We start from the raw sequence: 111,295 nt of genomic DNA on the forward strand, positions 1-111,295 counted from the left end.
GTTTTTTCCTTTGGTTTTTTGGCCACGAGGTATGTGGGGTCCTAGCTCCCCAACCAGGGATCAAACCCACACCCCCCCGCACTGGAAGGCAAAGTCTTAACCACTGGGCCGCCAGGGGAGTCCCCAGTACGTCATGTTCTATATTACAGACCACCCTTAAATTTTATGGCATTTTTCCAGGAAAAGAGTTATTGCTGTTTATGATATTAATAGTCCCTGAGGCTTAGCTTTGATCAGTATGTTCATGATGTAGCATTTCCTTTTGCTGCAGCTTTTGACAACAGATGATTCTGGGGCCTGCAGGGCCAGTTGGGGAATGTTTATATGTGGTATTTGAGTTCACTAATACAAACCTCTCTCCACTGGTTTGCGTACAGTAGGGTAAAGGAGACTGGAAATGGATAGAGAAGTTGCACAGTTAGCAGATGCAGGGTATAAGCTCCTGTGAAAACTATGTTCCTAATTAATGGAGGTAGGAGAGCCTGTGGGACAAGGAAACTTCAGTGTACAGGATCTCAGACTTCCTGTTGAGACAGGAGAGTCTAGGATAAGGCATGGACTAAGGCAGGGACGTTCAGTAACAGGTGATAAGAAGAACAATGAGTAAAAACTCAGAAGACAGCAAGAAAGAGTCTTCCATGCACTGATTCCCAACTTGATAAAGAAAATGGGGTGCGGAGGTTCTGAAAAGAGAAACAGCCTGACAGAAATTTGAACTTCAGTTTGATCAAATACTGAACCAAAGCAAAGTGTGAAGCCCAGGGAAGATGAGTTCCTTTATGGTGAATCTGTCTTCTCCTCCCCAATTCTGTCGTTAGTGAAAGTAGGGGCTCTAAAGCAAAGTGAGGCCATTAATACAACTAAAATCAGTTTTTACCCATCTGAATAAGTGTGCTTACATTTTCACACACCCCCTTTCTCTACATGTTACTTGTCAGGGAAATGAAGTGGCAAATGGATGATGGAGCATGTGTAAGATCTGTATGAAGAAAATTAGACAAGTACTTAGTAAGCAGATGTAACTTCTTTCTGAATAGGATGTCTTCAATCTTGTAAGTTGTCAACTGATCAATAAATTTAATGTATTTTCAACCAAATGCCAATAGATGTCCATCAATAAGGAAATGACTACATAAATTGTGATATAGCAATGCTCTGAGTTATGCAAACTAAAATGAGGGAAATGAAGATGTTTGAAATGGAAATATCTCTAGGACACATGGAAAAGAAAATGTGCAAATAAAGCCGTGGAGCACCTAAATATATAAAGCAAGTATTTACAGACATAGACAGCAAATATTAACAGGATAGAGAGCAAAACAATAATAGCAGGGGACTTTAGTACCCCACTTTCATCAAAAGGATAGATCATCCAGTCAGATTATCAATAAGGAAGCACTGACCTTAAATAACATGTTTAGACCAGATGGATGTAACAGACATGTGGAACATTCCATCCAAAAGCAACAGAATACAGACTCTTTTCAAGCACACATGGAAAATTCTTCAGGATAGATCATATGTTGGGACACAAAACAAGTCTTAATAAGTTTAAGAAGACTAAAATCAACATCAGGCATCTTTTCTGACCATAATGGTATAAAACTAGAAATCAACTACAAGAAGCCTAAAAATTTCACAAATATGTGGAAATTAAGCAACCTACTGAACAACCAATGGGTCAAAGAAGAAATTTAAAAATAATGAGAAATAAAAATGGAAACAACATACCAAAACTTACGGGATACAGCAAAAACAGTCTAAGAGGGAAGTATATAGGGATAAAAGCCTACATCAAGAAACGGATCGCAACCTAACTTGATATCTCGGGGGGAAAAAAATGAAGCCCAAAGTTAGTAGAAGAAAGAGCAATGAAACTAAGAGCTGGGTTTTTTCTTTTTAAGATAAAATTGATAAAACTTTAGCTAGACTCACAAAACCCTCAAAATCAGAAAGGAAAGAGGAGGTGTTACAAGTTGTACCATGGAAATACGAAGAATCAGATGTTACTGTGAATGATTGTTGGCCAACATTGGATGGCCTAGAAGTGGACTGCTAGAAACATACCTACCAAGATTGAATCATGATGAAATTGAAATCTGGGTAGTCTGGTTAGTAGTGAGGAGATTGAATCAATAATCAAAAACCTCCCAACAAACAAAAGTCCAGGACCATATGGCGTCACTGATGACTTCTACCAAACATTTAAAGAATTAATACCAGTCCTTCTCAAACACTTCCAAAAAATCAGGGAGGAGGTACCACTTCCAAACTCATTTTATGAAACCAGCATTACCCTGATACCAAAGTCAGACAAGGACACCTAAAGAAAAGAAAATTATAGGCCAATATACCTGATGTACAAAATAGATGCAAAAATCCTTAACAAAACTTTAGCAAAGTTAATTCAACAGTATGTTAAAATGACCATACAACATGATCAAGTGGGATTATTCCAGGATGCAAGGATGATTCAACATCCGAAAATCAATCAATGTATTACACCAGGTTAACAAAAAAGGATAAAAATCATGGTCATCTCTGTAGATGGGGAAAAAAGCATTTGGTAAAATTCAACATCCATTTATGATTTTAAAAAACTGTCAACAAATTGAATATAGAGGGAAAGTACCTCAACATAATAAAGGCCATAGAGACTTCCCTGGTGGTCCCCTGGTTAAGACTCTGTGCTCCCAATGCAGGGGGCCCGGGTTTGATCCCTGGTCGGGGAACTAGATCCTGAATGCCACAACTAAAAAAAGATCCTGCACACGGCAACAAAGATCCTATGTGCCACAACTAAGACCCCGCACAGCCAAATATTAAAAATAAAGGCTATACCACTTCACACTTGCTGTGTCTTGCCTGTGAGTTGCGTCTCTGTTGGCTTGGTTTTTCCTCCGTGTTTAACAAGAACACAGGTGTGCTGATGGCGCTCTCCTCCAGGAGACAGGCTCTACTGTAAGCTCCCACAGTGACTTCTGTGCTTCTGAAGATTCACTAAACAGCTGCCTTCTAGCCATCTTCATTGTTGGCCACTCCAAAGTAAGTCTGGTCATAGAAAGCCTAGTTCTTCTGAGCAGTGCCTCCTGCACGCGTGCTAAAGCTCGCTGGAGCCGGAGTACTCGTGTTCCCCTCTGGGTCCACCTGCCACCACTCCCCACCTCCCAGGCATCACACGGTGAGACTCCCCACCGCCTTGTTCATTGAAGAGGCAACCGTAGCTACAAATCACTGTTAAAATCTTACTACTTCGTAGAGTGACTTTTAAAAAGATGTTGCTTCCTCTTGAGTCTGTGTAAACATCTTTTTTTTTTCCCTTCAAATTTTTCTTTGTGTTGAAATTCTAACAGGAATCCTGGGTAGCTCTCCGGGGTACAGTGAAGTCCAGTGAAAGGCACCTTGTCTATTTTGAGAACAAACATTATGTGACCTCTAGTAATTCTTTTTCTGTAAGAATACTGACTTTCTGGAGTAATGAGTGTATCAGTTATTGTACATGATTGCTTTGTGAAATGTGCAAATGATAGCACCTATGCAGCCTTGTTTGATTTATTTCCTCTGGTTTGTACTGTTATTAAAAGCATATTGTATTATAGAGCTACTCAGATATTTTAAATATAAAGTATTGTTTCCGTAAAAAAATAAAATAAAGGCCATAAATGGCAAGCCCACAGCTAATCATACTCTTGGGAATGAGACAAGGGTGCCCACTCTCACCTCTTCAATATAGTATTGGAATCCTAGCCAGAGCTAGGAAAGAAAGGCATCCAAATTAAGGAGAAGTAAAATTGTACTATTTGCAGATGACATGATGTTGCATATAGAAAACCCTAAAGACTCCACCAAAAAAACTGTTAGAATTGATCAATGAATTCAGCAAAATTGCAGCATGCTAAATCAATATGCAAAAATATGCATTTCTATACACTAATAAAAAACTACCAGAAAAAGAAATTAAGGAAATAATCCCACTTACAGTTGCATAGTAAGAAAAAAAAATACCTAGGGATAAATTTAACCAAGGAGGTAAAAGACCTGTACACTGAAAACTATAAGAGTGGTGAAAGAAATTGAAGAAGACAGATAAATGGAAAGATTCCATGCTTACAGATTGGAGTAATTAATATTGTTAAAATGCCCATACTATCCAGAGGAATCTACACATTCAATGCAATCTCTATCAAAATTCCCATGGCATTTTTCACAGAAATAGAACAGACAATCCTAAGACTTGTATGGAACCACAAAAGACCCTGAATAGCCAAAGCAGTGTTGAGAAAGAATAAAGCTAGAGGTATCATGCTTACTGATTTCAAGCTGTATTACAAAGGTATAGTAATTAAAACATTATGGTACTGGCATTAAAACATACGTATAGATCAGTAGGACAGAATAGAGAACCTAGAAATAAACCCATGTATATATAGTCAATTTATAACAAAGGAGCCAAAAATATACAATAAGGAAAGACGGTCTCTTAAATAAATGGTGTTGGGAAAACTAGATCACTACCTTACACCATACACAAAAGTTAATATGGATTAAAGAGTTGAAGATTAAACCTGAAATCATAAACTTCTTAGAAGAAAACACAGGTGGTAGGTTCCTTGACATCAATCTTGGCAATGATTTTTTGGATTTGACACTAAAGCAAAGGCAACAAAAGCAAAAATAAATAAATAGGGCTACATCAAACTAAAAAGCTGCACAGCAAAGAAAACCATCAGTCAAATGAAAAAGAATGGGAGAAGATATTTGCAAGTAATGTATCTGATAAGGGCTTAATATCCAAAGTATGTAAAGAATTTATACAAGATAACAATCTAAAATGGGCAGATGATCTGAATAGGCATTTTTCCAAAGAAGATATTCAGATTGCCAACATATACATGAAAAGGTGCTCAACATAACTAATCATCAGGGAAATGAGAGTCAAACCCACAATGAGCTATCACATTACATCCATGAGGAAGGCTATTATGAAAAAGACAAAAAATAAGTGTTGGCAAGGATGTGGAGAAAAGAGAACGCTTGTGTAATATTGGTGAGAACCTCTATGGAAAACAGAGGTTTCCCAAAAAACTAAAAATAGAACTACCATATAATCCAGCAATTCCACTTCTAGGTATTTATCTGAAGAAAATGAAAAAACTAACTCAAAAAGATAGATGCACCCTCATGTTCATTGCCACATTATTTACAATAGCCAAGACATGGAAGCAACCTAAGTGTTCACTGATGGAAGAATGGATAAAGTGTATATATATGTATAATCAAATATTATTCAGCCCTAAAAAGAAGGAAATCTTGTCATTTGTGACAACATGGATGAAACTGGAGGGCATTATGCTAAATAAGACAGAAAGACGAATAGTGTATAATCTGTGGAATCTAAAACATTTTTAGAGTAATTTTTTAAATTATTCGTTTTATTTTTTTGGCTATGTCAGGTCTTAGTTGCAGCATGCGGGATCTCTTCGTTGTGGCACATGGGCTTCTCTAGTTGTAGTGCACAGGCTTCTCTCTAGTTGTGGAGTGCGGGTTTTCTCTGTCTAATTGTGGCACGAAGTCTCCAGGGTGCATGGGCTGTGTAGTTTGCGGCATGCAGGCTCTCTTGAGGAGCGTGAGCTCAGTAGTTGTGGCATGTGGGCTTAATTCCCCTGCAGCATGTGAGATCTTAGTTCCCTGACCAGGGATCAAACCCACGTCCCCTTCATTGGAAGGTGTATTCTTTACCACTGGACTACCAGGGAAGTCCCTAAAAAAATATTTTTAATAAAATAAAAAATGAACTCATAGGTACAAAGGCTAGATTGGTGGTTGCCAGAGGTGGAGGTGGTAGGTGGGTGAAATGGGTGAAGGTGGTCAAAAGTACAAACTTACAGTTACAAAATAAATGTCATGGGGATGTAATGTACACCATGGTGACTATAGTTAATAACACTCTATTTGAAAGTTGCTAAGAGAGTAGATCTTAAACGTTCTCACCACACAAGAAAAAAATTTGTATCTGTGGTGATGGATATGTTAACTAGATTTATTGTGGTGATCTGTGTGCAATGTATACAATCATGTTGTACACCTGGAACAAATATAATGTTATATGTCAATTGTATCAATTTTAAAAAATTAATTTTAAAAAGGAAAAATACGAGCTTTTCTTATAACTTTGTAGAAGAGGCTTTTTAAAACTATGTATAAGTAGACATGCCATAAGGAAAAAAATTAATAAATTTGACTACACCAAAGTTTAAAAATTTTTAAATTAAAAACCAAAGCTACAGATTGGGAAAATGTTTTCTCAACCTATATACGAGAGAAATGTCCAGGATAAATAAGTGTTTGAAATGTCCAGGATAAATAAGCTGCAGATGAGAAGAATATACTATATATATTTGTTTCAATAGCTATATATTTTCTCAGTTTATAATGGGAAAAAGATTATTTCCCAAAATGGATACAGAGCTGATACAAATCAATTTTAAAAATCATTCAAAATTATAAACACACTAATAATTTGATAATATTATAATAGCATTGGTGGGTTTATCTGGAATTTGATGTTGTAATGCACTACTGGTAGGAGTGTAAATCGGGACACTCTTTTAGGGAAAAATTTGTCAGTACCATTAGAAGTTAAAATATAACTGACTACCCTATTACCCAGCAATTGTACTCTTCAATATTTTCCCTGAAGAAATAACCTATATATGTATAGAGAAAAGCATATACAATGACAATCATTGTGACATTGTGACACTGAAAATGGAAAATAACCTAAAACCTAATCAACAAAATAATGATTATGCAAGGTCACAGTGCAGCTCTCAAAAAGAATAAGATATATCAATATTTGCACAATGTGAAGATCTCCAAGTTGTGCTATATGGTAAAAATACCAGTTGTAGATCAATACTTACATTATAGTACCTCTTATTTTGTAAACTTGTTAGGTAAAAGTATATTCTTTATGTACATACACATGTAATAAATGGTGAATACTTTTTAGGAAGTAGCTGGGATTAGGTATAAGGCAAATGGAACTATTATCTAAATTTGGGGGATATTTATGAGAATGCATTTATTTAATATTTCTATTATTAATATATGCTTTTAGAAAGATAACAATGATTATAAACACAGGAATCTGAAAAATGATACACTTATATGAAGCTGTCAGGGCCACCTTGAAAATTCCACTAAGTGAAATAAAACTTTCTATTAAAATGAATATATATATACATTTCCAAGACAATTCTAGGAAAAAGAATGATAGGAGAGGCCATGTCCTATCATAAAGTGAAAAGTACTACACAGGTATAAAAATTAAAATACTGTGGTACTGGCACAGGAATAGATAGACAAGGAGTAGAAAGTCTAGAAACACATATGTCTAGATAGATATTTCATTTCTGATAGTTAGCATTTCAAATAGTGGGGAGAGAATGACCTATTCAGTAACCCATTAGAAATTGATAAACCCTACCACACAGCACAAACAAAGTTAAAATTCAAGATGGGCTAAAGATCTAAAGATTAGAAACAAGAATATTAAATAATACATTTGACACGAGCTTTCAAAAATATGGTACCAAGTAATGTATTTTGAAGGACACTATAAACCAAATTTTAAAACTAACACTAGGGGGAAATTTTTTTTCTATTTTTTAATACATGATATCCAAACTCTATTAAGAGTTCTTATATCAATAATAAGTTAAATAATAAAAATGTACAAAAGATATAAATCTCAGAAGAAAAACAAGTAGCCAATTAACATGAAAAGCTACCCCTCTAAACAGAAACAGGTGTCCAAAATTGAAGTTTTATAACAGGTGTGAGCAAACCAGAGAGATTTAGACACACTTCTAACTGTAGGTAGGATTTAAATTTGAAGAAGCCTGTTTTGGAAGACTGGATTACAATAAAAATTCCAAATGGGCATGCCATTGAGTCAGCAACTTAATTTCTAAGAATCTATCTTAAAGAAAGGAAATGTGGACAAAGATGTATAACTAAAGATACAGATATTAATTTGCAACATATTAAAATTAAGAACCAACCAGTGTTCAGTATGCAAGAGGTTAAACTGTGGTACAACCTTACTGTGGAATGCTATGCATCTGTTAAAAAGAAGTGGGTCTACATATTCTGGTATAAACAGAGCTCCAAGCACTATTAAGTGAAGGAAAAAAAACAACAACTGAGGGACGCTACATAAGACATAATTCCATATATATTATATATTTTAAATGTTATACACATGTATGCATTGTATATATGTAATAATAGCTATCATTGAGTTGCATTGTTCTTAATATGCTAATGAATGACCTCATTTAATTCTCACAACCTATCTATCACCATTATACAGATGAGGAAACAGAGGCACAAAGAAATTTAGTAACTTTCGCCAGATGAGATTTAAACACTGGCATTCCGACTCCTGAACAGCCATTAATATGTACAGAGAAAGGAAACTGGAAGGAAGCACAGTGTTGAAAGTGATTACCCTACGAAGGGAAGGGAAGAGGGGAATTAGTAAGTTTTCATACATATTTCTGTATTGTTTGAATCTTTTACAAAATGTGTTCATCATTTACTTACATATTTTTATTTTTATTTTTTTATTTTATTTATTTTTAAGATTTATTTATTTATTTATTTTTGGCTGCGTGGGGTCTTAGTTGCGGCCCTTGGGATCTTCACTGAGGCATGCGGGATCTTCCGTTGTGGCACATGGTGTCTTCATTGCGGCTCCCAGGCTTCTCTCTAGTTGTGGTGTGCAGGTTTTTTCTTTTCTCTAGTTGTGGTGCGCAGGCTCCACGGCACGTGGGCTCTGTAGTTTGTGGCACACGGGCTCTAGACGAGGCGCAAGAGCTCAGTAGTTGTGGCGTGCAGGCTTAGTTGCCCTGTGGCATGTGGGATCATAGTTCCCTGACCAGGGACCAAACCTGTGTCCCCTACCTTGTAAAGTGGATTCTTTACCACTGGACCACCAGGAAGTCCCTACTTTTTTTTTTTTTTTTTATTACCTGCGTTGGGTCTTTGTTGCTGTGCGCAGGCTTTCTCTACTTGCAGTGAGTGGGGGCTACTGTTCATTGTGGTGTGCAGGCTTCTCATTGCGGTGGCTTCTCTTTTGTGGAGCAAGGGCTCCAGGCGCGGACTTCAGTAGTTGTGTCACGCAGGCTCAGTAGTTGTGGCTCACGGGCTCTAGAGCACAGGCTCAGTAATTGTGGCGCACGGGCTCAGTTCCTCCGCTGCGTGTGGGATCTTCCCGGACCAGGGCTCGCGCCCATGTCCCCTGCATTGGCAAGTGGATTCTTAACCACTGCGCCACCAAGGAAGTCCCGCTACATGTTTTTAAAGGAGAAAAAAAGTTTGGTGAGGAACTCACTTTTGTTCTGCTATGTAAATAAGTTTTAAAATAATTTGTAAGTAAGAAAAAATGTGAAGAGCTTTTTTTTCTTCAGACACTTTCCAGGTTCCTTGGCATAAATTGTGTGAGAAGTTTGAGGTTTTTGTGTTATCTCTTATAGTTTTAAAATTTTTTGATATTACATAGGTGAATCACATACTGATTTTATAATCCTAGATAACCCAGTTACATATTAAGTGTTTACAGTCACTTAGTATTTTACAACCTCAACTGTAGTTATAAAGTAAGTATTCCACATACTTCCTAACAGTTCCTTGAAGATGGAGCTAGTCTGGCATTTAGTCCTTATTGTCCTCCTAAGTTTTCCTTGTTGGGGGTTAGACTGGGAATCTGATAGAAACTTCATTTCAGCTGCTGGTCCTCTAACCAGCGACTTGCTACACAATCTGAGGGGTCCACTGGGAAACCAGGATTCTCCCTTTGTAACAGGAGACAAAGAAATTTATGTTTGTCGCCAGCCACTGCCCTCTTTCCTGCCAGAGTACTTTAGCAGTGTTCGTGCCATTATGATCACTCACTACAAAGTATTTCTGCCGTGGGCACAACTACTCCCAGAAGGAACCTCCAAGAACCCAGACAAGGAAACAGTGCAGTGCTACCGGCAACTCCTTGAGGCCCTCAAGAGTGCTCAGCTTCAGCCCCTGGTGGTCCTGCACCACCAGACCCTCCCTGCCAGCACCGTCCAGAGAACTGAGGCCTTTGCTGATCTCTTTGCTGACTATGCCTCCTTCATCTTCCACTCCTTTGGGGACCTAGTTGAGATCTGGTTCACTTTTAGTGACTTGGAGGAAGTGATAATGGAGCTCCCCCACCAGGAATCAAGATCTTCACGTCTCCAGATCCTCACTGATGCCCACAGAAAAGCCTATGAGATTTTCCATGAAAAATATGCTTCTCAAGGTGAGTACACATGACCCAGGTGGCTGACCCACAGGCAGCCTTCATTACCCACCTTTCTCCACCCTCCTTAAAGCAGGACTCAGCATTTCTTTCCACTTACCTCCAATAGTCCCCTTGGGATTTCCCTGGCAGTCCAGTGGTTAAGACTCTGAGCTTCCACTGCAGGGGGTATGGGTTTGATCATCCCTGGTCGGGGAAGTAAGATTCCGCATGCCACAAAGCGCAGCCAAAAAAAAAAAAGTCCCCTCATATCTATTTGTTAGTGAGAAATTAATACCGTACTGAAGATTTCCCAGTGGAAGTAGGTAGGGATGGTTTACATTGTACAGTGCCAAGCATTCCCTTTGAAAAATATCTTTTGAGCCCCCTTGCCCAATCTTGAGTCTGCACTATCACCGATTATCTTTCTGTCCTTCTTTCTCCAGTCCTGCCTCCCTGACTCTTCCTAAGATTTCAAGATTGCCCATTCTCTCATCCACCCCGTTTTCTTTTATTTATTTATTTACTTTTATTTTGTGTGTGTGTGTGTGTGTGTTTCGGTCATGCCCCTCAGCTTGGGGGACCTCAGTTCCCCGACCAGGGATCAAACCCATGCCCCCTGCAGTGGAAGCCTAGAATCCTAACCACTGGACCTCCAGGGAATTCCTGAGCCTCCCCTTTTTCTTATGCAAAGCGAGTTACATGTTCTAGTTGAAGCCTACATTCCAGCAGGGGAGACAAATACAAAGATAAAATAATAATATGCTGACAGACAGTGAAAAGAGCATGCTTACAATTGTCCATATTCCTACTTCATGGCTAGTTTAAGGTTCCAATTCAGTAGGCCTGGACAGAATCAGGACATTGATTTTAATAAATTCCCTAGGTGAATCTAGGCTAGGTACACCAGAAAATTGGTACACCAATTTTGAGAACCAATTTTGGATTATATATGCTTTCTTGTTTTTATTATATACTGTATGCATATTTTTATACATAGTATATAATACATCTGCATACTTGTATACCTTTGAAACTTAACATATTTAATGAATATATTCTCATTTTATTAAAAACTCTTTGAAAGCATGATTTTCAGTGGTGTTACAGGTTCCCATTATATTAATGGGTCATAGAGTTTAAAATATTCTTTCATTTTTGTATATAAGTTTATTTAATTTTCACTATTAAAAATTATGTTGGGCTTCCCTGGTGGCACAGTGGTTGAGAGTCCTCCTGCCGATGGAGGCGACACGGGTTCGTGCCCCGGTCCGGGAAGATCCCACATGCCGCGGAGCGGCTAGGCCCGTGAGCCATGGCCGCTGAACCTGCGCGTCCGGAGCCTGTGCTCCACAACAGGAGAAGCCACAACGGTGAGACGCCCGCGTACCTCAAAAAAAAAAAAAAAAGCAAAATAACTTTTCGAAGGTGCGGATATTGAATAATATCCCCCAAACTGAAAAGGAACTTTGAGACCAAAAAGTGAAGCACACAACTCCATAAAATGCAATTATGGAGTTTATTGTGGGTAACTTACATATGGGTAAGATCGGGTGAACAGCGATCTGGAAGCATTTGCAGCTGCATTCCTCACTGCCAAAAGGGGCACAAGGGAATTTAAAGGGGCCAAAGCTAAAACTGCAATCTGACTATTAAGGGAGAAGCACATCTGCACCAGTGGGACTGGGAGTTTTTCCGTCCCCTTGGGGGGTCTCATGACCATTATCCATTATTGAGGACCATTAACCATCTGTGTCAGCTAAAGAGCATTCTTCCAGTTCTTATATCTGATGAAGACAAGGGTAAAAGTTGATAGGAAACTTATCTGGCTTGGGTGCATTACTTGTGAGTAGGCTAAAGCTCAGTCACACAGGAAGGGGAGGGGGTAGGACTGTGGGCCTAAGATGGAGCTGACAAAATAGAGTCAGTGTGGTTCAGCCACACAATAACTAATACCCATGGAGTGACCACTCAGTCCAACAATTAAAATATAACAGAATACTGTGGTGATTTTGTAACACAGAAATATTGAATCACTATGTTGTGCACATGGAACTAACATAGTGTTGTAGGTCAATTATGCTTCAATTTTTTTTTTTTTGCGGTACACGGGCCTCTCACTGCTGTGGCCTCTCCCGTTGCGGAGCACAGGCTCCGGACGCGCAGGCTCCGCGGCCATGGCTCACGGGCCTAGCCGCTCCACGGCATGTGGGATCTTCCCAGACAGGGGCACGAACCCGTGTCCCCTGCATCGGCAGGCAGACTCTCAACCACTGCGCCACCAGGGAAGCCCTATGCTTCAATTTTTTAAAGAGCAAGAAAATAGCAAAAAATTATATATAATATATAATACATATATATATAATATATCTATTATACCACTTCACATCAACTAGGATGGCTGTAATAAAAAAGATAGACAGGGACTTCCCTGGTGGCACAGTGGTTCAGAATCCGCCTGCCAATGCAGGGGACACGAGTTCGAGCCCTGACCTAGGAAGATCCCACATGCTGGAGAGCAACTAAGCCTGTGTGCCACAACTACTGAGCCTGTGCTCTAGAGCTCAAGAGCCACAAGTACTGAGGCTACGTGCCACAACTACTGAAACCCACACACCTAGAGCCCGTGCTCCACACCAAGAGATGCCACCACAATGAGAAGCCTGCGCACCGCAACGAAGAGTAGCCTCCACTTGCTGCAACCAGAGAAAGCCTGCGCGCAACAATGAAGACCCAATGCAGCCAAAAATAAATAAGTAAATAAGTTTATTAAAAAAGAAGACAATAACAAGTGTTGGCAATGATGCTGAGAAATTGGAACACTCATACTTTGCTGGTGGGAATGAATTATGTTGCAGCCACTTTGGTTCTTTTGTTTGTTTGTTTGTTTTGTGGTACGCGGGCCTCTCACTGCTGTGGCCTCTCCCGTTGCGGAGCACAGGCTCCGGACGCACAGGCTCAGCGGCCATGGCTCACGGGCCCAGCCCCTCCGTGGCATGCGGGATATTCCCGGACCGGGGCGCGAACCCGTGTCCCCTGCATCGGCAGGTGGACTCTCAACCACTGCGCCACCAGGGAAGCCCGGTGCAGCCACTTTGGAAATCAGTTTGGCAGTTCCTCAAGTTAAATTTTAGAGTTACCATATGACTCAACAATTCCTCTCCTAGGTATATATCCAAGAGAAATAAAAGCAAATGTCCAGACAAAAATGCATCACAAATATTCATAGCAGTATTATTCATAATAACCAAAAGTGGAAACAACCCTAATGTCCATCAATTGATGGATAAACAAAAAGTGTCATATCAGTACAATGGAGTATTACTCAGCCTTTGAAAGGAATGATGTACTGATTCGTGCTACAACATGATAATCCTTGAAGACATTATGCTAAGTGAAAGCAGCCAGTCTCAAAAGACCACATATTATATGATTTCATTTATATTAAATATCCAGAGCAGACAAATCTATAGAGACACTAAAGTAGAGTAGCTACATCTGGGGCTAGAAGAGAGAATGGGAAGTGACTGCTAATGGTTATATAATTTCTTCTTGGGTTACTAAAATGTTCTGGAATTACTGGAGATGGTTGCACAGCTTTGTAAATGTACTAAAAACTACTGAATTTTATACTTTAAAGCGATTAATTTTATGGTATATGAATTATATCTCAATTTTTTAATGTTAAAAAATTAATTGGAAGGTTGAGGGTTTATAAAACAAAACGAACCATACCACAACTTATGTCTACTTGTATATTCTTCCCTATCTCATCTCCCATTCTCCCCCACCCCATCCCAGGTTACCACTGTGCTAAATATTCCATGCATTTTTATTAGTCTATGGCTTTCCCCTCTTCCCCATTTGGTGTCCGTAATGGAGGTACAAGGCCAAACATTTTAAATAAAAATATTTAATTACAGAAAAAGTGGGATTTTACTAAATATATTGTAGCCCCCCAAAATTCACCATGTTTAAAAAATATGTTTAGGGCTTCCCTGGTGGCGCAGTGGTTGAGAGTCCGCCTGCCGATGCAGGGGACACGGGTTCGTGCCCCTATCCCGGAAGATCCCACATGCCGCGCAGCGGCTGGGCCCGCGAGCCATGGCCGTGGAGCCTGTGTGTCCGGAGCCTGTGCTCCGCAACGGGAGAGGCCACAGCAGTGAGAGGCCCGCGTACAGCAAAAAGAAAAAAAAAAAAAAAAAAATATGTTTAAAAATTAAATTCCCATTTACTGCTGATAAGAAAATAAACAATGTGAAATGCAGTTCTGATTTTTTCCTAAGAATTTTTTTTATCAGGGTATGATTTACACCCAGTGAAGTGCATAGATCTTAATTTTACAGTTTGATTAGTTTTGACAAACACATATATCCATTTAACCCATACCTTTATCAAGATATAAGACATTAACCAACACCTCCAAAAATCCCATTCCTGATCAATTTTATCCCTTCCTAATCAATCCCTACCCAAGGAACAACCACTGATCTGACTTCTATCAGCGTAGTTATGAATGGAATCATACAGTATGTACTTTTTTGTTTGTCTTTTTTCATTCAGCATGTTTGTGAGATTCATTTATTTTGTTGCTGTATTAGTAATTTGCTCCTTGTTTCTTCTAAGTGGTGTTCTATCATGGATGTATCACAATTGAGGGGCATTTGGGCAATTTCCAGTTTTTATCTCCTATAAATAAGTTGCTATGAACGTTCTTGTACAAGTTTTTGCATGGACATATGTTTTCATTTCTCTTGGATAAATACCTAGGAGTGGAATTGCTGGATTACAGGGGAGAGATGTATTTGACTTTCTAAGAAACTGCCAGTTTCCCAAAGCAATTGTTCCATTTTATGCTCCCACTAGCCGTGTGTGAGAATTTCAGTGGCCTCACATCCTCACCAACATTTGGCATTTTCATCCTTTCTATTTTAGCCATTCTGATGGTATCTCACTGAGATTCCATTACTTTTTAAAAAAATATAGTTTCTATCCCAACTGCATGTGTGCTTAAACAATATAGTATTCAATTTTGATTGGTTTGTTTTTGAGCATCATGAAAGAGTATTATACTTTTTGTCGTCCTCTAGGACTTCTTTTTTCTCAAACAAAACTTTTTCAAAAGCTTATTCATATTGTTGAATATAGCTATAGTATCTTCTTTTCACTGCTATCTGATATTCCATTGTGGGACTAAGCCACATTTTATTAATTAATTCTCCTGCTATGTGCATCAGCCACCAGAATGGCTACTATTTTTATTTATTTATTTATTTATTTATTTTGCTGTACGCGGGCCTCTCATTGCTGTGGCCTCTCCCGTTGCAGAGCACAGGCTCCGGACACGCAGGCTCAGCGTCCATGGCTCACGGGCCCAGCCGCTCCACGGCATGTGGGATCCTCCTGGACCGGGGCACGAACCCATGTCCCCTGCATTGGCAGGCGGACTCTCAACCACTGCGCCACCAGGGGAACCCCTACTATTTTTAAAAAGCAGAAGATCCCAAGTGTTGGTGAGGATAGAGAGAAATTATAACCCTGTGCATTGCTGGCCAGGATGTAAATGGTGTAGCCACTATGGAAAACTGTGTGGCAGTTCCTCAAGAAATTAAACATAAAATTACCATATGATCTAGCACTTGTGGGTATATACCCAAAAGAATTGAAAGCAGGGACTTGAACAGATATTTGCACACCCATTTTCATAGCAGCATTATTCACAATAGCCAAAAGATGGAAATAATCCAAATGCCCAGACAAGGATGAATGGATAAAGAAAATATGCTGGATACATACAATTGAATATTATTCAGCATTAGAAAGAAATGGAATTCTGACACATGCTACAACATGGATGAACCTTGAAGACATTATGCTAAGTGAAATAAGCCAGACACAAAAGGACAAATATTGGGGCTTCCCTGGTGGCGCAATGGTTGAGAGTCCGCCTGCCGATGCAGGGGACCCGGGTTCATGCCCCGGTCCGGGAAGATCCCACATGCCGCGGAGCGGCTGGGCCCGTGAGCCATGGCCGTTGAGCCTGCGCTCCGCAACGGGAGAGGCCACAGCAGTGAGAGGCCCGCGTACTGCAAAAAAAAAAAAAAAAAAAAAGGACAAATATTGTATGATTCCACCTATATGAGGGACCTAGAATGATTAAATTCACAGAGACAGAAAGTAGAATAATGATTACCAGAGGCTGGGAGGAGGGGGAAATGGGGAGATACTGATCATGGACACAGAGTTTCAGTTTGAGATGATGGGAAAAGTTTGGGAGGTAGATGGTGGTGACAGTTGCACAATGTGGATGTACTTAAAGCCACTTAAAAAAAATTTTAATGGTAAATTTTATGTTATGTATTTTTACCACAATTCTGCAAAGTTCTTTTCTAATCTTTCTATATGTGTTATTATAAACCTCCTATTGATGTTTTTAATGTACTACCATGGGAAGGATACAAAAGAAGGTTCTTAGCAGAGAGTCAGAGGGAGAGCAGGCAAGTGAACATCCCTCTCACGTAAGAGTAGAGTTGCACACAGCACCCTCCTCTTGTACAACACTGGGACACAATCTACAGCAACACTTGTAGTCCCCACCCACCTCTTGAAGCACTGATACTGGCAGTTCAATACTGGCTGTATTACTTTTATTGAAGCATTTGGGGCAAAAGTGAAAGGAGCAAACGGAAAGGGACTATTTTTTAATGGACAACGGCAATGGTTTTTGGAGGAACGACTTCCCTTTGTGGTGGAAACAGAATTGAGCTTATCCTTAGTGAAATCTAGTAATGCCTGTGAGGGACATGAACTTACACAGTGCTATGCAATGATTTTTCTACATGGCCTTGAAACAGTTAATTCTCAACCCACAGCAAATACTGATTTTGAGTTCTGTAGACAAGAATACCAACTTTTAACCATATCCAGCAAAAATTACAAGATAAATTATCTTAAGCCAGAGCAATTACCCCCCATTTCATTCCCAAGAAAACATGAAACTGCAAGCTTAGAATGAGAATCTAGTTTTGAGTAATCTGCATTTTACATTATTTTAAGAAGTATAGTTTGTGCTTGCACTGGGAACAGGTTGGGAACCATATCAGGAAGTTTATTTTGTATGATATGAGAATTTCTGGGACTTCAGGTACATTTGTTCACTCTGATTCTAAAAACAGCTTGTAAAGTCAAATAGAAGTGATTTGTGGGTCAATTGTGCTTAGGGATTAACTGTACTCTTGTGTCATGTCATTGATCCAGAGATAATACTAAATTGTACATTTTAAAGTGTTCAGCACAGTCTGAGAACATGTGTTCTATGTGAGCTGATGTGATGATAGACTGAAGCGTGGAAATCTGTGGAATATGAAATGACTCCATTGGGCACAATCACTGAATAACTGGAAAATATCGTTATCTTATCAGAATGAGGACTAAATGTCTCTGAGTGATATTCCCTGCTCAGGGGATTTCAGAGTTTCACTCTGTTTATCAAAATAAGCACTTTGGTAGTTGGCAGTGGTTGTTAATGGTGGTTTCATTGACTGGGGAGATCTTTCTCCTGTATAGAATTTGGATGCAGGAGAGAAGTCAGGCATATATAGTCTTATAGTTTAAGTCTCAAACTCTGGTTTCATTCAATTTTTGTTTACTGTTTCCAAAGCACAGGTCTGAGCACCTGCCTATGCACCCAGTCCTAAGCTTGCTGTTTGGAGGGCCTAGAGAAATGTTTAAGTTTGCTCCTCAAGGAGCACCCAATCCAGCAGGAGATAAAGACTTATGCACATCAAAGAGTTAGATGGCACTGCTAACAACTGAGGAATCCCAAGTCCACAGCAGCGTGTCTCGAGTTGTGGTCTGAGCATCACTGCCTCAGAAGCACCCAGGAAGCTTGTTAAAAGGCACTTGCTCCTGGGCCCACCCCAGTTGGCTGACGAGAAGGACATGTGATTCTGATGCACATAAGCTTAAGCACCACTGTTAGGTGATCAAATGTCAAAGCAAGTGGGTACAAGCTGCACAGGTTTATATTTCCTTCATGCGCAGTAAGTGTCGAATGGACATTTGCACAGCAAAAAAGGACAGGTAACAGCAGTCCCCTGAGAACGCCCTGCCTTTCAAAAGTCTCTCCCCACTTGGAACTCTTAGCTGTTTCGGACCAATGGTTCCCAAGCTTTAGTGTGTATCAGAATCACCTGGAGAGCTTGTAAAGCACGCAGAGGCCAAGGCTTATTAGGAACTTAGGACGCAGTTCTCTCCTTTCCGCCTTTTACATTGCTCAGGGTTGGGGGAAGGAACTGCTTTTATTCTTACAAAAGACTTTACAAGTGTCCTGCACTTCACCATCTTGATTTACATGAAACACTCTTTAAAGGGACATTTTTTAAAAAGCTACCTTGTTTTCTAAAATCTTTCAGCTAGGGTAAAATCATGTGAGTGATTTCTTAAGAAATCCTTTTTTTTTTTTTTTTTTTGCGGTATGTGAGCCTCTCACTGTTGTGGCCTCTCCCATTGCGGAGCACAGGCCCCAGACGCGCAGGCTCAGCGGCCATGGCTCACGGGCCCAGCCGCTCCGTGGCATGTGGGATCCTCCTGGACCAGGGCACAAACCCGCGTCCCCTGCATCGGCAGGGGGACTCCCAACCACTGCGCCACCAGGAAAGCCCAAGAAATCCTTTTTAAAGTCAGTGAACATGGAATAGAAAGGTCAAGAGGAAATGAGTTCGCCAGGGGCTTCTGGGGTCACAGGCTCCTTCCTCTCTCACCTTCAGCCCTTCCTCTGGTTGGTTTCAGGCCGAAAGCTCTCTGTGGTCCTGCGAGCTCAGGCGGTCTCCGAGCTCCTGCTAGAACCGTCTACGTCTGCACTTGCTCAGGTAATGACAGCCCAAAAAATAGCATCTGTAACTTCTCAGGAAAGTTGCTATTTTAATTTTTAAAAACCAAGAGAAATTTTGTTGGCTTGACATTCTTTTTTTTAATCTATTTTATTGAAGTATAGTTGATTTACAATGTTGTGTTAATTTCTGCTGTACAACAAAGTGATTCAGTTATACATATATATATTCTTTTTCATATTTTTTCCATTATGGTTTATCACAGGATATTGAATATAGTTCCCTGTGCTATACAGTAGGATCTTGTTGTTTATCCATCCTCTGTATAATAGTTTGCTTGACATTCTTACAAATGCCTCTTATGAGTGTTATGCATTCTCTAGATTCATAATTACTTTAAAACAAAATCTTATTTGTTGTAGCCCCAGCTCTCACTTGGTCAAGTGTCAGCTTTTGCCTGCACAAAGAAATCAAATGCCTCTGCTCTTGCTCTTTTTATTAAAAGAGCTTCTTAGAAGAGAGGTCAGTTTTTTTAGCAAAACAGATACTAGGGTAAATTTTTTTTTTTAAATAATGTCCCCCTAGAGTGCCCATCCTGGTTTTTACCCCCTCTAAATACAACTTTTAAATATAATTTTAATAGGAAAAGTTAAAACATCTGAGAATTTAGCAGCTTTGGCCCTTGTAATGTTGGCTGCTGGGCAGTATGGAACGCCCTCAGAGAAAACAACTGATTTCTGTAGTTGTGCAGCACTGGTGTCTGTGCTATGATGGAGGCCCCATATGCCAAGGTCCAATTTCAGATTTACCAGCTCAGGGATTTAAAAACCAGACATGATAAGGTTCTGAAATACCCAGGTCCAAGACTGATTGTATGGCCATATTACCATCTAAATTCTTTTACAAGGGGAGATAATTGTTATCAGTTATGAGCTCAGGAGACCAAAGTGCTGATTGGAAAGTGTTTGTCAAGCAGCAGTCTTTGGTCTCTCTGCCCCCACTCCTGCCACACGTCTGGGCCACCTTCCGAAAGCACAATTTTGTTCATTTCCCTACTGAGAAGCTACACTCCCCTGAATTGGTGAAATTCCTCAGGGCCTTCCAGAATATGGCTCACTCAGGCCCTCTTGCTCTCTCTCTGGCCTCACCTTTTTGTCCCAGTGTGTATGCTATTTTTCCTGCCGGCTCTCCTGCATTCCCTACCTCAAGTCCTATCCTCCTGGCCTTCCTCAAATCTCTTCCAACAAAATTCTATCTATTTTTAACATGTGTGGATGTGCCCTCCATCAGGAGGCCTCTGTTAATAATACTCCCTCACTCAACCTGATGTGATCTCTCCCCGCTTGGAACCCTTAGCCATTTGTTTAGATCAGCGGTTCCCAAGCTTTGGTGTGTACCAGAATCACCTGGAGAGCTAGTAAAGAACACAGAGGCCAAGGCTTAATGTGGAGGGATGCCGTGGGCCTTCATAGGCTTCCCAAGTTCCCAGGTGAGTCTAATCCCCACCAAGATTTGAGGACCACTGATGTGGATTTTTCATATAGCACTTAGAACTTTCTGCCTGTTCTTCATGTAGTCAGTGCATCTATTAACACTCTGTATCAAGTTGTAAGCATCTGTGGATCTCACTCATCTTTAAACCCAGCACAGTGACTTTCAAGAGTATGAACTCAATGATCATGTGCTATATGGAATTGACAAACAAAACAAGCGCTGATAGGGCAGAGGGGAGGGTTCGAGTGGAGCTCACCAGCGGGGAGGAAGCCTGTGGAATGTTGAGTAAACACCAATGATAACTTGACTGGGAAAGCCATAGGGAGCCAGAGGAGAGTCAGTTATCAAATGTCACAGTGCACTGGGTTGTCAGCAGATGCCATTATTGACGGTCTTTGTCCCAAAGGAAGAGAAGGGGAGAAGACAGGCAATGATCTGGTCATGGCCAGGATAGAAATGGCTCGCTGAAAGGGGTAGGAAGGGGATCACCGTGGTATCTGCATGTATTTAGACTCTGAATATGTAGTTCTTAAAGTATATGCAGGCCAGAGACAGGGCAGAGGTGTATGTCCTTAATTGGAGAAGAGACGGGGGTGTCCATGGACCATGAGAGTTCTGTTCTCCAATAATAATGTGGACCAGGCTAGGGCCAACTGGGGTGGACTTTAAACTGTGGCCTGAACATAGCCAGTGACTATAGCCTACAATTAAAACCCCAAACCCCAGTAGGGCCTGCCGAAATTACTAAGGGGTCTGTGGGTGGGTGAGGGCTGCACCGCCTCCGTCCTGAAAAGTGGAAGGCCATGAGGAGGGTGCTGCTCAGGGCAGCTCTGGCCTCTGACTTCCTTCCTTTGTGCTTATCCACTTGGTGGAAACCCACCCTTTCTGGTGTATGGTGCTTCTTTCATTCACTCACTCATTCAATTGTGCGCATTTATTGAGAGCTTCCTGTGTGCCAGGCACTTTGCTGAGTGCACACGTGATGTATTCCCCACAACAAGTAGGCACACCCCACACACATTCTCAGTTTGTCCCCAGCTTTTCCTCATCCTGCTTTTCCCTTGGAAAATCCCACTTTGGAGTATTCCATTTAGTAATAAGGGGAGAAACAAAAAAAGAATACTTCTGAGCAGTTCTTTGTCTTGAAATTCCTTGTGCTCTGATGATCCTATTTACTTATTTCCAGGATGCAGTTGACTTCCTCTCTCTTGATTTATCTTATGAATGCCAAAGTGAAGCAGATTTCCGGCAGAAGCTGAGTCAGTTGCAGGTAATTTGAGCTATTTTCCATATTGATGATGAATGGTAAAGTTTCCTGAGAGCATATTAGACATTTAATGCTTCAGCTGATGTGTAAACTGAACTTCCTCCAAGAGTCCATATACTTGCAGGGAATTCCCCAGCGGTCCAGTGGTTGGGACTCTGTGCTTTCATCACTGCCAAGGGCCCGAGTTCAATCCCTGGTCAGGGAACTAAGATCCCACAAGCTTCTCGGTGCAGCCAAAAATAAGTAAACAAATAAAAGAGTCCACATACTTGCAGAGTTGCATCTGGGGTGATTCCTATAGAGAACATCTGGATGTTAGATAGTCTTCCCTGGAAAGGATAATGAGGGTTGGCTTGTTAAGGTAAATATTTACATGGATCCTCTGCTCTCTTGTGTAGAAAGCTACTGAGAATCCAAATTCCAGGGTTCATTCTGAGATTAAAACAGACATTTCATGGATGTGGTCATGTAAATATTTATCCTGACAAGCCAACCCTCACTATCCCTCCACTCTCCTCAGAGCACCTGCACCACCTCTGTGAGCCTCAGCTGCTGCTGCACACCTGCACACAGGTGTCTTTGGGCCTGAGGACCCACAGCACATCCACAGGTCCTGAATTCTGCAGAAGGTACATGTAGGGGTCCCACGTTCCCTTCTCAGAAGAGGCTTTGCTCACCAGAGGCTTCCCCACTCAGCAGAGGGCTCCTGCAGCTCTCCAGTCCTGTGATACCACAGGCTGCCTCACTGCATATGGATCTTCCAGAAAGGGGAAAACCCTCAGTTCCCTTAGGAGTTTGGCTTTCCGCATTGACCTGGCCCAGGGAAAGAACAAGACTACGTGGGTCACAGCTCCACTAACTGGTTCTGAGCGACTTACTTGGTTTGTCAGAGATTAAGGCTTGAGGCTCATTTTTACTGGCTGCTCTGAGAAAATAAAGAACCCGCCTGGCTTCTTTTTAAGTAGTTGCTATTGGTATTTCTCAGTGGCTGTTAACTACTCAGAGGAGGAAAACTTAGTGTGGGAAAAATGACAAAACCCAACTTCCCCCAAAAAAGGTAACCTAAAGTGAGGTCAAACAACATGTCAGCCTAAAGATGTTTCTTTTGACACTGAACTGGCTAGAAATGGGAGAGAAATTACACCTGCTCCAATTTTAATGAAGATAGCTTCATTTAAATTTCTTTATGGAGTATGTCAGATATATCCAAAGATAGAAGGAAAAGTAAAATGAAGCCATCCCCAGCTTCAAAAGCTATCAACTCGTGGCTGATCTTGTTTCATCTATACCCTACCTTCCCCCTCAAACCAGATTGTTTTGAAGCAAACCCTAGACATCCATAAACATCGTGACGGTGGCACCTGATTGAGCTTCTTGTAGCAGCACAGGCCCCTGACGTGAGCAGACTGCCTTGTCCCTGGTCCTAACACAGTGACTGGTTCTAGGAGGTACCTTGTAGCCTGAGGTGATGGCAGAAATTAACCTGTCTCTTTGGTGGGGGTCAGTGTAGAGAATGGTCTATGTTATTGAAACGTGTCGATTTTTCTCCCTCAAATCTAGAGTCGGCTCTCTTTATTAACTGAGATGGCTAGCGGTCACTTCCAAAACCAAATTGAGTGTCATGACTTCTCATCTTTAAAATCTGTCCCTGTTAACAAAAAACTTACTCGAGGCAGCTTCAGTTCACTTGCTGTCCTATATCATTTCAGACTATTGAGCCAAAAGTGAAGGTTTTCATCTTCAATCTGAAACTCCAGGACTGCCTCTCCATGAGGAAGAACCCAGCTGATCTGTTCTTCAGCCTTCTCACAGGTGAGTGGACCATCAATGGAGACGTTTGGAGTGATATTTGGTGCACTGGCTTGTGGGGTAGCTATTTTAAAAGTCTGGGGTTCCAATGGGAGGAACGACCAGAGGAGGGGTGGTCTGAGAGCCCACCCCAGATGGGTTTAGTGTCCCTTGTCTTCTTGTTGTTGGTCTTGATCCCTTAGCTCCCACTGACCCAAGAAAGGAGAGAGGTTCTGTACGAGGATGGTAAGGATGCCTTGGTCTCATGGAAATAAAGACCATCAGGCCTCAGATGTCAGGTGTAAGCATGGCAACTGCCCTGTGTCCATCTGTCCACTTCCATTACCCCTCCCTCTAAGGTCTCTCATCTCTGTCCCCCTTGGCAGGGCTGCCTCTCTCCCCTCAGCCACCTTACTTTTGTTCATTTCCCCATTACCTAATCAAAATCTTCAGATATAGGACCCACAGCTCATGGAGCATCTCCTTGGTGTCTCTTAGTTCAAATTCTTGAGAGTGAATCTGATGGGTGGGCCATGCATCAGAAGATTGCTCCTGGGACTTCCCTGGTGGTCAAGTGGTTAAGTCTCTGTGCTACCACTGCAGGGGGCACGGGTTCCATCCCTGGTTGGGGAACTAAGATCCCATATGCCACATGGTGTGGCTAAAAAAAGAAGAAGAAGAAGATTGCTCCTGGTCCAATCCGGCCAAGGGAAAGTAGGAGATCCACTAAGGCCTCATGGGCTGAGGACCACTAGACACTCTGCAGGAAGGGCCAAGGAGCATGCTCCTGCATGTCTGGATATCCAGTTCAGTCTCCCTGTAAGGTCAGAATATGAGAGAAGTTGGTAGTGCCCTTTCTACCACCTGTAACCAGTGCTGAGCTGGCTTCACAGACCTCTTGAACTGCATCCATGGATACCACTTAATAACTCTTGCCCTAACTCATCTTTGATGGTATGATTTCCGTTCTTAAATCCCATCACTCTCTAAATGGTTAAAATGGTCAATTTTATGTTTATGTATAGTTTCTTACAAAAAAAAAAAATTCTGCCCCCTTCTGATATTTGAGTTTTGAGTCAGTTGTTCTCCGTGTTTGGTCTCCAGACAAGCAGCATTAGCATCACTTGGGAACTTGTTAGACATTCACATTCTAGAGCCCACCTCAGATCAGAAACTGTGATCAGAAACAGATCAGAAATTTTGGAGTGGGCCCAGCAATCTGTGTTGAACAAGCTCTGCAGGTGATGCTGATGCACCTGGAAGTTTGAGAACCACTGTTCTGTCACTTTTGACTTCTATAAATCTTTAGCCTGTGGAATTTTCCAGAGGGGTTTGGAGCCATTGCTTGGGGTTTGGGTGTGGTGTATAAGTGAGGAAAACTGTTGATAGTAGTCATGCATATTGTTGGTTGGGCTTCAGATGGAGTGAATCAAACGTCTTCTCTTACAGCCATAAGTGAAGAACAAGTGCTCACCATTGGGTTTGATCTTAGTACATTCCTGAGCTGTTCATCAAGTTCCAAGAAAAGGTAATGTTAGATTTCCTGTTGGACTATCAATAACTGATATTTGCAGAATACTCTGTTGTTCTTTCACATGTGTAAACACAGGGGACTGTTGTCATCTGCCTCTTGGACCAGTGAGTCCTTCATGGCCATTCTAGAGACAAGAGATGAAGGCTCAGAGGGGAAAGCAGGGAGCAGTGTCTCTGGCCACCACACGGTTCTCCTCTAGTTCACCCAAGTGCACACAACTAGCAGAGCTGGTGTTTAAACCCCTGCCTTCTAGTTTAGATCTTGTTGGAGGCATTGTGAGGTTGTGGACGAGCAGGCTGGGTTAATGATAGATCTGCCCATCCCTGAAGTTATGTGATCTGAGTAAGTAAGGTGAGTTCTCTGCACCATTTCCTCACACAAAATGTGAAATATCTTACCCGTGAGGAGATGGCATAGATAGGAAAGCCAGCTGTGCAGCGGGGCAGAAGCCTAACTCAGCAGTTTCTCAGGACAAAGGTTTTAAATTATTGTGGGATTGCAAATAATTTCTTAGCACATGACTAAAGTACCAAAATTTGTAAGTGACATACTGAAAAAAATTAGAGTAGATTTGAGGTTATCTCCATAATTATATCATTCTCATGCACTTATATTCCAATGCGCTTCTCGAGAAAAGTTTGGTGTGGAAGACAGTGCAGGGAACTTCCCAGAACCCTCAGCTCTCCATGCGGGTATGTTACACACCTGAGCATCATGTACCGTGCGTCAAGGAAGGACCAAGGCCCAGAGGCAATCATTGGCTTCCCAGACCTTCAGCTAGAGCTCACCTCAGACATTTCTAGCACAGCTCTGTCCAAGATCATAAACTTCAGTTGCCACCACCTCTTTGTACTTTTTCTCTCCCAGCATTTGGCCGTCCTCAGCTGTGTCTCCTTCCATTGTTCAATCCTCTCAACTCACTTCAAATCAGCAGTTCAGATCACCAGACCCTAAGCAGCTGCACATGTCAGGCTTTGTGCCGGGAGTATGAACAGTATCATGAGCAAGTAGATCAGAACTGCTCTCTGTTCACACGTGGAGTCAGCTGAGGAGTGCTGGGCTATCTTTTCAGAAAATAAAACTCAAGAGGTCATAATAAACGTGGTATCCTGGGGACTTCCCTGGCGGACCAGTGGTTAGGACTCTGTGCTTCCACTGCAGGGGGCACGGGTTCCATCTTGGCTTGGGGAACTAAGATCCCACATGTTGCACATGACATAGCAAAAGAAAAAGAAAGGGGGCACCCTGAGATCACAATGATTGCAAAACCACAAGATGACATGAGACACTGGCTCCAGGATTCTCTAACACCTTGATCTCTCAGTACCTTGCCTGCAGGGAAGATCCAACATTGGCTAACGTTAAACCGAGAGTGGGGGCGGGGGGTTCTCACTCAGGTGGATGTTGATGGAGAACCTGCAGGGGCAGGTGGAAGGGCGTCCTAAGAGGACGACATCATTTTCTCGTCGGAGTGTTTTAGACCACAGAAGTGAGACAGAGAGGCCCGCCAGTGATTCTAGCACAGAGTATGGCAGGAGATACAGCACTGCTCCCCAGAGGAGAGAAAAAGAGCATTACCTGGGATGCTCTGACGTGGCTTAGAGTGGGGGGTGAGGGGTGGCTGAAGGAGGGGCACCTGGAGGGCTGGGCATAGAGACTTTCTGTGCTAAATCTCTTCCCAAGTTAGGCAAACCCAGGACTCCCAGCTCCAAGGCCTGTATGGCAAGTTCTGTGTTATCCAGGGGCAGTTTGTTTCTTCAAGACCTCTTCTCACCCAAGCCAGAAGGACGGTCATAGTCAGAAGGGTTGGGTCAGAACAGCTGAGTGGGCACCACTCCATGTCCCTGGTGTGCTCCAGAGTCATGCATCTGTTTTGGGTAATCCACAACTATCGGCTGTCATTTCCCCTCACCACTTTTCTACCAAATGCAGATGAGTTGATGCTTCATAAAATAGGAGGGGCTTAAGTTTGGAAGGTCCAGGCTCCACTCCACGGGAGGGAGGTCTTTCTGCAGTGTCCCTGTCACTTCTACCGGTTCTGTGCTCTGGGCCAACCTTGTATAAGTGTCAGCCCCTCGATGGCCCAAGGACAGGAAGATGCTCTTGTACTCGACTCCCTCTCTTCATGTGTGTTCTCTTCTCCAGGCCAAACACACCCACTTCCACCACCCCTTCCTCAAGGTTGCCCTCTGCTGGTGTAACTGCTGCATGTTATCACACACTGCTTTCCAGCCTGCAGGACAGAACTCAGATAGAGAAAACAATAAAGAAAGAAGGGACGGAGGGAAGGAGGAAGGAAGGAAGGAAGGAGAGAGAAGGAAAACAGATTAGAAGTAAATAGAATATATCAGACTTCATTGCATATGAGAATAGCATTTTTATGTTATGCTTTATTTCAGCTATGTTTATTTCTGATGTTTATTTCAGATACATTTATTTCTGAAATAAAACATAACATGCACATAAATGTCTACACATCTACACATATACATAGTGATATGTGGTTAAAAGCACAGATTCTGTGCTGTACCATTTGCAAGCTGTGTAATCAAGGAGGAGTTCTCATTTTTTAAAAAAACAAGATGTAAGTTTATTGATATAAATAAAGCCTGAAGATGGACAGTCTAGAGTGGGTAAAAATCATCAGGAATCCAGGCTCCTATCTTGTTGCTTTGTTATTCTTAACAAAACTTCTACCTCATGGTGCAGTATGGATGCTTGAGCTCCTGCCATTATGACCATAATCCAGGCACAAGCATCCTGCCATTATGACCATAATCCAGGCAGCATGAAGAAGAAACGAGGTTATAGCCAGGGTTGACATTTGAGTGGTACACATCAGTAGAGATGTACCAGTCATTCAATTATTGAAATAGTTCTGTACCAGCTGGTAAGTAGCTGCTGGCCCCCTGATGCCCAGAAGTTACTCATTTCTTTAAGTCTCAGTTTCCTCCTCTGTAGGAAGAAGATAAATAATGTAGTACTTATCTTGTACACTTATTTTGAAAATTAAATGAGATAATGTACATACATTTTTATCATAGTGGTCACCATAGAATCAAAAGGCTCAGTAAATTGAAGTCATTATTATTAGCTATGTTTTATAAATATACATTATCAGAAGAAAAACTTTCATCAGAACTGAAGACTGTATTCAAGGGTGATCTAATACAGCAAACAGTAGCATTGGTACAGTATTTTCACTCATGCAGGAGCTCACCTAAGAAGAGACAATAATAATAATTTTATAATTTTATAATAATAATAATAATTTATATTTTAAATTTTAATTTCATTAATTTTATTAAATGATTATTATTAAATTTTAATAATAATTTAATATTATTAATTTTTTAATTTTATTTTAAATTTTAATTTAAATTTTATAATAATAATAATTTTCCCATCTACCAGTCACTTGCTGCCCATGACTTTGGGTCAGCGTTTCTGGAATCCTTACTGATTAAACACATTGTCACTGTTCATCGGTCTGGTGGCATTTGTAACTTACAGAGTCATTACTTACTATGTCCCTTTATGTCACTTCACTCCTACAGCTGGCCTTGTTCTCTGACTGACAACCTGACCCTCCAGACTGCCCTGCAGCTGGACCCAGAGACAGCAGTAGACTCCTCACTGCCCCACTCAGCCTATCAGAGAGTCTGGGAAATGTTTGCCAACCAGTCCAGGGCAGAAAGGGATGCTTTCCTGCAGGATGTTTTTCCTGAGGGTTTCCTCTGGGGCGTCTCCACAGGGGCTTTTAATGTGGAAGGAGGCTGGGCCGAGGACGGAAGAGGGGCGAGCATCTGGGACAGAGTCGGGCACCAGAACACCGGCAAGGGCCAAGCAACGCCAGAGGTGGCCAGTGACAGTTACCACAAGGTGGACACTGACGTCGCCCTGCTTCGTGGCCTCCGGGCCCAGGTCTACAAGTTCTCCATCTCCTGGTCCCGCATCTTCCCCACTGGGCAGGGGCAGAGCCCCAACCTCCGGGGCGTCGCCTACTACAACATGCTGATCGACAGGCTGCTGGACTCGCACATCGAGCCCATGGCTACACTGTCCCACTGGGACCTGCCTCAGGCCCTGCAGGATCGCGGCGGGTGGCAGAATGAGAGCATGGTGGATACCTTCCTGGACTATGCAGCCTTCTGCTTCTCCACGTTTGGGGACCGTGTGAAGCTGTGGGTGACCTTCCACGAGCCATGGGTGATGAGCTACGCGGGCTACGGCACCGGCCAACACGCACCGGGCATCTCCAACCCAGGGGTGGCCTCTTTTAAGGTACTTCCCATCCTTGCAATGCCTACTTGTTGGAAGACAAAGGACGTTGGGTTGGAAAAATGTTATTTTACCTCCCCATCAGCAAGTCTTTCCTTTTTTTTTCCTTTAAAGGAAATCAGAGGGAGGGAGGGAAGGCACCATAAATTGTTAATCACCTTATTTGTCCAAACACTATTCTGGCACTTTAAAAATTGTTGCCACCGCCTCAGAACGGCTCTGATGGATGAGGGAATCGGGGCTTAGGAGGAGAAGCAATTGTTCATGATGACATTGCTAGTGGGTTAGCAGTGTGAAGCCAACATTTGAGCCCAAGTCCCTTGACTCCAAAGCAAGTTTTCCATGTCAGCCAGGACTCTTAATTGCAAGTGACAGAAAACCCAACCCAAACTGACTTAAACAAGGAGGGAATTTCTGAGTTCTGGAAACTGAAGAGTCTTAGTTTTAGCTGATCAGAGTGGAGCTTGATTAGACCACAGTTGATGTTACCAGGACTTGATTTTTCTTCTTCTCTTGCTCCCCTCACTGGCTTTATTCTTGGGCTGGCTGGTAGCCAGATGGCCGCAATACTTCTCCCATATTTCAAGATCAGCAGAAAACAGAGAAGACATCTTGCCTCTATTCTGGCGTTCCCAGGAATGTTCTCCCCGTGCTCATGGTCTCTGCATGGGTCGTGTGTCCATCCCTGAACCAGTCACTGGGTCTAGGCTAGGGGACTGTGTGGCACTGATTGGTTTTGACCCAGGTCCCAGCTCTACCCCTCAACACACTGGCTGAGAGACAGGGAGGTGGGGAGGGGAGAGGGTGGTCTTTCCAGAGGGCAATCAGGGTATCATTTCAACAAGAAGGTGATGTGTATCCTGGAGACAAAATTTAAAATGGCTTAACATGGGTCCTATCCATCATTTCCCTTTTTCTTCAGAATCTCCCAGGAAACCTACAAGCTTCCCTGGCTGCATTCTTCAGGACAGACAATTAGTCTGGCTTTCCCCCAGCACCTTTTGGGTTCTGTTCTCTTCTGAAAGAGGAGCATTCACTGGGCCCCAGGCTAGATGTTAAGTGCCATCAAGACACTTAACTGCCCATTAGAAAATTAGAGAACAATTCAAAATACCCACAATGAGAGTGAGCTGGACTACTGTGAATAAATGACTCAATGAAATGCCAAAATATAGCACTTAAGTCAAGGCTTCCATTCTGCTCTTGTTCAGCAAGTGACCGTACCCACGGAGACAGAGAACACTTCTGAAAGAGGAAAGCTTGAACCTTTCTGTTTGTCTCTTTGTTGTATAACTCATCCCAGCCTTTTCACCTTAGACTTCTTATCCCTACAGCCATGGCTCCTGAGACTTTTCTACAGAGACTTTTATGAGAAAGTCCACCTCACTTCTTCTTTTCTTTTTTCTTTTTTTTTTTTTTGTGGCTGCTTTGGGTCTTTGTTGCTGCGTGCGGGCTTTCTCTACTTGCAGTGAGCGGGGGCTACTGCGTGGGCTTCTCATTGTGGTGGCTTCTCTTGTTGCGGAGCACAGGCTCTAGGCGCACGGGCTTCAGTAGTTGTGGCACGCAGGCTCAGTAGTTGTGGCTTGCGGGCTCTAGAGCACAAGCTCAGTAGTTGTGGCACAGGGGCTTAGTTGCTCCATGGCATGAGGGATCTACCTGGGCCAGGGCACTAACCTGTGTCCCCTGCTTTGGCAGGCGGGTTCTTAACCACTGCACCACCAGGGAAGCCCCACCTCACTTTTCTCTTTCAATTCTTCCTTTTATTTATAAAACATTATGACACCTTTAAGGAAAATTTTCCAAGAAAAGATCTTTTTCATAGTTCTACTAGTATTTCCTTCCAGTCATGGCTTCCTTACATTCATAGTGTAGTCACAGTGTGCACTCAGCTTAGTGCCCTTGTTTTTTTGTTGTTGTTGTTGTTTTTATTGAAGTATAGTTGATTTACAACATTGTGTCAATCTCTGCTCTACAGCAAAGTGACTCAGTTATATACATATAGACTTTTTTTTAGGTATTTAGTCTTTATTCTGAATCTGATAGACAACAGTTTTTTTGTTTTATTTTTTTTATACAGCAGGTTCTTATTAGTCATAAATTTTATACACATCAGTGTATACATGTCAATCCCAATCTCCCAATTCATCACACCACCACCACCACCCCACCCCTTTCCCCCCTTGGTGTCCATACGTTTGTTCTCTACCTCTGTTTCTCAATTTCTGCCCTGCAAACCGGTTCATCTGTACTATTTTTCTAGGTTCCACATATATGCATTAATATACGATATTTGTTTTTCCCTTTCTGACTTACTTCAGTCTGTGTGACTGTCTCTAGATCCATCCACGTCTCAACAAATGACCCAATTTCATTCCTTTTTATGAAAAGGAATTGTATTCCATTGTATATATGTACCACATCTTCTTTATCCATTCGTCTGTCGATGGGCATTTAGGTTGCTTCCATGACCTGGCTGTTGTAAATAGTGCTGCAATGAACATTGGGGTGCATGTGTCTTTTTGATTTATGGTTTTCTCTAGGTATATATCCAGTATTAGGATTGCTGGGTCATATGGTAATTCTATTTTTAGTTTTTTAAGGAACCTCCATACTGTTCTCCATAGTGGCTGTATCAATTTACATTCCCACCAACAGTGCAAGAGGGTTCCCTTTCCTCTAAACCCTCTCCAGCATTTGTTGTTTGTAGATTGTCTGATGATGCCCATTCTAACTGCTGTGAGGTGATACCTCATTGTAGTTTTGATTTGCATTTCTCTAATAATTAGTGATGTTGAGCAGCTTTTCATGTGCTTCTTGGCCATCTGTATGTCTTCTTTGGAGAAATGTCTATTTAGGTCTTCTGCCCATTTTTGGATTGGGTTGTTTGTATTTTTAATATTGAGCTGCATGAGGTGTTTATATATTTTGGAGAGTACTCCTTTGTCCGTTGATTCATTTGCAAATATTTTCTCCCATTCTGAGGGTTGTCTTTTCATCTTGTTTATGGTTTCCTTCGCTGTGCAAAAGCTTTGAAGTTTCATTAGGTTCCATTTCTTTATTTTTGTTTTTATTTCCATTACTCTAGGAGGTGGATCAAAAAAGATCTTGCTGTGATTTATGTCAAAGAGTGTTCTTCCTATGTTTTCCTCTAAGAGTTTTATAGTGTCTAGTCTTACATTTAGGTCTCTAATCCATTTTGAGTTTATTTTTGTGTATGGTGTTAGGGAGTGTTCTAATTTCATTCTTTTACATATAGCTGTCCAGTTTTCCCAGCACAACTTATTGAAGAGACTGTCCTTTCTCCATTGTATATCCTTGCCTCCTTTGTCACAGATTAGTTGACCATAGGTGCGTGGGTTTATCTCTGGGCTTTCTGTCTTGTTCCATGGATCTATATTTCTATTTTTGTGCCAGTACCATATTGTCTTGATTACTGTAGCTTTGTAGTATAGTCTAAAGTCAGGGAGTCTGATTCTTCCAGCTCCGTTTTTTTCCCTCAAGACTGCTTTGGCTATTCGGGGTCTTTTGTGTCTCCATACAAATTTTAAGATTTTTTGTTCCAGTTCTGTAAAAAATGCCATTGGTAATTTGATAGGGATTGCACTGAATCTGTAGATTGCTTTGGGGAGTATAGTCATTTTCACAGTATTGATTCTTCTAATCCAGGAACATGATATATCTCTCCATCTGTTGGTATCATCTTTAATTTCTTTCATCAGTGTCTTGTAATTTTCTGCATACAGGTCTTTTGTCCCCCTGGATAGGTTTATTCCTAGGTATTTTATTCTTTTTGTTGCAGTGGAAAATGGGAGTGTTTCCTTAATTTCTCTTGCAGATTTTTCATCATTAGTGTATAGGAATGCAAGATATTTCTGTGCATTAATTTTGTATCCTGCAACTTTACCGAATTCATTGATTAGCTCTAGTAGTTTTCTGGTGGCATCTTTAGGATTCCGTATGTATAGTATTCAGTCATCTGCAAACAGTGACAGTTTTACTTCTTCTTTTCCAATTTGTATCCCTTTTACTTCTTTTTCTTCTCTGATTGCCGTGGCTAGGACTTCCAAAACTATGTTGAATAATAGTGGCGAGAGTGGACATCCTTGTCTTGTTCCTGATCTTAGAGGAAATGCTTTCAGCTTTTCACCATTGAGAATGATGTTTGCTGTGGGTTTGTCATATATGGCCTTTATTATGTTGAGGTAGGTTCCCTCTATGCCCACTTTCTGGAGAGTTTTTATCATAAATGGGTGTTGAATTTTGTCAGAAGCTTTTTCTGCATCTATTGAGATGATCATATGGTTTTTATTCTTCAGGTTGGTAATATGGTGTATCACATTGATTGGTTTGCATATATTGAAGAATCCTTGCATTCCTAGGGTAAACTCCACTTGATCATGGTATAAGATCCTTTTAATGTGTTGTTGGATTCTGTTTGCTAGTATTTTGTTGAGGATTTTTGCATCTATATTCATCAGTGATATTGGTCTGTAATTTTCTTTTTTTGTAGTATCTTTGTCTGGTTTTGGTATCAGGGTGGCCTCATAGAATGAGTTTGGGAGTGTTCCTTCCTCTGCAATTTTTTGGAAGAGTTTGAGAAGGATGGATGTTAGCTCTTCTCTAAATGTTTGATAGAATTCAACTGTGAAGCCATCTGGTCCTGGACTTTTGTTTGTTGGAAGATTTTTAATCACAGTTTGAATTTCATTACTTGTGATTGGTCTGTTCATATTTTCTATTTCTTCCTGGTTCAGTCTTGGAAGGTTATACCTTTCTAAGAATTTGTCCATTTCTTCCAGGTTGTCCCTTTTATTGGCATAGAGTTCCTTGTAGTAGTCTCTTAGGATGCTTTGTATTTCTGTGGTGTCTGTTGTAACTTCTCCCTTTTCATTTCTAATTTTGTTGATTTGAGTCCTCTCCCTCTTTTTCTTGATGAGTCTGGCTAATGGTTTATCAATTTTGTTTATCTTCTCAAAGAACCAGCTTTTAGTTTTATTGATCTTTGCTATTGTTTTCTTTGTTTCTATTTCACTTATTTCTGCTCTGATCTTTATGATTTCTTTCCTTCTGCTAACTTTAGGTTTTGTTTATTCCTCTTTCTCTAGTTCCTTTAGGTGTAAGGTTAGATTGTTTATTTGAGATTTTTCTTGTTTCTTGAGGTAGGCTTGTATAGCTATAAACTTCCCTCTTAGAACTGCTTTTGCTGCATCCCGTAGGTTTTGGATCATCGTGTTTTCATTGTCATTTGTCCCTAGGTATTTTTTGATCTCCTCTTTGATTTCTTTAGTGATCTCTTGGTTATTTAGTAATGTATTGTTTAGCCTCCATGTGTTTGTGTTTTTTACGTTTTTTTCCCTGTAATTCATTTGTAATCTCATAGCGTTGTAGTCAGAAAAGATGCTTGATATGATTTCAATTTTCTTAAATTTACTGAGGCTTGATTTGTGACCCAGGTTCCTGGAGAGTGTTCCACGCGCACTTGAGAAGAAAGTATAATCTGCTGTTTTTGGATGGAATGTCCTATAAATATCAATTAAATCTATCTGTTCTATTGTGTCATTTAAAGCTTGTGTTTCCTTATTTATTTTCATTTTGGATGATCTGTCCATTGATGTAAGTGAGGTGTTAAAGTCCCCCACTATTACTGTGTTACTGTCGATTTCCTCTTTTATAGCTGTTAGCAGTTGCCTTATGTATTGAGGTGCTTCTATGTTGGGTGCATATATATTTATAATTGTTATTGTTATATCTTCTTCTTGGATTGATCCCTTGATCATTGTGTAGTGTCCTTCCTTGTCTCTTGTAACATTCTTTATTTTAAAGTCTATTTTAAAGTCTATTTTATCTGGTATGAGTATTGCTACTCCAGCTTTCTATTGATTTCCATTTGCATGGAACAACTTTTTCCATCCCCTCACTTTCAGTCTGTATGTGTCCCTAGGTCTGAAGTGGGTCTGTTGTAGACAGCATATATATGGGTCTTGTTTTTGTATCCATTCAGCAAGCCTGTGTCTTTTGGTTGGAGCATTTAATCCATTCACGTTTAAGGTAATTATCGATATGTATGTTCCTATGACCATTTTCTTAATTGTTTTGGGTTTGTTTTTGTAGGTCCTTTTCTTCTCTTGTGCTTCGCACTTAGGGAAGCTCATTTAGCATTTGTTGTAGAGCTGGTTTGGTGGTGCTGAATTCTCTTAGCTTTTGCTTGTCTGTAAAGCTTTTGATTTCTTCATCGAATCTGAATGAAATCCTTGCCGGGTAGAGTCATCTTGGTTGTAGGTTCTTCCCTTTCATCACTTTAAGTATATCATGCCACTCCTTTCTGGCTTGTAGAGTTTCTACTGAGAAATCAGCTGTTAACCTTATGGGAGTTCCCTTGTATATTATTTGTCGTTTTTCCCTTGCTGCTTTCAATAATTTTTCTTTGTCTTTAATTTTTGCCAATTTGATTACTATGTGTCTCGGCATGTTTCTCCTTGGGTTTATCCTGTATGCGACTCTCTGTGCTTCCTGGACTTGGGTGACTATTTCCTTTCCCATGTTAGGGAAGTTTTCGACTATAATCGCTTCAAATATTTTCTCTGATCCTTTCTCTCTCTCTTCTCCTTCTGGGACCCCTATAATGCGAATGTTGTTGTGTTTAATGTTGTCCCAGAGGTCTCTTAGGCTGTCTTCATTTCTTTTCATTCTTTTTTTCCTTATTCTGTTCCACAGCAGTGAATTCCACCCTTCTGTCTTCCAGGTAACTTATCCATTCTTCTGCCTCAGTTATTCTGCTATTGATTCCTTCTAGTGTAGTTTTCATTTCAGTTATTGTATTGTTCATCTCTGTTTGTTTGTTCTTTAATTCTTCTAGGTCTTTGTTAAACATTTCTTGCATCTTCTCCATCTTTGCCTCCATTCTTTTTCTAAGGTCCTGGATCATCTTCTCTATCATTATTCTGAATTCTTTTTCTGGAAGGTTGCCTATCTCCACTTCATTTAGTTGTTTTTCTGGGGGTTTATCTTGTTCCTTCATCTGGTACATAGCCCTCTGCCTTTTCATCTTGTCTATCTTTCTGTGAATGTGGTTTTTGTTCCATAGGCTGTAGGATTGTAGTTCTTCTTGCTTCTGCTGTCTGCCCTCTGGTGGATGAGGCTATCTAAGAGGCTTGTGCAAGTTTCTTGATGGGAGAGACTGGTGGCGGGTAGAGCTGACTGTTGCTCTGGTGGGCAGAGCTCAGTAAAACTTTAATCCACTTGACTGCTGATGGGTGGGGCTGGGTTCCCTCCCTGTTGGTTGTTTGGCCTGAGGCAACCCAACACTGAAGCCTACCTGGGCTCTTCGGTGGGGCTAATGGCAGACAGTGAGAGGGCTCACGCCAAGGAGTACTTCCCAGAACTTCTGTTGCCAGTGTCCTTGTCCCCATGGTGTGCCACAGCCGCCCCCCCACCACCTCTGCAGGAGACCCTCCAACACTAGCAGGTAGGTCTGCTTCAGTCTCCTATGGGGTCACTGCTCCTTCCCCTGGGTCCCGATGTGCACACTACTTTGTGTGTGCCCTCCAAGAGTGGAGTCTCTGTTTCCCCCAGTTCTGTCGAAGTCCTGCAATCAAATCCCCGTAGCCTTTAAAGTCTGATTCTCTGGGTATTCCTCCTCCCGTTGCCGGATCCCCAGGTTGGGAAGCCTGACGTGGGGCTCAGAACCTTCACTCCAGTGGGTGGACTTCTGTGGTATAAGTGTTGTCCAGTCTGTGAGTCACCCACCCAGCAGTTATGGGATTTGATTTTACTGTCATTGCACCCTTCCTACCATCTCATTGTGGCTTCTCGTTTGTCTTTGGATGTGGGGTATCTTTTTTGGTGAGTTCCAGTGTCTTCCTGTTGATGACTGTCCAGCAGCTAGTTGTGATTCTGGTGTTCTCACAAGAGGGACTGAGAGCATGTCCTTCTACTCCGCTATCTTGGTTCAAGCTCCCTAGACATTCTTTTTTAAGTATTCTTTTTCATTATGATTTATCCCAAGAGATTGGATATAGTTCCCTGTGCTATACAGTAGGACCTTGTTGTTTATCCATTCTAAATGTAATAGTTTGCATCTACCAACCCCAAACTCCCTGTCCATTCCTCTCCCTTCCCACCTCCCCCTTGGCAACCGCAAGTCTGATCTCTATGTCTGTGGGTCTGTTTCTGTTTTGTAGATAGGTTCATTTGTGCCATATTTTAGATTCCACATATAATATCATATGGTATTTGTCTTTCTCTTTCTGACTTATTTCACTTAGTATGATAATCTCTAGTTGCATCCATGCTGCTGCAAATGGCATTATTTTGTTCTTTTTTATGGCTGAGTAGTATTCCATTGTATATATGTACCACATCTTCCTTATCCATTCGTCTGTTGATGGGCATTTAGGTTGCTTCCATGTCTTGGCTATTGTGAATAGTGCTGCTGTGAACATAGGGGTGCATGTGTCTTTTTATTTTTTAGAGTAGTTTCAGGTTCACAGCAAAACTGAGTGGAAGACACAGAGACTTCCCATTTACTCCCTCTCCCCACACATGCATAGCCTCCCCATTATCGACATCCCCCACCTGCAGATTTGTTACAATCAAAGACATATACAATGACCTATACACCGACACATTATCACTCTAGTGCCCATTTTTTACTTGAAATGTCATTAAACCTTTTCCATGTCATTACATGATCACAGTGATTGTTTCTGATGGTTGCCTAGTATTCCACTGAGCACCCTGCCCCGATACCAGCAAGCTTAGAAGGGAAGCCTTCCTGCCTTTTGGAAAGGAGCACAGTTTGCTGTTGGAGATTAGGACCCACCCAGTTAAGAACTAACATTTGGGACATTAGAAGCAGTCAGGAGCTTCTCTTCCTAGAGCATGTTTTGGGTGTAAAATTCTTCAAACATAGGTGTCATCATCTTCACATGATAAAAAGGAAAAGAAAAAGCACTAAGCGGTAGCAAACCTCCTGCTGCACTCCAAGTTTCTGCTCTGTGCTCTGTGTCCACAGTTGCATTGAAACCTCCTGGATGGATCCATAATTACCCACTTACTGCAGACAAGGAAGCTGAAGTCGAGGGAGAAGATGGTTTGAGTTTACTGAGCATGTTAGTGATAGAGTCAATATTCAGATGTAGGCTTGTTATACTCCAGATACCCCACCTTTGCCATTTCTCCTGGTGCTCCACCAAGGAAAGATGTTGACATTTGTAAGACCATGAGTTAAGTATACAGCAGATCCTGGTTGTGGTTTCTCTTCCTAGACTTCATTAAGTAGAAAGGAGAACAGGAAGGCTAGAAATAATTTTCCCCACTTTTGTGTGTTAACTAAAATGATCGCCCCTGCCAATTAGTTGTGGACTAGTCAATAAGCACTTACTGCGACTTCCCTGGTGGCACAGTGGTTAAGAGTCCGCCTGCCAATGCAGGGGACACAGGTTCGAGCCCTGGTCCGGGAAGATCCCACATGCCGCGGAGCAACTAAGCCCGCGTGCCACAACTACTGAAGCCCACACACCTAGAACCCGTGCTCTGCAACAAGAGAAGCCACCGCAATGAGAAGGCAGTGCACTGCAACGAAGAGTAGCCCCTGCTGGACGCAACTAGAGGAAATCCACACGCAGCAACAAAGACCCAATGTAACCAAAATTTTTTAAAATTAAAAAAAAAAAAAAGCACTTACTGAGGATAGAGGCAGAGGAACTGTGGGTGATGATCCAGGCCTGAGGTCAGACTGCCTGTGCTCTCCCCTTCTCTGGATCCTGTGTTCCTCACCTGTATCATAGTAATAGTATTTGTACCTGCCACATAAGTGAGGATCACACAAGATAAGTCATTGACACCTGTTATTGTTAATGTGGTTGTGGTGCTGTCGCTATTGACCTGGTGATGGTGGTGATGGTGGTATTGACGTGTTGACACAGTTGTGGATGTTGTTGACATTGTTGCTGTTGACTTTATTAACTTGCTACCATTACTGACTTTGGTGTCAACTTGCTGACATTGTCGTTGTTGACTTCTTATTGGCTTGTGGGTGCTGTTGTTGTCACTAAGACCTGTATTTCCTTCTTTCTTCCTCACAAGGTGGCTCACGTGGTCCTCAAGGCTCATGCCAGGGCTTGGCACCACTACAACAGCCAACATCGCCCACAGCAGCAGGGGCGGGTGGGCATTGTGCTGAACTCAGACTGGGCAGAGCCCCTGTCCCCAGAGAGGCCTGAGGACCGAAGAGCCTCTGAACGCTTTCTGCACTTCATGCTGGGCTGGTTTGCACACCCCATCTTTGTGGATGGAGACTACCCGGCTGCCCTGAGAGCCCAGATCCAACAGACGAACAAACAGTGCCCCAGTCCTGTGGCCCAGCTCCCTAAGTTCACCAAGGCAGAGAAGCAGCTCCTGAAGGGCTCCGCTGACTTTCTGGGTCTGTCCCATTACACTTCCCGCCTCATCAGCAAGGCCCAAGGAGATACCTGCATCCCCAGCTATGATACCATTGGAGGCTTCTCCCAACACGTGGACACTGCGTGGCCCCAGACCGAATCCCCTTGGATTCGTGTGGTACCCTGGGGTATAAGGAGGCTGTTGCAGTTTGTATCCTTGGAATACACAAGAGGCAAAGTTCCAATCTACCTGGCTGGGAATGGCATGCCCATAGGGGAAAGTGAAGATCTCATCAATGATTCCTTGAGAATTGACTACTTCAAACAATATATCAACGAGGTGCTCAAGGGTAAGAATGTGGAAATGCTGGTGATTGGAACGTGGGTGGTACTTCATCAAATCTTCAGAGTTTTGTTTTAAGGGACAAAGACAGTCTCCCAAGGAAATGAAGCCAAAAAGTAGTATTTGTAGTAATAGTGAGTCCTTCATATCAGCCTCCTAACTCTCCTCTCCCTCAAAGGCCTCAAGCCTTTACTTTTATATTCCTAGTCCCTACAGTGCTCCCTTCTACACTCTGTCTATCTGAGTCCTATCCATCCATCAAGCCTCATCATCTTTTAACGCATTTAGTTAACAAATATTTATTGAGTGCCCATTACATGCCAGACATTGTGCAAGAGAGTAGGGGTACAATATTGAGCCAACACCATCTTTTCCCAGAGGGGACTCAGTCTACAGAGGGACGCAGACAGAAAAGTGCAATATATGATGATGGCATTACAGGGTGGCATGAGGACACTCAGGGTGGGACTCCAGCCCATTAAATCTTCCCTCATCGCTCCAGCCTTGCCTGATCTTCCTTTCCTTTAATGGGGTATAAAACCTACATTCCACATCATTCACTTTGGTCCACTTAACCTATATCTACAGTCTCATTTTTACCTTATATGTCTTTTTATTTCAAGTAGAAAGGAGCAGCAAATAGGTTTCATCTCGTAGGTCAGTCCTAATCAACTGACAGTGGCTAGTTGTCTGCCTAGAGGACTGTGTTGAGAAGATTTCGAGGCCTTGTCTAGAATCAAAGAGAAAGAGTTAAAAAGTGATCCCTGCCCTGGGCACTGCAGTAAGGAATGGAGACCTACATCCCACTGTTTGTGAGGTCAGACTTCACCTGTACTCTCCTCAGTATCAAGGAATCCCTTTAAGACATTATCTCAAGTGATCCTTGAAACAGCCTTGTTCAGTAAATAGGGGCAGGTATTATCTTCATGGGACAACTGTGAAAACCGATGCTCTGAGAGATTAAATGATATGCCCAGACACCCAGTGAGTGGAGCCTTAGGCCCTTCTGTTTCTGGCTCAGCTCTTCCTTCTGCCCACTAACCTATGAGGCTTTTATTCATCTTTATGTTCCCAGAGCCTAGCACAGCGAGGGATAAAATAGGTGCTTACTAAATTATTTATTGAGTGAATGAGCGACGTTACCTACCTCTTACACAGTCATCCACAGCTATTGCTCTGACTCCTGGTTGACTCACTAGAACATTTTTAATTCTTTCACAGTTCTGGAGGCCAGAAGTCCAAAATCAAGTCGTCACTAGGAACACTTTCCATCCAAAGGCTCCAAGGGAAATCCCTCCTTGCCTCTTCCAGCTTCTGGTGGCTCTAGGCCTTCCTTGGCTGTGGCTGCATGACTCCAATCTCTGCCTTCATCTTCACATGGCCTTCTCCCCTATGTCACTTATGATGATGCTTGTCATTGAATTTAGGACCCACCTTGATTAATCCAGGATGGTCTCATTTTGAGATCCTTAGTGAATTATACTTGCAAAACCCCTTTTGCCAAATAAGGTTACATCAGTAGTACCAGGGGGTCAGCACTTGGATATACCTTTTTGGGGACCACCATTCAAGCCACTGAATCAGAGAATACATTTTTTTTAGGCTTCATTTCTCCTTTTAAAAACGGAATGCGTGGGCTTCCCTGGTGGCGCAGTGGTTGAGAGTCCGCCTGCTGATGCAGGGGATACGGGTTCGTGCCCCAGTCTGGGAAGATCCCACATGCCACGGAGCGGCTGGGCCCGTGAGCCATGGCCACTGAACCTGCGCGTCCAGAGCCTATGCTCCACAATGGGAGAGGCCACAGCAGTGAGAGGCCCGTGTACCGCAAAAAAAAACCAACAAAAAACGGAATGCGTGATTATTTCACATCAATATTACTAAACATAAAGAAGAAAATACAAAAGCACATTTTTTAAAGATTAAATGATTTATGTATTCTGTATTAAACCAAGGAGTCCTGACACTAGCAGATGGGGCACTTTTTCTTTATTATTCATTTTAAGGTAGGGACACACCTTTGGATTGAGACTTATGGCCATAGATGTGGCCTGATGTTTTGTGTGGGTCTTATGGATTTTCCTTTTACTTGTTATGAGGAGGAAAAAGGGTTAATATCTTGGGGGTAACCCGAGTCACCTCCCGAACTTTCACGTTAAAAGGAAAACCTTTAAAAAGTAACATCAGCCCTTTGCAACTCTGTCATCATTTCAGACCCCAACCGATCCTTGCTTAACAAACACCCTTACTTCTTGCCGGCTCCAATCCTAATTCTCGACCAACAATTTATGTAACCTTGCAGTTTTTGCCTTTATAAGCCTCCCCCCATTTTATAGTGGAACACAATTCAAGTGCTTCTTGACTCTGTGTCTCCCGGGCTGCAGTGCTAACAAACCCCAAATAGACGCCTCTATTTTAAAAATAATAAAAATAAAAAGCAACATCAGTAACAGACTTTAAAACAATCCCAATTTTGGTTTTCTCCACAGCTGTCAAGGAGGACTCAGTGGATGTTCAATCTTACATTGCTCGTTCCCTCATCGACGGCTTTGAAGGCCCCTCTGGGTACAGCCAGAGGTTTGGGCTGTACCATGTCAACTTCAACGACAGCAGCAGGCCAAGGACTCCCAGGAAATCTGCCTACTTTTTCACCAGCATGATTGAAAAGAACGGTTTCCTCACCAAGGTAGTAAAAAGACTGCCACCACCCAGTAAAGCAAACGTCCCCCGGAAAATCAGAGCCTTCACGTTTCCAGCCGAGGTGCCTTCCAAGGCTAAAGTAGTCTGGGAAAAGTTCTCCAAACAACCCAAGTTTGAAAGAGATTTGTTCTACCACGGCACGTTCCGGGATGACTTCCTGTGGGGCGTGTCCTCGTCAGCCTATCAGATTGAAGGAGCTTGGGATGCTGACGGCAAAGGCCCCAGCATCTGGGATAATTTTACTCACACACCAGGGAGCAACGTGAAAGACAGTGCTACTGGAGACATAGCCTGTGACAGCTATAACCATCTTGATGCTGATCTGAATATGCTTCGAGCTTTGAAGGTGAAGGCCTATCGCTTCTCCATCTCCTGGTCTCGGATTTTCCCGACTGGAAGAAACACTTCTGTCAACACACGTGGTGTTGATTATTACAACAGGCTGATTGATGGCTTGGTGGCAAGCAGCATCTCTCCCATGGTGACACTGTTCCACTGGGACCTGCCCCAGGCCCTCCAGGATATTGGAGGCTGGGAGAATCCTTCCTTGATTGAGTTGTTTAACAGCTATGCAGACTTTTGTTTCCAGACCTTTGGTGACAGAGTCAAGTTCTGGATGACTTTTAACGACCCCACATACCAGGCATGGTTGGGGTATGGCTCAGGGGAATTTCCCCCAAACGTGAACGACCCAGGCTGGGGACCTTACAGGATTGGCCATGCAATCATCAAAGCTCATGCCAGAGTCTATCACACTTACGATGAGAAGTACAGGCAAGTGCAGAAGGGGGTCATCTCTTTGAGCCTCCGTGCACACTGGGCAGAGCCACAGTCGCTGGGGGTCCCCAGGGATGTGGAGGCAGCTGACCGAATGCTGCAGTTCTCACTGGGCTGGTTCGCCCACCCTATCTTCAGAAACGGAGACTATCCCGATGCCATGAAGTGGAAAGTGGGGAACAGGAGTGAACTACAGCACTTAGCCACTTCCCGCCTGCCCAGCTTCACTGAGGAAGAGAAGAAGTACATCTCAGCTACAGCCGACGTGTTCTGCCTCAACACCTACTCCTCCAGAATCGTGCAGCATGCAACACCCAGGTTAAACCCGCCCTCCTATGAAGATGATCGGGAGCTGACCGAGAGGGAGGACTCTTCCTGGCCCTCCACAGCAGTGAACAGAGCTGCATCCTGGGGGATGCGAAGACTGCTCAACTGGATCAAGGAAGAGTATGGGGACGTCCCCATTTACATCACTGAAAATGGAGCAGGGCTGAGAAATCCGAAAGTGGAAGATACCAATAGGATATTTTACCACAAAACCTATATCAATGAAGCTTTGAAAGGTACGTGAGTGTTCATGTCCCCCTTACAAAATCTCCCAACATCCACATGTCATGTGCCTGAAATGGTTTGGCAGAGTAGATTACACACCATCAACAGGTCTCCCTTTTATACCCTAATTCCGTAATTCTTTCCCGGTTTGGGAATCTGAAAAAAGCAATGGTCGTCTCCCCAAATGTACACACAGGGTCCCACAGGAGTATCCTCATGGGTCCATTTATTCATTATTGAGCAACTACTATGTGACAAGTTCTATTCTAAGTGCTGGGGACACAGCAGTGAACAAAATAAACAACTTTCTGCTGACATGGAGCTTATATTCTGGTGGGTTCCATGCACCGTAGAGCAATAAACTCTTCTCTAATTCACATTTCTGTATTTAACTTCTAAAGTAGGCTGAGACTCTTGAATTTCAGACATGTCCCTTTACCCCAACAAAAGAATTTGATTTTGCAAAGATCAGTCATTAATACTTGCTATGGGGGCATCAGTGTTGACAAAAAGAAAGAGACAAGATGATCTATCAGGGCACACATTACTTGTGTGCACAAGTTGGTGGTTTAGGACTACCTGCAGTGAGGAGTCCTCCTGGTGTAAAGCTCTCCTCTGCTGTCTGTGAAACATTCCCAGCCTACAGGCTCGATGGTGTCGACCTTCGAGGATATGCTGCATGGTCCCTGATGGACAGCTTTGAGTGGCTAAATGGCTACACGGTCAAGTTTGGACTGTACCACGTTGAGTTCAGTAACGTGAACAGGCCTCGCACAGCAAGAGCCTCTGCCAGGTACTACACGGAGGTCATCATCAGTAACGGCATGCCGCTGCCCAAGGAAGACGAGTTTCTATATGGACAGTTTCCCAAGGGCTTCAGCTGGAGTGTGGCTACCGCTTCATATCAGGTGAGGAGTTCAGGGCAATTCACCATCTACAGCAAACCTACTATGTGCCAGGCTCTGGGGTCAGGGCTGGAGAGGGCAGGTGGGAGCAGTGGATTTTTATAGACCTGTGGGAGGGAAGTACGGGTACCTTGTGGGGGAGTCTGGGAGGCCCTTTTCCCAGACAGCTTGGCTTCTTCACATCCCCAAATTCAGGCGGGCCATCACAGTTACAAGGGCTGTGCTGAGATGGGTGTTAGCAGGCCAGATGGAGCAGGTGGAGCCTGGAAGAAATACTTAGGCAAAGACATGTAAATATGAAGATTCTCAGCTGGACGCCTTTATTTCTCACCTAGTCTCTTCCCAGCAGACAGTTTGATCAAAATGGCTATCACATGGGCCTGGGCGTTTTCTGATGTCCTAATAACATCATACCTCTACCTTATTCATGCTAAATGAAGCTCACTAATACAGAAAATATGAGGATTTACTTTTCCTCAGAAAAAAAAGATAAAAAACGAAGAGTGACTTGCCCAGGCAGTTAGGGGTGTGACCCTGCTTTACATCTTCTTCCTCCATTTATTTTCTTTGATACAGGAGTAGGGGTTTGTATTCTGTGTGGAACCTGGGTGGGGTCAGTGGTCTGAGCTGACTTGACTCTGGGTTGCTCAGCCCTTGGATTTTTTCTAGGTGACCATAGATGCTGAAAATGTTTCTGAGGAAGGTGAGGGTAGCTACCCTGAGATGACCAGACTACCAAGGTATAATGAAGTCTCAGACCAAATTCTGCCATATCCAGACATATGTTAACTAAGCACACAAACACAGGAACTATTCATGTATCCTATTCCATGGCCTGGAGAAAACCTCAGCTCTTGGTCCCCTTCGGTGCTCTGGTCAACACTGTACATGAAAGGTTCACTTGAGGAAATGCCAAGATTTCAGAGACAGGATCCTGTTGCTCCAGGGAGACAGAATCTTCTGTAGCAGGGTTTCTCCAGCTGGGTCTGATTGACATTTGGGGCTGGATAGTTCTTTGTTGTGGGCCTGTCCTGTGCACATGTAGGATGTTTAGCAGCAAACCTGGCCTTTACCCACGAGATGCCAGTAGACTCCTCCCCAAGCTGTAACAACTAAAAATGTCTCCAGACATTGCTAAGTGTCTCCTCAGAGACAAAATAGTCCCTGGGTGAGAACCACTGCCCCACAGGTTTATAGCTGGACTTACTTATTCTAGGGCTAGGGTTAGGGACTTATTCTAGGGCACAGGTTGCAGGCCTGAATCAGTTATTACTATGATAGTTGACAAATGGTGATTTTCTGAGTTTATCATTGCTTTTATATTTATTAGGTGGCATTCAAAAGAAAGGTCAAGTTTTGTCTTTTCTCCTACTTAATTATTTACATTTTACTTATATGTAAATATATGTTGATATATATCATCAGTATGGCCTTGTGAAGTCCTATTTTTTTTCCATTGGGTTATACTTTTGCTGTTATTATGTATGCAGATGGTTAAATTGTCCACTTTTTGCCTGGTGGATTGTCCTTTAGCTGGATCCTGTGTCCTTTTTTTTTTTTTTTTGCGGTATGTGGGCCTCGCGCTGTTGTGGCCTCTCCCGTTGCGGAGCACAGGCTCTGGACGCGCAGGCTCAACGGCCATGGCTCACGGGCCCAGCCTCTCCGTGGCATGTGGGATCTTCCCGGACCGGGGCACGAACCCGTGTCCCCTGCATCGACAGGCGGGCTCTCAACCACTGCGCCACCAGGGAAGCCCTCCTGTGTCCTTTTGACATGGCCCATCACTCTTTGAGCACTCTGTTAATTCTTTCTGGTGCAACAAGATGTTCCAGGCTCATCTTGTATCTTTTCTGCCCCAGCCCTGTAATCAGCCATTTCTCTAAAGAGCCCTGGTTCCTTTTATTGGATAAGGGCATTTAGAAACCAAGATCTGGGTGCTAGGTGTGCTCACTGCTACTGGGGTGTCATTACTTCTAGGCCCACTCAGTGGACAGAGCTAGGAAATGCATGTGTGTGTACACACACACACACACACACACACACACACATACATGTGCATATATGTCTCGTTCTATATCCACCCAAATCTTTATGTATGTTAAAAAACACACTGATACCTCCAATTGCAATCCAACTCTACAGGGTTAATGCTGGCCTTCCCACTTTTCATATTTGTATCTCTTTTCTCCAATGATGAGAAATCTAGTTCCTAATATCTTCAACATAGTCACTTATTTTCTTAGTCCACCTGCATTAACTAGTCTCCCAACCACCAAGCCATCTCCTGCACCCAGATGGACCACACGGGGTGCATTCCCACTGACCTAGGGCCTGCCACTCTCAGAGGGGCTGTGCAGGCCAAGCCTGGACATGTATTCTTGCTGAGAATGCCAGCACTACCTTGGCTGCAGCCAATCACACAGTATCACACTATATATGCTTAAGTGTTTTAAAGTAAATTATGGAAATTACACCTCTCAGACTACCTAAGCCCATAGGTAGGCATTTGCCCAGTGGCTTGTGGTCAGTTTATAGGCTAGGTGGGAGGAGGAAAAGGAGGCACAGAAACAGTGATACACATCTTGATTAGAAACTCTGCTGCTACATCTGGCATCATTGGTATTTGTTTGGCTGTGATTGGGGTTGAGGCATGTGGAACTGTTCATTCAAACTTTTAGTGAGCACCCACCATACTCCAGACAGTGCTGCACTGACTGCTGCACCACCAAGATGAAAGATGCAACGCCTAGACCTCAGTCTTGTAGGAAGAAAGCCAGTCAGCAAGCACATAATTGTGCAGTGCAGCATGACAGTGCTGTGATGTTCAGAAAGTATGTACGGGAAGCTGTAGGAGTTCAGAAATCGGGGGGTGGCAGAGAAGGTGATGCTGACTTATGTCCTGACTCAGGACTCACCCACTGACTGGGAAGGGCTTGACTACATGACTTGCTTAGACCATGTCTTGTCATTTTGAGATCGAAGGTGCGTGGAGAGCAGATGGCAAAGGGCTCAGTATTTGGGACACGTTTTCTCACACACCACTGAGGGTTGGGAATGATGACACTGGAGACGTGGCCTGTGACAGTTATCACAAGATTGCCGAGGATGTGGTCGCCCTGCAGAACCTGGGTGTGACCCACTATCGCTTTTCCATCTCTTGGACTCGCATCCTCCCTGACGGAACTACCAAATACATCAATGAAGCGGGCCTGAACTACTACGTGCGGCTCATCGACGCGCTGCAGGCTGCCAGCATCCAGCCCCAGGTGAGATGGGGCCCTGACCGGGCCTTGGCCAAGTCCCCTGGGAGCCAGCTGGGCTGGAGAGCACATTTCTTGTGTGAAAAAATGCTGTTTTCAAATTTAATTTCTGAATGATCAGTAAAGATTTTCCTTCTGCCCCTGACCTCTAGTCATCTGTTTCCCTCACAGGTGACCAAGTTTGCTGGGTTCTCATGTCCTTTTGTGTATGTGACCAGTAGGCACGTGTATATGTGTATGTATATGCCTTTTCCCCTCTTTTTTCCTAATGGTATGATACATACAGTTTGATACTTGCTTTTTTAAAAAATTTTTATTTATTTTACTATTTATTTGGTTGTGCCAGGTCTTAGTTGCGGCAGGCGGGCTCCTTAGTTGTGGCATGCATGTGGGATCTAGTTCCCTGACCAGGGATCGAACCCGGGCCCCCTGCATTGGGAGCGTGGAGTCTTAACTGGTGCACCACCAGGAAAGTCCCGGTACTTGCCTTTGTTTAACAATAGTTCTTACAGATATTTCCATATCCATACATAGTTTCCTCATTTGTTGTTTTTTTGTTTTTTGTTTTAGTTATGTGGTAATTGTTTGTACCTTACTTCTCTAATCACTTCCCTATTAATGGACACTCTTCCCTGTGATGTTTCCACTCTTTTGCCATTATAACCAACACTACAATGAGTAACCATAGATACATAATTACACTAGGGTGGAAGTTTATCTGTAGGATATGGTTCTAGGAGCAGAACTGCTGAGGCAAAAGTGCATGTGTTTTTAAGCCATGAGTTATTATGAATAATAATACAGAAGCTCACTTGTGGGCTTCTTTGCTGTCACCAAATCTTTATTTTTTTTTGTGGTACGCAGGCCTCTCACTGTTGTGGCCTCTCCCGTTGCGGAGCACAGGCTCTGGACGCGCAGGCTCAGCGGCCATGGCTCACGGGCCCAGCCGCTCCGCGGCATGCGGGATCCTCCCAGACCGGGGCACGAACCCATGTCCCCTGCATCGGCAGGCGGACTCTCAACCACTGCGCCACCAGAGAAGCCCGTCACCAAATTTTTTACATTTTACTTGGGAGCCTAAGAATACTTCTCCTTTTCCCCTGGGCCATTTATGATAAAGGGCTGGAGGGCACTACTTCTATGATACTGTGTGTTTCCTCTGCTGTACTGATTGGAGATTATGCACTGCAGCCAGAGCATAATCTCCGCGTTAACCCCCCCCACTCCCCACCACAAAAGCAGAGATTTTTACAAATAAAAGTGCTACCTGGACTTCTCACGCTGCTAACACCGCAGGAACAAATGATCCATGCAGCGTTTATTACAGTGCGTGTGAGCACTAGCTGTGATGGAGAGGGGAGGGCCAGTGGCTGCCCTGCATGAGCCCAAGATCTGGGGGGAAATGAGCTCCATTACACATAACAATTCAGAACATCAGAAAGAACACAACTCAGGGATAAATGATTTTGTAGTTCTTATTTTTTTTAATAGATTTTAAATTATTTATTTATTTATTTATTTTTGGCTGTGCCACGTGTCATGCAGGATCTTAGTTTCCCGACCAGGGATCGAACCCAGGGTCTTGGCAGCGAGAGCATGGAGTCCTAACCACTGGACCTCTAGGGAATTCCCTGTAGTTCTTAAGGGCATTGAGACACCGCAGAAAAGAAAAGTGCTGTGGCCAGAAAAAGCTTCAAGGAGGTGTGGGTCTTGAAGAAAGAGGACAGTCTGGGTGGGTGGGTGGGCAGGGGAAGGGCATTTCAGGCAAAGAGAGAGACTGGGTCTGAGCTGAAGATGGTTGGCAGCCCAGTGGAGACTAAGGACAGTGGAGACCCCTGGCGTGGCCAAGATGGGGTGTGTCAGGAGCATCAAGGGAAGACCCAGAGAGAGGAAAGGCTACTACACGGACATGGCCATAGGGGCCCCTCTCCAGCAAAGGGTTCCCAGGTCCTCAGAAAGAACCTGCAGACAGATGTCCATGGGGATGCCCCTTTACAAGCAAAATGCCTCAGAGCCTCAGGCTCTCAGTGCAATCTATCCCGGAGGTTCTGAAGCTCTAGCATTTCTGATCCTTGACTACAACCATAACTAACATTTGCTGAAGAGCTGGCAGGATGTCAGCCACTTTTCATGTCCTCTGCCATGTGATTTAGGCCTCACAATGATTCCGGGACATGGAGGTCTCAGGGCCTGAGCCTGGGGTCACACAGCTGGTAGGTGGCAGAGCTGAGACTCAAACCCAGGCTTCTCTGATCCAGAGGTATGAATTCCTCACGCTTCAACACTGCTGTCCTACCCTTCCGGTCAGAGAACTTTTGAGGCTTATTTGTCACATCATTCATCCTCAGCTTTAGCAGTAGACATTTACGCTGGTGCATACATACAGCATCGCTGGCTTCCCATGAAAAGGAGGTTGATGGAAATGCTGATCTTGCTTTTTCACAGGTGACCATTTACCACTGGGACCTGCCGCAGGCACTCCAGGACATCGGAGGCTGGGAGAATGAGACGGTTGTACAGCGGTTTAAGGAGTATGCAGATGTGCTCTTCCAGAGGCTGGGGGACAAGGTGAAGTTCTGGATCACACTGAACGAGCCCTATGTCATTGCTAACCTGGGCTATGGCTATGGGACAGCAGCTCCAGGTAAAGGTCCCAGACCCCCCTTGTCAGCTCTTTGGAGTGTGGCATTCTCAGCACCACAAAGACATGAAATCCAGGTGGCCCTGGAGGAGGAGGCTACAAAAGCCCGAAAGCAGTGCTTCAGGATCTCCGCCTTCTGCTCAGGGCTGCCTGGCAGGCAGCAGAGCTTCCCCCTTCTGACACCACTTTTGCTGAACATGAACTTCACATCTCAATACATCCAAATGGCTTCATTGCTCTCTCTCTACGTCTGATCTGCCTCAGATAGGAAGCTGCCTGAGATCAAGGGTGTGGACTAATCGATACAGGAAAGGACAATACATCAGACTGTACAGATCCACAGTGGTTTTTGCAACTCCAAAAATGCAAACATTTCCAATATATGATTTGGCTGACCTGGGCTTGACCTGACTTGAACCACCGTGAGGTGACATCCCACTTAGAGTGAACATTCAAAAGTTCTGCACGAGCAGTGCTCGTTTTGGCAGCACATATACTAAAATTGGAAAAGTTCAGCAGCAGACATATGAATGTCCTTAATCATGGAGAGCTGTCCTGGGCCCTGCTGGGGTCATATGTAACTATGTTATATGCAACTTATTACTTTTCCAAGACACAGAAACATTTTAATTCCAAAATACATGAAACCCTGGGTTTTTTTTTTAATTTAAGTATATAGTTGATTTACAGTGCTGTGTTCCTAAGAGTTTTTAATAAGGAATTGTGGACCTGTCCTTGTCCCTTGAGAACCCTCCAATTTTCCTTTTCTTGAGTTCTGAGCCTTAGAGAGTAAATTTGTGTCCATTTATGTGATTCCTTGGGATTACATGTAAAAGCTAGAAAGAGCCACGGGGAGATCTGCTTTGACCCATTACCAGATGTATCTCCCATTGGTCCTTAGTTGACGCTTTGGTTTACCATTCCTTCAACTTATGAGAGGCAGCCTCTCTCATAACATTTGCTCTCAAGGAATCTCTGTGTCAGCTGCTTCCATCAGCTATACTCTCCAACTCTTACTTTCACTGTGGGTCCCCCCAGAGTGCCAGGATGTCACCTCCTGAGGCACACTCTTCTGGGTGCTTTGCCTGTGATATATGAGCCACTCTTTGGGCAAGGGGTACAGAAACCAACACCTATCCATCAAGTGCCTTCTCTTTGCCAGATACAGTACTTCTGGGTGCTTTGCACACACACTGTTTCATTTCCTTCTCATAAGAACTCTCTATTGCTCATTTTGCAGAGGAAGGAACTGAAAGACCGAATTATTCACCCAAAGTTACCTGGCCAGCTTTAAGAAGTGGAGCCAGGATTTGAATTCCATTCTTCCTCAAGCTAAAATCTTCAGCCTTTCTCCCAAACACGAAGAGGCCATCCATAGGCAGAAAGTGATATTCTTGGCCACATTTATTCTTCACTGACATCTATGTGTGTATTTCCAGGAATCTCCTCCAGGCCTGGCACTGGTCCCTATATTGCTGGCCACAACCTAATAAAGGCTCATGCTGAGGCCTGGCATCTGTACAACGATGTGTACCGCACCCGTCAAGGTGGCATGATTTCCATCACCATCAGCAGCGACTGGGCTGAGCCTAGAGACCCCTCCAACCAGGAGGAGGTGGAGGCCGCCAGGAGATACGTTCAGGTCTGTTCTTCCTCCGGGCATTGTTCTTACTCTTGCTCTTTTCCCCTCCTGTCATGATCTAATGGAAACAGAATTAGATTGCGAAACAAAAGATTTAGGATCTAGGCCCTGCGTTGCTATTACCTTATTTTGTGCCCTTGGGAAAATCATCTAAACTTATTGTACTGTTGTCTTCTCATCTTTGAAATGGAGGTGACCTAACTACCTCATAGGTTTGCTGTGATGAAAGTTCTTTGGGGTTGAATTTTCTTTCAAGTCTTAAAAAAATCATTTATATATATAGCTCTCACTGGATGCAACACTGGCTTGAAGCTAAATAACCGAAAGAAATTCTGCCTTTTCAATCTGTGGTTTGACTATAGGAGCTAATAGAACTGGGCTGCAATGTCACATTTCGCCTCTAGGTGTCACCATCTGATTTTACTTACTCTAAGAATTACCTTAAGTTGGGGGCTTTAGATTATGTGAAACTCATTAGCGCCCCTAATTTTCCATGAGCTTCACATAAGGACATGCATCTTTTGGTCATGGAATTTGCTCCTGGGAAGTGGAGGCACAAGTAAGCAGGTCCCAACAACACGGCCCACCCTTATTTCAGCCTGGGCCCCTGAAAGACGAGAGAGAGAATGGTGCTCTTCATGCCATAGCTTTTCCCTGGCTCCTGCTACTGTCTCTGAAGAGGTCTGAAGGCACCCTCTCCCATGTTTCAGCATCAGGAAAGAAAAGCAAGCTTCTCTCTCCAGATTGCTCCCCACTTTTAAAGGCTGGAGGAGTCCACAGACTGTGGCATTTCTGAAAGGACACCAATGGCCTTGGTTTGCCAAATTCTTCACAAACGAACTTGACAAAGGTGGTCAAATTAAAAAGCGCAAACAAGAACTTAATGTTCCATTTGCTAGCCAGCTGGGGGGAAAGCCTTGGAACAAAATTAATTCATTCCCTCATTTCAGACTCATAGAACTGGTGAATTAGAGCAATAATTTGTTTTCTGAAATCAAAACAAACCTCAGTAAATGTTAGGCTGTAGTCTCATTATCACAGCTCGTCTGTGAACTGTGACCCTGCAGCTCAGGACTATGATATACATGTCCCCTAATAAAATCAGCTTCCACGGAAACAATTTCTCACCTCAGAGTGAATTGAAGCTGCTTTTACCAGAGCGAGTATGTTCCAAGCCTCATCTCTGACTGGGAATGGAAGGCTGTCCTCACCCCACATTTCAGGGAGTAGCCAGCAGGTGAGGGGAGGATGTCGAGACAGAAGCAGCCTCTCAGGACCCACAGCATCATAGCACTTGGTTGCCACGTATACCCCCTAAGGGTAAGGATGGCCTGGACCTCATTCAAGAAAACAGACTGCAAAGTTCCTCACTTTGCGAGTCCAAAGCCCATGAAGAATCATCCTTTGCCTGGGCAACCAGCCTTGCACCTGGTTCCTCCCAGAAGGTTCTGGTGGGTCCTTAGGCGTGAGGACGGGGAAGGACCTGCTCTGTGGTAAGAGAGGAAATCAGGGCGTGGAGGCTTGTGGTCTCTCCCCATCTTCTGCAGGACCCTCCTAAGGGCAGCCAGCCGCATTTGTCAAGTCCAGGGCCCATATGCTCAGATCAGTTCACATCCCTCAAGCTACAGTGGGTGAGAACATCACCCTGCCCACAGTGAGCTCCCAGCGGGGTGACAAGACCTGTGGGCATTTGAGCTGCAACATGGGAACAGCTGCAGAAGAGAGGCATGCTTCAGACTGGGTTGGGGAGGAGCCCTGGGGTCAGCGACACCTGAGCCGGGAGCTGCGGTCTCCTGTGGGCCCGCCTGCTAGTGCCGGCACTGACTGTCCCCCCCTAACCCCACCCGCAGTTCATGGGAGGCTGGTTTGCACATCCGATTTTCAAGAATGGGGATTACCCCGAGGTGATGAAGACACGGGTCCGTGACAGGAGCTTGGCGGCAGGCCTCAACAAGTCTCGGTAGGTCCTGGCGCCACGCACTCAGCCATGAGAACTGGGAGGAAGTCTGCTCCATGGTGCCCAACTGAAGCTCCCGGGTGTACGGCACAGTGATGCTCTGAACATGGCTGTTGGGGTCAGAGAGGCGTGTCTTAGGCGTGTCTGAGCTTCCTTGCTTGCTGGGAAGATTACACGCGAGTGTGTTTGTGAAGCGCTTAGCCCAGGACCTGGCATGGCTGTGACAGGCAGTTGAGACAAAAGGCAGTTGCCCTTATTCTTCTTCTTCAGAATAACCAGGAAATCCGTCCCCAGGGCATCTACTTCTTAGCGACCCACCATCTCACTCCAAGGACAAATTCCCCAGCTCATCCTATCCTATTTCATCACCTTAGGAGTGAATGTGGGTAGCAATGGGTGACTCTTAGCCGAGTGCTTTTTGTCCTTTGGCCAGTGGGTGGCAATGGTTTGCACCGAGGCAGTCCTACTTCCGTCAAGGAAGTAACAGCAACATCAGCAACAGCTAACATTTATCCATCTTCTATTGGCACTTTCACTCCTATTTAAAGATGAGTAAGCTGAAGCACAAAGATTATGGCAAGACTGCCCAGCAGTTCAGTGATGGAGCTGGGATTTGAAAGCAGGCTGTCTGACTGCAGGGCCCATGCTCGGTTTAAGAGTCGTCCAGCTGGGGATTAGAGGTGTGGTGTGGGGAAGGGGACGCAGTGCCCTGGCCTTCTGGGAACACACCCACAAGCTCTAAGGTAGCTCATGTGACCATAAGAAGGGGAGGGTAGGGTAAAAGAATTCAAAAGGCAAGCATTCCTAACACAGCCTTTGAGTCTTATACAGCCCACCTGTGAGGATGAAATAATCCATCCCTGCCCTTAAACGCACGTGTGTGCTGGCCTGGTTAGGGTAAGTCCTGCTGAGCCAAAAGGTCTGATCTGTCAACCCTGGTCTCCAACAAGCGAGTGCTCCAGTCCATTAACACAACCTTGCTGAGCACCTACTGTGTACCCAGGCCAGGGCCAGGCCCGGCAAGGCCCACACAAAGGGGGTTCCAAATATGGTTCCTCAAGTGCTGACACACTGGCTGGAAAGACAGTGACCTTCATCACTCCAAGGAATTCTATTCCCCAATTTCTTCATGCAAGGAAAACTCAGAGGAGATCAGGGCAGGCTGGGTAGACCCAGGAGACTTCACGGACACGACAGGACATCAGCTGAGCCTGGGCCTTGACAAGGAACAGCATTTGGGAGAGCAGAGGCCCTTCCATCCAGTGGGGAGGGGTGTGAGCACCCACCTAGAGGTTGGAATGAGTGGGACCTCTGCAGCTGGAATTCGGGAAACTTGGCCCAGTAGCGGTGGGAGGGCCAAGGCCACATGGTGGCGGGCCTGGAGGCCAAGCATAGGGGCTCAGCCTTGATGCCACGGGACCTGAGGAGCCCCTGCTGGCTCCTGAGCAGGGAAGTAAAGGCGTGGGCAGGGGGCTTAGTTTTGCCCCAGTATTTCAGCAACCCCAGGGAGGGAAGGTTCTTCCCCAGGTTAATGGTAGCAGAAAGGTCAAGGTGAGGTGCCAGGCACCTAAGCAGGGCATTCTCTAGGCAACCCTAAACCTGCAGCATGTAGTCAGGATTTGGCTGAGATGAACCTCTAAGTGTTGCACACAAGTGCATGTTGATTGAATTGTATAGAAAAGTCTCACTAAGAATACATGGAAAGAATGTCTACATGTGTATAACTGAGTCACTTTGCTGTACGGCAGAAATTGGCACTACACTGTACATCAACTATACTTCAATTAAAAAAAAAGAACACAAGGAAAATGTTCCACCAGATGTTTAAAAAGAAAGTGCAGGGCTTCCCTGGTGGTGCAGTTGTTAAGGATCCGCCTGCCAATGCAGGGGACACGGGTTCGAGCCCTGGTCTGGGAAGATCCCATATGCCGTGGAGCAACTAGGCCTGTGTGTCACAACTACTGAGCCCGTGAACCACAACTACTGAAGCCCGTGCGCCCAGAGCCCTTGCTCCGCAACAAGAGAAGCCACCGCAATGAGAAGCCTGTGCACCGCAACCAGAGAAAGCCCGCTTGCATTAACGAAGACCCAACGCAGTCAAAAATAAATGAGCTAATTAATTTTTTAAAAAGGGCAGTGAAATCATATGAGCAGGAAAGTCCAAATCTCAAAAGTTCAATCAATTCAATTTGTAAAAGTATTTCCCCTACTGATAAGGACTGACTTTGCAGAAAAGTAGCACACCTAAACAAACCACAGTAAAAACTTGCAACAGGAAGAGAGAGAGGGTCTTGCAACGCCAGAGGGAGGCGAGGTCTGTGGTCTGGTAGAAGGAGGCTCAGGCGCTTTCAGCAGCAGCTGGGAGGGCCTCTCCTTGCTCCCGGCCAGAGGCCCGTAGTCACCTCCAGGTACCTGAGTTTAGAGCCCTCCACCAACACCCCACAGCACATTCTCTTCCCAAACCCCACGTCCTTAACGGCCCTTTCCTTCCAGGCTCCCTGAGTTCACAGAGAGTGAGAAGAGGAGGATCAACGGCACCTATGACTTTTTTGGGTTCAATCACTACACCACTGTCCTGGCCTACAATCTCAACTATGACTCCTGGATCTCTTCCTTCGATGCAGACAGGTAAGGAAGGGTGCCTGGAACAACCTTTGGAAAAGACAGCAACGTGCTCCTCTTCTCTCACTTAAGAGGCCTGTACAGCCTCTGAAGCTGCCTCCTGATGCTGTGTATCCCGGGGTTTTTGCAAGATGAGCCCCATCTCCTGAGATACCTAAAAGAACCTCTATCAGTCAGATAGTAATTCAGGCTAGGGTTTCCAAGATGCTTTCCATTTAAAGCAGACAGGCTTAGAGTTTTTAAAAACGTTAAAAAAAATTTTTTTTTCTTTCGGTTTTCTTTTTTCATCAGATTTGTTTCACTTACCAGATGTTATTTCAGTCAAAATAACAAGCTTCTTTTTTCCTTTTGAGGGTAAAGGTTAAACTATTATTTCTGTATTACAAATAATATATGTTCACAGTAGAAACACTGGAAAGCAAGAATAGGAAATTCTTGAGTGTCATTTCAGAAGTGTATGTGTGTGTGTATGGGTGTACTACCTCTCTCTATATATATTTATATTATATACAGTTTGTATAGTATATAGTTATACAGAAATGTTTATTACAAAAAAACCAGGATTATTATGTGGGCACACTGTTTTGTCCCTCTTCTGACAAGCATCTTTCCCCATCAGTAGCTGTGACTCTGTCCGGGTTGTTTATTTGGAAACAAGCGCTGACATCCCCACTGCATCCTGCAACCACCAGAGTCAGGCTTGCTGAGCAGGGCTGAGAGGCCTCCCTGCTGGTCCCCGTTCACGCACCCACTCGACTCCTGCTGCCTCATGGGTCCTGGGACTGTCTTCCCAGGCACCTGTGCTCAAGCTTATGAAATGCCGCACATGCAGTTCAGGTGAACAATAAATCCAGCTCCTGATAAAACGCAACGTTTTTTTTTCCTGAAGGATTTGGACGTTAAGAAATATCTAAATGGCTGTTCCTCATAATGAAATGCATGAGCTTCTGTGCCCCCCCGCAGAGCTCCCTCTGGCACAACCTGATGCCCTCTCCTTGCCCATCGCTGGAGAGACAGGAAGGGTCTTGGGCACTTGAGGCAGGTCCCAGCGTATCTACCCCATCACCACATGAATGGGGGCCCAAATACTGGTGCCTGTGGCTGTGCCTGTGGCCTGCGGGTGGCGTCGACCAGACGTAGGTGACTCAAGGGCGCCTCTTCTCTGAAGACATAGCACTCGCATCCCATGGGAGATTATGGTAAGGGAAGCTCAGAGCCCTTTCACATCTAATGTGAGGTGTGGCCTGTTAACAGAGCCGTGGAGGGTTAGATCCATGAGTAAGACCATTCCTCTGTACAGGTAGAAAGCAAAACAGAGAGCTTAGGTGGCCTGTCCAAAGTTACACCAGCACGGACTGATGCCACTACAACTAGTGAAAAGAGAATCTGAGGCCTTTTGACTCTTCTAGGTGTAGCTACGACTCTCTCGAGTCTAGGCAAAATCTAGGTTTTTTTCTAGTGTATCCTGTTTTACGTTTTGTGCAGAGGGCCTCTTGGGATTTACAAATCGAGACCTAATCCTTAGCGTTTGAACTCGTAGGGGAGTTGCCTCCATCACAGATCGCTCTTGGCCAGATTCTGGCTCCTTCTGGCTGAAGATGACACCTTTCGGCTTCAGGAGGATCCTGAACTGGTTAAAGGAGGAGTACAACAACCCCCCAATCTACGTAACAGAAAATGGAGTGTCCCAGCGGGAAGAATCAGACCTCAACGACACTGCTAGGATCTACTACCTCCGCAGTTACATCAACGAGGCGCTCAAAGGTATGCCAGGTCCCCGCCCTTCCTCCAAGTGCACCTTTCACTGCTGGAAACATATGCTAACGTCTGCAGTCAGGGCAGTACTGCACCCACAAGCCCCAGATGAGAAAGATGAGGTTTCTAGCTCCTTTTGGGTTTAAGCCTTTGGGGCTGCACACTAAGATTCTTCCTTCCTAGATTTAAGCTCAGCAAGCAAACCCTGTTGCCTGATACAGCTAGACGCAAGTTCTTGGCCTGTCATTTGCTCTGCTTGATCCTCTGGTGTCAATGTCCCTGAACAGCAGTCCCCTCCTGAGGACAGTCTGGGCAGGGGCCAGGTGGAATGGGCTGGAGGGGTTGTATGATCTTTTGTTCCCCAGGCAAAAGTTTTTGAGGCCCTTAGCTCAGCAGAACAAGTTGGGATGGGACTATGACACGGAAATGGTAATGCTGAGTAAAAGAAAATGAGCAATGCAGCAGCAAAAAGGAACGATTGGAAAATCTTATTCCAGATAAAATATTTTCCAAGGGCCACTGTTCTATAGGGAAGAGCATTAACACTCTAAGGCTCTGTCCAAGACCAATAACCCATGATGTGAAGACAAGGAGGATTACAGATGACCCAGGAGGATTAATTTAGTCTACCCATGTTCCTGACTCCCATTCAGGGCTGAGCCTTTCTAGAAAATGCAGATGGCTCTGCAGTAGCACCCATCGAGGACCAGCTAACGATTCCTGAATGCAAAGGGTGGGCAGCTCTCTTAAAGAGCTGAAAAAAGCTCACCTTGACCTGCATGCAGGGACTGTAGGAAAGCTGTGGGCAGGCACAGCCTCAGTAGGCCTGGTGGAAAGGTGTCTTGGAAGACCAGGGAAGCTCAGGCTGGGGCCTGTCTTTGGGCAGCTGTGCAGGATAAGGTGGACCTTCGAGGATACACAGTTTGGACTCTGATGGACAACTTTGAGTGGGCCACAGGCTTCGCAGAGAAGTTCGGTGTGCATTTCGTGAACTATACCGACACTTCTCTGCCAAGGATCCCCAGAGCGTCGGCCAAGTTCTACGCCTCCATAGTCCGGTGCCACGGCTTCCCTGACCCCGCTGCAGGGCCACATCCTTGTCTGCAGGAAGGTGAGACGTGGCTCTGGGAGGGACAAAAGCCAGAGGGGTGAGGGGCGAGGGGGCCTGTTTCTATTTTCTTCTAGTTTACTACCCTCCTCTCTGCCTCTCCATCCCCTTCATTCATTCAGCCAACATTTCTGTTCTTTGAATGCTCCAGACATTCTTAGGATGGAACAAAGGAATTAGGGTTAAAGTTACATCGAGAAACTAGGCCCTGGTCTGGGAACAGCAGGTCTAGATTCTTGTCCCAGCCCTACGACTAACTTGCCGTGCAGCCTTAGGCAAGAAACTAGGCGAACACTGGGCCGATGCAAGGATCAAACACCGTGCCTGGCACAATGTAAGGTGGCCAATGTTTGCTGAGTGACTGAAAAAGTATAAATTACTATACAAATTAAGAGACAATTATAGATTATACTCTAATCACTGAGAGAGATGCTTCAAAACTAAAACGACGTGACTTCCTTCAGAGGCTCATAACTCAGTGTGAAGGATTCGTATCGTCACCTCCGCAATGCACTCACCCTGTAGCTTCTCTACTGCAAGGATCTGGCTCGGGCTTAATCTAGGTTAACATACATCTGATAACTCCGTCTGTACCGGTGCACACACTGCCTCTGTTGTCCTCTCCTAGGTGCTGAGCCCACCGCCAGCCCCATGAGAGAAGAGGACGTTCAGTTCCTGGGGCTCAGGCTGGGTACAACAGAGGCCCAGACAGCACTGTATGTACTCTTTGCTCTACTGCTTCTTGGAGTCTCTGGTGTGGCACTTCTGTCCTACAAGTACTGTAAGCGCTCCAAGCAAAAGCAAACACAACCAAGTGAACAGGAATTGAGCCACAGTTCTTCACTCTGACCTCAAGTTACCACCTCCTCCAGTTCTGCAAAATAGGCCTAGTTTCTTTGAAGCCTTTGCCACCTCCAGGACCACTGAGGATCTTATACTTTACCCATAACAGAGTTTGTAAAAGTCTCTGCACTATTAGATACTAATTAAACTTGAAGGATTTCAAGTCCCTGATTAAAATGGAAATATCTCCACCTTGCCCCAGTATCAGGAATTCACTTGGGCATTAGATGACCCTGCGAGTGGCTCTTGTGGAAATAAGTAGATACTGAATGCGTCTACTGGTTCTGTAAGCCACTGAACTGGGCTGTTTTAATTTTCAGAGACTTTAAAGGCAAAAACATTAGTAAGAACCATAGCAATCCTTTTCATAAAAAAATCAACTGCAGTGTCATCTCCTGCCCTCTCTCTTCAAGCTCCCTCCCAGACTCTTACCTTGTGTTTCTCAGAAACTAAAAAAGGTGCTATTAACTGTGTCCTATCTATCTTCTATGGGTGCTTCTCCTTGAGAACGCAGGTTCCACAGAAGTTATGACTGTCCGCTTGTATAGCTTCACCACAGTAATCCTCTGCTGTTAGCTTCTGGAGGCCAGAGGGCCACGTCTCAGTGTCCCTGGCAGGCACATTTTGGAGACAGGGCAGGGGAAACACAAGCGCTGCATTTGTGTGCTCATTCAAAAAACATATGCTGAGTAGCAGCAAGTCTTTATCAATGCCCCTCGGAGGTGCTAATCAGACAGTCACAGTATGGAACACTCAAACTTGTTTGGTCTATATATTCTTTCTAGATATCTGGGAGAATGTTTTTTTAAAAACAGAGCAGTTTTCAACTGGTTTTAAAAGGCCAATCACACTCGAAATTTTGCTTCTTGTAAGTGTTCCTTACCTGAATTGTATCTATAGAAAATTCCTATCAAAATGTTCCACTGCCATGGGCCCCAACCTGACAGTCAGAATTGCGGGGCACAAGCATTTTTCTCCTACCAATAGACAGAAAAAGTTTATCAGATGGGGTGAAGACGGTTCTAAAAGTGGTATCAGAGACATTCATATAAGCTGTCAATTATACCTAAAGTCAATATACCTTTTTTGGGGGGTGGGGCGGGACATGAAAAAGAATAATACAAAGTTTCACATGAAACAAACTTGAGAAAAGATCCATGATAAATCTGGAGGGAAAAAGAATATAAAATGTATTATAAAGCTAGTTATAAAAAGTAGTTTTGGGGAGGGTGGGAGGGAGGGAGATGCATGAGGGAAGGGATGTGGGAACAGATGTATATGTATGACTGATTCACTTTGTTATAAAGCAGAAACTAATTAAAAAAATGAATAAATAAACTTAAAAAAAAATGGAAAAAAAAAAAAAAAAAAAAAAAGTAGTTTTGAAACAGAGAGAATAGAAAGATCAACAAAGGAAAAGAGAGCACAGACAGACCAGCCACACGTGGGAACAGGATGCATGACAAAGGCGGCCTGCTAAATCGGGGGCGGGGGGCAGGTGGATGATGGACCACTCCATAAATGGAGGTGGCTCACAGGTTAGCTCTTGAGGATGTTAGCCACAGGTGGGGGGAAGGGAGCCGCATCCCTTACTCAGATACAAGATGTAAATGTAAAAAAAATGAAACCATGAGAATGCTAGAATAGATGGGTGAATTTTTTTTAAATTACTTTCTGAAATGGGAAAAGTATTTTATAGTCAAGACTTAAGACCCAGAGACCATAAAGAAAAACGCTGATACAGGACCACATAAAAACTGTGGCAAGAAATTACCATCAACATACTCATCAAAAGATGAACAGGGAGAAGATATTTATAGCAAATGCTAGACAAAGGGCTAACTTTCTTAATATATGTAAAATTGTTATAAATCAATAAGAAAAAGATGATAAACACAAAATGAAAGAAAACACAGGCAGTTCTCAGAAAATAAATCAAAATAACCAATAATATTAAAAGATGCTCACCTTCATTCATAATCAACACAATGCATATAAAATGCATACAGTTCTTCATTTATCATGTTGACAAAGATGAAAAAGTATAATACAGTGCTGTCAAGGATGCGGGGAAATCAACATCCTCCTACCTGTTAGCTGCTGTAAATTCACAGAGCCTTTACAGGAGGCAATTCCCCAGCATTTTTTATAATCCAAACTGCAAACACCCTTTGACTCAGTGACGTTCAAGTATATTTCCACAGCTAAGAAGACACCTTCCCAAAGATGTTCACTGTAGCAATGTTTGTAACAGAAAAACAACACAAGCACAAAAACTGTAATAACCAATGAACGCAACCAGAGAATGGGTAAGTATATCAAGTGAAATGCTTTGCAGCTGTTAATGAGAATGAGGTAGCTATGTGTTGATGGGGAAAGATCTTCAAGACTGTGTACGTAAAAGAGCAAGATGCAGAGTAGTATATATATAATATGATCCCATTTATTTAAAAAATAAAGATTACATATTTGCTTATGTATGCATAAAATTTTTCTGAAAACTACAAAAGAAACTGTTAATAGAGATTACTTCTGGGGACTAGAACTGGGGATAGAATACAAAGAGGAAGATGTCATTTTATAGCCTTCCATACAGTTTTGAATTTACCATGTACACTTTTTAAATTATAAAATTGAGGAAGGATCCTCTTACTCAAAGACAGTGAATCATTCTTTTATGTACGTTTCTCTACGAATCTCTATTTGATTTTTTTTCAAGGCAAACTTGGTTTTTTATTCACATATTGCTATGTTTTTAAAGAAGACAAACCTTTACTTAAATGGGATGCTTGCTGGAGATGTTTCTTTTTCAAGCTCACTTTTTAAATTATGGAAGTAATTTCATTACAGAAAATTGAGAAAACATATAAGGACGCAAAAAAGAACTAAAATTATATATAACCACTCTTACCACAATTAACGTTTGGTGCGTTTTCTTTTTTCTTTACATTATGTTAATACATAGCACTACCTCTATATAAAATGTGTTTATAAAGCTGAGATCATACTGTACCTACAGCTCTGTATCCTGCTTTTTTCCCCCGAACGCATAACAGGTACTCAACAAATATGTTAAACTGAATTGTTGAATTAGTATTGTGCCATTTCTCCTCAGCAAAAGTTAATTCTGCAGAAGGCATTTAGTTGATTTCTAATTCTGAAGTAAAATAAATAAAACTTAACATGTTTATACCTAAATTTTGCCTGCACTTATGGTCATTCCTTCGAAAAACTTATTAGATCAAAGAGCATGAAATATTTAAGGTTTCTGACAATGTTTTTCAGAAAGATTATCCCAGTTTTCATTCCTACCAACAACGTACCTGGTCTCACTGTTTCTTTGCCAACACTATTACCATTTTTTAAAGTCAGTGTTACTTCATAGGTGAAAAACGAGGTTTGCTCTGGGAAAATTTCTTCCTCCCATTACAAAATAAAGTCAGAGTCCTTCTATTCCAATCTAAACACAAAAGATTAGAAGAGGAACAGTCAAACTTACTCCCTTTTTCAAACATTCTTAGTGTCTCCACCACCATAAACATATAGTAGCATGTTAGTCAGATTAAGACCTAAAATTCTTAAGAATAACCAAATGAGCAAAAGGCAGATCTTAATTCCCTACTTCTTGTCCTACAATACAGGTACTTCAGTTCTTTGAAGAGTGATTATCATTATTGACAGCAAAACTTCAGTATAAAGGTGACAGACAGAGAACTAGTTGTAGACCAGCAGTTGTTTTGTCCGATGAGAACAAAGACCATAACATTATGCAAACAAAGCGATGCCTCCCTGACTTAGGAGAGACAGTAACATAGCATCGGTGTGTGTCAGAAAATTTCTTCCTGCTGACATTTAAGATAAGGTGGTCACCTCCTTTCCTGGGATAGTTCCAGGGCAGTACAGGGGGGCAGGGGGTATCAGAGACACATGACCTCCACAGAGCCCTGTGCAACAAAAAGATGCTAGGATAACAAAACTTAAAGGAAAGATAAGATCATTCTGATTTTTGGAAAAGATTTTTTTATTCAGTGTTTAAGTAAGATTAAAAACTACAAGATTTTGCTTGCAGCTGATGAGCAAGAAGAGAAAAGTTAAACCCAAATTATCATCTGACTGGCTAGTTAAAACGCTCTGACTCAAAATCAAATTATTCAGTGACATACCAGTTACTTTGTGTGGGCTGAGGAGTTCTGGAGCAAAACAGCCCTAAACAAAACATATCATCTGAGAGCACAGGGCTAATGGGCATATGAAATACTAAACAAGAAAGCTGATAAAGGGAGGCTGTCACAGACCTTTTGTTATTTTAGGCTTCTAGCAGTTGGTTACCATATACAAGGACCTAGCAGCCAGTTATTTTATCTCTTGACTTGTCTGAGGTTAAACAACTTTAACCCACTAAGCAGGAATAAAGAGACACTTTGTAGATGAGTTGGAAAACATAAAGCAGTCCCACTTCTCCAGCAGAATTTTAGTTGAATTAAATCATAAGAGAAACAATGATTACTGCACATATTGTACTTGTCACACTACATCTGCTGAGTAGAATTTCCATTCCAAGTGTTGTTTTCATCTTCACCATCGTCTTGAGTCCTCAATCTGTATATCTTGCCCTCCTTTTTAAAGTCTTCCCCCCGTTTCTCCAGCACTCTTTTTCTGACTGGTTCCCTGATATAACAAAAGAGGGAGGAAAGAAGAAGATGATATAAAATGAAAACAGCAGTAACACAAAGCCATTTCCTTTAAACTGCCATTAGTATAGTTTAAGGAAAGTCCATGGAGATCATTATATCTACTAACGCAGTACTAGACTTTATACATTTTTGGCGGTGTTAACTTCATCTGTTCTCTAAGCCAAACTAGTCACATCATGTTGTCCATGTGTTATTTCTTGGTGACTCACTAAGTTTTAGAAGACCGGGACCACTTGCCATCTAAATCTTTCCTTTATTATTTATGCAAGCTGATGTATCTACTAAAATATTTATTTATAACTTACACACCCTAGAGGCTATCCCAAACTCCATTCATAGCTTAATATACAGAAATAGTCAGTTAGCAATTTTCAATCCTTTCAGAATCTTTAAGAGTGATTTATTTCTGCATGGACAATTTAGAACAAACAGTTCTTCATCTGAAAATGGAAAGGAAACAGGTGAAATTTACGCTAATACATTCTCCAACACTAGAGGGGGAGGGAGAGAGAAAAACAAAACCCAGTAGTGGAACATGAAGCTTCACCTGCTCGGATGTACATTCATCCCATCCTTTGCCCCAACCCAAGACCTTTTCCCTTACCTGAAATAAATTTTTGAAACCCACACAGCAAGCTCTTCTATATGACAGTAATTCAGGATGAAATGCTTCCATTCATTGCTCAGTAAGAGCTCTGAAATTCAGACCTAACAAGGCCTAGGTTTGAATGCTGTTCTAAAACTAGAGAACAAGTTCTCTGTCCCCACTTGAGTAATGTACTTGCCTTCCTGCTTAATAGTTAAGAAAGAAATAAAGATAAAGGCTGCATCAGCCCAGTCACAATATTAACACAAATTGTCATCTAGAGAGTCAACAGGACACAAGATTAGGGATCTCCTTACAGCAGACAAAGGCAAGGATTTTCATTACTTACCACATATGATTGGTGTGAGGATTTGCTATTAATGGCCCAATAAAGTATTGAACAGTACTAGATATATATTGTAATAAATTGTGCTATTAATTATTAGAAGGGGGTATAATCTCGAATTCTAAGAAAATACTTCCTGTAAACCTCTTTCAAATATGTAGAATTTTAACAGAGGTATGAGCTAAGATCATTAGTGTTGTCTATCAGTATTACCATTCAAACCTCGGCCATCTCCAACAAAAGTAAGGCCTCTTGGTTAAGAAACTAGTCCAAAATAACTTTCTGAAGAGTTATTTCATTTTCAAGTGAACATCCAGTTTGGTCCTTCTCTGAATGACCCAGAGGAGGCAGTTAAATTATCTACAGCACAATGATCCCTCTAAAGTAATCATACAAGACGACTGTGAGAAATTAATGAAGTATCTTGTCAGACAAAACATGGGTAACAAGAAAAGATATTACTGTTTAGACCTGAAAAAAATATGCCTTTTATTATGGGATAAAGAGAATTCAATAAATGAAATAATAAAATCAGTGGCAGTGAAGTTGCTTTCCATGGAATAGGTTTTAGAAAGATGGCTGAGAAAATGCAGGTATTGAGCTTCCCAGAACATGTTGGGTTTTCCCCCTTATACAGAGAAAAGGCAAAGTATCCACAACAAAATTTTTCATTTTGAATAAGGCACTGGGCATTACTAACATATTTTGCAAATGGGGAAAATACAAACAATACCTTTTTTCTGAGTTGCCAGAAGATGCAAGGTTTGAGGATTCCAATGATGCTGCTCTCACCGAAGTCTGTGCAGGAGGAGGATTACTAAATAAGAAGTTGCTAATCAATCTCCAGATGGCAAGGAATGGGTAAAGTACTGTCCCCAAGAATGTCCAAAAGTCGCCACTGGAAGAAGGTACCATGGATGTAGTTGGTCTTCCTGCCTAAAAATTAAGAAAGAACCTAGATAAAGACGACATCAGCCCAACCACATCACACTCAAGGTTCCAGATAAACTTTTTTACCTGGAAAAGTCCTGTGGATTTTAGTTTACTGCAAGAAGGTAAAATTGCCATCTTTTGCTGTTTTTCAACTGTGTAAACTTCTAGGAACTCCTGGAGCTCTTTTTCTTTAAAGGAGTAATCACAACACAGAAACTGCAAAGTAGTTTCTCAGTGAAATGAACCAATTATTTTGAAGAGAACTAAACTTTTGTAATGAAATTAACAATTTTGATTTTAAAAGTCTTTCTTAATGATTTTTAAAAAGGGAAAGGTCTCAGATCTCAAAATACAATTAATCCTGATTACTGGAGGACTGTTTTAGGTGTGGGGCTAAAGTTCAGATCTGGGCAAACTACAGTAGTCCCCCTGCTTACCTGCAGGGGATACTTTCTAAGACCCCCCAGTGGATGCCTGAAACCATGGATAGTACCAAACCCTACATATACTATGTTTTTCCCTATACATACATACCTGTGATAAAGTTTAATTTATAAATTAGGCACAATAAGGGACTAGCAAAATTGCCAGCATCATCAGTCTTGAGCTTTGGAGCCATTATTAAGTAAAATTAGGGTTCCTTGAACACAAGCACTGCAATATTTCGACAGTCTATCCGATAACTAAGAGGGCCAGAAAGTGACTAATGAGCAGGTAACATGTAGAGCATGGATATGCTGGACAAAGGGATGATTCATGTTCCAGATGGGACAACACACCATTTCATCACACTACTCACAACGGCCCGCAATTTAAAACTTCTGAATTGTTTATTTCTGGAATTTTCCATGTAATGTTTTCAAAGTGCAGTTGGCCACAAGTAACTGAAAGCACGGAAGGAGAAACTGTGGGTTTGGGGGCACTACCATATACTAACCAAGATATGGAAGACCCAAGCTCTCATCCCAGCTCTGGCACTTAAGGTGGCACCTTGGCAAAATTATTTAAGGTTCTGAGCCTTTTTTTAAATCAGAGATTAAAATATTGTTAGGATCAGATGGGATTAATATGTTTAAAAATGAATGTTATTTTTAGATTAAAATGTTTTTTAAAAAATTGGTAAACAGTAGTCATATACTCATACATAAATAAATGACACCAAGTCAGTAGATTAGGCAAATATTCTACATTTCTTTTCCTCTCCTACTGGTCATTTTTTGTACATGAAAATAGGTGAGGGAAAAAGTTGAAAATTTATATTGTGTCTCACTAGCAATACAAATATAAAGCCCAGGATAATGGAACAATAAATTGATCTAACATTTTTTGATAATTTGGATTTTAATTACCCACAGTACACTTTTCACCTTCCCTTCCTCTAATTATAAGAAAAGATCAAGAGCAGAACAAACAGGACTATAAGAATGGAAAAAATATATATGCATATACATACTGGCAACAGTACCACTGAAGCACTTGGGGCAAGTTCCAAATCCAGTAATTTCTTTTTATAATCTTCTTTGGTAAATTCCCTCCTGGGAAACATTGTTGCTAATGAAAAATTACCGTAAGTGTTGCCAACAGTCTGTAACATAACAATAAGTTTTAAAACCTTACAGTGGAGCCTTTTTAAAGTAAGATATTACAAACTCATATGCATCCAAAATGACTGCTTTAATTTTAAAAGTTCACTTAAATGTAAAATCAAAAAACATTTATAAAAACGTTGTGCTTCAAAAAATATGGAGGCTATCAAATCCAAATAGTACTTAAAAGCTTTTAAAACTCAAAAATGACCACGAGGGCTTCCCTCGTGGCGCAGTGGTTGAGAGTCCGCCTGCCGATGCAGGGGACGCGGGTTCGTGCCCTGGTCCAGGAAATCCCACATGCCGCGGAGCGGCTGGGCCCGTGAGCCATGGCCACTGAGCCTGCGCGTCCGGAGCCTGTGCTCCCCAATGGGAGAGGCCACAACAGTGAGAGGCCCGTGTACCGCAAAAAACAAACAAACAAAAAAAAAGACCATGAAATAGCAAGAATATGTTTCTAAGACTATATAAATACACTGAATAAAAATGAACAATTATATATCTTAAGTATGACTGCAGTTTGCAATTAAGAGTTTTCACTGTCCTTTGGCAAACTTACATTAATATCTCATAAATACCCATTTGGATTGTAGGTATTTTGTATTAAAAATCTGGAATAGACCAGAATTTCCCTCATATTATACATATGACAGGAGTTTTTGCCTCCTCCTCGTCTCAGAGAGTAAATGGTCCATAATCAACCCATACTACACACATAATCCCAGGTCCAGGAAGTTACAGTGGTCAAGCATCACAGTCACTTTCACAATGTTAAATCACCTATACTTATAAAATCTTCCAAGGGAAGAGTCTAATTTCTTTTTTTGGTAATTTTTTACTCTAGGTCATACTACCTCTCACTGTTCTCACTCAACATAAGGTCACAAAATTAGGTCACTGTACTGAGATGAAGTTCTAATAGGACTGATGCAATTAAAGATCTTTCTTTTTTACTCATGTGATTCACTCTTCACTTACCTGTGGCAGAAGCACCCCATTTGGAGAGGCCCTAAGTGGGGCTCCAAGGCAAAAGAAGGTTGAAAGAGGCTATCTGGAGTTGATTCTACTATAAAGCTTGGGGAAAGGGGTTATTAAAATAACTTTTTATACTGTCCAGCCAAGCTCACCAGTGGAAGAAGGCATATAACTTTTTAGGCATCCTTTTCTTGGGACCTATAAGTGAGATGGCAGACTAAATGCAGAAGAGGTCTAGCAGAAAAGTCTGAATCCTAATTTTAATCTTGAAGTGATACGTAAAACAAATACTGGTACGTGTAATAAGCCTAGATCCTAAAGGACATCTGATGCCTCATTTAGAAAAAGTAATCAATCAGAGAATAAAAACTAACTGGAAAGTACTCATATCTTCTCTTCTAAGATGTCAATTTCACAACCATTCAGATCTTGAATAAGGCCATGTTCTGGAAGTAAATTCCTGAAGAAGATACTTGTTGCCAAATAAAGATTATTGATCTTTAGGTTTGACCAACTGGCAGACGGTGGGAAAACTGCCAGCCCCAAAGCATTCTAAGCAACTTGCAGAAAATTCAGAGAGAGGACTAAGAAAAAATGCATCTTTTATAGAGGACAACTCCTTCAGATTAGACTTTTGGAAAATCACTTGCTTTTCATTCCTCCAACTGAATGTACTAAGCACTGAGAAAAGTTTCCAGAGTCTATTTTACAATAGCAGCAAATTTGTCTTTTTACAGAACAAGCAGATATGCTGTTCCCATATGGCACTCATACATGATGGAAGCTCCAGAACATTCCAGAGGCATCTTGTACCGCGCTCCTGGGGATAAGTCATAACTTATTCATACTCTTCAAATCCTGCCTGGAAAACTTCCCCTCCTACATTCTAATAACCCATTCACCTACCTTCATTACAACTCAAGACATAAATTTACCTGTGCAGCAAACTGCCTTGCTTCTTCTAGAGGAGCATCAGAAGGGAACTGATTTGTAAAGGAAGAACCATCAGGAAGACGGAATTGAATTCTCGCAACACTGCTATGAGAAAATGAAAATTTAAGTCAGCATCTTTACTTATACACATTCTCAAATGATATCATTAAAACTAAGAGAAAATGGAAGTGGAAATGTGTAATGAAAACAGGTTTTTTTTTTTTTTTAAAACAGGTTTTTATAGAGAGTTGGGGAGGGAGGATTGGAGGAAGGTGGTCAAAAGGTATAAAATTCTAATTTAAGGTAAATAAGTACTAGGGATGTAACGTACAAGACGACTATAGCTAACACTGCTGTTATGGTATATAGGAAAGCTGTTGAGAGTAAATCCTAAGAATTCTCATCGAAGAAAAGAGGTTTTTTAATTGTATCTCCATTTAGCCCATGAACAACAGGGGTCTGAGCTGCATGGGTCCACGAAGAAGTAGATTTTTTGCAATAAACACATACTACAGCACTGCACTATCCACGGCTGATTGAATCCATGGATGCAGAACCGTGAACATGGAGAGCCAACTTTAAAGTCATACATGGAATTTTGACTACGCGGGGGCGGCACGCCAACTGTAACCCCGCACTGTCCAAGGGCCAACTGTGTATGAGAAGATGGATGTTAGCTGAACGCGCCATGGTAATCATTTCAAAATATATGTAAATCAAACCATCAGGCTGTATTCCTTAAACTTATAGAGAAATGTATGTCAAATATTTCTCAAATTAGAGAAAATAAAAAGAAAATCGTTTTTTTTCACAGTCAAATCTCATTTATTATTTTTAACAGCTTGAGATAAAATTCACCCTTTAAAATGTACAATTCAGTGGTCTTTAATACAGTCAGAGCTGTGCAACCATCACTACTGTCTAAGTCCAGAACATTCTCATCACCCCAAAAAGAAACCAAGCCCTTTAGCAGTCAGTCCCCATTCCTCCCTCTCCCTTTCCCTGGCAACCACTCATCTACTTTCTGTCTTTGTGGATTTGTCTGTTTCTGGCACTTCCTATAACGGAATCATAAGATGTGTGACTTTTTGGTAACTGGCTTTTTTCATGTAGCATTATGTTTTCTAGGTTCATCCAAGTTGTAGCAAGTGTCAGTAATTCCTTCCTTCCTTTTTATTGCTGAAAAATATTCCATCGTATGCTATATATTTTGTTTATTCCCTCTTCAGTTGATGGACGTTTTGGTTATTAGCACATTTTGGCTATTATGAAGAATGCTGCTATGAATATTCACGTACAGGTTTCTGTGTGGACATTGTTTTCAACTCTCTTGGATATATACTTAAGAGTAGAATTGCTTAGCATTTTGAGGAACTGCCAAGTTGTTTTTCCGAAGTGGTTGTACCATTTTATAACCCCATTAGCAACGTAGGAAAGTTCCAAATTCTCCACATCCTTGCCAAGACTTGGCGGTTACTTACTTACTTACTTATTTTTTTTCGGCCATGAGGCATTCAGGGTCTTAGTTCCCTGACCAGGGATCGAACTTGTGCCCCCTACATTGGGAGCGTGGAGTCCCAATCACTGAACCGCCAAGGAAGTCCTGGTGGTCACTTTAAATTTAGGCTTCCTAGAAGGTGTGGTTTTGATTTGATTTTCCTAATGACTAATAATGTGGAGCATCTTTTCATGTGCTTATTAATCATTTGTATATCTTCTCCGAAAAAGTATCTATTCAAATTCTTTCCCCATATTTAAATTGGGTTGTTTGCTTCTTTGTTGTTGACTTCTTTTTATATTCAAGTTACAAGTCCGTTATCAGATATATGGTTTGCAAATATTTTCTCCAATTTTTTTTTTTTTTTTTTTGGCTGCACTGTGTGGCATGCAGGATCTTAGTTCCCTGACCAGGGATCAAACCCGTGCCCCCTGCAGTGGAAGCGCGGAGTCTTAACCACTGGACCGCCAGGGAAGTCCCTCCAATTTTGTGGGCTGTCTTTTCACTATCCTGATGATATCCTTTGAAGCATAAAAGTTTTTAATTTCGATGAAGTCCAACTTATCTGTTGCTTTCTTTTGTCACTTGTGCTTTTGGTGTCATGTCTAAGAATCCATTGCCTATTCCAAGATCACAAGATTTCCTCATTTCTTTTCCTCCCAAGAGTTTATACTTTTAGCTTTCACACTTAGGTAGATGATCCATATGGTGTGAGATAATGGTCCAAATTTACTATTTTGCACATGGATATCCACTTGTCCAGGCAGCATCTGTTGAAGAGACCATTTTCTCCCCATTGAATGGTCTTAGTAAACTTTTCAAAAATCAGTTGATCATAAACGCATAGGTTTATTTCTAGAGACTCAATTCCTATTACAGGCATACCTCAGAGATATTGTGGGTTTGGTTCCACACTACCACAACTATCACAATAAAGCAAGTCACATGAAATTTTTGGTTTCCCAGTGCATATATGTTTATACTATACTCCAGTCTAATAAATGTGCAGTAGCATATGTCTAGAAAAACTATGTTACATGCCTTAATTTAAAAATATTTTGTTGCTAAAAATTCTAACTATCAACTGACAGCACAGAGTTCCCACAAAACTTCAATCTGTAAAAAACTGCAATAAAGCATTAGCGCAATAAACGAGGTATGCCTATACATCAACCCATATGTCCATCCTTATGCCAATACCACACTGTCTTGGTTACTGTAGTTTCATAGTTAAGTTTTAAAATCAGAAAGTTTGAGTCCTCCAACTTTGTTCTTTTTCCAGATTGTTTTGACTATTCTGGGTCCCTTGCATTTCCATATAAATTTTAGAATCAGATTCCTGCATAAATGTTGGCAAAAAAATAGCTGGAATTTTGATAGGGATTGTGTTGCATCTGTAAACCAGCTTGGGGATTACTGCCATCTTAACAATACAGTCTTCTGATCTATGAGAACAAAATATCTTTCCACGTATTTAGTTAGGTCTTCTTTAATTATTAAGATAATGTTTTCTAGTTTTCAGTGTACAAGTTTAACACTTCTGTTAAATATATTCTTAAGTATTTTATTACTTTCGGAAAATAGTTTTTATTTTATTTATTTATTTATTTTTGGCTGCATTGGGTCTTCATTGCTGCGCGCGGACTTTCTCTAGTTGCAGTGAGCGGGGGCTACTCTTCATTGCAGTTCGCGTGCTTCTCATTGTGGTGGCTTCTTTTGTTGCAGAGCACAGGCTCTAGGTGCACAGGCTTCAGTAGTTGTGGCAGGCGGGCTCAGCAGTTGTGGCTCGCGGGCTCTAGAGCACAGGCTCAGTAGTTGTGGTGCACAGGCTTAGCTGCTCCGCAGCATGTGGGATCTTCCCAGACCAGGGCTCGAACCCATGTCCCCTGCATTGGCAGGCGGATTCTTAACCACTGCGCCACCAGGGAAATCCCACTTGTTAATCTTCTAATATAGAAAATACAGAAAAGTAAAAGAACAAAACAAACATTAACCGTAATCCTACTAGCAGTATGTACTAGAAATCTGAATTTCTGTCTTTGCAACACATTTTTGTTTTGGGAACTGCCTTATCCCTCCAATTCATTCATTCATTCGGGTATGATTATCAGTAATATTTCCTTATCTCCTTCAGCACAGGGGTGGGCATGTCTACTACCCCAACCAGCTGGCCTATACAAGTGGACATGGTATTAAGATGGGGCTTCCCTGGTGGCGCAGTGGTTGAGAGTCCGCCTGCCGATGCAGGGGACACGGGTTCATGCCCTGGTCCGGGAAGATCCCACATGCCGCGGAGTGGCTGGGCCCGTGAGCCACGGCCACTGAGCCTGCGCGTCCGGAGCCTGTGCTCCGCAACGGGAGAGGCCACAACAGTGAGAGGCCCGCGTACTGCAAAAAAAAAAAAAAAAAAAAGATGGCCACATGACCCAAGCAGGGCCAAGCAGAATTCTCAGTGAATGAGAAAAAGGATTAGTCTTTCCTCTCTAGGATCAGAAGCTCAAGATCCTGGAAGGTGCCAGGAGGCCCTAGGCTCTCCTGACACTATCTAAAGAGTTTCTCTGAGAATAAAGCTAAGACAGAAACCAAGAGATTAAAAGGAGAGAGAAAAAGTCCTAATAATATCCTTCAGATCCCTGGATCTGGTGATGCCTAACCAATTCTATCACTGTAACTCCCAGCTGCAGAGCCAACGGATTCCCTCTTTTGCTTAATCCTGTTTGACTTGATATTCTAACAAGTAAAGAATTCCAGTACACATGAGATAATCACTATAATCATTTTGATGTATGTGCTTTCTGTCTTTTGAAAAGAGATTTCTTCAGCCTTCTTTTAAACATCATGTATTTAGTATCATTATGTTGTACATTCACATTCAATGACAAATACTACTGGCAGCTGCCAAACTGATCAATATGTTCTTGTAGAACTATTTATTAATCCACAGAACACATCAGTGTTAACAAGCAGCCCACAACTGCTTTTCTCCTCAGCTGCCATGTATACACATGCATTTTAGCAGGAAATAAAGTACCTTCTTTCTTTTGTGGAAGAGTCTCTCTTGACTTCCATTTCTGCCTGTTTGGCCAGCAGGGCAGCAGCTTTAGCAGCTTCTACTTCTTCCTTTGTCTTTGCAAAACGAGCAGCTCTCTCTGCACGGTCCTTTAAAACAGTTGTTAGATACTAATTATATTTCACTGCCAGAAAGATCTAGTTACACATTTCCAAACATAAGGAACATAAATATGCATGAAATTCCTTAAGGCCATACATGAACTTCATCACTCTGATTCTGGTATTTTTTAGTTTTATCAACTTTCAGGGACCAGAGTTATTAGTAAGCAAACAAGGACTTGATTTTGGTCACTATTCTCTCTCTAAAGCCTGGAACAAGGTCTGGCACATAACAGATAATCAGTAAATATTTACTGAATGAATAAATAAACAATATTAAGTAGGGTGTAATATGTATTACAACTGCTTAATTCTAAAAGCAATTGTTGGGACTTCCCTGGTGGCGCAGTGGTTAAGAATCTGCCTGCCAATTCAGGGGACATGGGTTTGATCCCTGGTCCGGGAAGATCCCACATGCCACGGAGCAACTGAGCCCGTGCGCACAACTACTGAAGCCTGTGCACCTAGAGCCTGTGCTGCACAGCAAGAGAAGCCGCTGCAACGAGAAGCATGCACGCTGCAACAAAGAGTAGCTCCCACTCTCTGCAACTAGAGAAAGCCTCCGCACAGCAACAAAGACCCAATGCAGCCAAAAATAAATAAATTAATTAATTTTAAAAAATAAATAAATAAAAGCAATTGTTGCGAAACCATCCTAAAGCTTGATGTGTCTAAATCCTTTGTCCTAAAAAAGAATGCTTATGACTAGCGGAGGCTGTGACGTTGCAAATTCTTAGCTTCTTTCCTAGGGAATCTTTGAAAACTACCTTTTCACTACTGATAAAATTCATAATATAACACTGAGAAAAATTACTTCCAAAAACCATCTCAGTTTTAATCTTAACTGTATTTTAATTCAATACACAATTTCTAGGAAAAGAAAACTGAGAATTGGTATGCTCTGAGTCCCTAAAATCTACTATTTTCGTGTGCCCTGTCTGGTAGTAAACCAAAACCATTGTGCATGAAAAAACAATTTCACTAATGTTCTAGAGTCAAGCATTAAAAATAAACTTAATACTCACCAGTGCAATCTGCTGTTTTATACGCTCTCGAGCTGCCCTATCTTCTGCCTTTTCTCTGTTTCTTTCCTCTAACATTCTTTTTGTTAATTCTTCTTCTTGCTTTCTTTTATAATCCAACATTTCTTTTCCAGTTTTCCTCCTCTCAATTTCCTTCTTAATCTCTCTCTGAATTAAAGAAAAAGTAAGTTTTATGAGCCAAAAACAAAATTTAATAATCTTCCCTTAATATTATTTTGTAGGCAGGGAAAGCCGGTTATAGGGTACAGCTAAAGGAATAGTACAACTTCACAAAATCTAGGGGTCTAGTAGAATGTATTAACAGCATGGGTTAATGGTCAAATGTCTATCAATTTATGTCTTTGCCAGTGGTTCTGTTAAGATTATGATGTGGTCAGTGTCATTTGAAAAAAAAACATTACAGGTCTTTGGTTTCTGAGGTGCCCTCTAAGGACAACATGGTAGTCATTTATTTAGCTTGAAGACCTGATAACCTTCGTATATTAGAACCCCAAAGAGATGACGCAGTTCAGGTGCACAAGGTGAGAAAAACAAATGGTGCACTAGAACGCAGCAACACCAAAGGAAAAATTCAGCAAAATATCTACGCATTTCTTTTTCACAAAAAGGAACTAAAACTTTGAACTGCATCAAACCAATTTTAGTTCAAGTCCCTTTATTCTTAGCGTAAAGGATTCATTGCAGAGGAAGAAAAGATGGTCCAACCTATTCCTAGCAATTTATAAAAAGAACACAAAAAAGTGTACACTATGACCTTACTACAGAAGACAGATAATTCCCCTCACTGTGCTGCAACACTGAACTATATAACCAGGAAGCCATTCCAGGTCTGCCAAACTGAATAGGGAATCAAATGCTCCCTCACTTAAGGGAAGAGGAAAATAATGCCAGGCACATGAACTTTACCTGTTCTTCCTCTTTCCTCTTCTCTTCTCTCCTTTCTTCAAGTTTTTTGGTTAGTCTGTATTTTAAAAGTTTAAAAAATACATTAACTGAGATACATCATATTAATATAAATTACATTTAGAAGATTTCTTTAGCTAAAAACTGGGGAAATGTGGAGACAGACAAAAAAGCTCCTGAAGGCAAAGCAACAACTTACCTACCTGGTCCCTGCCCCTAGGGAAATCCATGAGGAGTCAGCGGGACCATCAGAAGCCTCACTCCAGCTCTAAGTGCCTTACCTCCTACTTAACATTAGTTCCCATTCCTCCCAATTTATCAGATCTTGATTTTTTTTGTTTTGGCTGTGCCATGTGGCTTGTAGGATCTTAGTTCCCCAACCTGGGGCCATGGCAGTGAGAGCTCGGAGTCCCAACCACTGGACTGCCAGGGAATTCTCTGAATATTTATTTGAAAATATGCATCTTCAAATACGTATGTATAAATCAATGACTTACAAATGCTTTACTTCTTACAAAGACGTAAACAGTATTATGGCACAAAACTGTTAAAAAATAAAAGCAAAAAGCTGAAGGCTAACATTTATAAAAACCAGTAATTCCAAAATTGATTCTGAACTGTGAGAAACTCAGCAATTAAAAACTAATGATTTTGAAAGCAGACAGTGGTAATGGTTGCACAACCTTGTGAATATATAAAAACCCACTTTGAATTTTATGGTATGTGAATTATATCTCAATTTTTAAAAACTAATGGCACTTTCTCAGAGGGATTTGGGTTACACAGGTATATGCATTTGTTAAAACTCAGTTGAACAACTTGTGCCAGAAATCAAGGGACGCTCAAAGAATGATGGTTTAGAACCCCAAAGAGATGATGAAGTTGAGGTGCACACAGTGAGAAAAATGAATGATGCACTAGAACGCAGCAACACAAGAGGAAACATTTAGCAAAATGTCTACAGATTTATTTTTTACAAAAAGGATGTCAAAAGGACGTAAGGCCCAGGATGAAGGGGTTCCGCTAACCAAATCTGAAGCAATCTGTGCATCAAAAAAAATTGTAAGAGAAATGAATTGTAACACATTAGGGTTAAAAAAAGGACCTATGAAATATCTTACTGCTGACCGAAGTTATGAATTGGTATAACCACTCTGGAAAACTGTTCAGCCAGTATCTATGACCCAGAAATTCAGACTCCTGAAAATACACCCAAAAAATATGTTCACCAAGACATGTAATAAACGAATGTTCATAGCAATTCTATTCTTAACTGACCCAAACTGAAAATAATTCAAATATCCATCAACAGCAGAATGGATAAATAAATTGTGGTATAGTCAGTACACAGTCAATATAGCTATACAGTAACAAGCAACAATTTGAAGTGCTTGCACGAGTTTAATTATATGATCATATGACCCGGATTTTTGAAATGCTGCCTAAGCAGCTAATAGTTACTCCCCAATGAAAACTGTTTCGTTATGAAGAGCTTGTCAACATTTTATCTAATCTCAACATTAGTATCCCTTTTTAAAAGCGTAACAAATTTTGTGTATATGTATCTTCTAAGAGTGCTTTATAGTTTTTTTCAAGTTAAGAAATCTCAAACAGCTGTAAACCCACTCTGTCCTGACAGGCTAACTATAAAAGTAATAATGCTCAAGGAAGAAAACTTGGCAACCCCAGAACAAAGCAAAGAAAAAAATCTCGAATTCCAATTTCATAGATACTAGTATAAACACTTTGGTGCATGTCTTAAAATATCTTTTTTGGACTCATTATACTATATAACACATATACAACAATATGTGTACATATAATTATTTTTTAATTAAAAATGGCATATTATATTCTATTTGCAGAACCGTCAGGCAGACACAAGCAGACACCCCTTTACATAAGAATGGAAACTACTGGGGGGGAATTCCCTGGCTGTCCAGTGGCTAGGACTCTGAGCTCATATTGCCAAGGGCCCAGGTTCGATCCTCCCCTTTCCCACAGGAATTAAATAGCACTTGATCTCACCCCACAATAAAGGGCTACCTGCCATGTTTCTTCACATTCCCCCCAACTCTCGAAATCTTTTCCTGATTTTTCATTTTCACTTCACCCCAGGATCCCAGGGTGATGCAAGTAAGGGTGCACAGTGGTGGGCTTGGTGTTAGCAAAGCAGAAAGGAACAGAAGAGGATGAGCCCCTGGAACTCTGGTTCCCTACTGCTCTTCTTCCAGACATACCCCATTTCTCATTGCTGTGAGAGATCTACCCTGCTTTGCACCTCCAGATTCTGGCCCTGCCCCAACTCCCATAAAGAATAATCAGAATCTAGGTTTTGCTAAAATGAAGCACATTTTTACTGAATCATGAGCTAACCCAAATACCCAATGTCAGCAATCACTTTGAACTCTGGTTCCCCATAACATCTACGTGAACAAGAAAATATCAAGTCTAAGTAATTTTTCTTAACTTCCACATTACACTGAATGATTTTTAAGTCAAGATTTTAAAATATTCCTGCTTATCCATTCACCATTAACTCAGTTATCTTTTAAGAATCATAATATAAGACTATGATTTGATAATCACTACAAAATTAAAAATACTAAACTAGAAACCACAAGAAGTCAGAAATTTGATTATGAGACCAACTAATAACACATGACACTTAATAGACACCCACTTATGCAGAACCCAGGCTCAGTACATAGTCATAAAATTAGCTGAAGTTCTTGCCCATCTGGAACTTATCCTATGACACAGAGAGATAAAAGCAGAAGTAACAGATGGAAACACATATACCAAAATACTAGTGAAAAAGGGATTCTTAAAATTATCAGGCCTAAAACTGACCGATGACTTCAGAGATACAGAAGTTTTTACTTCTAGAATGTAGTTTTTATGGATACAAATAAGTTGGTCAGGTAATAAAAAACTTCAACCTAGAATTCTGAAATTTCATTTGTGTAATTTTAGCTCTTATTCAAATCAATGAAATAACTGAAAACCACTGTCTTTCTAACAAAATACTATTTCTAAAAACAAGACCAAACCTTTCCACTCTGATGGTGAGCTCCTCTGTAGGTCTCTGATTTGAACATCCACCAGGCTCTTGAGACACAGTGGCCTGGCCTGAAATTTCTCCTCCTTAATTATTTAAAAGAAAAAGAAAGAAAGAAAGAAAAGAAATAAGAAGAATATTGCATTCAATGCCAATTTTTAAAAAGGTATATATCTTTTGGGTTACAACATCTGTTAACAATCTTGTTTCTTAAACAATACATTTTTTCCCTAAGAATGGAGTAGGAGATAAGAAATGAGCTATTACTAGTGATAATTCTTACGTTTGGATCTGGATACAAAAGTATATAAATGGGAAATAAGGCAGCTACCCAACTGAAAGCCACTGAGATAAAACATGAAATATTAATCTGGCAGTGAGAGACATAACAAAAGTAGACTAAGCATGCCTGGCCAGAGGTAGGCTCTACTCTAAAGAAGCATGGTCCAATATCTTTGGTATCCCATAGGGTAGCCACTAGTCAGGGACAAGTGGCTACTGAGCGCTGGTATTAAGGCCAGTGCAGGTGAGAGACTAAATTTTTAATTGTATTTAATTTTAATTACAATTGCCACATGTGGCTGAGGTTATGGTATTCAATAGTGAAGCTCTAGGGACTTCCCTGGCTGTCCAGTGGTTAGGACTCCGCACTTCCACTGCAGGCGGCACGGGTTTGATACCTGGTCGGCGAACTAAGATCCAGCATGCTGTGCATCACAGTCAAAAAAAAAAAAAAAAAAAAAAAAAAGGGAGGGGGGAATTCTAGAGGCCAAGTTTGATACTGAGTATCACTCTAGACTTATGATGACCCAAGGGATCTGCTTCTGCACACCACAATGATTCCTTAGAAAAGCTTTTTATATCTACACTAGTATTCTTTTTTTTTTTTTTCTTTTTTTCTTTTTGCGGTATGCGGGCCTCTCACTGTTGTGGCCTCTCCCGTTGCGGAGCACAGGCTCCGGACGCGCAGGCCCAGCGGCCATGGCTCACGGGCCCAGCCGCTCCGCGGCACATGGGATCCTCCCAGACCGGGGCACGAACCCGTATCCCCTGCATCGGCAGGCGGACTCCCAACCACTGCGCCACCAGGGAGGCCCTACACTAGTATTCTTTTAAGGATCTCCTGAAGGACAGAATTTTGTCCTGGTGTGCTGTAGAGGATAGCTATGATCTGGTACTCCCTTTCAGAACCTCTGCTATTTCCTTCCTTACCACTCACCATCAACTTAATTCTTCTTTACCTTTCTGATCCTTGGAAGAGCATGGAATGCAGAGCAACAGAGTCTGGGCTGAATCCTGTTCTGTCACTTTAATAAGTTACTTACTCACACTGTACCTCTTCTGTAAAATGCGGATAGTAAGTAACCTCATAGAAATATCATGAGAAGTATGTGTTAATAGAAGTAAAACGCTGAGACTTTTACTAGGACTAGCACATAGTAAGTGCTTCAGTTATTACAGCAGTAGTAGAAATATTAGAATTATTAAGCAGAACCAAAGGTACACATCTCTTCTTACCTCTGCATTCAGTGCATCACCTATGTAACTTGAAATCAGCGATAGGAGGAATATTTACACTTCGGAAATTAGCAAACACTACAAATAAGGGCTTTTTATCTCCCCTCCAAAAAACAACCTTTTGTTAAATATTTACCAGCATACCACTGAATGAAACCCTTTGATAAGAAGTGGTAACCTCTGGCAGCCAGTGTGTGCTCAGTAGGAAATTAATCACTTTTCTTTAGTAAATAAAATGAATGCCAAGGACATTTATATCTTTTTTTTTTTTTTTTTTTTTTTTTTTGCAGTACGGTGGCCTCTCCCGTTGTGGAGCACAGGCTCCGGACGCGCAGGCTCAGCGGCCATGGCTCATGGGCCCAGCCGCTCCGCAGCATGTGGGATCTTCCCGGACCAGGGCACGAACCCGCGTCCCCTGCATCGGCAGGCGGACTCTCAATCACTGCGCCACCAGGGAAGCCCGACATTTATATCTTGATATCAGAAAAAAAATTTAAGAAAACTTCTGAAGATAATTTGTGGACAAGCTGAAAAAAAAAGCGCTGTGTGTAACTTAGGTGGACCTATGACTCATAAACAAAGAAAAATGGATGGCAATAAGCTAAAACAACTGATAAAAATCCAAACACAGGGACTTCCCTGGTGGCACAGTGGTTAGGAATCTGCCTGCCAATGCAGGGGACACAGGTTCGATACCTAGTCCAAGAAGATCCCACATGCCACAGAGCAACTAAGACCGTGCACCACAACTACTGAACCTGTGCTCTAGAGCCCGCGAGCCACAACTACTTAAAACCCGTGTGCCTAGAGCCTGTGCTCTGCAACAAAAGAAGCCACTGCAATGCAATGAGAAGCCTGCGCACCACAACGAAGAGTAGCCCCTGCTCACCACAGCTAGAGAAAAGCCCGTGCACAGCAACAAAGACCCAATGCAGCCAAAAATAAATAAATAAATAAATGTATTTAAAAAAAAAATCCAAACACAATAAAAATTTACTAGAGGACGTTCTGTCTTTAGGTTTAAGAAGACAACTGGAGGGCTTTCCTGGTGGTGCAGTGGTTAAGAATCTTCCTGCCAATGCAGGGGATGCAGGTTCAAGCCCTGGTCCAGGAAGATCCCACATGCCACGGAGCAACTAAGCCAGTGCAACACTACTACTGAGCCTGCGCTCTAGAACCTGGGAGCCACACCTACTGAGCCCGGGCGCCACAACTACTGAAGCCCACGTGCCTAGAGCACGTGCTCTGCAACAAGAGAAGCCACTGCAATGAGAAGCCCGCGCACCGCAACAAAGAGTAGCCCCCGCTTGCCGCAACTAGAGAAAGCCCGTGCGCAGCAACGAAGACCCAACACAGCCAAAATTGAAAAGATAAATTAATTTAAAAAAAATGATATATTGGACTCCAACTCAAACAAACTGAAAAACTTAGCGTAATGTAAATATTGCCTAGATAATTAATGATAAAAAGGAATTACTGTTAAACTTTCTAGGTTTCATAAGGGATAATGGTATTGTGGTTATTTTATTTTATTTTTTTTTTCGATACTCGGGCCTCTCACTGTTGTGGCCTCTCCCGTTGTGGAGCACAGGCTCCAGACGCGCAGGCTCAGCGGCCACGGCTCACGGTCCCAGCTGCTCTGTGGCATGTGGGATCTTCCCGGACCGGGGCACGAACCCGTGTCCCCTGCATCGGCAGGCGGACTCTCAACCACTGCGCCACCAGGGAAGCCCGGTTATTTTTCTAAAGTGCTTATCTTTTAGATACCAACATTTTTTGTTTTGTTTTGTTTTTGCTGTGCCGTGTGGCTTATGGGATTTTTAGTTCCCTGACCAGGGACTGAACTCGGGCCCTAGGCAGTGACAGCACGGACTCCTAACCACTGGACCACCAGGAAATTCCCGGTACCAACATTTTTAAAGATGAAATGATATAATGCCTAAGTGTGTTCTAAATAATAAATGGCAAGGAGACGAGGAAAGGGGGCAGAGATGAAACAATATTGGCCATGAATCAAAAATAGTTGGGGGACTTGTCTGGCGGTCCAGTGGTTAAGACTCCGCACTTCCACTGTAGGAGGCGTGGTTTGATCCCTGGTCAGGGAACTAAGATCCTACAAGGCACGGGGGCACAGCCCCCCCTCCAAAAAAAAAGTTGGAAGATAGGCAATGGGTTCATGGGATAGGATTTCTTATACTATTTTCTCTACTTCTGTATATGTTTGAAATTTTCCATAATGAAGCTAAAAAAAAAAAGCTACAAAGAACTTAGAGTTGCTACTCACCTCGGATAAGACAGAGTCTAACAGTTTGAGTCTAACCAAATTAATTGCCTACTAAAACAAAAACATCAACACTCTTTGTGGGAATATAACAGAATCCAGAGAATTATGTGTAACTCTATAAGTAGCACTAAAGCACTCAAGTTCATGGGAAATTACAGAGCATCAAATTTCAGTGCAATAAAGGAAGAACTTCTCTAAAACCTAGGGCTTTGACAATAGAATAGGCTTCCTAGCAAGGTACTGAGCTTCCTGTCGTTAAATGTATTCAAATAGAGGCTTGATGATTATCTATCCAGGATGCTGGAGCAGGATCACCTTTTAGGATACTAATATTCTAACTTCTTAACTTATCTAACCCTACATTGCCTAATACAAAGCTATATTACACAGAACAACTCTGACTGTGCATGATCCCTAATATACAGTATAAAATTTCTCCTCTGTCTTTTCTATCAACCCCTCTGCAGTCACACCTCCTACTGGTACAAGCTCTATTTTATAATTAACTTTTAATTCTAATTTTAAAAGTGCAAATACAATTCTCTTAAAAGTGTATAGTATTTTATGTTATAAAAACAATTTCAAACACATCAGTTCACTTGGTCCCTTCGATATCCTCTGGCTGAGAAGAGATTTACAAAACTCATGAGTATCATAATGACAGTCCCTGAACCATAGCACAGTAGCAGAAATTACTACTATCAGCTGTTCTGGACTGTTTCCTATGTGGGTTTGAAGGACAGAGTCACTGACTTTATCCCCTTCTGCCACTAAATGACAAACATATTAAATTTTAAGTTAAATGAACGTGAAGGGGGAAAATACAGTATTCTTATTTTTAAGGATATTAATCCACGGCCTTTATAGTGGAGTGGAGTGTTCAGTGTACCCAAAAGGGTACATTAAAAATTACCTGTTGCAGAATCTGACTTTGTATCAGAAGTGGGTGGTGTCTCACAGAGCTCTACATTTCTGGACTGACAGTTTTCAGAAGTGTTGTTATGTTCAAATGAGGTGGATGGAGTAGAGACTGAACTTTCTGACTGGCCACTATCTGCCACTGATATTTCACCTTTTAACGAGTGCATCTAGGGAGAAAAAACATTGGAATTTAATTACAGATAAGAATCTAAGTTTACCATGGTGTATGAGACCAAAATATGAGCAAGTCAATTTGTACTCCATAGAAGGGAGAAGTACTAAACTTTCCAAGTAAATCAATCTAAAATGTATAATCCTAAATAAGACATAATCACATTATGGAATTCAGCTGCAAGGTGACAAGAGCATAAAAAGATATTTAAAGCACACTGTTGATTTTTCTTACAATTAGAATTCAAGGAAAAAAGTTACAAGCTATATTAGCCATTTGCCCAAAGTGGATGCAAGTGAGAAATTGAGTAAGGTCCTTTAAAAAGTCAAGCAATATACTGTTAGGGACCTTAATGTGACAGCAACTCCCTTTTGCAACAAATAATAGTGACTGCATTATGTGGCTGGCTGAGGGAGAAAAAGGGAAGGGAGAATAAGAAGTCACTCATGTATTAGGTATAGGCACCTCGAACTTCATCATGTTATTTTCAAAACCAGTCCAGAAAGACAGTATTTACTACCTTTTAATAGCATGGTTAGTTCCTAAATATTCAGAGTGGCTCCAAAAATATTCCAACGTCAAGTTCCTGCCATACCATTTACCCATGTTTATACAAAGAACAATTCTGTTCCTCCTCACCTGCCGGACTTTGTGGATTCTGGTAACAAGTTCATCTGCAGGAACACTTCCTGCTATTACTTCCAAGGGAATTCCACTGTCTCCAATAAAGAAACTGGATGGAACACACACTACAGGATCTGTACAGTTTAATTAAGTCTAACAATTCATGGGAAACAAGGGAATAATTTTATGAAACACTATTGGTAACAAAGCAAAAGAAATCATCTTTGAGAATTTCACAATATAATCAGCTAACATGTTCACAAAATAATTTCAACTACCCTATCACTATGCCTGTAGTGCATGTGATATGTGAATTATGATTTATCTATATCACATATATAAGTGGAAAACATCCACTACACTCCCCTCTATCATAACTTTTACATCTATCTTACCTCTTGCTAGCTACTTCTAACATTCCAACCAAACTGCATCATATTGCTTTCCAGCTATTCACAATTTATAAAAACTCCCTAAGGGGACTTCCCTGGTGGTCCACTGGTTAAGACTCTGCACTCCCACTGCACGAAGCAGGGGTTCGATCCCTGGTCGTGGAACTAGGATCCTGCATGCTACACGGTGCAGCCAAAAAAAAAAACCCAACAAACTCCCCATGATGCCATTTGCTACAAGGTACTTACTGTCTCAAAGGACACTTAGTAATATAAAGTTTCCATAAACAAGAATGCATGAGTTCCTAAATAAAAATGAATAATTTCTAATTGTCATGAATCAACCAAAAGAAAGGTAAATCCTCAAGCAAAATATATATAAAACCAATTCTTCATGGAAAGGATACAGATCTGTGAAAATTGTAGGCAGGCTTCACTGTAAAACAAAATCAAACAGAAAATCACTAGATGAATACAAGTACTTCCCAAATACTGAGTTGTTTTTATAAAAATTTACTGTAGCAATTACAAGTGTTTTTCTGAAACTATTAGTTCCTTTCATAGCCATCAACTGAAAGAGGAAAAACGTAATCCTTATCTCACAGACCTTTTATGGTTTGTTTTATAATTTTCATATTAAAGAGCACTTGTTCTTGCAACCCACAAACTGGTGGCCAGATCTGGCACCTAAAAAGCAACTTAGCATCTTCCCCATGTGGCTTCCTCAGCAGCAAGTATTTCTGAATACAGTATCTTAACTTGTAGTAAGAAGATATTAATACCTGTGACTTATTTGTGCAAGTGATAATACTTTATAACAACAAAGGATTCAAAACAACCTAAATATCCACCAATAAAAACTGATGAATCGTGCAATTACAAAAAGGAAAAAGGCATAAAAAAGTGTGTCAAACTACTACCATTTTTGTAAAAAAGGGGAGGAAAACAAATATATTTTCTTGATTTGGTTGCCTCCAGAGAAGAGAACTGGGTGGTCAAGGACAGAGATGGGAGAGAGACTTTACACTATAATACGAATAAAAGACACTGATCAATGTAGATGAGTAATTCCAAGAATCAGATTAATGCTTCTAAGAACCAGAAATTTGCTTCATTTTCTCTGAATATAAGGCATGATTCTCATAAAAACATCTGAAAACACAAAAGTATAAAGAAAAAAATTACCAAGAATCCTACCTTCTCAGAAATAACCACTGTAAACTTTTGATGCATTTCCTACCAATCTATTTTCAATGCAGGACATAACATAAACTAACATGTTCCTAGAACATTAGGTAGCTTTGTTATTATTATATAATAAATAAAATTTACTTTTCATAATTTAAAAGACACACTAGATTCTATTAGTAGACTGTCCATAATGAAACAAACATCAACCATCACTATACACAGGTATCCCTGCATCTGCTAATAGAAATTTGTTTTTAAAAATACTGGATAAAAAATAAATAAATAAATAAATAAATAAAAATACTGGATATATCAGTCTGTATATAAAGCTCAACAATTCTGAAATTCTCATTTCTTCCACATTCCCAATAAACCTCTACATTCCTCCTGCCATTACTGACTCTAAAAGGTGCTTCTGGAAGATAATGAACAATATCAATGACACAGTAGACTCTTTTAAAAAACGATTACAGCTCAATAAATACATAGTTCAGTAACTGCTGCTGTTGTGAGGCAGACTATACTATGATTTGCTTTGTGATGCTTTGTTAATAAAGAAAATTTTTAAATAAAAAGTTTACAAACTTATAAGTAAATTTCTGAATACTTTAATCTTGACAGTAATTTTCATTTTGATATTACCAATATCAAAAGGACAGAACTACCACTTTAAAACTGCTAATGAATTAATGTTTCCAGGCATTTATCATTGATGGCTGCTGCTAACATCATAAAGAGAAACAACAGAGCATTATGTACCCTCTAATGGAAGAATGGAAGACTTACCACCATCTATGAAGTAGTCTTAAGCGGGAAAAAACCTAACCTGAATCCAACTGTCACTTTACAGAAAATAGAGGACAGAGTAATAAACTAAATGACACTAACAGAGCTGCAATGAACAAAACCCGTACTGTAGGAAACTACATAACAAATGACCCGGTTTCCCAAAAAAATAAACTGCAAAGAAAAAGACAAAGAGAGAGACATAGAGGCAAAGCCTACAGAGTAAGAGACTTGAGAGAGATCAATGCATCACAATGTGTGGACCTTGATGGATCCTGAACCAAACTGTAATAAATTAAATTAATAATAAAACCATGACTGATGAGAGAACTGAAAATTTGAACACTGAGTAGATATTTCAAGTTAAGAAATTAGATTCATTTTTGAAGTATTACAGTTATGTTAAAAAAATTAAGAATCCTTATCTTTCAGAGACATACCAAAATATTTATAGATGAAGTGATATGATGACTGAGATTTATTTCAAAATTATAAAAAAAAAACAATTATATGGGATGAGTTGAAGTGGGTGAGGAAATAGATGAACAAGACTGACCATGAGTTGATAACTGTCAAAGTAGCTGACAGTACAAGGGGGTTCATTACACTACTCAAGCACTTTTGTGTGTGTCTGAAATTCTCTATCCCCCACCCAAAAAAAAATTTAACGGGGGGAAGAGGGATGTTTTAACAAATAAAACAGACTTGTGGTTATCAGGTCCTACAATGGACCTATAAATGTCCTTATTCTTATTGAATAAAACAGTTCCATTTTCAAAAATAGGATCCAAAAGAGTGGTCAACCTTTCAGAGATATTTCAGGACCACAGTTCCTTTGCATTACTGGTGCATGTCACATAGCTACTTGGTAGAGCAAGAATTCATAAGTTTTTCAGTATGATATAATGATGAACTTGAAAAATGGCAATCAGAATTTAAGTCCCTAAAATGTCTTAGACAAAAATCAACATTCTTATAGTCTAAGAGTATCACCATAAATCGCAACCAAAGACAATGGCTAAAACATTTTTTAATTACAAGATTAAAACATAAGCAAACCTTTTGGTATCGATTTTAATAGCAACAAAACTGTTTGAAGATGCTTCTGTCACTTTCTCATCTTCCCAACTTGCAGCCATCTGTACAGACTGCTCATCATCACCTGTAAAACATTTCAAGCATTCTTAAAACATAAGGAAAGTATCTGCTGATTCTTTTCCCTGGAAATCTGGAACTTCAAATAAAATGTAATCTCACAAATAATATTTTCTACCAAATTTGAAAACTGAATTTTCCATAAATGAAAAGTGTGACTTATATGCGTTGTTAACATAAATAAACAGTAATGAGGGCTTCCCTGGTGGCGCAGTGGTTGAGAGTCCGCCTGCCGATGCAGGGGACGCGGGTTTGTGCCCCGGTCCGGGAAGGTCCCACATGCCGCGGAGCGGCTAGGCCCGTGAGCCATGGCCGCTGAGACTGCGCGTCCGGAGCCTGTGCTCCACAACGGGAGAGGCCACGGCAGTGAGAGGCCCGCATACCGCAAAATAATAATAATAATAATAATGTAATAAACAAAATACTGCTATTTAGATTATACAAAGTGTTTTCTAAATGAAGACATCCGAATTATGATGCAAATATTATCACAATAATTAGAAGTCATGGGCAGAAATGTGACTACTTTGGCTTTTCTACATATGATTTTAGAAAATAAATGTACAATACTTTTCCTTTATGCAGCATCTTTCTGTTGAGTTCAATGTCCTCCACACACACCCCACTTATTTTCCAGAATTCCTCCAAGGTAGACAGAAGCAGGTGCAATCCTGTCTGCAGTTTTGGACCTGTCTTTTGTTATAGGCATACTAATGATAAAAGTTACACCGATCCAAAACTAATCTATGGTGACAGAATTCAGCACGGTGACTACTTTGGTAGAGCTACTACTGATTGGGGGTCTTGGAAATGTTTATATCTTTTTTTAAATTTTTATTTTATATTAGAGCATAGTTGATTAACAATGTTCTGTTAGTTTCAGGTCTACAGAAAAGTGATTCAGTTATACATATACATGGATCTATTCTTTTTCAAATTCTTTTCCCATTTAGGTTGTTACAGAATATTGAGCAGAGTTCCCTGTGCTATACCATAGGTCCTTGTTGGTTATCCATTTGAAATACAGTAGTGTGTACATGTCAATCCCAAACTCCCAATCTATCCCTACCCCCCTGTTCCCCCCTGGTAACCATAAATTCATTCTCTGTGAATCTGTTTCTACTTTGTAAATAAGTTCATTTGCATCATTTGTTTTTCAGATTCCACATATAAGTAATATCATATGATAGGAAATGTTTATATCTTATCTGAATGATAGTTACACAAGTGTATTCATCTATAAAAATTCATCTAGTTGTTCACTGAATATATTTCATTTAATATACTGTATGCCATACCTCAGGGACAAAATGTTTTAAAAGTTATACCTATCAAGAGATTATTTCCATTTTAGACTTGTAATATCCAGATTTTGGCATAACCACTTAGTGGGCAAAGGGAAACTTACCTGAGTTAAGTCACTGAAAAATATTTCTGAGGTTAGCAGAGCTAAGTGCTTTTTCAAAGGTGAGCAACCTTTGCCAATTTATGCTTAAAAAGGCTTCAGGTCACATTTTTTGCTTTACAAAAATGAGATCTTTCTATACCTACTCTTTTGTAAGCCGCTTTCTTCCCATGTGTGTTCCCGCCTTCCCCAATTTAATCCACCCTTAGCCTTCCCCATTTCAGTTATCTGTTAATGGGTAACAACATCCTTTCAGTTCTCAGGCCAAAAAGTTTAGTTATTCTTGCCTTCAACTGACGGCATCTCCAAAATATATCCAGGGACTTCCCCGGCAGTCCAGTGGTTAAGACTCTGCGCTTCCACTGCAGCAGGTGCAGGTTCGATCCCTGGTAGGGGAACTAATATCCCGCATGCTGTGTGGCACAGCCATAATATTAAATAATAATAATAAATATATATATATATATATATATATATATTTTTTAAAGCACCTTTCTTTAAAAAGTCAGATCAGGGACTTCCCTGGCAGTCCAGTGGTTAGGACTCCACGCTCTCACTGCCGAGGGCCAGGGTTCAATTTCAATCCCTGGTGGGGGAGCTAAGATCCCACAAACTGTGGCGCAGCCAAAAATAAAATAAAATAAAAAGTCAGATTACATCAACCCTCTGATCAAAATTCTACAATAGCTCCCTATTTCTCTCAGAGTAAAAGCAAAAGTCCTTACAAATGACCTCAGGCCTTCAGTTACCTCTCTGACCTCATTTCCTTTTATTTTTTTGCTGTCGCTTTCCTTCCTATCCCTTTCCTTTCTATTCCTCAAATATTAAAGACATTCTTGCCATAGGTCTGTGTACTAGTTGTTTCCTCTGCCTGGAATATTCTTCCCCCAGCGACCTACACAGTTAACTCTCAACTCCCTTAAGTCCTTGCTCAAATATTATCTCTCAATACAAACTTTCCCTAATCACTACCTTAAAATTAAACACTTCAGGGAGTTCCCTGGTGGTCCAGTGGTTAGGACTTGGTGCTTTCACTGAGGGGACCCAGGTTCAATCCCTGGTCGGGGAACTACGATCCCACTAGCTGCAGAGCGTGGCAAAAAAATAAAATAAAATAAAATTACACACTTCAGATATTCCCAAAGCTCCCTCATTTCCTGCCTTTTTTTTCTGTAATGCTTATCACCTTCTAATAGACTATGCGTTTTACTTATTACGTTTACTGTTTATTGTCTGTCTCCCTGCACTAGAATGTATGTTCCATGAGAGCAAGGACTGTTTTCCTTTTTATTTACTGATATAACTCAAATGCCTACAACAGAACCTGGCCTACAGTAAAATACCTGGAATATAGCAGGCTCTCAGTAAGCATTTTGTGGAATGAATAGCTAAATTTCTGGTATCTAATATTCAGTAATAAGGGGCTTGAGAAATCTGGCCACGGAAAAGTAGACAGGGACTAGAATGCATCCACAGACCAAGACCAAAAGAATGCCCATTAGCAGACCCCTAGATGTTGAAGCAGCAAACGGGAAAACTATCATTTGCAGTGAGATCATTCTGAGCACATCTTCAGACACTATGGGGTGAGGAGAGATGTAAAATTCCAAGTAAATGACAGGATTATCAACCTAGAAGATAGCTATATAGGAACATTTTTACTAAACTTAGAGAAGGCTGTGAGGTGATAGGGATCTTTTTCGTTCATTCTTTCTTTCATACATTCACTATTTTATTCCACATTTACGTTGTGCTAGGCACTGAGCTACAAACTAAATATAAAACAAATGAGATACTGTATGCCCTCAATGGAGCTTAAAATCTAAAGATACCAAAAAAAGTACTTGTTTGGTAACTCTAAGTAGTTATAGTGTGTAACGCACTGAAGAAAAAAAACAAGACCTCTTTAGATTGGTCAGGGAAGCCCGCTCCGAGGTGATATTTAAGGTGAGACCTAAAGGATGCAAGAGCTGAGCCATGCCACAAGCCAGAAGAGTTCACTACACAGGAGGAATTTCCATGTAGGGAAAGGGCTGTGTGATTACGAGTGTTGTGAACAACAGGGCGCAGGAGACAAGATGAGACTGAAGAGTTAAGAGTCCAGAGATGACGCTCACACTTAGGTTTCTCCAACTGGATGTAAGGTGGTGCCATTTACTTAGAACACTGGGGGGAAAAAACAGGTTCAAGCAGTAATACTTTTAGGCTTGAGAATCCTGTGAGGCATCCAAGTGGGGATGTCAAGTTGGTGCCTGGAAGGATGGATCTGCCACTTCTCAGGCCGATGTCCTTCACTCCCTCACCCATGCTGTATGACGTGGATAGGGTCTCAAGTGTTCCATCCCCACTAGCAATGTCTGTCCATGAGTCAGGCTAGTGCAGCAGCAGCTGCTTGACCAACGGAGATGGAAGACTGAACGGAATTACATTAACTCAGCAAGAGTTATCTTAACACTGCTGGGTGGGATTATTAATTGCCAACTTCAGTACCTTTAGTTTCTTATTTTTAATCAAATTATGAACTATGCTGTGGAGTTAGGTGGGCCAAAGATTTTAGGAGAAAACATTACATCCTTGGTGGTATGAGCAGTATCCAAAAGTAAAGCCACTTAAAAGAATAGTACAGGGCTTCCCTGGTGGCACAGTGGTTCAGAGTCCACCTGCCGATGCAGGGGACACGGGTTGGTGCCCTGGTCCGGGAGGATCTCACATGCCACGGAGCAGCTAGGCCTGTGAGCCATGGCTGCTGAGCCTGCGCGTCCGGATCCTGTGCTCTGCAACAGGAGAGTCCACAACAGTGAGAGGCCCACGTACCTCCCCCCCCGCAAAAAAAAAGAATAGTACAAACTCTGAAGCAAAGAGCTGCAGACCCTACAATCAGTAACTCCAACCTAGAAAAACTCAACTGGTCAAAACCTAAAGGGTTTTTTAGTCTATTTTAACCAAAGAAAGAGGCATGAAATAGTGTCTGTCAGTCACAGAGATTTTAGCCAACTAGCAACACTAGTCAGTGAACCCACATCTCTACTTCAGAATCCTTGTCAGATTATTCTGTCTTCCCAAGAATAGAATCAAAATCTTCTTCAGTTTTATTTCTTTCAACTTACACAGCTATAATACTTTGAAAATCCTTGTTAACTCGCTGACTTAACTAGTAGTAATCTCTCTAGTCTCTTAACATCAATCCTACATATTCTTTAATTCATCCATGAAAATTTCAGTAAAATATAAACAATCTACCTAAAATGCTTCCCACTTGAGTGGTTATATGAAGCAAAGATTACCCTTAAGACCACTCCTTCCAACTATAAAGACTCCTTCCAACTATTATATCTTTTTAATTTTCAGTGAGTTGGTATATTACTATCGAGGTCTCAGACCTAAGAAAATCATGAGTTCTGGCTGTATTCTTCAAAGTCAAGAACAGAGGTCTAAGCAATCTATAAGTGTTGCAGTTTCATGACTCCACTGTCTACATACTCCTGGAGTGACACTAATCCTACCTAATCTTGGAGATTAACTTTCTAAAACTCTAGAAAAACCAACAGTATTTTCAATGAGTCAAAGGACTGACTCCTTCGGCAGACTGCTAACAGTCCTCCGGCAAACATTCAACAGTCACTGATATTCTAAAAGCATACAACAGGGCTTCCCTGGTGGCGCAGTGGTTAAGAATCCGCCTGCCAATGCAGGGGACACGGGTTCAAGCCCTGGTCGGGGAAGATCTCACATGCCGTGGAGCAACTAAGCCCGTGCACCGCAACTACTAAGCCTGTGCTCTACAGCCCAAGAGCCACAATTACTGAGCCTGCGCTCTAGAGCCCAAGAGCCACAACTACTGAAGCTCCTGTGCCTAGAGCCCGTGCTCCACAACAAGAGAAGTCACCACAATGAGAAGCCTGTGCACTGCAATGAAGAGTAGCCCCGGCTCACCACAACTAGAGAAAGCCTGCACACAGCAACGAAGACACAATGTAGCCAAAGATAAAATAAATAAAATAATGTATAAAAGAAAAAAATAAATAAAAGTATAGATACATGCTCATCAGTAAAAAGTTAATTGAAGAATGTATGTATTATATATACACACAAAGCCCCAAAGATCTATAACTTTATTTTTCTATTGTAATAATTAGCACTACTGTTTCCAAATGGGTTTCCAAATATTTGTTAATTAAATCTAGCATTTCTTCTTTCAAATTAACTGGTTAGCCCAGGAGTGCCTTCTAGGAACCTTTGGATACCATCAAATGTGTTTTCTGTTTAAAAATATGACTACCATAATCCTAGATTTCTTGATTTCTACACCAATTTCAATTACTACCTAAATTCTACAACTGTTCAGCTTTTTTCTTGAGAAACAAAAAAGACACTTTTTTTTTTGAAGCTGCTAAAAAAAAAAATCTGTCAAGACAAGATATAGATCCTTTTTGTGACACTGGTGTATGTCACTTAACCACTGTGGACTTAAGTTCCCTCATCTATAAAATGGGCATAATAAGCCCTGTTTTACCAACTGCCAGGATCAATTGAGATTATATATGAAAAACACAACTTAAAATGTCATTAAAACTATTACTGTACTCTTAATAAGCATACTAAGTATCATTAATTTTCCTTCCCCCCCCTTTTTTTTAATAAATCAGGACTACTTTTTAAAAAATAAATGTATTTATTTTATTTATTTATTTTTGGCTGCATTGCATCTTCATTGCTGCGCGGGGTCTTTCTCCAGTTACAAAGAGCAGGGACTACTCTTCTTTGCGGTGCAAGGGCTTCTCATTGCAGTGGCTTCTCTTGTTGCAGAGCATAGGCTCTAGGCACATGGGCTCAGTAGTTGCGGCTTGCGGGCTCTAGAGCGCAGGCTCAGTAGTTGTGGCACACGGACTTAGCTGCTCCGCGGCATGTGACATCTTCCCAGACCAGGGATCGAGCCTGTGTCCCCTGCACTGGCAGGCAGATTCCTAACGACTGTGCCACCAGGGAAGCCCTCCTTTCCCTTTTAATCCACTTATTTCCTTAAAAGTTTACCGCAGTTACTTATTTATGTGAAATACAACTCTAAAAAAGCGTAAGAGAATGTAAACTACTCCAGCTCTTCTAATTAACAGCACTGGGCTTACATTTTAGCATAATTTAAAACAATTCAAAATTCTAAATTTAATGTTCAATGAAATTCATATTCCAGCAACTTGCTCTTCATTGCAGTGCACAAAGTTATAGGGCTATTACCTAGCCTTCCAAGTCATGAGTTAATGATGAATAAACCGTTACTAAACACAAATAGTTGAAATAATACACCTCAAATTAACGGTAGTCACAAACACTGATTTGGTTCATGTAATGAGGACCAGCAAAACCTCACAGAAGCAAAGGCTTACGGTAAACCTAGAAGATTTCAGTAATAAAATACGGAGCAAAATAACCCAGAGCAACACGGCGTAAATGAGTTAGTACACCTTCTGAAACTGTAGCTATGAGACTAGGAAGACAACAAAAAGAACCAAGGCTGGTGTGTCTACTTCTTCTAAACAAATGGTTTAAAAAAAAATCAACTTGCAAGAAAACAATTATTCCACATTAGATTCACCACTCCCATATCACTGTAAAAAAAAATCAAACCTATATAGACCTCAAAAGTTTGCGTTTCAGGAACATACGAAAGCCAGTAACCGTGGACATCAGATGCTTTCTCTTTGTTGATTACCGATGACACAGCTTTCTTCCTGACAGCCCACAACTAATTACAAGTAAAACTGCCTGCCTAATGGCCCGTCTCTCTTCCCACCTACACACTAACTACGGGCTTTAACGGGCGTTAAAGACTCCCGAAGTGGATCCTCGGGGACAGAGCGCCCTACCCGGGGGGCCCGGGAGACGGCGGTGGCGTCAGTGTACGCGCGGGGTCAGACTCGGCGGGGTGCTGCGGGCTGAGCGGCGAGGGCCTGCTCCACCCGTCCCCTCGCCCCGCGCAGGGAGGTGACCGCGGGACTCGGCGCGCTTTGGGGGCGAGGCCGGGGCCGTGCCTTCCGCCGGGGGCCGGGAGAAGCGCGCGGTGGGGGCCAGGCCCGGTGCGCTCCAAACGGACGGGGGAGGAGCTGAGACGCCAGGGAGACGGGCAGCCCGGGCCTCTCGGCGCCCGGAGGAAAGGCTGGGGGCCCCTGGGATTAGAAGTAGGCCGGAGGGGGTGTCCCGGCCACGTCTCGGGCCCTCGCCTCCTTCACCTGCCACGAACACCACGAAGACCGCGCCGCTCCTCTTGGCCGACGCGATGGCGGCCGGAATGGCGCCCTGGAACCACAGCATCGCTGCCCTCGGGCACAGGCGCTCGCTCAGTGTGTTGTCGCCTCGGTCCCGGAGCTGGCCCCGCCCTCTCCGTCGTTGGGCCCCGCGGCCCGCCTCCGGCTCCGCACCGGCGCGCAAGCCCGTCAGCGGCCCCCAAGACGTGCGCAAGCGCGCAGGCCTAGGCGCACCCCGCGACACATGACGCCACGCGTCGCCGTCGGCACCGCGCCCCCGTGCCTTGTCTCGTTGGCAAGTCGGTGCGTGCGGGCGCCCGCGACGCCGCAGGCCCTGCAGTCGCGGAAGTGGAAGGAGGCAGCGGAAAGGCTGACTAATCGCTAAGTGGCGGCGGCGGCGCCTTCCTGAGGCATGACGGGAATTGTAGTCTTCTTAGGCTTGGTTCCTTTAATGTGGGAAATGTCACTGTGGTTTCCCGGGCACGGCTAAGGGGGCAGTAGTGAGAACCACTTCACAATCTATAAAGAGGAGAAGTGGCGCTAGTCACCGGGAGATGCCATTCTTGGCATTTCTGAGACCTTAAATGTGGAGGAGATCATCCCCGCCCCGCGTCCAGAGCCTGTGCTCCGCAACGGGAGAGACCACAGCAGTGAGAGTCCCGCGTACTGCAAAAAAAAAAAAAAAAGAGAGACACATGGAAGAAAGCACAACGCTTCTCCGTGTGCATATGCTGCCTGGTACTGCTATGGCCAGAGGAACGACATTGCCAACTCTCTGAGAATGGTAGAATGGAATATGGAAAGCACCCGTGTCTGTGATGACTCAAGTCCTGTCTTGTGGGAGAACAACTGTCCTCATAGGTTAGGCTATTCTGTAAGTTGGATATTGCTTCTTGTAATCACCACCATTCTAAACAAACTGGGATGGGATCCAGAGCACAGGCAGACAGAAGAGATACCCCTTCCATATTAAGGAAGAAGAGCAAAAAAATAACTTTGGACATAAAGAAGGTTATAAGTTTCAGGACAGTAAGTTGAGGAAGTTTTCATCTGAATGCTGGACCCTATGAAGGAGAGGTCATTTGCTGAGAGTGATGGGGGAGGTAAGGAAATTGGCACCTTGAAGTTCAGAGCAACGTCTGAAATAATATTGAGGAGTGTTGAAAGGCAAGGGCCGAGGGAAACAGTGTGCCAGGCAGTGCTGAGGGCCCAGTGAGATTGGTGGCCCCGATTTTTCCCAGTTGTGTGATTTTCTTCAGTGATCACTCAGTTCCTGGGGTACAGGCGCTGAGGATGTGGAGACTTGGATTACATAGGGCCTAGACAGCATGAGAAAGGGCAAAGGAACAAGGGAATTGAGGAGATTAGCAAGAGTGAGCAATGTGATGGACCAGGGAATCTAAGCTGAGTGGGAAGGCAAGTGAGGGCAGAAAGGAGACCGTGGATACCAAAAATAAATAAGTCAGGTTGGGGGCAGGCAATGGCCTGGAGGGCAAGGGGTAGGCAAGAGACTCATCAGCAATATGGGATTTAATTTTAATTTTATTTATTTATTTATTTTTTGGCCACGCCGCGCGGCTTGCGGGATCTTAGATCCCCGACCGGTGCTCCAGTAGTGGAAGCGCAGAGCCCTAACCACTGGACCGCCAGGGAAGTCCCCGGCAATATGGGATTTTAAAATGGTCAATCTTCTGAGTGTGGGGGAAAAACAAACCTAGTCAGGAATTATAGAAATTCCTGATTTCTTTGCCATTCTTGAGTTTAGAAGTCCAATATTGTCGAATTCAATGAGAAGTGTCCCTTACTGAATCAACATAACCTTCTTCTGTCACAGAGAGTGAAACTAGAGTCTCCTCCCATTACTCTATGTGCAACCAGCCACAGCAATCTGTCAGTTCCTTTATGTTCTCTGAAATCCTTTGCATTTCAATGTAGCGGATGCTATGCTGCCCCGCCCAGAGCCCCACTTCACAGCCATGGTGCTTGCTCCCCCAGCTGCTGGGATGTCGGCTGCTGAAGGCTCTAAACCGCGTCCTTCTCTGAGAGTTGCGCTCAGCTGAGGGCACAAAGGCCTGGGACGCTTGCCTCATTAGGCTTCTGGAGAGCCTCCAGTCTCCAGCCGTCCCCCTGGGATCACCCTAAGCCTCTGTTACCTCTGCATTTTACCAGTGTTGTTACGGATGTACTTTACATTACATGTAATGAATAAACTGATAAACTCCCCACAAGCAGATCTTCTCTCGGTCACGGAACCCAAATGAGGCAGAACCCCAGTCGCCTGAAAGACTCATACAGCTTTCCTCACTGCTCTTTCTGCTTTCTTTCCAGTGCATCCCATACAATGATGTCGCAGCCAACTTCCCTACCCCCCCCCCTCCACAAACTATTTTCAGCATTTTTGTTCAGCTTAAAAATCCTTACTGGCCCTGTAGTACCTCTAAAAATAAAGTACAAATTCTGTAGCTCAACATTCAAAATCCTCTACAACTTGGCTCCAACACTGCTTTTCCAACATTCGTTCTTCTACTTCCCCACCTGACCTCTCTGGGCCAACCAGACTATTCTATCCACTGTCTATCCAGGCCATGTTCCTTGCCATCTCTGCTTTGGTCCATTGGTTCCTCTTGCATGGAATTCTCTCCTTTCTCTCAGTCAACACATATTTGAGTGCCCACATGGGACGGGATGTAGGCCAGGAGCTTGGAAGAGAAATATTGGTTGACTGAAAGATACTATTTTTGCCCTCAAAAAGCTTAGTCTAGCCACTGGGAGAAACTGATACGTAAATAGGTGACCATAATACGTCAGTTTGGGTAAAATGAAAGAACCATGTATAGGGTATTATAGAGAGGAAGGGAGGGACAGGGATGGCCTTTTGGAGGAAGTGGCATCAGCCCTGTTTTTCAGATGGACCTGAATCACTGATGAAAATTATAGCTCAATTTTATAGTCAGACCCGTTGAGCAGAAGCTTGTTTATTGGTGTGCAGCTGGCAACCTATGAAATGAGTTATGTCCCGTTCTTTTCTGTTCTTTTCCAAGCCCACCACTCCACCTTGCTCTAGAGATAAAAGACTTCCCATGAGCTGAGTTCCAAGGATTTGTGGGCTTCTTCGGTGCAGAAAGATGGGCCTCACTGCCATGAGCTCTTCTCTGAGGGACGGTAGACACCAGGCCTGTTCCCAGGTCCAGAGGCAGTGAAGACGAAGACCAGGTTTCGGTTGGTGTGTCTCTGACCATTGCGAGAACCCCAGCCCAACAACTTGACCCACCTGCTTGGCTCCAGTGTGAGTTCTCAAAGTCCAGCTTCTTGTCATCACAGACAGGTGGTTCATAGTTGTTCTGGGCTGAGATGGGGAACCCTCCCAGTTGGCTGACCATGAATTCTCTGGCTTTCTACCTCTCCAATCTGCCAGTTCTCTGTGACCCGTTCCTATGTGCTGCTTCAGGTTTGCCGACGGAGTTCCTACGGCCCTTTACCCAGCACAGGGGCAAACCACGGTGGCCGCTGTGTCACCACGCTGCTCAGTGCCAGCTTCCATCTAAGAGACTGGAAGACAGCTGGTCAGGGAAAGTGGCACATCTGGAGTGCAGTTTCTCATGGCCATTCTATCCTGTGAATATTTTATTTTATATATATATTTAAATTCCTGGATTTATGTTTTCTTTCCTCCAAAAGATGAGAAGCAGCAGCTCTACTTAGTTTTCTTTTCCCCACAATGCCTTGTGTCCTTTGCAGATTGAATGAGTTTTTAGGGTCATGAGGTTAAAGGTTCCCCGCTACAAAGGTTTTATTTCAATTTGCACAGATAAAAACCTATCACAAACTGAATTCTTAACTCTGGTCACTCAAATATATTCCAATATTCATAAGAAGGTGGAAGGTTCAGTGCCAGCCCTTTACCATTGCTTGAAAAAGAAAGCAACCTGTATTTCTTACTGAAGCTTGACATGTAAATCCCACACCATGCTTTAAAAAAAAAAAAAAAAGACATTTTTTTGTTCCGTAGAAACTTGCACCTGTTTACCACCAGAGGAGGCTGTATGACTTACGTATTGCAAAGCTACTTATATAAAAAACATGTAAAGGAAAAAAATAGTCTCTGTTCTTGCTTTTTCATGAGTGAAAAAGGGGAAGTGTAAAAAAAGTAAGTTGCTTATGGAAAGCGTACTCACTCACCTATAAACCAAGAAGAAGGTAATTTAGTTACTGTACGAGGCTTATGGATGCACATGAAATTTAAAAAGGAAAGAAGAGGGACTTCCCTGGTGGCCCAGTCGTTAAGAATCTGCCTTCCAATGCAGGGGACGCGGGTTTGATCCCTGGTCGGGGAACTAAGATCCCACATGCCGCAGAGCAACTAAGCCCTCAACTAGAGAGCCCGTGTGCTGCAGGCTACAGAACCCCATAACTAGAGAGAAGCCTGCACGCCACAATGAAGAGCCCGTGCACCACAGCGAAAGATCCCGTGATCCCGCGTGCTGCGACTAAGACCCGACGCAGCCAAAAATTTAAAAATAAATAAATAAATAAATATTAAAAAAAGGGAAGAAGAAATATTTGAATATGTTGTAAGCTTCACTCACAACAATCAAATTTTCATAAGTAAAGACAGGGTGGTACTCCTCTCTGGCTTCTCCTATAGATCCAGATGAATAAGACAAATAAAAAATGGCAGTCAAGGGACTTCCCTCGTGGTCCAGCACTTAAGACTCCACGCTTCCACTGTGGGGGGTGGGGAGCGGGTTCGATCCCTGGTCGGGGAACTAAGATCCCACATGCCACATGGTGCAGCCAAAAAAAAAAAAAAAAAAAGGCAATCAACACAGACATAGAGAGTAGACTTGTGGTTTCTAAGGGGGAGGGGGTGGGGGAGGGATGGACTGGGAGTTTGGGATCAGCAGATGCAAATTATTATATAGAGAATGGGTAAGATGCAACAACATCTGGATAAGATGCAATGGATAAGATGCAACAAGGTCCTACTGTATAGCACAGGGAGCCATCCTGTGATACACCATAATGGAAAAGAATACGAAAAAGAATGTATATATATATATACATATATATGTATAACTGAATCATTTTGCTGTACAGCAGAAATTAACACAACATTGTAAATCAACTATACTTCAATAAAATAATATATTTTTAAATGGCAGTCATTACTTTGGCAAGGCTTAAAGCAGTAACTTAAGCAGTTAGGTCCATGAACCCTGGAGTCAGCTGCCTGTTTCAGGTATACAGCCAACACTCACTAGCTGTGTGACCCTGGGCAAATTTCCTCACCTCTCTGATACTTCAGTTGTCTCACTGTAAACTGAGATAATAATAGAATTTACCTTTCAGGGCTACTGTGATGATTAAATAGGAACTCTTGTAAGTGTTTAGCAAGTGCTTGGCACATGATAATTAACTGTTTTAAAAATGTTAGCTATTATTTCTCCCTGCCTGCCAAAACTGTGCTTGAGAAAAATATACATGTGCCTTTCAGGATTCAAAGCTTTTGACTCAGCCAGATCATTTCTTCATTTAATCACGGGACAAATATTTACTGAGAAAGGCACTGGTGGGAGCTGGGGATGTATTAGTAAAGAAAAGCCATAGATGTATTTCCTGCCCTGAAGATTACATACTGATGGATAGAAAAATATTAAGGAACTAATTGGCCAATTACTCATATAATTACCATTGTGATTACTGCTTTGAAGAGAAAGTACAGGATATTATTAGAGTTATTACTGGCAGAAATGACTTAGTCTGGAGGACTGAATTAAGGAGCTCTGGAGGAAGAGCAGGCTATCTGAAGGAAGGATACTTGAGGTGGGATGTGAAGTGTGAGTACAAATGAACAGAAATTGGAGGGTGGGGGGAAGAATAAATGTTCCAGGCAGAGGGTACATTACACGTGGGAAAAAAACAATCCTCAAATTTCAGTGGCTAAACCGAAGAAAGGTTTATTTCTCATTCACTTCACGGGCAAATGTCAGTCAGAGGCGTAAGGGGGTGGTTGTGCGAGGGGTTTTGCCCCATCCAGTCGTTAAGGACTCTTGAATCCTCCCATTAGCGGCTCTTCCATTTCCTGGCATCCCGGAGATCTCCCTGACATCCTATACGTGCAGCCAACAAGCAAATTTCAGTGTCTACAGATCACTTGGAGATCAGGTTAAAAACACAGATTCTGGGCTTCCCTGGTGGCGCAGTGGTTAAGGATCCGCCTGTCAATGCAGGAGACACGGGTTCGAGCCCTGGTCCGGGAAGATCCCACATACCGTGGAGCAACTAAGCCCGTGCGCCACAACTACTGAGCCTGTGCCCTGGAGCCTTCGAGCCACAGCTACTGAAGCCTGTGCGCCTAGAGCCCGTGCTCTGCAACAACAGAAGCTACCGCAATGAGAACCCGCGCACAGCAACAAAGACCCAACGCAGCCATAAATAAATAAATAAATAAATTTAAAACAACAACAACAACAACAATAAAAAAACCCACACAGATTCTGATTCAAGTTGGTCTGGGGGTGGATATGAGATACTGCATGTGTATCAAGCTGTCTGGTGATACTGATTGCTGCCTGGTTTCTAGCCCCCACTCTGATTAGCAAGAGCAGGGAGAATCTCTTAGAAGGTGTTAGGGGCCAAGCACAGAGAGGCATGCATCATTTCTACTTAAATTTCACTGGCCAAAACTCAGACACATGGCACATCTAGGTGCAGGGGCTGGAAAACCTAGTCTGACAACGTGCCAAGGAAGAGAGACATCCACCTCCTACCACAGTTTGCTGAAACACTAACCAACCTCTGCCACAGATGGGGAAAATCCCAGTGTCTGGCAGAAGATCACCACTTTACAGAACCCAGAGACAAGACAGCATGGCATGTTCGAGGAACTTAGGGAAGTCCAGTGTGACTAGAACCTAGGAAGGGAGAAGGCAAGTGCCAAGTAAGCCTGGAGACGTAGGTAGGCAAGGGTCAGAGCATGCAAGACCCGGGAAGTGATAAAGATTTTGGACAGTGAAAAGTCATGTGGCTATTGAACATTTGAAATGTGGCTAGTGCAACCGAGGAACTGAATTGCTTTTTTATTTAATTTTAATTAATAAATTTACCAGCTACATGTGGCTTGTAGCTACCATTTTGGATAGCACAGCTTCAGGAATTGGAATAAAATGTTTACATGGGAAGATAACCAACAACACTTCACTTGACAGTATAGGATCAAAACCAAATAAGTCACATAGTACAGTATACACTATGTTATACTGCAGGGTTGAAGAGACTGCAGATGAAGACAGTTTATCCTGATGATATTGAGAGTCCCTGCATCCAGCCATACCCAAAGCATCTATCCCTCATCTTTTCAATTACAGTGAGCCAATAAATTCCCTTGGTTACTTGAACCCCTTTGAGTTGGGTTTTTATAACTTTAAGCACTATAAACAGTACAGTGTCTACATGTAAGTGTTCAAGAAGCATCAGATGTTATTTTTATCTCAGTAGACTTGAGTAACCAGGTAAAATCCCAAATGGGGTCCTGACAGGTAGAAGATAATAGCGCAAACAGCAGAATCCACTCCAGCCAGTTTAACAAAAGTAATTAATTCAAGGTTACCTGCTCACAGACCCTCAGGAAGATGAGACTGAGCAGTTTTGAAATCTCCTGGGATTGCACACAGAAACAATCCAACTACGGATACAAGGAGGAATTCTGTGTAGAGCCTGCTTCCTCCCCTGCTCTCTTCCTAATCAGATTCTCCCAGATGTGAGGGTGGCTGGTGGAGCCCCAGATCGCACGTCCGGATCACAGCTTTTCTGAGCAAAAGTGAACTTGAGAATTGAGTCATCCCAGCTGCTCTTTTGGGGTAGAAAGACTTGTAATGTGGGATTTGCCCAAATATAGGAAGGGTATTTAAAAGGTCTAAATTTGACAGATGACCACAAAAGATGATGATGTCTTGGTGAAAGTGGAATGTAGGATAATGTAGACAACAATTGAAGAGGAATAGCTCAAGGATATATTGTATTGATGTGACATTGCAGGGGCCCAAATATGAATGTTTTGTTGGCTTTTGTCCTTGAGTTATTTGAATAAGCTTTTTCCTTTTTTCACATGGGGTTAATAAAGCTAGTGATATGCCACAGATGTATGTATGATTCCCAACGACTTGTGAGTTTTCTCATAACCAAGATTAATAATAACCTCCTTCTCCCAGGAGATCAATGCAAGTCCCAGCTCTAGCCATGTGGTTTGAGTTATTTGTCTGAAAATAGGAATGCCTTAGTGCTTTGCTACTTAAAGTGTGGTCAGAGTACCAGCAGCATCATCAACTTTTGCAATCTCAAGCCCCACCCCAGACCTACTGAATCAAGATCTGCACTTTAACCAGATTTCCCAGGGGACTCATATGCACATTTCATTCCACTTCCTCTTGTGACCAACCAGCCCATCTCTGAAGACCAGCCCCTACCTCAACCCAGCCCCAGCCATTAAGGAGCTAAGCTAAGTGCCAAGATAGCCAGAGCAGGGCATGTGAATCATGCTTCTGTTCCAGTTCCCTCCCATCTCCTGACAGCACTTATGGGGAGAGGTCCAGACCAGAATAACAACCAGGATTCTCCTGATCCTCTCTCTCAAACAGTCAACAGATATTTGCTGAACAACTAATGGGTGCACGGGAATACAGCCACAAGCAAGGTAAGACCTTTGATCTCATGGAAGTTGTATTCTAGTGGTAGAGACAAAATAAACAAACAAAAGATCTGATAGTGATGAGAAGCAGAAAATTGAGATGAAGTGATTGTGTTTGGGTGGTTACATTAGACCGGGCGGCTCATAAAGATTTTTCTGCTGAAGTGACATTTATATGAAAGATAAAGGTGCTGGTCAGGAACAGAGCATTCCAAAAAAGAGGGAAAGAACAAGTACAAATGTCCTGGGGTGACATAAGATCAGAGATGTAGGCAGGGCTAGATTGAGTTTTGTAAACCAAGATAGTTTAATAGTAGGAGGTCACTGAGGGATTTGGGGCATGGGAAACGACATAAGTTGATTATCTTTTAGATCATTCTGGCTCTGTGAAGATATGGGAACAAGAGTGGACGCTGCGAGACCGGTTAGGAAGGTCATTTCAGTTCAACACAGGATGATGACAGCTTGGACCAGGGTGGTGGTAATGAAGATGAAGAGAATCCTCAGTATCCTGAGGGAAACTTCAGGATTTGGTTTGGAGGCAAAGTCAGTGGGGATTATTTTTAACTTTTTTTTTTCTCTGCACTGTGTGGCTTGCGGGATCTTAGTTCCCCGACCATGCATGGAACCTGTGCCCCGTGCAGTGGAAACATGAAACCTTAACCACTGGACGGCCAGGGAAGTCCCTCAGTGGGGATTTTTATTGGGTATTTGTGCTTGGGGTAAATTGTTTCCAAAGATGACTGCAACCATTATCTTCCATCCTACATGCCTTTTTGTTGCCTCTCTCATCAAGAGGTAGGGTTTATTTCCTCTGCTGTGAGTTGACCCTATGACTTTATTTGGTTGTACCAGGTCTTAGTTGCGGCTCTCTGGTTCCTTAGTTGTGGCACATGGGCCCCTTAGTTGTGGCATGAGAACTCTTAGTTGCAGCATGCACGTGGGATCTAGTTCTCTGACCAGGGATCGAACCCAGGCCCCCTGCGTTGGGAGCACAGAGTCTTAACCACTGCACCACCAAGGAAGTCCCAACCCTATGACTTTTTAAAACGACATCTGGGACTCCAAGACTGTTACCCCAAAACTGGGTTTGCTTCTTGGTGGGTGTCCAGCCAAAAGACACAACCAAGCCAAAGACTGGGAGAAGGAAGGATTTATTATTGCAGCAAGTAAAGAGAACACCAGGGATCTTTCCCAAAGCAGTGTCTCCCCAGACAGCAAAATTGGGTATGTTTTAAGCTAAGGGTACATACATATTCATGAAAGGGCTTGTGCAGAGAAAAATTCAGCACAGACAGAACTGGGGCAAAGGTTGACTGAGTCCACGCTTTAGTTGACTGAAGTCATGAAGGTCAGGGAAGGTCAACATCATCATTCCATCCTCCACCTGGGTGGGAGCCTTACTTCCTTCAGAACTCAAAGATATGCTTCAGATTGCTATGTACATCCCTTGAAGAGGAAATAGGACTCTGTTTTATCACTGAACTATTCTTTCTTTTTCTCATTTTTTTTAAAGATTTAATTTTATTTTTGGCTACGTTGGGTCTTTCTTGCTGCGAGCAGATGCGAGCGGGCTTTCTCTAGCTGTGGCGAGGTGGGGCTACTCTTCGTTGCGCGCGGGCTTCTCCTTGCTGTGGCTTCTCTTGTTGCGGAGCACGGGCTCTAGGCGTGCGGGCTTCAGTAGTTGTGGCTCGCGGGCTCAGTAGCTGTGGCTCGTGGGCTATAGAGTGCAGGCTCAGTAGTTGTGGTGCACGGGCTTAGTTGCCCCATGGGATGTGGGATCTTCCTGGACCAGGGATCGAACCTGTGTCCCCTGCACTAGCACGTGGATTCTCATCCACTGCGCCACCAAGGAAGTCTCTGAACTACTGTTTCTTGACTGCTTTTCCTTTGTTTATGCATCCTCTCTTAGGTTCCAGTTGATCTAGTGGCTGAATGCTGGACAGGGGGGTTGAAATTCTGCAAGACAGCTCAATAAAGTGCTCAGGCTATCTTTACCATTGAAATAGAACTGGGAGTCTTTACTGATTTATTATCTTTGCTATTGTTACTTCTCTTGCCTGATAACAGTTTGTTCTTTTGTTTCCTTAAGATCCTTATTACTGAGACCTGTTCAAGGGCAAGCATTGTGGCCAGGTTTACATCAAAAATGGCTTAGGCCAAAATGGCTTCTCTTATGTCAAGAAAGCCATGCTGGTTGTCTTTCTCCAGGGACCCCCTACCCTGTCTGCTTACAAACAAGACCAGGTTTTAAGAGGCCTTTAATTATTCAGTCACAGAAAAAGAAAGAAATCCTGCCGTCTGCAACAACATGAATGAACCTTAAGGGCGTTATGCTAAGTGAAGTAGGTCAGAGAAAGACAAATACTGTCTGATCTCACTTACATGCAGAATCTAAAAAAAACCTGAATTTATAGAAACGGAGAATAGATTGGTGGTTGCCAGGAGTGGGGTTGGGAGGAATGGGGGAAGGAGGTCACAGGGTACAAACTTCCAGTTGTAAGATGAGTAAGTTCTGGGGATTCAATGTACAGCATGGTGACTTATTTATAAAGTCCAGGCCATGACGCTGGAGAAAGCTATGTGGACAGAGATGCCTTGGAGGATGAGATACCTCGAGAAGAGAGCGTCCACATGGAGAACTGAGGCATGGAGCCCAGACATGTGAGTCCACTTTGGAACTTCCAGCCTAGCTCAGCTGATAGCAGGTGAAGAGCCAAGCTGTCCTCGTTGAGCCTGACCCATAGGATTGGTGCTTTAAACCACTAAATTTGGTTTAAGCAGCAAGAGAGAACTGAAACAGTGCTGTGTTTTGTTTTGTTTTGTTTTCTTGAGGGGGGGGGCTAATGTAGCTGATGATTTATCTATTTCAATGCTTCCCCCTGCAAAGAACCAACATCTTCAGTTTTCTGATTAGAAGGTCCTACAGTCTTTTCCTTACACTCCTCCAATACTTTTATGCTGGTGAAATCAAACCAAAATGAATCCAAGTGTAGACACTAAAGAGGAAAATGACTTACACATATGCAAAATGCAGCCCGAGCACATGTGGCCATGGGGGTAGATTAAAAAGGGCTGCTGTATCTGCCTGTTTCTCAAGCTGGTAAGGACTACAGGCTGAATGAGTGCACCTAAGTCTCTGGTTCTCTTTTAGCATCAGCTCATAGAGGCTGTGAGAATTCCAAGCAACACAGGGCCAGCTTTGAACCCTGCCACCTTCACACTAGCACAACACTGGTCACTAGTAGAAGATAGAATCTGTGCTCATTGCCTTTAAAGACAATACATATCACATGTCATTACCTGCTGGGCAGGCAGGAGACTGGGAATGTGGGGATCTAGCCGCCTTCACACAGGCCCTGTGGCTGGCCTCTGCTGGTCTTACACTCGCATTTTTTCTGCTGCTGATGACGTGGAGAACCCAACTCTCTCTGCTTCCCGAGGTAGCTGTGGATGTGCTGGCTTGACTCTTCCCAAGCCACTTTGGCACTGTGGGCTCTATTGAGACCTGTAGGTTTCCACACTATTCACAGGTCACAGGTCCCTCCCTGGTGGAATTAAAAAAAACAAACAAAACAATTTCTTAGCTTGGGGGAGGGTTCAGATCCCTACTTTGTTGTCAGCTCAGATGACAAGCTAATTCTTTTAAAATTTATTTGTTTAACTTATTTATTATTTTTGGCTGCCTTTGGTCTTCGTTGCTGCACACGGGCTTTCTCTAGTTATGGCGAGCGGGGGCTACTCTTCGTTGTGGTGCGTGGGCTTCTCATTGCAGTGGCTTCTCTTGTTGCAGAGCACGGGCTTCAGTAGTTGTGGCTCGCGGGCTCTAGAGCGCAGGCTCAGTGGTTGTGGCGCATGGGCTTAGTTGCTCCGCGGCATGTGGGATCTTCCCAGACCAGGGCTCGAACCTCTGTTTCCTGCATTAGCAGGCGGATTCTTTTTTTTTTGCGGTATGTGGGCCTCTCATTGTTGTGGCCTCTCCTGTTGCAAAGCACAGGCTCCGGACGCGCAGGCTCATCAGCCATGGCTCACGGGCCCAGCCGCTCCGCGGCATGTGGGATCTTCCCAGACCGGGGCACGAACCCGTGTCCCCTGCATCGGCAGGCAGACTCTCAACCACTGCGCCACCAGGGAAGCCCAGCAGGCGGATTCTTAACCACTGCGCCACCAGGGAAGCCCCAAGCTAATTCTTTTAAATTACTGTTGGCAAACACACTTTGTACTCCAGATTCACAAAAACATACCCAATATATCCATGTTCTTTGTGGACCAAAGGCTTAAAAAACCCGTAAGCCAGGATTTCCCCGGTTCGAGCCCTGGGCCAGGAAGGTCCCCCATGCCACAGAGCAACTAAGCCCGTGCACCACAACTACGGAGCCCGCACTCTAGAGCCCGCGAGCCGCAATTACTGAGCCCATGTGCTGCACCTACTGAAGCCTGTGCACCTAGAGCCTGTGCTCCACGAGAAGCCACTGCAACGAGAAGCCCAAGCACCGCAACAAAGAGTAGCCCCCGTTCAGCGCAACTAGAGAAAGCCCGTACACAGCAACGAAGACCCAGCACAGCCAAAAAAACCAAAAAAAAAAAAAAAACTCCGTAAGCCATATTCTCAGTTTTCTAATACATAAGGTAGCAGAAATGCCTACAAAGTTATTAAATACCCTCTATCATCCCCCAAGGGGCTGCTGGAGCTGCTAATATTGGCACAGGTAAGAATAACTCATCTTACTGGTAGAAGTACTACCTGCCCCTAAATATGGTCAGTGCTCTGGGAAAACCCACAGCCAGGACTGTGGGACATCTGCAGCTGCCTTTAGGAAGGCTTAGGGTATGGGCCAAATCACACCTTTAAATGCCTCTTGTGTGTGCCTCCTCCTCCCATCGTTTTTCTATAGGTGAAATCAGATTTTAGAAGATCAAAACAGGAGAACACAGTGTAGGGAATGCATGCATATTTTTGTAATGTGTGTGGTGGTGGGGCGATTTCTAAAGTATTGCCACGTGACTGTCAGGGGACAGGGGTGGAGGGCAAGAGCTGACTGCACAGTAGCCTTGCTCTGCTTTCCTCTGGACAGTCTTCAGCTCCTCCAGGGTAAACCAAGGGTCTAGAGCAAAACTTTAGGTTTAACATACAGCATGATGACTACTCATTGACACTGTGTTGTATATTTGAAAGTTGCTAATAGATCTTTA

The 111,295-nt window shown here is 42.5% G+C and overlaps 2 protein-coding genes across 3 annotated transcripts; one reads left to right on the forward strand and one right to left on the reverse strand.

Annotated features, from left to right (window-relative positions):
• Positions 1 to 9,702: 9,702 nt before the first annotated feature.
• Positions 9,703 to 61,397, forward strand: LCT (lactase; the record flags this gene model as incomplete). The annotated part of the gene is made up of 17 exons (XM_081242311.1): positions 9,703 to 10,342; positions 19,112 to 19,191; positions 21,833 to 21,916; positions 23,623 to 23,725; positions 25,151 to 25,229; positions 28,793 to 29,519; positions 39,603 to 40,248; positions 42,728 to 44,278; positions 44,907 to 45,175; positions 48,148 to 48,438; positions 50,878 to 51,076; positions 52,513 to 52,715; positions 54,566 to 54,675; positions 57,166 to 57,300; positions 58,835 to 59,058; positions 59,936 to 60,160; positions 60,786 to 61,397. The coding sequence occupies 17 exons, from the start codon at positions 9,703 to 9,705 to the stop codon at positions 61,004 to 61,006; spliced, it is 5,787 nt and encodes a 1,928-aa protein (XP_081098437.1). The 3' UTR covers positions 61,007 to 61,397.
• A 3,606-nt stretch (positions 61,398 to 65,003) lies between these two features.
• On the reverse strand, positions 65,004 to 97,697 carry UBXN4 (UBX domain protein 4). 2 transcript variants are annotated; one of them, XM_081242313.1, is made up of 13 exons: positions 97,402 to 97,697; positions 89,677 to 89,779; positions 87,048 to 87,076; positions 86,264 to 86,382; positions 85,445 to 85,619; positions 80,722 to 80,815; positions 77,672 to 77,726; positions 76,748 to 76,912; positions 75,583 to 75,710; positions 71,056 to 71,155; positions 69,013 to 69,144; positions 67,360 to 67,562; positions 65,004 to 65,668 (listed from the first exon to the last, which is right to left on the reverse strand). In XM_081242313.1, the coding sequence occupies exons 1-13, from the start codon at positions 97,481 to 97,483 to the stop codon at positions 65,530 to 65,532; spliced, it is 1,524 nt and encodes a 507-aa protein (XP_081098439.1). In that variant the 5' UTR covers positions 97,484 to 97,697; the 3' UTR covers positions 65,004 to 65,529. The 2 variants fall into 2 exon arrangements, with proteins under 2 accessions (XP_081098439.1, XP_081098438.1); XM_081242312.1 differs by having other exon boundaries at positions 71,056 to 71,158; positions 97,402 to 97,695.
• Between the last annotated feature and the right edge of the window lie 13,598 nt (positions 97,698 to 111,295).

The sequence above is a fragment of the Mesoplodon bidens genome (assembly GCF_964165515.1).
Source record: "Mesoplodon bidens genome assembly, chromosome: 8".
In the NCBI taxonomy this organism is placed as follows: Eukaryota; Metazoa; Chordata; class Mammalia; order Artiodactyla; family Ziphiidae; genus Mesoplodon; species Mesoplodon bidens.

Bases quoted from the DNA above. Each gene is read 5' to 3' on its own strand.
- UBXN4 (XM_081242312.1), bottom strand. From the start codon at position 97,483: ATGCTGTGGTTCCAGGGCGCCATTCCGGCCGCCATCGCGTCGGCCAAG. The intron at 71,159-75,582 runs GTACTTTATTTC...ATTTTCTCATAG, and splicing joins TCTTCCACAAAAGAAAGAAG to CAGTGTTGCGAGAATTCAAT. The intron at 65,669-67,359 runs GTATTGTTTGTA...TTGTTATATCAG, and splicing joins TCTGGCAACTCAGAAAAAAG to GGAACCAGTCAGAAAAAGAG.